The 133,654-nt window shown below is 38.0% G+C and overlaps 4 protein-coding genes across 11 annotated transcripts; 2 read left to right on the forward strand and 2 right to left on the reverse strand.

Annotated features, from left to right (window-relative positions):
• Positions 1 to 707: 707 nt before the first annotated feature.
• trak1a (trafficking protein, kinesin binding 1a) lies at positions 708 to 32,403 on the forward strand. Of its 6 annotated transcripts, XM_041988717.1 has the most exons (17): positions 4,932 to 5,108; positions 8,047 to 8,241; positions 18,572 to 18,648; positions 19,645 to 19,761; positions 19,938 to 20,038; positions 20,256 to 20,364; positions 20,545 to 20,623; positions 20,763 to 20,893; positions 20,997 to 21,071; positions 21,330 to 21,467; positions 21,594 to 21,670; positions 21,793 to 22,032; positions 22,254 to 22,582; positions 24,673 to 25,164; positions 26,295 to 26,397; positions 26,683 to 26,776; positions 28,559 to 28,691. In XM_041988717.1, exons 1-16 carry the CDS (start codon positions 5,105 to 5,107, stop codon positions 26,750 to 26,752), a joined length of 2,337 nt encoding a protein of 778 aa, XP_041844651.1. In that variant the 5' UTR covers positions 4,932 to 5,104; the 3' UTR covers positions 26,753 to 26,776; positions 28,559 to 28,691. The 6 variants fall into 6 exon arrangements, with proteins under 6 accessions (XP_041844649.1, XP_041844651.1, XP_041844645.1 ...); XM_041988715.1 differs by lacking the exons at positions 4,932 to 5,108; positions 26,683 to 26,776 and adding an exon at positions 708 to 917 and having other exon boundaries at positions 28,559 to 32,403; XM_041988711.1 differs by lacking the exon at positions 26,683 to 26,776 and having other exon boundaries at positions 4,935 to 5,108; positions 28,559 to 32,403.
• Positions 32,404 to 48,342: 15,939 nt separating this feature from the next.
• On the forward strand, positions 48,343 to 71,918 carry ccka (cholecystokinin a). Its single transcript, XM_041987819.1, has 5 exons — positions 48,343 to 48,361; positions 67,976 to 68,042; positions 70,120 to 70,199; positions 70,420 to 70,603; positions 71,141 to 71,918. Exons 3-5 carry the CDS (start codon positions 70,122 to 70,124, stop codon positions 71,272 to 71,274), a joined length of 396 nt encoding a protein of 131 aa, XP_041843753.1. The 5' UTR covers positions 48,343 to 48,361; positions 67,976 to 68,042; positions 70,120 to 70,121; the 3' UTR covers positions 71,275 to 71,918.
• Positions 71,919 to 73,107: 1,189 nt separating this feature from the next.
• On the reverse strand, positions 73,108 to 96,702 carry mroh1 (maestro heat-like repeat family member 1). 2 transcript variants are annotated; one of them, XM_041987816.1, is made up of 45 exons: positions 96,606 to 96,702; positions 95,684 to 95,794; positions 95,432 to 95,577; positions 93,996 to 94,127; positions 93,689 to 93,851; positions 92,050 to 92,148; positions 91,809 to 91,960; positions 90,974 to 91,114; positions 90,637 to 90,729; positions 90,173 to 90,251; positions 89,709 to 89,822; positions 89,499 to 89,572; positions 89,276 to 89,398; positions 88,833 to 88,940; positions 88,597 to 88,741; positions 88,407 to 88,447; positions 87,822 to 87,963; positions 87,650 to 87,702; positions 87,374 to 87,481; positions 86,636 to 86,755; positions 86,427 to 86,549; positions 86,201 to 86,347; positions 85,159 to 85,185; positions 83,770 to 83,892; positions 83,615 to 83,694; positions 83,230 to 83,371; positions 82,932 to 83,027; positions 82,457 to 82,561; positions 81,679 to 81,814; positions 81,331 to 81,443; positions 81,009 to 81,161; positions 80,852 to 80,908; positions 80,575 to 80,672; positions 80,303 to 80,468; positions 79,930 to 80,099; positions 79,669 to 79,806; positions 79,150 to 79,264; positions 78,831 to 78,977; positions 77,773 to 77,839; positions 77,489 to 77,610; positions 77,137 to 77,286; positions 76,887 to 77,021; positions 76,546 to 76,648; positions 76,223 to 76,288; positions 73,108 to 76,142 (listed from the first exon to the last, which is right to left on the reverse strand). In XM_041987816.1, exons 2-45 carry the CDS (start codon positions 95,703 to 95,705, stop codon positions 76,018 to 76,020), a joined length of 4,959 nt encoding a protein of 1,652 aa, XP_041843750.1. In that variant the 5' UTR covers positions 95,706 to 95,794; positions 96,606 to 96,702; the 3' UTR covers positions 73,108 to 76,017. The 2 variants fall into 2 exon arrangements, with proteins under 2 accessions (XP_041843750.1, XP_041843751.1); XM_041987817.1 differs by lacking the exon at positions 85,159 to 85,185.
• A 5,752-nt stretch (positions 96,703 to 102,454) lies between these two features.
• On the reverse strand, positions 102,455 to 107,650 carry ncam3 (neural cell adhesion molecule 3). 2 transcript variants are annotated; one of them, XM_041989212.1, is made up of 17 exons: positions 107,404 to 107,650; positions 106,882 to 106,953; positions 106,558 to 106,755; positions 106,267 to 106,404; positions 105,848 to 105,991; positions 105,627 to 105,744; positions 105,343 to 105,497; positions 105,117 to 105,250; positions 104,795 to 104,930; positions 104,478 to 104,645; positions 104,268 to 104,387; positions 104,066 to 104,068; positions 103,818 to 103,945; positions 103,563 to 103,731; positions 103,184 to 103,379; positions 102,946 to 103,074; positions 102,455 to 102,800 (listed from the first exon to the last, which is right to left on the reverse strand). In XM_041989212.1, the coding sequence occupies exons 1-17, from the start codon at positions 107,468 to 107,470 to the stop codon at positions 102,770 to 102,772; spliced, it is 2,106 nt and encodes a 701-aa protein (XP_041845146.1). In that variant the 5' UTR covers positions 107,471 to 107,650; the 3' UTR covers positions 102,455 to 102,769. The 2 variants fall into 2 exon arrangements, with proteins under 2 accessions (XP_041845146.1, XP_041845148.1); XM_041989214.1 differs by lacking the exon at positions 104,066 to 104,068.
• Positions 107,651 to 133,654: the final 26,004 nt, after the last annotated feature.

The following is a 133,654-nucleotide window of genomic DNA, read 5'->3' on the forward strand; positions in this document are numbered from 1 at the left end:
CCAATGAGATCAGTGGAAAGGTGTTGTGCAAAGACGACATGAACTTCCTTATAATTTATTGTAATAACATGCATTATTCTCCCGAAATGACCAGAAGAGCCAGGTGCTGTCTGGCAAAGTCTCAAATACAATCATAATCCTTAACCCAAAGGAGATCATTTAGTTTGATCTAATTTAACAGCTATGTCTTAAACTGGTATATCTAATCTGCTCAAAACATAGTAGTTATTTCTATAATTAACCGCCGTATGCTTGGGCATGTGTTCTGTTTATGAGCCAGTCTCCCATCATGTAGATGAGACTGTGTCTATAAATAATGCTACTCGTCCAAGTAAGAGTGAGAAAAAGATGTTGAGGATCATGATTGCTGCATGGATGTACTATAAACTTACAGAAGCAGGCTGATTCTCTCTTCTCACGAAGTCTGATCATTTACATGAATTTGTCTTTATACATGTTGGAAGTTTTTAAAAATGTGCATTTCTCTTTCAGGTCTGCAGGGAACAACTGTTTCTGGTTTGGCTGCTTCTCCATCTGCCCTGTGCTGGTGAGACAGTCTGATGACTTGTACTCTATCCACTCCACTCATACGCCCAAGATGAATCTAGATTGACTTTGTCCTATTTTTTTCCCATTTTGGTGGATCCAAGTTTTGTCCATGGCTAGTCCTCTTTTAAATCGGTAACCCCTCAGCGCCAAGCTGGACCCGAGCACTCAGACTCCCCACACCTGTTCCTGCTCCTCTGCCCCACACCCTGAACAGTCCTCTGAAAACATCCACGCTTCCAAGCTTCATAACCTACGGCTCCAATCAGTCAGCGAGGAGGAAGAAGAGGAGGAGTATGTCAGTGAGGCGAGTCTGCCGGCTGCACTTGAGACATTCACGGCCACCTGCAAAGATGCTGAGACCATTACTGGTAATGTTGCATGCATCTGTTATAACAAGGAGCAGACAAATAACTTACCTGAGTCCATTTGTCTTTACTGAAGCAGCATGATGTGCATAGTTATACATAATTAATCTTTTTTTTTAAAAAAGCTCTCCTCTAAAAGTCCATTTGGCAAGGTTACCATGTTACAGAAGTTATACATGAGAATGGATCCCAAGTAAAAGGTTACAGTAATACTGGCCCACAATGTAATACAGTTCTGGATTAAAGCTGAATGGACAATGCAGGCTGAGGAACATGGTGTGTTTGAGAGTAAGGCCTATAGACTTGTGAGAATCTGTCCCTTTCTTTGACCCTCTTCCAATGTCACATCCTGTCAGCAAGCAGCTCCAGGGGGGCCTCAACTATGTGTGCAGGCCAGCATGTGAAAGGGAGAACTCCCAGTAGAGGGTCTGCCTCATTTCTTTAACTCGTCTTTTTTCCATCCTTTATTCCCACTGAGCATAGGGATGTACATCTTGTTTTTAGTGGCCAGATTTTAGTCAGACAGTGGCATTTCTCCTTTCTGCTTACAGTACATTGTTTGCTGTTCATCATAATTCCATTGCACTTTGAGTAAATATGTCCCGTTTACCATCTATTCTCTTATCTTCTGTGATGACACCAAATGGCTCTGATGGACATCACAGCTAAGCTACTGTTTAAATGCAGCTTAAGATCCTGAGGAAAACAGTAGGGGGGCAGGAATCCAACTCAGAGCTGCTACATCACAATCATCAGGGCTGTGGTGCAGAGACCAAAGCAGTTGGCGACTGATATCAAGCCTCTTTCTTGTACGTACAAAGAGGAAAAGACCCTCCCTTCACTCCCTGTATAGGAGTTCAGTTCCTGGTATTATCTGAATGGCAATGTGTTTGTTTTTTGTTTTGTTTTTTTTAACACAATAACTGCAACAAGGAATGGCATTAGGGATACCGACGGACTTTATTAATGTTCCTCAGCTTTCCATCCATCTTTTGGCTTTATAAACATGGGTATTATTTCTGTGTCCTACAGAGCTGGAGAATTATACCTGGCAAAAAGCAGTTTGGATGGTGTCATTTCTGTACTTTCTGGTGTAAAAATGCTGCATGTGGCCTAAATGAATTTGTGTGGTTATGGATGGATTGAGTTTGCAGCCCTGCAAGCTTTGGGGGAAAAAAAAAACTAAACAAACATAGTCATGCCTATTTTCACCAGCTATAGTAGCCCTGCAAAGCTCATCTGAAGAGAATTTTTACATGAATACGCTTTACTTCTCTCCTTTTCATGAGCTGAATGATGTCTTAATCACAGATCCCACTTGTCATTCTGGTTCTTACCATTTTTATTAGTCTTTAATCTGTGTTTGATATCTCAAATGACAATAGTATTTGTAAAATCAGATGCTAAAACAGGCTGTGGAAACTCCAAATGTAGTCATTCTTCTTAACCATGAAATCATCCAAAACCAGAGCTGACAAAGCCTTTACACCAGTGCTGCCATCTGCTGGTGTGAAGGAATAAACAAATGAAGTTCATGAATTTATAAACACATAAGCTATTGATTATTTTTACTTGTTTCACTTTATTTCCTCCAGTTAAACTGTAATGGTGAGTCCCTTTTAAAGTATTCTTACAGTAGCCGTCGCTGAGTCTAGACCATGAATGAGCTCAGTGAGTTGAATAAGGCAGCCTGTTGCCATGGAGCACTTCCTGGGTATGAGGTAATTTCTCTGTGGTTACCAGCCAACGATGAGCTGAGCAGCAGTGAAATTATGGGTGGGGGACCCAGCACAAAGAGAAAGGGACAGAACTTAGTGAGAGGCTGGTAAAGTTATGTAAGTGGACAAATTCTGTTAGATCCAAAGAGAAGAGTAAGATCCTTCCTCTGATCCAATGCAGCGTGCAAAAACATCCATTGTGCTCTGTTTGGGGGAAAACTTGGCATGTTTGTTAACACACATGAAGAAGAGACAAAATACCACAAACCTCAACCTTTTATAATGTGCTCAGGACTATAATACCAAGAGATCATCCTCTCTGAGCTCCTACAGCCAGCCTGACTGTGTAATCAACCTAATTTGATAGCATGTAGTGTGGGAGTTTGATTAAGGTGTGTTAACTGAACACTGATCAATACGGTACTGTTTCCATCAACAAGCTTGTGTTGAGGTTGAAATTGTGTTTCACATCTGAATAATTTTTTTTCCCTCAAATGTAATCATGCTTCTGGCTTATATTTCAGGAGATGAGATGTTTTGAGGTTGAAGGATCTGATAAGGACACATGTCTGGTCAAGTCCATTCCTTGTTTCACTAACAGAATCTGTGTTGTCTTCATGACAAGCGTATTAGGCCACCATGTTTTTCTTTTTTTGGGGGGGGTTTGCACAGCTTTGATCCAAGAACCAAGAAAAAAAAAGACCCAGTCACTTCCAACATAATCTGGCAAACTCATTTGAGCTGGTTAGGGGATAGATTTAGGATATACATGGTTTAAATGAATGATTAAATTCTGTGCATATAGAAGTTATTCAACAGGCCTGCAACATTGGTTCCCAGTGGTGGACCAAGTCAGAATCTAGCTCAGCTTAAAGGGATACCGTGTATTTTTAAGTATTTTGAGCAGCTTTTAAACCTACAGTATAGATCAGATGGTGAGCTCTTACAGCAGAAATCCTGACATAAGCAAGTAAACACTCAACTCCAGACCACACAAGATGCATATTCACCAAATGAAATGACTAAAACTGTAAAAATTTCCACAATGCTCCAAAAGCACTGCATAACTTTTTCAAAGGTCGTTTACTTTTTCCTAACTGTAGAATTTCCTTGATGCTTCTTAACATCATTGCATGCACAGAGGCTGCGCAGCGTATCCTTCCGCTGATCGGATGAGGCCGTCAGGAGTTGTCAAGACTTGTGGAGTAGTTGTTCAATAATACTTTTGAGCTTTGCTTTAGTAATTTTTTAAAAATTGTATCTCTTTCAGCTTTGCTGAGATTTTCATTCATTTCTACTCTTTGGACTTTTGAGCCCCTGGCAGGATGTGTTCAACAGCTGTTGTTCGTGTGATGGTAGAGAAAGTAAGGAAGTTTTAAAATCATATATCAGAGAAGCTGCAAAATGCTTTTTAGTTTCATATAGTGAGAATTCGGTCCTCTGTGGACCCATTGGGAGCTACAGCTGTTAGCTACCCTGTAATAATTCCTCTGATTTTCCAAATTGACACTGCAGGTGACGAACTGATTGTTCATTTCTTCACACGACCCCCAAAAATAATTTTAAAAAAAAGTTTAAATCAGCAAATCAAAACCTATTAAAATATTTCTAAAATAAACTTTGGAGCCATTTTGAGCCTAAATTGCTTTTGAAACATCCTAACTACTAAAATTAACAAGAAATTAAGCAACTACACCTTCTAAACTGATCACTAGAGCTAATGCTGGGTCTCTGAGAAGATTCTCCAGAAGCTTAAAGTGTATTTACACATATCCAGTGTCAGTCAGTGCCAAGAGTTGGGATTTGTAGGATTTCATGACAAATCTAAAATTCTGCCAGATCTCCTAATGCAACGTTGCCATGATTACTGCTGTAACTAGAAATCTTTTCCACTGACCTCTTGCTAAGGTTGTTTTTGTCACACGGATAAAAAATAAGGAAATTTTAAATGCTTTTGATAACTTTTTTGATCAGTTTATTACAGTAGCTGCCGCTTAACAGTCAAAACAACAAAGTTGTATGAGCAGGGTCAAGCCTCTGTCACAGTGTTTAAACACAATCAGAATAATCTGTGTGTGTGGGGGTATGTGTGTGTTTGTTTTGGTGGGCCTATAGGACGTGTCCTGCTGAGTTAGTTAGCTGTCAGAGAATGAGAAAGCAAGAGGGCAAGCGTGGGGCGGTCCATGTGGTTGCCGTCATTGGCATGTCAGGCATGACGGACCAGTTTGGCTCGGGTCTTTCTCCTCTTCACTCCTCCCTCCCTTTTTTCCTCTCATTCTCTTTTTGTCTCGTACACCCAGTGCCGTCCACTAAAAACTTTTAGCACCCTCTCTCTTCCTGTTTCCCACCCTCCCAGCTCCTTCTCTCTCCCTGTCCTCTCTGTTTTACTTTATGCGACCTTGCCCTTTCCTGGATCAGTGGAAAATGTGATTGGAGGGCAGGAGAGTTGCTGGTTGTCGGGCTTCAGGCACCATGAGTAAGTACACTGTATGCAAAATGCTTTTTTGGGAGTTTCAGCTGAGTTCAAGTTTCTAATCAGTCTGAGTAGTTTCTCTCACTGCATATACTCCTTATGTTTGTTGTTCTCTTTCTGCCTGCCATTGACTTGTTTTCTTGCCTTTCAGGCTTGTGTAGTCAGTTTAATTTCATTTATTTACAATGAAAAGATCTGTTTTACAAGCGTATGTCTTTTTAATATTAAAAATGTCTCAAAAGCATATATACACCCAACTTTACAGAGCAAAAAGTTCTATTTTCAAGATTTAAATGTTAAAATGTTGTAATGTTTGCAGAGTGGGGATTTGCTTTAAGCAGCATGACTACTGTGCTGTGGTTAGCTGGAGGCGGCCATGTTGATCTTGAATAGTGTTGCTCTCAGATTCAGAGCGTTCTCCTCTGTGTTCAGTAGTGTTATTGAGATGGTTCAGCAATCTGACACCAATACCATGTGGCTGACTGGAGACAAGCTCACATGCTTGTACTGTATACTTTTCTCCCCTCAATTACCTAATTTAGGGTTACACATGACCGAATGTGCAGCATTGGAGCTTCTGTAGTTTAGCCAATCGAAGGATAACAAGACACACTCATATATTTGTATGTATGTATGTATGTATGTGGCTGGTAGCTGCTTCTAATGTCAGCACGTCCTGAGAGCTGGTGCTCTTTCTACCTCCTGTCTATTAAACTTAAAATGATCTTTGATTTAAATCATCATCATTTGTTGATCTGACCATTTTTAAATCCCTGTTGCTTCTAATAAGCCTCTTTTAATGCTTTGATGGGGTAAATTACTCCTCATTGGATGTTTTTGCTTTGGAAGAATTAGGCGATCAAATGCAATGTCTCCACGAGAATCACAGACTCTGAATTATTACAGACTGCTTACTTTAAAAAGACCCGGTGAACTTTTGTTTGGCTATTTATAACTCAAATGATAACAGTGGCCTCTTTTCAGAACTGCAAAAGCAGCATTCACATATGCACACATATATGAATACAATGTGATCTTACATACAGAAAGCATTTTGTCAACTAAAGCAACAAGGGGGTGGGTTTTAATAATTTCTAGGAGCTGTAGACCAGCAGCTATATTGCAAGAAAAGGAAATATTGGGACATTGAATAGCTTTCTGCAAAGAATTTCTTTTGTTTAAATGTTATTTGCGCTCCAAAATTCAGCTTTCATTACATATTTTTAAAAACCAAAGAAGCATGACATATTAAGAATCAGATGGTCTGCTGCTGTACTGCATGTTTTACTCAAGCCAAATAATTAGCCAATAACAACAAGAATCTACAAGTCAAATCCAGTTTATGGTAAAATGTTCTTGTAGCGTTGGGTGGGAACCCCGTACTTACTTCTGTGTTGAAACTCCACTGACCGCGCTTGCGAAATGATTCACCAGCTGCTGTGCCTGCACGAGTGTGCATGTGTGTGTTTGTGTTTGCCATTTTCAGCACAGTCAGTCATTCAGTCTGGGTTAGCAAACTGTAAGAGACAGCATTGTCAGGGAGTCATACACAGACAGTGCAGCAACAGAGCAGCGAAACAAAGGATGTTATTTTTACCATGTGTTCATTCTCATTCTAGGTTGGTGTTAATTCTGTCAATGCAAGAGCTTCTGCATTCCTTATTTCTACACCCAAACCTAAATTGTATGAGTGAACTGAGTCTTTGCTCTAATGGGGTTAGATATGAATTAGTCAACTAAACTAAAGTGTGAAAACTGAGTGGCACACAGCACCGTACAACAACAGGGCTTTCTGTTTCTACCAGTGTTTTTTAAAGCTGAAGGCTGCTGTTAGTGAAGACATGCAGAATATTTTTAAACTGCTTTGGCTCCTGTGTGTGTTCTTGTATAAAACATTGCAGGTGTTTTTATTAATAGGAAACACAGGACAATATATATGATAGAAATAAGTCTCTGCTGGGACTTGAAGATTGAGGTTTCTATTCTAGTTTTACTTACCAGTCTGGTCTGGTGGTTGGTGAGAAAGCACTGTTGATGGTCTGACTACAGTAATTATACCAATATTAGAGCAATCTAAATTGCCATGTATAGAGAGAAGATATCAATATGTGTTGCTGGATTTGAAATTCTTTGGTATTGATATCTTTCAAATAACTATTTAGTTACAGGCATGAGATGAAGTTGTGGCTCAAACATTAAAATTCTCTCCCACAAATAGAGGAGTTACATTAAATGGAAATACTGGAATTGATTTGTGTTACAAATTATTTAAAATCTTACAAGCACGTGGTTTCAGATTTTTGAAAATACAACTGGAAGAGCCTTGCTATTTCCTTGGTGGGCCACTAGAGGGCCTCATACACTTTCAGTTCCTTCAGAATCCATGACAGTGGTGTTTGGCCTGTTTTCTACCCTCATCTAAAGGATAATAAATGCTCATTCCAGAACAGACATGTACACATCCAGGACAAAGAACTAATTTTATTAGACACTGACAAAATGTGATGCATAAAACAGTTGTTGTGTAGAACAGTCTGTGAAGTTCATTGTTTAAACTAGAAAAAGACATAATCTTCACTCAGATCAGTGTAGTGTTACGGACAGAACAAGTTGCTGTAGATGACGCTCATCACCTCTCGACTTTAGTTAAAGCTTTGTGAGATGGAGTCTCTTATATTTATGATCTACTATAACAAACAAGAATTTAACCACCTCCCAAAGTAAATAATTATTTCAATGGTGGAGAATCTATATATATCTTGTCATGACTTTCAAGAAGTCTTTTGTTACAGATTTGGCTACACAGTGCAAGAACTGACATTTTCTTTTCTGTTTTCCAGTCTATAAGGAGTCTAGACTGTAAGACTAAAAGACTGTAAAGAGAATATTGCTGCAGAAATAAAACGATGACAGCCCAGCATCTTTCTTTCTCCTTGTGCAGATGTGTGTAACAGTACTGACTTACCGGAGCTCGAGATTATCAGCTTATTGGAGGAACAACTACCAGTCTACAAGCTGAGGGCTGACACCATCTTTGGATATGATCAAGATGACTGGCTGCACACGCCTCTCGTGGAGCCCGACTCTGCCCTTGACCTGACTACTGAACAGATTGAGGAGACCCTCAAATATTTCTGTAAGTTGATCCTATACTGTTTTCAAAAGTAATAGGGCATGTTAACACTCTGTACACAAGGCTGCTGTCAAACACTTCAGAGTGGATGGGAAATTTAATTTGAACTTTTAGGAAGCTGAGGAGGGAGTGGGAAAGGTTTATGCTGACCTTTAATCCCCTGACAGGCTGAGATGGCCATCTGTCCGTTAATGTGTGAGCATGACTGCTGGACATGGTTACCAAAACATACTTACTGCGTCCTTGTCTCACACTGGTGAATGATTTATTTCAGCTGTAAAGACACACCGGCCCTCTTGTATGTAGCTGTGATCTCATAATCATACACAAGCTCACAATAACACGTGTAAACCTTACACATGGCAAACCAAGAGAAATAAGTGGGTTTTTTTTTTCTTTTTTTCTTTACTATAAATTATTCAGTGTAAATTCCTGTCTGCTTGAATAGTGACTCGGGGTAAAAACAATGTTTAAAAATAGATTACACGAGTTATTTAAGACTCATCTGAGAAGTGAAACTTCACCTCTGTACCCCATGCTGATATGGTCACTTTGGCCTAAACCTTCAGACAGCCAGGCTTTAAACCTTACATAAGAAGCTTTTAAACCCAAGAGCAAAGAGTTTTTCTAAATGTTGCTATTTATCTTTGCTTCTAACTGTGTGTTAAATATAATGTCCTTGCTATCTTCAACCTGACTAGAGGCATGTTGCTTTTCGTTATTAAGACAGATGGCCTGGATATCAACACCCTATGGGGCCAAGATATATGAGTAGTGCCTGGTCACACACGTGTCTTTTAGTCATAAAGCCTAAGCAGTCTTGAGTATGGCACTAGCTATGAATTAATAGTTAATCTACATTTGATGTAAAGCAGGAGCACTCATTCATGCAACTGTTTCCAGTGCTATGAATTAGCAGGATGTCTCAAACACACTGTTGCATCACACCAAGCTGTCGCTGAAATGACCTGCAGCACGAGCAGGACATCTCTGAGGAGATGATGACACAGAGGGAGCCAGCCAATTGAAAGCAGCTCCATGCTGTTATGACGTAACATCTTCATGTGTCACAAAACAGATTATTTTTGGGATTGAATAAATTTTTTTGTCTGAATGGAAGATTTTTTTCTCCCATTGGAATTTAGGTGATCAGCATTTTCAGTGGGATGTGTGACTATAGCTGATGCACACTGATGTTTGTTCATTTTTATTAGGAATATTTAATATTTTCCATTAGTGATGTAAAAAGAACAAATAAAAAATGTGGGTTTTTAATCTCAATTTCTTCTAAATTGAATTGATGTGCTAACTTAGTTTGATCAAATTGAATGATTTCTGGTTAGTACATTTCATAATAATTCAGTCAGGATGATAGTATGTATAAAGGAAATCCAGGGTAATCTGTAATAGGCTTACGCAATCTCTCTGCATTACACAAGTAGAATCTGCAGCAGAAATATTCTCTCTGACTCATTAGCAGTAAACAGTGTGCAGGTCACTTCATTAGCAGTGGTTCCCTTTTCTGGTTGCACCTGGATCACATACACACATTTCCTTTCTGTATCAGTTTGCAGTTTATCTTGAATTGTGATAACTACATTATGCAAGCATTAAAATGTCCTGGGCTACAGCTGATCTTTAATAAGCAGTGTGACTTTATGTTGGCTTTTTCAAGGTGGTTTGACTTTGAACATTATTTTAAACATAATTTTTCTTATGAATGGACCATATGTTTGGTTTTTGCCGAGGCCCTTACTAGCTTTCTGTCTCCTGTGTTTTTGCTTTATCACTCCCAACATAACGAGTAACCCTTGATCACCCATTGTGTTCATTTATATTTAGCTAGCCACGTCACCTCTGCCAACACCACACTGCCTTCCTACTAACTGACTCTACATGCTGAAAGGCCTTGGAGTCTGAGCCTGTTCCTATAGCAACCCCACAGAAGGACAAAGTAGAGGAGGGGGAATGCATGCAGTTGTGGGCGGGAGCATGGAGATTCCTCTCCTTCTGATTGGACAAAGACTCCCTTTAAGTCCACCCAGCACATGATGTCGTCATTAGCATCATTTCTGCTGCAAAACCCGTGACTGCTGCTGCTGCATGCTCTCAGTGTCTCCGTATTATTCTAGTCATTGTTAGAGATGTGCTGCTCCATCGGTGGAATTTGGAAATAAACAAGGAATGTTGTTACAGGGAAGAAAAGGGTCATAATTTGACCTTAAGAAGACAACATCATCCTGAGGAGACAGAGAAGGAGCAGAAGAGAAAGTGTCATGAAGCTATAAAAGGCAAAATCTGACTAGTTTGATTTGAAGCTTTGGAATGACTGAAGAGAAATGATGGACAGAGAACAAGAGAAGACAGTGACAGATTCACAGAAGATGGCATTTTTGCTGTTCTGGTAGAGACCGGACAGAAAGGACATATGATGAAACTCCTACCAGCTGCACGTGCCTACTGATAACTACCAAGCATGCTGGGAAAGCGGAACTTGCTTCGTTACAACTGACCATCTGATTCTTTCTGTAACTAATTAGACCCCAGTCACCTTTCTCTGACCATGCTGGGACACTGGATGTGCCAGAGATGCTAGAGCTAAATATGCCGAGACATTGGTACATCTGTTTAACAGATTAGTGAGGATGAAGAGACGAGGCCAGACCAGAAACCAGAGGTTTGTCAAGGCTGACTACTATGAACTGGACTGGTACTATGAAGAGTGTACCGATGGTAAGAGTCGTGTACAGTAAATTGTGATGCTATAATGTGGAGTTGTTGCAGAGTCAAACCACAAACTAGAACATTCATGTAAATATGGAGGCAGTAAGCAGTTGATTTTTGTTTGTAACATAGCAGATGACTTCAAATAAAGTACAACCTTGGCAGCTATTGTGTAATGTTACTGAGATATAATGTAAAACACACAGGCTGGATGACTGTATGAATGGTAGCGAGACAAAGTTTCCCAAAGGCTTTCACTGACAAGCAGTGTTATATTCTACACAGTGCATACAACCAGATATACACTTTTTTGTCATGGATTTGACCTGAATGCATTCTACAATACGCTGCTTCATGTTCCAGTAAGGCTGAAGATAACAACACTGAAACTTTAACAGTGGATGCTGAATGAAGTAGGTATTGTTACAAGAGTGTGAAAGCTGGGTCACTGTGGCTTCTGAAACAGAGTTGAAGAGCAGTTGTGAGGATTAATTGTGGTTCTTTATCTTGTTTATGTAGCAGGACTAGCAGGCTTTTATGTGTTACCCAATCAGCACAGCTGCTACAAAACAGAAGATGCCAGCCGAGTGGCTAAATTAATGACAGCTGACATCATAAGAGCCAAGAAGATGGTGGCAACATAATTCAATTAATGATAAGTCTTAAAAGAGAAACAGGAGTCAGAGATCAGACAAACTAAATAAGCAAAAACAAACACTGGTTGATATTAAATGAGTAAAAAATAAGTAATTTCCCCTTCTATAATAGATTGTGGAGCATTGAGTGGTATTTATATAAGGTAACAAGGTCTGTTACAGCACCATGTATTACTGTCTTATAGTGGCTTTGGTGTGTATCCTGATATAACGATTCAGCAGATTGATCCACATGCACATATCCCGGTGACCTTTAGAGGGCTCATGAGGTGATGATACCTGGTCATGTGACAGGTGTGACTAACAGCAGGTTAAAACAGCGACTGTGTCACAGTCTGTGTCATGTCTGCTTCTCTTCATTCTGGTCTTATCTAGTTTTCCTCTTAAATGTCGCAGCCTGTGTTCCATAATGTGATTTGCTGTGTAACTGGCAACAAATGCTTTTTTATTTGGCTACATGCATGCATGCTTATATAAATCTGGAGGGTTTGAAATATGTATTTAATGTAACAGTCTGATGGATGTCGGAAGAGTGTGAGATAGACGATATTTCAGTGTACTATATTACGTATGTCTAAAAATTCTTACATAACAGTTTGAGACAGCTCAGCATCTTCCTAGTGAGAGCTGTACGGCTTAAAAATCTGCAGTATTATCCAGCTGTAGCAGTCAGCCAGGATTACATTTCTTGTCTTTTATAAATCTACTTTTTCTGCATAAATACTATCTGATAGCATACATTATTTGATAAATCTCTTCATGAAGCAGAAATGGCAAGCAGCTGGTTTTATTCTGAGACTTGCAGGGGAGGGATGAGGAAGTAGGTTGGCTTATATTTAGCCCAATGATTTGCATGGCGCTCCAGTCACTTTTGTTGATGGCAACCTCCAACACATTCTTTAGCTCTTTCAGAGGCCTTCAAAACAAATGGGGCAAATGGATGGAGCCACAATTAGGACAGAGGTCTGAGAAGAATGTGAGAGCCATTTGTATGAAAGGGATGCATGAGCTTCCCAGCCTGCATAGATAATAGTTTTCAAATAGCATTTGATTTGCTTATTGGTGCATATTGACTTCTCAAAGGAAGAATTAGTCTTAGAAGTTTGAATTTTTCCTCACCTTCTGTAAGATTTAATGAAAACAAAGCAACTAGTCCTCCCTGTCATGATGCCCTCTCTCGGTTATAAATCCACAGCTGATATCTCAAGGGAAATAAACAATGGCTGAACTATTTGTTTCAGATAGGGGTTTATTCAGATATCTGTGTTGTAAAACATTTAATGGTACAGTGCTAAATATGTCAACAGAAACTTGCCAGTCATGGGAAATGGTGCATGAGAGCTAGAATGGAAAAACAAGTAGTGTGAAGGGGAAATGTGACCAGAAATGTAATGGGAAGGAAAAGAAAACACTGGCCAGGAGCACTGAGTGGCGTTTGTCCAGATCTCTTTTGTTGTCTACAGCATTGCAAACATTGATCCATTGAGTGGAGTTACTCAAGCATGCACAGCTGCATTGAACTCAAATAAGTTTCTAGACCAATTACAGGAATTGTAACACAGCAGTGACTAATGAGCAGAGCGTTGGGGTTCATAATCTTTCATGAAGGACTGGGCCTCAAAGGTCTCAGTAGTTCAGCACAGATGGACATTGAACATTATTGGACAGTACATGCAGCTTTTCCCTAACTCTCTAAATGCAAGAAAAATAAGTCAGAAAGCTTTAAAATATTTAAAATAAAATTGTATAAATGCATCATCTAGTTTGCCACATGGTACTTTTTTCAAGAAATCCTAAGAAGGACAAAGAAAGTTAAATCATGTTTGTTTTTATGAGAAACTCTGTATGGATGAGCACACCGGATGGTTGATTTATTGAATTATCGGAGTCATTACACCGAGTACACCGCTTGTTTACGCTTAACCACTCAGCTACAAGTGGACCATTGCATGAGAGGATAAAGGTTATAGGCTTGAGTCAGCAAGCTATAAGGAATATCTTAGATTAGAAGATGAACTTATATGGTGCAATAAAATACAGCACCACTTTTTAAAGTCACACTCTTCAAGAAAAAAGGAGGAAGAAAGGCTTTTAGAAAGTGACCTCAAAGTAAGGTTGCAATGTACAGTGTCCCAGAGTAAAAATCCCAACAACATATTGAGCTGGTTCTAGAGGATACTAGAGACCTCTCTTTTTAAAACTGGAAGAACTGGATGGCAGGTGAGTGGCCATTGTCTGCCTCATCTGGTTGGGATGTGAATGTATGTGATAACCTTTTAAAAGGACAGAAAATAAAAGAAAAAAGCTTCAGCTGCCTGATCAGAAATGCCACTTAGCCACAGGTAAGCTTGCATATCTCAGGAATCTCACTTGATAATACTGTCTAGAGGTTAAATGAATGTAAAAACATTCACCTGGGTTTCTGTGTTTGGCCCCTCCCTGGAAACAGGTGGTTGTGTGTCACTGTTTGCCCTGCCCTGCTGTCACCATAGAAGCTGAGCAGGACTGTACCAAGCTGAGAGGGATTATAATAAAATATATTGTTTACTTTGCATTGCCATATAACAAACATCTTTTGTCTCTGCTTTCCTTTTTACTGCTACAGTTTCCTTTCTGAACCATCAGCTGTGTTTAAGAGTTGAGGATTATAAGGTTAAAGATAAAATGATAGTTTAAATCCCTTCACCTGCTGTGCTAAATCTGTTTTAACCCAGTTTTATTACCTTAAAAAGCAGATCATCAGTAGCATGCAACAGTCTGTGTCCCAGTCTACCCTGTGTCTGTGGTGAAGTAGAGCAGGCCATTCACTGACCAGTCAGAGAAGAGAAGAGGAGGAGTCAAGCTATCTGCTTGTCTTCACTGACCTGCCACACAGGACAAATGATACTCACGCACACACTCAAATTCATACAGCTGATGCTACTTGACAAACAGGACTTGACAGTCTTTTACAATGGAGTGGTTTGAGAGGCCTACACTTCTCTGCTCCTCTCTGGGACTTTGACATTGCTGCATGTGCACTTTCACATTTAGCCTTTTCTAGATTAAAACGCACCTGTAGAAGTCCTCGTTGTGCACATGACAGACATGCCTTTCCTCATGTGGGATCTGTGGTTTACTGGTTAGCTGTTGTGCCGGGGGGTGGGAGGAAGGATGGCACGCTTTGTGTCTGGCACTGAGGATGAGCTGGAATTCTCTAATCAGCCCGAAGAGGAATATACTTCTTCGCCCATTCATGAAAGCTTAGAAAATGAGGAGGAAGAAGAAGAAGAAGAGGAGGAGGAGGGGAAAGTTTTCTTTTTCCCCAGCAATGGAAGGTGCAGACAGCAGGAAACAGAAGAGATGGATGAAGAGCAACAAGTTCTGTGTGAAGGTAGTCATCATCTGTTGAATCCAGAGCGATACCTTTGTTGTGCTATTCTTCCTGGCTTCATCTGCATTTGTTTTCTTAAATAAAATAACAATATAAAAATAGTTTATTGATATTTGTTTAGAAGTGGTGATTCTGATTCTGAGGGGGATTAATGAAACCTGTGTGACAAATTCGGAGGACACAACCCACATGCTAGCAGTTGTGTTTGTGTGTTTGGTTCATCTGCATGCTGGCCTCACATGTTCAAATATGGGTTTGGCTTCTTTGTGCTTCGGATATGTGTATAAAATTGAGGGATGATACTATTGTAAAGGATTGTTTTATGAAATTTTTACTCTTTGCATGCAGGGACAGATGATGGCCGTTGGATTTGTAATTTATAGAGAAGCCTAGTTATGTGTAAGTTTTTCCACATAACTCGCTTGTTACTGTGATGTTTTACAGCAGCAGTTAGTGACATTATAACCTCTAATAAGGAAAAGGTGGTCACTGATACCAGCTTGTTACATTTTAAGTCTTGCAGCAGTCTGTATGATTGATTAAAATATCAAGACTTTTCCCTTTCTCTGCGTTGCTGTGGTGTTTTTTTTCCTTTGTGCTTACTCATTGATTTATTTGTTGCTGTACTGGTGTCTTTAACTCCAGACAGCCACAGTTTGCCTCCTCTGAAGCTTATGCAGGTTTAATTAAATGCTAGGATTCATTATTACAACTGAGTCAATACTTGTGACGTCTTTTGTGAGCAACATGGGTGTTGAAGGAGACCAAATGTCTCATTGCTGGCTGCTTTGTTATTCTCCTGGCACCTAAAAAGAGAAGAAGTGAGTGAGTGCACCTGTCTTAGGTTACCCAGTCTTTGCATAACATACCAAGAAAACATCCTGATCACTTTCCAACACCAGGGAACTCCCTCCTCTCCTGGTTACAATTGGCCTCTCTAACCTGCTTTGTCTTCAGAACTCGACTTTCATCAAAGCTGAAAGTTAATCTGTAAAAGGACTAATATTTCCTGTTGGCATAGAAGCTTTTGTGAATTCAACCATCTTCACCTTTCACCCTAAGTATTTGTCCTGGGTGGAGCATTTCCATGGAAACTAACCAGCATCTTGCACTTTGTCCTATCGAGTTGCAAATTTCATAAGTAGCCAGATAGCAAATTAATTAAAATGCTGTGCCTTTGTTTGGATGTACATGTGCATGTAGTACAGTACACGCCTTTACTAGTCACCTCATGGTTTGTTTCCACAATATCAGTCTGGCTCAACAGACAGGATCAAATGTTCTGTGTGGATTTATTTTTGAGTTTGTGTGTCTTGATCTCACTTGTGTGATATTTTTAGTTCGGTTTAATTATTGATGTCCTGGGTCTTTTTAACTCAAACTTAGTCATTCAACATGAGAGCTGCATTTGTTTTCTTAAATAAAGGAATAAAAGGAATAAAATTACAGTGCACAGGATTGGAAGTGAAGCACAGATAATTAAAAAAGCACACAAACAAGACAAACAATATATTAAAAGTAGAAAAGGTAGAGGATAATAATAAAGATATAAAAATACACACAGACTGCACTGTTAAGCGATATATGATCACAATGATATGATCAAACTTTATGGGTTGTGACTGTTTTTAGAATTTGATTTAAGTGGTCAGCTCTGCAGCTTTTTGATGGTCTGATTTTTATCTGTAAATGTCTTGCAGAAACTATTTAAATCACTATATATATATATATATATATATATATATATATATATATATATGTGTGTGTGTGTGTGTGTGTGTATATAACTCAAATTCCTAAAAATATTTAAATTAATATCAAACTGTAATCAATGATTAAATAAACTATGCTGTGAAGGAAACTCTAAAAACAGTGAAAGGGGGTAGCGCTGGTTTGAGGTTGTGTTGCGCATGCACCGTCAACATTCTCTATTATTTCATTTACCTTGTCATACTAGCTTAGGAGAAACATAATTAACAGGAATTAAATGTTCTCTGTTTGTTTTGGATGCAGATTATTAGTTTTAGTAACTATCATATGTATTGGTATTGTTTCAGAAAGTGCCGTCATCATTTCAAAAGTTAATTTACGTTTGGTGTGTTCAGTTAATTTTGGAATTTTAACATGTAAACTGTAATGGCAGAAATAGTAAACATTTGTTTACTATTTACTGTTTGATTTGTGGTCTCCAGTGGTGAGTGTAAATTTAGAAGCTGAAATTAGACTTTAGGGTACAAACAAGCCAAACACACATGATGTGCCCTTATTTAATCAAACAGCATGCTTCGTTTCAGCCTCTCGGTCTCGTGCATGTGCATTTTGACTTCTCTTGCTAGAAAAGGTTATTTAGTAATGGATAATAATGAAAAATATGCTTAGCTAGCACATAACCAGATGAATCCTTGTCTTTGTTTCCAGCAGTCATATGCTGCTTGTATGTGTGAGGATATGAAAATATGTGCTTTGCATTGGCCAGTTCTCTTTGCATTCTGTGAGGCCTCAGGACTGTTTTCTATGTTCCCTGCATGATATTTTTTCTTTTGAACTAAAGATAAATCTTCAAGGGATCTGTAATAACCAAATTGCTCTGTTTTCCACAGCACGCATCATAGGACACTCCAAACTGTGGGATTATTCCATGCTTATTTGTCTCTCCAGGGAATAGTGAGAAAGTTTAAAAATAGACTAAATCTGATACGTCCCCATAGGCGTTTTATCCACGTGTGAGTGTGAGTTCTAAAAAAAAGAAACAGAAAAAATGTGGCAACATGAGGGAGCTACATCTGTAAAATAGTTTTTCAGTATCTGGTTACATATTGACAGTAGAATAAAATCTTGAAAATCAACTCTCAGTTTAGTTGTATTAGATGACTTAATCTGTCTTTGTTTATAATTTTCTAATAAACAAACAGAGCAGAGTTGTAGCTGTTAACTCTGACCAACATGTCTGTAACCACTAAGTTATCTTTCCTATATCACTAGGAGGGTCTAGGAGCTGGGGGCTGTGTGTGGGCCATTTTTAGAGTGTGTGGAGAAGTGTAGAAAGGGCATTTATAACTCTTAAGTAACATGATTCATGAACTTAGGGAGAATGAAATGGAAAGGATATAGCAGAGTGAACAACGAAGGATTGTTTGTCATTCATATAGGTTAACAGTTTGAAATCCAATGCATGTATGTTGTGTGTGTTATACAGGATTACATAAATATGTAAATACATAGATGACTAATCCACTCCTCCCAGTCCTATCTGTGAGGGTAGATACTGGGAACACCTTTCTTAGTCACACTAAACAAGTCAACAGGTCAATAAAAATGGATCAACATTTCTAAATGCATCTGACTTCCTATAAAAAGATCAAATTAGTTAAATTTTATGGAATAAACCAACAAGTGGAAATGGGCTAGGAAGGTTAATAGTAAATACTTCTTATTTGTGTGTTCCTTTATATTATATAATCTTTAAAGGTTTATATGGCTGTGGATTTTATTTTAAAACATGCTAGACGTCAGTTTGTTATTGACTGCAGTTGATTTATTTGGGGAGTTTTGCAATGACTTTTTTCTTGTCTCCTCGTAGTGTTGTGTGCTGACAGAGTGGGCCAGATGACGAAGACCTACAGCGACATTGACGCTGTCACTCGGCTGCTGGAAGAGGTGAGAGCACGTAGATTTCACACAGAGGACAGCAGTCCGTTTTCCAACACATCTGAATCACATGGATGAGGGAATTCAGCCTGTTCACAAGACATTCATTTGATTCAGGTGTGTTGGAGAAAAGATGCTTCTAAAAGCTGCAGGATTGCAGCTCTCCAGGACTGGACTCAGGAACACCTGGTTTAGACAAACTTAAAAACACTTTGGTTAGATGTTATTATGCCACCACATTAAACACAGGTTGCTATGTTCAAGGCCTGAAGGAGGTTCGATGGAACTTTGTTTCCGGCAGCTGATAGTCAAATCGAATTAATTTGCTTCGGCTGCTCAGCGACAGAATAAAAAGCAGGACATCACCCGGCAGAACTGAATGGTGTCTTTGTGAAATGAACCATGATACTCGGCACCATGAAGTTCGTGCTGCTATTTGGTAAACATGGCATTCAGGGATGACTGTCATAACTGAGAACACTGTACTAAAAAGTCAATCAAGAAGTCACGACCAAACCAGTTGTTTTATACTCCCCAGTAATATTTTATATGTCGCATGTATTATTTATTCATCATCTTCTTTGCTTTTTATTTTTGCCATATACAGACTTGTATAGTTGACCCAGCTCCTTTTCATTTTAATTTTGGTTCATGTTGACTAATAGGAGTTTTCTATTAACATACCTATTCCCTCATGGACAACAAGAGCTTGTGATTATATTGTAATGTGCTTTGTTTTTTCTTCCTCCATCTTTTACTTTCATCTAACATGCCTGCTCGTTATTGAGGCAGTTGAATCCTGTCAAACCTTTTTGTTGCAGCACTATAATCAGTCTCTCATCTGTTTATCAAATATGTAGCCCAAAGTCTTTTTAAAAAAGTGGGGAAAGGGGAATTTCTTAGCAAATCACCATATATTTGAGTTCAACTTTTATATCAGATGCTTTTTCATGTTTTTAAAGTGGAGTAATTATACTAATATAAAGAAAACCCTTGGTTCTGCAGAAAGAGCGCGACTTGGAGTTAGCAGCTCGCATCGGACAGTCACTGCTAAAGAAAAACAAAGCTCTCAGCAACAGAAATGAGCTGCTGGAGGAGCAAGTGGAGCACGTACGAGAGGAGGTAGGCAGCATTTGTGTGTTTGAAAATTTCTGCTATTTGTTGTGCTCAGGCGATCCTGCCTAAAAAAAATCTGTAAAATGTAATCTCTGACATGTTTATTGTACCTCACAGACTTGCATTCAAAGTTCTCTCCTTTACTTTCACTATTCAGATTTCTGATGTTTGCACATGTACAGGTTTCTCAGCTTCGTCACGATCTGTCCATGAAAGATGAGTTGTTGCAGTTCTACACCAACGCCGCTGAGGAAAGTGAGGGGGAGTCAATCACCTCTTCACCGTAAGCTGCCTTTCACCCCCCTCCCCCCCCCCCATCTTGATCACACTGTACAGTTGTGCAGAATTAAAATCAAATAAAAAAAAAACACTTCACAACAAGCTGTGATGACTGAAACATGGGCTTCTAATTTTACTAAACCTACAAAAAATTGGACATATTTGAATACAGCCAGATTTTTAGTGAGATTACAACTAGGTTCTCACGTGTGTGTTTACAGCGTGCGACCAAGTGAACCTAATGTGTCAGCTCCAGCTTTTTTCCCCCTGGACTCCTTACAGAAGAAACTCAAAGACTTGGAAGAAGAAAACAAGTCACTCCGATCTGCGGTACAGACACAACACTCACCACCTGTAAATTTCATCCTTAGAAAAGTGGTTTACAGAATAATGACTGGGATTTTTATAGTCATTTATAATGATATTGATATTATAGTATGATGTTAGCATGTTTTATATATATATATATATATTTTTTTTATTTTTTTTATTTATTTTTTTTTAATCCAGGCAACTCATTTGGAAACGGAAACCATCAACTATGAGGAAAAAGAGCAGCAGCTTGTCAACGACTGTGTCAAAGAAATCCGTGAGTGTTTACCTGACTGTGCTCTCACTTCTACTGTTTTAATATTAGCTATTCACCCTCTGGTTAAAAGCAGTGTAGCTGTAAGCAGGCTGTGTTTTGGCAGCATTCAACTTTGCATCATCCCCGCTTTCGTTTCCAGGTGATGCCAACCTGCAGATTTCCTCTTTGGCTGAAGAGCTGGCCAAGAAGACAGAGGACGCCTCCAGACAGCAGGAGGAAATCACACACCTTCTCTCACAGATTGTAGACCTCCAAAAAAAGGCCAAGCTTGTATGAAGCCCAAATATTTCTCACTAAGCATTCTAAATGTGGAAAAGCTTTAGATGCAGCATTTTTCATGGCTGCTGACCTGTGTTGTCCTTGATGTTTATAGTATGCTGTGGAGAATGAAGAGCTGACACAGCATTTGGGTGCAGCCAAAGATGCCCAGCGACAACTCACTGCTGAGGTAAGACAATCCATGACCTGCTAACTATGATCAAATGTCTATATTTCCTCCAGTGATATTTCCCTTCAAACATTCTAATAACACAGTATGTGGTAAAGTCTAAATACACCCTGAAACATTTAACAACAGATACAGTAATTATGTTGCTCCTGTTATACTCAAACCCTGCCAGAGGAGAAACTATAACCAAATCCAGTCTTTCAATGTCCATGTTAAACACTAAATTTCTTCCTTGATCTTTCTTCTACCTTTGTTAAGTTGCGCGAGTTGCAGGACAAGTACGCAGAGTGTATGGAGATGCTTCACGAAGCTCAGGAGGAGCTAAAAAACCTGAGGAATAAAACTCTGCCCCTCAGCACCCCCAGACGTTTCCATTCCCTGGGCCTCTTTCCAATGGTCAGTGGAAAAAGTTGTACAGTGATTCAGCTCTGTGCGCCCTCACTGTACGCTGAATACTTTGTTACATCACAGACTCTGTCAGCACGATAACAACAGAATCAGCTGTATTGTTTTTCATCTCAGGACTCTCTGGCGGCAGAAATAGAGGGCACGATGAGGAAGGAGCTTCAGATGGATGACCCAGATGTGGAAGAGCAGAGGTGCTTTTAGTTTTAAAATTTCATTGTTTCCATTCAATTATAGATAATATTAGTGGCTTTATTTTTATATACATTATAATGTTATTTCCATATTTATGGGGTCATAACTCATATTTCTTCAGACTCCACCCAAAGCGAGTGTTCCAGACGGTGAAAAACCTCAACCTGATGCGTCAGCAGCGCTCTTCTGCAGCCCCCTCCCCTCTCAACATCCCAGGCTCCAATCAGACCTCATGCTTCACCTCAGGACGCTCCAGCAGGGTGGGCACGCCTCGCTCCAACTCCATTTACGGCAGCGAGATGGGAAGTGGGATCATCCTAGACAACAGGACAAGCAGCATCATGGAGAGTCCTGACGATGGGTATACAGCTATAACTATAGACTCATCTGATGTTTGTTGTCACTGTAATTGATTTAAAACTGCAGCAAATCATCAATCGACTGAGGACAAATCAAGAAGTATTTTAATAATGGATTAAATAAAGGATCAAAGGAATTCTTTAATCTGATTTTACTTTGTTTTCTTATTTGCCATTTATTTCCTTTTTGTTTGTTTTTTCCCCCTTACGTCTCCATTTTTAGGTCAGAGGACTCTAACAAGCGCCCCCCAGGAACTCCCGGGACTCCAGGCAGCAGGGACCTGGAGGCAGCCTTGCGCCGCCTGTCCCTCCGCCGTGACAACTACCTCTCAGAAAAACGCTTCTTCGAAGAGGAGAGGGAGAGGAAGCTGGCTTACCTTGCCAAAGAGGAGGAAAAAGGAGGTGGGGAGGACAGCGGAGGCCCAGGGACCCCAACAGAGAGCCTTTTGTCACTGTGCTCACATCCCTCCATCGGAAGTGTCTGGTCAGGATACTCATTCACTTCGAGGTCCTACCTGCCGGAGAAGCTGCAGATTGTAAAGCCACTAGAAGGTGATTATTCTTTTCAGAGCCACAAGTCCACTGATGCCCCCCATGATGAAAAACTGAATGAAAATCTCACTTTTCAAAAGGTCATGAAAAGTGAAAATGAGATTTTAAATAACAAACAACAAATTCAGATCCTGGGAGAGAAATCTAACAAGAGTCTTCCTCCGGAGAGGTACACCCAAATTTGGCAGACCCAGATCCAAACCCCCCAGCACCAAAATCAGTATCTACTTCTCCAAAACCACAACCAGCCCAGAATCTTTCTGACTCCCTCGCTGGATCTTGACAAGCTGCGGAGGCGCTCCGGTTTGTCGGAGCTTCGCAGCCTGTCCAGTTCACAGAATTCCCTCAGAGCTCCGCTAGCTTTAGCTGCAGGCCTGCTGCAGGTGTTGGAACAACAGGAAGGCAGTTTGAACCTTCAACACTCCTTTTATTTTAAGCACACACAACCGCGCTGCTGGTTTGAAATATAAACACTCGACAGACATGCGTAATTGTGTTTTAATGTTTTGAGGTCTATGGCCCATCAAAAAGGAATTAATTAACCATAACATATGTGTTTAGCTTTACAGCTTAAAATGCTTAAAGATTTATTTGTTAGATTTAAATGTCTCCAGTTTGTCTTATTAGGTTATAATTTTTTTGTTTTGTTTTGTAAAAATAGGAGCATTATTTTATGCACTTACCCCATGGAGTCTGGAGTTTAGAGATGGATTAATAGACAATAAATGTTATTTATCTTCACAACCAAAAATAACTCAAAACAAGTTTGTCTTCATGTTGTTTAACAGCCTTAGATGGGATGTTGTAACCTTAACTTGTTCTAAAATATAACTTTTTAAAGACTATCATTCATGCAAACAGGAATGACTCCAAAATCCATATTTTCTGTTTTGTGGCGCCATCTAGTGTTAGAAGTTAGACTTGCAGCTTTTTGAATACATATCTAAATGCAAACATAAGCCTTTGTAAAGTTAAATAAATTGATTAAACAAAAAAAAAAAAAAAATGAAACAAAAGCCATAATATATCATTTTAAATAAATAATATTTAGCTTTTTTCAACTAAAATAAAAAGGTGGGTAGAGTTGTTTAGTCTCAAGTCTAATGGTTGGATTGTTGGTTTACCTATGAGGAATAATTTTTAGTTCTCTTTATGTTGTGATAAGCTTACATAATTTGTATGACATGACTTTCATGCACCCCTTAAAAGGCAACAGTTCAGGCTGCTGTTGACTATTCTTTCCCTCATTTGTGCCATAATACTGTCTGTACTGTCCATCTTCATCACTTCTCTTTTGTTGGCCTTTCTTTTCTTTTCAATTCCCTCTTTGCACTTTATTTAATTTTCTGTTCCACTTGTGCATTTTCTTTGTTGTTGAACTCCTGAATAAAATCTTACTAATTTCCTCACCTTCCCTTTCTCTTATTTTTCTGGTGTTTTTGACTTATTTTACTGACATCTCCCAACATTTATCATGAAGAAACAACCATGAAAACTTTATTTTCTAGAGAAAACACTCCCTGATTTACCCATCTGACACCCATCTGTAATAATACAAGTATACATTTTTGTCTGTCTGTGTGTAACACTGCTAGTGTGTGTGCAGGTGTCTATTATCGGGTCTCCCATGTGTTTGTGTCTATACTCTTATTACATAAATTTTCTTTTTAACACACTGGATCTTAAAAATGACCTTTTACAGATGGAAAAAGACACCTGTATGTCTATATGCAGTGGTGGCGTCTTAAACATAGCACGGCTTTGTAGTAATGTGCTTCTAGAAATTAACAGATGCCGCCCAATAAACCTGATCATCTGCGTATTCTGGGTAGTGGATGGAGCATTTACTTACTCTCTACCCTTTTTCACTAGCTTGCTCAAGGAATTCACATGCAATAAAACCACCATAAACTGGAGATAGCTGTATATTAGTTGATTTCACAAGCATTAAATATTATAAACATTTTTACATATTTTCATCTAAAGTGTGGGAATCTTGATCTATGTGTCTATTCTGGAGACAGTGAGCAAAAAAATGGAAGCAGATTAATATGAATTTGTGTAACATGAGGTTGTTATGTTGTCCTCAGGTTCCGCCACACTCCATGCATGGCAGCAGTTGGCTCAACCCCACATGGGTGCTCTGCTGGATCAACGGCCTGGTGTGGTCACAAAGGGCTTCCGCAGTCTAGCGCACGAGCACGAGCAGGAGCAGGAGCAGGAACAGGAAGACAGCTGGCAACTGGACCAACCAGAGGAGGATGAAGTGTCATGTGACTCATTTACAGGCTTTCCAGGAGAGAATTCTGCCCCAATGGGTCCGCCTCAATCTACCTCTACCCCGTCTGTCTGCCGCAACAGAGCTGCAGACACCGACAACTACGGCCAGTCAGAAGGGCTGAATGAAGCGATTTGCAGCGCTAAAGAGGCAGCACAAGGAAAAGATGGACATGTAGCAAGCATGCCTCACCTCTCCTGCCCTTCCCCTTCTTCTCCTCTACCCTCTTCCTCTGAGATCAACGGGCATGTGGACCTCATAGAGCTCCAAGCCCTGCAACCCGCCACTGTGGACCGCATGTCTGGTGAGGGAGCCTCTTAGCTGGAGTCACAGCTCTGCATCAAACGTCAAAATCCTAGTTTATAACTGGAGTATGGGGAGAAATGGAGTGGTGTGAAGAGGAGGAATAGTGGGGAGGGTGAGGGATTGGAAAAGGCATTCACTGGACATCTTACAATCATAATGTGACACCCCTTCACCCACATTCATGTGCACATCCAGCAGACTCACCCATCCCAGGAGCAGTCCATGTGTACACAGCAGTCAAGCTTCATCAAAACAGAGTACTTTTTTTTATTATTATTATTCTTTAATTTAATCCATCTTCATTCTCAATTTCTACTTTTTATTCACTGCCGCACTTTGCTTTTCTTTCAGCCCACTGCATTTTTTCCTCAATCATCAGCAATGATTCCCCTCTTAATCAAAATCATCTAAAAGAATCACTTTCAGCAAGAATCACATTTCACAAAAATACTCTGAACATCAAATCTTTCAACTTAATGAATTTTTTTGTTATTAAGTGATAATGAAAAGTGAAGTTAACAGAAACAGCACTGCAGCAGAGAATACTGAGTTGTAGAAATGCAGCTGTACCCAGTTCCTGCAAACACACATGCATGCATCTATATCAGGTGTTATTAGCGCAGCTGTTCAAGTCACATGAAGCCATGACGTGCATGGCTGGTTAATATTGGCGGTGACCTAGTAGCTGTAGTGTAAGGTCACCTTTAAACACACAGTGCCATGACTAAGTGCAGACATTACTGTACTGCGTTCCTCTAAACCAGTGTGTTCTCATGTGTCTGTTAAAGTACATAGCAAGCATTTAAATGGAGTCAAAATTATTTGGATCACTCATTTATAATGAAATTGTATTTGATTTTTATTGAAATTACTTTCAGTCTTGATTCATTGTAACAGAATCAGTAGATTTTATTTTTTAAAATCGAAGAAACCTCATGAAAAAGTCTGAAAACTTGATTAGCCTAAAGTAATTTTGGAGCTAATGTCGGGTGCTTTTAGCTTTGGGTGTAAGCTATGACTGCTGCTTATTTTTCCCCACTTTATCGTGTGCTGTGCTTGCAGCGTAGTGTTGGGTATATTTTAACAGCCTTTTCTTTCTGTTCTACTCCCACTGCTTCTCTTTTCTAGTTCATTTCCCAGGGAAGTGTATGTCCCATACTAGCTCCACATACACCTTCACCACCTGCAGGATTCTCCACCCCTCAGATCAGCTGACCTCCGTATCCCCCAGGTAACACCACATCTTAAATACACTCAAATCAGTTACTGTTGATTGATTTTAAACTGTTGGTTTGTATAGTGGATGGAATCCAGTCAGATTTCAACAAATGAGGAGCCAGCGTTTCCTATTTTAATGTTTCCAAATTTAACAGCAATGACCTACAGCAGCAACTGGTATTAACTTGGCTTCAAAGAAATGGGAGCAAAGTTTGCTCTCATTTCCATGTAAAACCGATTTCAGCATCACTGAACTAAGCCCAGACTCTCTCTGTCCCTGCTCTGATTGGCTTGACAGGTCATGTGATGAGGAAGAAGAACTGGAATATCATATGGTTGTTGTGGCTGAAGTAGAGCAGACCCATTGAGTGCACCTACTGGTGTGCACATGGGTGAGAAAGTGCATGCTGGTGCATCTTTACAGATTTTGGTGTGTGAATGAGAATAACATCAGGACTTTGTTCTAACTCTTTCCTCTGGTCGAGCTTAACAGGCTGGTAAATGTTGACAGTGCTCAACCAACATGCAATTGTATATAATAATATTTTATTCCTGCTTTTTTAAAGCAGTTGGTTGTTGTTGGTCACATTTCTGAATGTTTAATTTCCCTGAAACATTTCCTTTCAGCCTGACTTTCATAGCCCAGTGTCTCAAACCTGTCACTACAGATGCAGATGTCAGTATGTGGCCTAATGAGCTCCTTCAGATTGGTAATAAATACTAATGTACAGTGGTCTGCTACTGTAATTAAAACACTTAACATATTGTTAACATTGTAGTGAAAGCTACATCCACCATGCGTCAAACACTCAGGACTGCAGACTGAGCAAATATCTGAAAAAGATGTCGTCTTTCAGATCATCAGACTATAAAAGGTCTCTCACCTCGGTATGTGACCACTTTGCCATTTGAGCCAAGAAGCTGATAAGTCTTGTGATGGTGCCAAATAACTAAAAACATGAGTAGATTTTTCTGAATAAGTCCTAAAACGTAATTGATAAACCTTAATACACAAAAGAAACCAACAGATTAACATTGCTTGTTAATTTATTTATTCATTTTGCACTTAGACTTCTCATTTCTGGTCCCTCTACTATATTTCTGTTGGCTATTTCAGAACATTAAGAATTAAGTTTTGTTGGTTTAATTCAGAATTAATCGTTCCATCAGTGGTGACAACCTATCCTGGTCCAGACGTAGCAAAACAGGCCAAAACCATAACACTACCACCTCCATGTTTTAAAGATGTCAATTTCTTATGGCGAGTAATGTTTTACCCTTTTCCAAATATATTGCTTTTTATTTAAACCAAAATGTTCCACACATTTTTCTGAAAAGAGCCAAACATCCCATCACTGTATACAGTAACAGACACACACACAGACCCACGAGTTAAAACTTTTTCAGTTTAAACCTTAGCATTAATAAATAGGGCATTGATAGAAAATGTGCCTCACCTGTCCCATCAGCTTTTATGTCTGCTGAAAGTTTACTTTGCTTTATGAATAACTCCACAAGTGATTCATGTCGGCTCTTTTCCTCTTTCTCCCCACTGGCTAAAGTCCTTGTGCTCTTTCAGGTGGTGCTTTTTCCAAATGTTTGATTAAATTAGTGGTGCTGTGATGGAGATTCCACTTCTCAGAACAACGGCTTTGCAAACATTGCATGTTGCTGTCTTGCTTTAGGGGTTTTCCACTGAAAAAAATTTCCACACTGCGGACACGTTGAGTGGAAAAGTTTGCTAACCTGAGTGCTGCTCAATGCTAACCTGCTGCAAACTGCAGAGCGGATTTCCCGAATGGAGGCGTGTCTCATTGGGACCCATACACAACGCCTTGCCAACGTTGTAGACATAATTAATGGATCGGAAATTTCAGATCCATTAATTAAGTTGGTATCAGAACCTCATACCGATACTGGATCGGATCGGCCCCAACCCTACCTTGAGACTTCTGACTGCAGCTGAGTTGTGAGGTTGAATTCATGCATGTGATAGACTGATATTGTCTGCAGTAGTTCTAACGATTGTTTACGTACAGCTTTAACATAGTAACTAATGTCAACTCATCTGTTTCTGCACCCATCCTGCTTTTCATTCTCCTCTTGCACCTAATCCCTCTTCCTCTCTTCTTTCCTGTTTTTCCTCTTTTTTTTTCTTTTGTTTACATCTTCAGCCCAGTGACAGCTGCCTCTCAGAGCAGCACCAGGATCGGCACACCTACCCACGCTCCCTCCCCTATACCTTTCTCAGCTCCGCCTACACCTACTTACACCCCCTGCTGCACCCCACGCCGCCTGTCTGTGTCCCTCTCCCTTGCTGAGTCCTCCACCAACCTGAGGGACTCCACTAAGACCACCAGCACCTCTTTGGGCTTGGTGCGCCTCCTGCTGGAGCGGGGCATTTCTGCCTCGGTGTACAACCCATGCAGCTGGGACCGAGGGTTGGGCATCTGTGGAGCTTCATCAGCCGTGGAAGGAGTGCAGGCACAAAGCTGCGCAGCCAGAGCAGGGGAGCAAGAAGCCAGACAGTCACTGAAGCGGCCAGACACTCTCTTCCTCCAGCCCTCCACTCCACCCAGCTCACCTTGCTCCAAATCTGCCTCCTCCGCCACGACATGTCCCGTATTTCAGTTCAGCCCTCCAAATGATGACCCGCCATATTATGATGCCTTTCTCGCCTCCAAACCAGCTCGCACCATTCTGAGGGAAGTGCTGGGGGATTTGGAGAGAGAGCGAGGCGGCCAGACGGACGACGATGACGACGGCCAAACGGAGAAGCCAAACCTCGGCCTTGTGGACAAACTCAAACGTTTCCGCACACTTTCCCCTCTCTCTGCCTCAGTTTCTTCTGGGAGTACTCTGTTAGCCCCCTTTGGCTCAACTGGACTTGGGAACAGCTCACTGGGTGTGGGGCTTCCAGGTTTGAATACAGGACTGAGGAGGAACCGAAGCTACCCAGTAATGGTGGGGGCCAGTATGGCTATGAAAGATCCAGGTGGTCCAACCTGTACACTCCTACCGCATCCAGTCCAAACCTCACATGCACAACACACAGCACATGCACAAGAAATGAAAAACAGGCAAACAAATCACAAACTGGTTACAAAGGCCATCCACATCCCACAGACTCTACATGCACTGGAAACAGTCACACCACAGACAATAGTCCAGAGACACACACACATGTCAGACAGCGAATCTCAAGATTCAACGAGACACGACCAACACAATGATGATGGAAGAGAAACATAATAGAAAAGACTCGAATTACAACATGCAGGTTCATGCATATGACTTATAACAAACACACTTATTATTCAAAAACCAAATACAGTATTTAACTGCACAGCTATCATCCCTTAACTATACAGACTAACTAAAACAGTGACTCCTCTTCCTGAAACCATAGGTCTGAGTAATGAGAACAGCATTGAAAGGTGGAGCAATGAATCAAACCCGTTGTGGCTGAAACTGTTTCACTGTGTCATGCTTGTACACTGTCAGGGCAGAATAACAAAGATGGAGTATGTTGCCTTCCTCTGTGTCCGTTTTTAACCATATATTGTACTGTATATGCAGAATAATGTGGCATATAGTATAATGTTAAAGGCCCAATCTGGTTTTTGTAATGAAGAGCTTTGTTTTCCCAACAGTTGGATAACTTGGAAAGAAATTAGGGCCCAGGACTGCATAATTACACATATCCATGTAATTTGTTGTTGTGGCTATTTTCTATCAAGAAAAACAAAATTTAAAAGCATTTTCCAGTAATGACCTTTTGAAATGACTCCTGTCAAACTGCCTAGAGTATTTCAAATGGTTTTCTTTTTTGGCTTTGCTGTATGAATAAGATGTTTTTATAAACTTTGGCAAAGCACTCAGAGACTTCTGCTGCTACTGTGTGTACGAAATGATCATTTTATGTCATTCCAGTGTTCACTCTGAATGTGCTGGCCTTAAATGACTGAAGTCAACCAAAGCTTAGCCAAGATGGTTTACCACAGTGAAAAATCATCCTTTGATAAGATAAATTTTTACTTTTAACTTCTGTTTTGATATGTATTGTAATTGAAGTACATGACAAATATAAGGCCCCATAATATCCCAGCTATATTCTACCAGCAGTAATTCTCCTCATAGTTCTTCAGGTCTTTCATAGACATCACCCAGATTGGGGCTTTAATATATCCTTTCGCTGTGACTGAATGTTCTTACGTGCCTAAAAACACTGTTTCTCAGTGGAGGATGGGTTTGCATTTGATTATTTTAATTTGCCTTATGTTGTGTGCAATAGAGATGGTGTAAATGAAATTGTGCAAATTCATTAGTTTGCATCTGAATGTGCACACATGTTTTCATTGGAGATGTCTGTTTGCCTTTATGTTTCTGCCCTAATGGGTTTTTATCACCGCAGGGAGCATGTAGCGGATGAAGTTAGAAAGACGTCTGTTACAACACTGTGACTACAGACCTGCAGACAAACAAAAATAGCAACTTTGTTTTTTTCTGCTTTTGATGCTGTTTTTAAAAGAGAGGTTTAAGGACAGCAATTGAATGTAAGGGAGCAGTTTGATTTTGACAGAAACATAATATGGATACAGACAGGAAGATAAAAATTTATATATATATATAAATGCCAGTGTGTTTTTGTATATATGAAAACAGCTGAGCTGCAGCGACACATCTGTCCAGTCACTGTTGAAACCTGAACTCTCACTAAATGCCAAAGCTGAAGCCAGTTTGCAGCAGATCATTTTTTCCAAGTATTTGTCAGTGTTTCCTTATTTTTCCAAAAATCAGCTTAAAAGTAGAATCCCATTCAAACATACTGATGGCATATAATTTACTTTATCCTGGTTGAACGCATACAGGTGTGAAAATGTAAAGCAATATGGAACAGTGAGACTGTTGTAGAATGTAAATGTTAAATGAGTGACTTGAAATACCCAGTTGATGGTTTTAATGTAAGAACGTGAGCTTTCGTCTGCTGGAGGGAAGTTCGGTGCGGCTGACCCAGATCCAGTAGCGGCAACCATGGACTAAGACTTGGTGTGTGTTCCTGATTAGCTGAAGATGGTACAAAGCTGCCCCACTCTGAGGAAGGAAATGCACTCTGGTACTTGCACATGTTTTTTTTAAAAGTCCTTTTTTGAGTGAATAATTTTGAAATGTTATTAACCTTGGAAAACAAATACGAGCCAGTGGAGAAGACCTGTGATCAGACATCCAGGATTTATATCTGTTGGAGGCCTTTATGCTGTTTGTACAGGTTACATACATTAAAGTCTGGTGGTTCAGCTTGGACATTGAATCTGGGCGATGGATGGATGGATGGATGGATGAAGTGTTTTCGATCTGGTGATCAGTCAATCTTGGATGATTGGAGGCAAACATAATTGCACATATTTAAGTAAAAGATGTTCTGAGGTTTTGTGTATTTTGATTTTACGCTGACATTTTGAATAATTCTTATTTCAGACTCATGTTATTAAATGCTGAACATGTCAGGCTTCCTATAAAATGATTTCCATTGAAAACAGTGGGTACAGTTGACAGTCTACAAGCCTTCAGTGTGTTCATGTTGCCTGTTGCCTCCTGGCAGCAGCTCACTCTGGAAGCAATAGAAAAATACATCTTTCAGTATTTTAAAACAAGCAGCAAGGCTGAAGCAAGAAGGATTTGGTGTGTGTGTGTCAGTGTGTATTGTTTTTGTTTTTTTGTTTTGTTAGTTTCCTGCCATTTCATTTGAACGTAAGTTATTAAAATTATCCTGCTGTGAGGTCATATATTTGTGTACAGTATGTTGATTTATCTTCAGTTTGTGTAAACCTCATAAAGTGAACTATTACTGCATTGTAAATGTATGCAACATAGATAAACATGCTAACTTTTTAAGAAATAAATACAGGAAAATAGATGAAAAAGAGTTTATTTAGTGTTATGTAATAAAAGATTGTTCCGGTCAGGGACTGATGTGTTCTATTTTAAAGAACTGTCAATAAAATGGTAAATACTTGAATCCTGACGTCTTTGACTTATTCAGAAAAAAAATCTGTTTTACTGTGTTTAGATTTAAAAGTTGCATTGATTTCTTTTTTATAATTAATTTCTTTTTCAATTAGAAGAGTTTCAGACCATAATTGCATTAAAATTTCACTGAAAGGCAATAAAAGTACAGAACACTCAGCTAGTCGTACCTGATGATCAACCTTTTCTCATCTCATTTTCTCCCACCATAAATTGTTGTACCCTCAAGTCATAATTTTGAAACCTGAGATTTTCACATAAAACATACTCATTTCATGCCTTTTTAACATTTAAAGTTATATATATATTAAAAAAATCTCATAATTACAGTTAGCTTAAAATTGCATGAAATGACTGTTGGTAGTTTTCTTTTAGTGTCACATGATGGATTTGTTCTAACTGGACTATAATCAGGCAATTAATTAGATTTAATCAGACAATTGTTAAAAGTGACTTGAAATTCTATTCTACAGTCATTTAGCAGATGCTTTTCTCCAAAGCAACTTACATCTGAGAAATGACTGTTGTAAACTGGTACTTTACAAATAAAGCTAGAATAACTGAAATGTGTTTTGTGGGGAAATTAAAATAATTATATAAGGCATTACAAATGACAGAAAATGTCAAATAATTTAGCTAACTTATTGTAACCAGCCCAAATTTTAGAGAAATTAGAAAATTTTATTAAATAATGTATTATGAGATTGGAGAATTAAAAATGCTGAAGGAGAGCAGTGTGTGATATAACTCTGGACTCTGGAGGCACTGGAGAAAGAGCTTATATAGTAATTTATACGCTTTTCTGTATTGCCTGTTAGTTGCTTTGTGTGTTTGTCTTTTACTCCTTATATGGACCAAATTGTGAGTTTGAAATAATGAATGAATTTTATTTATTAATTATTTTACAGTTTTAAACTTGATCTTAAAATTTTCTTTGGCTAAAAATAACGTAATTTACTGTTTTTTCCACTTTATTTCAACATAACATTTAAACTTACTGCTCATTTTGTGATTTATTTAATGTGCACTAACATCAATAAACATATTTAAACAAGAAATTCTCTTTAAAATGAAACTTTTTCCTTTTAAATTTTTCCCTTAAAATACAAATGTTCACTTTTAAGGTCGTGATCAAATTGAAATTATGTGTTACTTTTCTCTCACACTAAATGTTGTTGCCTTCACTTTACTGATGCTGACGCCTGTGAGCAGCAAGGTCACCTACATTTACAGCTGTAAGCCACACGGGGGCGCTGTGTCCAAGAGGAACAGAGAAAATAAAGCCAGCCAACTGCAAGCCTGTAAAACTAAACAAACTTAAACTGAAATATTAACAATTGTTCTTGTCTGTCTGGTGTAACTCGCCATTTTGGACAAATCTGATCTGACAGTAAACTTTAAAAACAAACAAAACAATAGCAGCTATTCCTTCAGGGCTAGACAGTAGAGAAACAGAGAAATGATGCGGATGTAGGACTTTTTGTTTATCTATCCAGCATGCAGTAATAGTTTATCTATCTATCTAGACAGGTAGGCAGCGTGAATACATGTGACATTACTGTTGATGCTCAAAGCAAGAATGGCAGGTGTGTGTGCTGCTACCGAGGAAATGAGAACATTCTGCAGAGCTGAGTCAGCCAGGACAGAGAAGGAGACTTGCTCCTGGTATGTCTTGTTTGTGATGTATAAAACCTCTGCAGTTTGAAAATCATCCTGATAAACATAAAAAATAAAAAGTCTGAAGTCTGAATATCTGTGTTTCTTCTTTCAATTGCTGTGAATGCTAAGGAGCCGGAAGACTTTTGGGCACAGAGTGATTAACAGCAGCTTGGAAAGAAGGTCACTTCAGAGATGGGATGTGTAATCATACCCTCCTCAGGCAAAGCATGGTGGGCTGTTTCCCTCTGCAGTGATCCTTCACTCAGTGATCGACTACATTTAGACGTGAATTTCACAAATGTCGATCTTTTACAATAAAAGATTTATTAGAACTGTTAAATGTCTTCTAAAGTACTTTCAGTAATTGCTTGCAATGGTTTCCAAATGGTATGTTTATAAAAATGTTAACTGGACAACCAGATGTAACAGCGTTAGCATGAATGAGTCAAATGCACTGTTTGTTCAGCCATTCAGAGCAAATGAATAGTTTCTGCATAGAGGTGACTGTATAACTAAATCCCAAAACAGAACATATACCTACAGCTGTCAGTTTGTCTTCTGACTCATGACAAATATAGCACAGGTTCACATGTAATGAGACATTTAACCGCCAGCTGATTCATTTCGACATTTAAAGAAGGTGAGAGTGCATAGTACAAACCTCTGAAAGTGATAACATAACATCACATATGCTGAAGAAGACAGAGCGACATGATCATCTGTGCATGGTGACACCTGTCAGACATACAAGGTTTACACTTCATCTAAATCTATTCAGAGATGGTGGTACTACTGCACATTAGTTCATGTTCCAAATGCTTTTGCTACACTCTAGTTTTCTTTCACTATTTCACTGCACAGCCATGTGTTTACAAATTCAGAGCTAATAGTGAGACATTAAGCCTTCGCCAGACATGCTCCATCATGCATATTCATCTTGGGACATTGAGGACATGAATATTTAACCTCTTATTTCTGTACATATGATTCACAGCTTGATAAAATTCATTGCTATGATGAAATTTTCTCCATGTGAAAGCTTATGTTTTGTTACAGATGTAGAAAGCTTGTGCCACTATTTGCATCAGGACAATTTGATCAACAAAAGCAAAACGAGTGGCATTTACACTTTGGCCGTTTAAGGGATTATAAGCAAAACTCTCTCTTCTAAATAAATCTTTGACATGATCAGTTGGACAAGAACTGATGGCAGTCATCTATTCTGTTTAAACCTGAGTTGCTTGTATATATTAAAGTGGTTGAAATCTCGTGGTGTTTCTTTCTTTCTTTCTTATAGACAAATTCATGAAGGATATTTCCTCTTTTTAAGTTATGAACATAGGCTAATGGGCCCCTTTAGCAACTTTTATAGCTGATTTTTTTTTTTTTTTTTTTTTTTTTTTGCTGTAGCTTGTTGATCAGATCAGTAGAGAAGCAACAGGCACCTGACACTTCTGCTGCTTCATGTTTAATCTCTTTTGGATGCAGGCAGGAGCTAACTGGCATCGTCATTTATTAAATTATCACTGAATGTGTTTTTAATCATGTTGTTGCAGATTAATTTAAGTTATTTGTTTATTTGGTTTACCATATATATATTGACACTGTTGATCATGCTATTTTAATCGATCGTCTTAAAACCTGGGTTGGCATTACAGACACTGCACTTGATTGGTTTTACTCTTATCTTTTAGATAGAACCTTTGCGGTCACCATAGATAATTTTACTTCCTCCTCTGCCCACATTGCCTGTGGTATACCGCAGGGCTCTATTTTAGGTCCCATTCTGTTTTCACTTTATATGCTCCCTCTAGGACACGTTATAGCCCGACATAACGTGTCCTTCCACTGTTATGCGGATGACACACAGATTTACCTGCCTCTGAGACCAGGGGACACTGGAGGCCTAGCTGCTGTGTTAAGAGTGTTTCAACGATGTGAACAGTTGGATGGCACAAAACTTTCTTCAGCTCTACAGTTCTAAATCTGAAATTATCTTAATCAACCCTCTTCACTTCACCGCCCATATTGTAGACAGTCTCAGTCCTCTTTCCACTAACATCACACCATCTGCCAGAAATCTAGGTGTAATATTTTAATCCAATTTTAATTTTCACCTTCACATTAATAAAGTCATCCAGTCCTGTTTCCTTCACCTGTGCACAATCAGTAAAATCAAACCTGTCCTCTCCCGACCTGATCTAGAAAAAGTCATCAATGCATTCATCTTCTCCAGACTTGATTACTGCAACTCCCTCCTCTACGGTCTCGAAAATAAATCCCTCTCTCGCCTCCAACTTGTTCAAAACGCATCAGCTAGGCTTCTCATTGGTGGCAATAAAAGACAACAAATTACCCCTGTTTTAGCCTCACTGCACTGGCTCCCTGTACATTTTAGAGTTGATTTTAGGGTTTTACTGATTACTTTTAAAGCTCGTTTAGGTTTGGCACCCAGCTACATTACAGACTTACTAACACCCTACGAGCCTCCACACAGCCTTAGATCCTCAGGCAGGTCTCTTTTGGCTGTTCCGGGGTCGAAACTCAAGACCAAAGGTGACCGAACTTTTTCTGTCCGGGCCCCTCGACTCTGGAATGGCCTGCCTGAGGAGATAAGGCTGGCACCATCAGCATCATCTTTTAAATCACTTCTTAAAACGCACATCGATTGGCCTTTTTATAATATTACAATATTTTATCTATTTAATTTTCATGCTGTACTCTTGTATGTGTCTTGTCATTGTTTTCTTTGCTGTGTGCTGTTCAGCACTTTGTAAACTCTGTTTTTAAAAGTGCTATACAAATAAAGATTTATTATATATATATATATATATATATATATATATATATATATATGGTATGGTAATCTACATCTGTAGCCACCGAAACATTCATACACATTCATGCACCACCACTTCGAACACTGGAGGCAAGGTGGGTTTAAGTGTCTTGCCCAAGGACACAACTGATAACTGTGGGGAATGGGATTCAAACCGATTCCGGTCATTGGACGACCTGCTCAGCCACCTGAACACGTGGCTCAGCAGAAATCGCTTCCTGTATTTTTCAGCGCTATCTCTTTATATCTTATTGCTTTATCTATTTTTGTTTACTATTACATATGTATTTAATTTAATATTATTGTATTAATATTTCATTTTTTTATTCCAGTCTTTTTATTTTGTATTTTTTCTTTACTTTTTGTATTTTATTTATTTAATTTTTATATGTCTATGAATAAATTTAGGCATTAAGGTTAAATTATGAAACTGTGTATGTATTGTTGACATTTGAAGAGGACAGATGTTTAATAACGACCCCCTGAATGGATTAATGCACAAAATCACAGTTTCATATTTGTAATAAAACTTGAACTGAAAAGCAGCCAATGGGAAAACCTCAGGATGAGGGTCAGTTCTGCATCCAATGTAACAACAGCATGAGGAAAAAAATAATAAATTATTGCAATAAAACAAAAAATGTCATTCTTAGTTTGTCTTCCGTAGTCTACCGGTCAAGATAAATGTGGAAATCTTTGATTAATCAGAACACTCCCTATCTATATTCTTTTATTTTATTTTATTTTATTTATATAAATACATGATTTTAAATCTCACTATTATTGATTTTGTTTAGAGATAATAAAGGTAAACAAAAATACATGGCTGGATAAATTGATATAAAATGCACAAGGTTGACAGTTTTTGGATAATTTTGGGACTTTTTGCTGGAAATTCTACAAAACTGTAAATGTTTTAAATTTTAAATAGAATAAATGTATTGAGTTGATAATAAACTTCATTTGTCTAAAATATTTTCTATAGTCAGAGGTCATCTGAAATGACAGAATATATTTTGCAAAAATGACTAGAAAATGAAAATTTCCCATGTAACTTTGTTTTTAAAATATTTAAAATGACATGTCCTGTAATTTGAGACATCATTTCTACAGTGATTTATTCTTGGTACTGATTTATTTTGTGTTGTATGGTGGCAAGGATTTGACCTTTACCATTACCATAAAATTTACCAAAGTTCAAGATTTACCAAAATACTCATGTATGAAGCTTTTATTTTTTCTACACTATTATCTATAATATTATCTATAATACCCCTATTTGAATACACAGTGTGATCTCATAACAGACCACAGCAGCAACATTTTTCATGCGATTATCAACCATCATCCGGAGGGGACAACAAATTAAAAGTTAATGTCTTTTATTGTGGTGTGTGTGAGGCAGGTCCTCTTCCTCCCCAGCATTATTCATTACTGCGTCATTGTGACATTTTTTGCCAGACAGCTAATTGAATCAAGTCAAATGAAGTGGAATTGCATTTTTCTCAGTCAGCTTGGATACCATTAGCTGACATTTCCTCGTGAGACCCTCTGACATCTTGGATAACAAAAAGGTTTGACTGTCAAAGACACAAATACCAGCAGCTAAAACACCTAAAGACACATTTGAATTCTATTATATGTGCTTCTTTCAAAGTGAGCGGGTGAATAACAATATAGATTTTACAGGACTTAATGAGGTACAATCACAAAAAATGTCAGTGGTTACATCTTGGTATGTACACAAAGCAATAACAAAGCCAGAGATAATTTATTTCCAATGGAGACACATACAGTTTTACAAGCTACTTGGCTGATGCTTATAAACACCCGATGTATCACCAAGTGACCTCAGACTGACTCCATGATGTTGCGATCAGGGCTCTGTAGGGGCCACATCATATGTATGGCTGGAGACCCTGCTGGTGCTACTTGCTGGAAAATAATTTGCCTCTACTTCTCAGCACGAAGAGGCCACGCTGGCAATTGTGATTAATTGAATTTGAATGAGCACCAGCCTCAAACCAGAATGTGTATTAGCTTCACTGGTCCATAGCACATTACATAGTTTAGTTGTTCCACTATAAAATTGAAATAGTAAATTCACTGCACTCGAGATGAGAAAATGTTGTATAATTTTTTTCTTTTCAAATTGTACCATGTCTACATTTTGGATTCTTTGAAACTGTTTTGCATAACCAAAAATTGGACAGTGATTACTTCTGCAGAGCTCTAAAACCATTAAATAACAATGTTTTATATCACAAGTTAAAAATGGTTACAACAACAGTTATGGCTGAGGGGGTGAATTATAGTCGTGTGAGTGAAGTGAGCTTGAGCCTCATCCAACCAAATATTGTCCAAGAACTTCTCAGTTTTTAGCTTTGCTGTCAGAAACAGTTGGTCAGGGTTTAATATTAATAGATTAATATAAATATGATGAGGGCTTGAGATTAAAACAAAACAAAACGTGGTTTTGTTTAAATATATATGAATTCAATACACTACAGTACTATTAAATCATGTGCTCTTTAATCTGGAAATCAGTCTGATGCTTTGTTTACTCATCATCAGTTATAACACTTTATTACATTTTTTATTAATAAAGATGATTATTAAGAGATCATGTTTATATGCTCTGCAACCAATAGCTGGCAGATGATGGATAGATGGATGGATGGGTGGATGGGTAGATAGATGGATGGATGGATGGATGGATGGATGGATGGATGGATGGATGGATGGATGGATAAGCAGCAAAAGCATAAAAAAATACAGATAATTTCAAATTAATTTTATTTGCATTAAAAATGCATTGAGAGGTTTGAAGAAAAGTATCTTTTTTCAAATGTCCTACAAGTAAAGATACTAAATTTCATTGTAAAACAATTTCTCAAGTTCTTAAGTGCAAAAATGAACATATGATCTGTGTTCAGCAACTTTAACGCTTTAAAGTCTGGCCCCCCAAAAATTGGGGCGAAAAGTCCTCCTTTTAAATATGAAGTCTTTATATGGCCCTTTAACAAAAAAAATATACATATAAAAATAACAAAAAATTTTTATTTTTTTTATTTTTGTATTTTTACCGTTTACTACTGAGTGATGTCAAAATTATTGTACTGCATTATTATGTTATTACTGTATCCACCAGAGGGAAAAAGACAAGTATCAGATTGTGTACAATGGGGTTTTGAGCCAAGTTTTTACCATAAAATGATGCAAAAGGTCAAATATGATACATACGGCATTATAGGGTTAAAGTGATGTGACCCGACCCTGCTGCAGTCAGATGTTTTATTATTTGTTATGCGTTAAACTACGAGCTGAGGTATTATATTGTCACTGGACCAGTTTTCACACAATGAAATATGATCCATCTTTCTACAGGAGAACACATTACCATTAAAATAATCGGCAGATAGATTATCAATTAAAGCATTTGTTAATATTTACTAAATAATTAAATGATTAGATGTTCATTTTGTACAGGGAAAATTCATGTTCTGAAATCTTCATTAAACGTCTCGCTGATGCAGTGAAACAAGAATTTAACTACATTCATATAATTTATTTGAATAGTTTTGATAACACAGATGTGACACTGAACCACTAAACAACAGAGGTACAAAAGGTCATTACAGTAGGTGTTAAATGAAAATTTGTCATAATGTAAAGCTTTCTATAAAGTGTTAAAAATGGTCACTAAAGAGAGGCTATGGAGGCAGACAGTAAGACTAATGGAGGTGTTACAGTGTTCCCACAGTAAAGGTGTAAGTTAGTGTTGAATGCAAAAGTTGACTTTGGAGCTGTGGGACAGAACCAACTCAGGTTTGAACACACGGTGAGGATTTTATGCGGGAATGTGACAGTGATGACATTTCCAGTGCAAAGCTATATTTAGCAGTGTCTGATTGTATCATCTGCGTCATCAGAGGGATGTAGAACAAGATGACATGACATGAAAATGACATGAAGATGTCGCTTTTATTTATTTGTGTCTTTGTGAATGAGATAAATAATATTAGTCAGAATGAAATATTGAGCCTTATTTTTTAATAAAGAGTACCATTTAAAATGTATGAGAAGAAAAAGATTGAATTTAAAATGAATATTTTGGTCCATTAATTTAAGGAGTTTTAGTTAATTCTTCATATGTTTGCTGCACTTAGCATAGAAGAAACAACCAAAACAAGGGTACACTTGCGTTTTCAGTAAATATTTAAAGTCCTCATAAATCCTGTGAAATTATTTAAAGCAAATGAATGAATCTGATAGAAAATCTATCAGCAACTCATTACTTGAGTTGGTTTACCAGTATTATTTAAAATATATCTGAAGACTGAAGCATGCAGTAATATGAATTCCTACGTGAATATTGTGAAGTAGTATGAATATTTTACCATGACAGGATTCTTAATAGTTGCTGTGTGTATGTGTGTGTTTTACTCATCCATTTGGTAATAAACAAAGCTTAACATCAAGAAACATTAGCATATAACAAAGACCATTAATTTATTTGATCAAATAAAAAGGCCAGCTGCCTCGCGTGCAAACACCCCGTTATAAGCTATCAAATGCTCACACACGCACTTGTGTTGATATGATGGCAGGGCTGCCAGGTCTCATTGATGGCCCTTGACAGCAAGTACATAAGTCTGATATGACAACAAGAGAATAAACACTACATTCAACAGTAGAGGCTGCGCATGGGTGAGTAGGACTGAAGATGATATGACTCAATGTAAAATAAGTCCTCTTTATTTTTTTCTGGTCACTGGATCACTTGAATATTGAAGGAGGAAGGATAACAAATGATGCAAAGATAAATAAAAAATCTGAATATTTTTCAAATCTAGACCTATGCTTAAACCTTTGGGGTCTCGATCATTATTATGGGCAAAAATCTTGGAAAGTGGGACAGTATGGATGCAGTTTTTCTTACCTTATGGAGAAGCTGAGCAATCGTCCCAGCCTTTCTTTGACTGTTTGTGTTCCCTCATATTAGTTTGTGGATTACAGGATGACACTGTTTTTCAAAACTGCAGTTTTATTAGTTGTTATCTTTCTCTCTTTGACTACATCCATGTCTCATCTTCTGTTTGATTGAACTTCTTCCTTGTGATCTCCCAAGTAAACAAATATGGCCGAGCATCAAACTGAACAACTTTTCATTTCCAGAAAGAGTGCCTCAGTCAGTAGAGAAATGTGTGTGTGTGTATAGATAACTATGATTAATGTATTTTGTGATATTAGTCACCAAGTTGTCCAAAATAGAGATACAGGCAGTAAAAATGGCTTTGCACTGCCTTAGTTGTATAACTATCTGAGCTTGTCAGAAGTTTGTGCTTTCCCCTTTTTACCATTTGAGACAATTCTGCACTTTTTTGTCCCATCAATAGATTTTCTTCAATTACAGAGCGGTAGATTAATGGAAAAGAGTAAGGACTGAGTAATAAGGACTGAAAAGAGGTGATTGGACTTCTTTAACAGCTTGACTTTAAACCATAATTAAGAGATTTTTCAGGAACTAAACATCTTTAAATTGGTGTGTTTTAAGCCCATCACAAAGCTAAAGGTAATTTTACGTGCTTAAAAAGAAACTGAGGTGGCTTCTCTTTAACAACTAATAACAACTATTCTTTAAAACTTTGATTTATTCAATTTATTGGAGGGAGTCTTCTACTGGAAACCAGTATCTGAGCTGCTTCCCCTGGAAAGAAGCTGACTGTTAAAGGCTCCTTACATTTCCCTGGGAAAACGTGCACAGACATTTATTCCGACTGTTATTGGTAAAAGAAGGTGATCTAAGTGATTTGATTTGAATGGACATCACCTTTTCTAAATAATTTCCTCTCAGTATTATATATAAAAAACCCTTCAGAGTTGCTGTTTGGATGGATTTATATTTAAAGTAGAGTTTGAGTTAAACAATAACTTAAATTTTGACTGAACATACAAGGAAATAAATAAATAGAAGTCATCTTGGCTTTTATCACCTCAAGTGATCTACAATGATTAATTCATTACCACAACAGAAGTTTCTTTAGATTGCCAGAGTAGCACAGAATTACAGCCAATGATCAATTACTAATGACAATGTGAGTTTTATTGTGCTTTAACACTAGTAACACACTCACATTCATATCTTTGATAAATATTTCATGTTTTAACTTAACCTTTTTGTTTTTCTTATCTGCTCTCCCCACTAGCTGTTTGTAGATCAGAGAGGCCATGTGGGTTTGTGTACTCTACATTCATTAGGTCCACATGTCTCTCCTTTATGTGTGTGCTTTATGGCGCCTACCTGCTTTAAATACATCCTGATATTTTTATGGATACTTATAATGATCAACACAAAAAGAAAAGATAGAAAAACTGTTTGAAGGAAGTACAAAAAAAGACCTAAATACAACTCAAACTAACAATCAGTGCCATTGCTAATCTATTGTGTGTAGTTACACATTTTAGACCCGTCTAGCAGTGTTAATGCAGCACACCTATGCTTTGTTGGTGTGAGACCATCCCCCTCTGATAAATAACTCTGTGCTGACAGGACACACTTATCCTGCACATGCAATGCTGAGAGCTGCCAGACATCCTTACAGATTTAACAGCTTGGGTTCAAATTGAACTTGTTACATCCTTCAAGTATTTAGATATTATCCTCGATCAGGATTTGTCAGGGCTGCATGATGGTGTGGTGGTTAGCATCACGACCTCACAGCAAGAAGTTAATTGGGTGGAGCCTCAGGGAGAGGTTCGAACCTTTCTGTTCACACTTTCTGTGTGGAGTTTGCATGTTCTCCCGTGTATGCCTGGGTTACTCCAGCTTCCTCCCACCATCCAGACATGTATGTTAAGCTGGTCACTTTGAATTGACTGGTTGTGTCTCTCTATGTTGACTGGCGACTTGTCCAGGGTGTATCCTGCCTCTCGCTTGCTAATTGCTGGGATAGGAACCAGATTCCCCACAACCCTGAACTGGAATAAGCTGTATAGAAAAAAAAAAGATGGTGAAAGGATTTGTCATTTAAAACACCACTAAAAGTAAAACAAATACGATTTCTGCCTCAAAACAAGAATGTTTTTGATGTACTGGCTCATTGTGATCTGCTGTTTGTAAATGCCCATGATGAGTATCTTAAACACTAGATAGTGTTTAACATTATTCTTTATGATTCATTACTGGCTGTGGAAATTACACATCACTGTATTTTGTATTCTAATTCTAAATGTCCATCCCTCTCTGTATGCAGGTTTAAACACTGGCTGATTTTATATATAAAAACTTTCTTGACCTAGCTCTGCTATATCTTCCTACCTATGTCTAAAAACCCAAACCGATTTGACCTTTTTCATTCTGCTCTACAGATGGTGAACCTGAGACTGAGAACAAAGCTTGGAAAAAAACAAAGCTTTTAAATATTCTGCTCCCTTCACTTGGATTATTTTACAGACTGATTAGAAATGACCAGAACTCATCTCTCTGGGAGAGTTTAAGGGCTCAAGAAGGAAACCAATGTGACGGCTTCAAAACGTCTTTGCATAATTCATCCCATGATGCGCTCCATGTTGGCTGCGTTATCTGTTTACTTCTTGTGTTTGACAGCTTATATCTGTTTGTTTCTTCTGCGGTAGTTTATAAACATGCTGCCTCTTTGGCCAGGTAAACCTTGGAAACATTTTTAATTTTAGTGATGGCTGGTTAAAACCTATATGTATGTATGTATATATATATATATATATATACATATATATATATATATATATATATATATATGTATATAAAATGATGATTTAATCAGTGCAATACCACTACATCTTCTATACTTTATAACTTTACAACATCCCTGTGTGACCAGGGCAAAACCATCAACTTTTAGTTCCTTAACTACAAACTAGTTATTAAAAACAAGTGTAATTATCTTTTTCTATTTTTAACATTTCAAAAGTTTGCTTCACTTTTGTTTACATTCATATGGAAACACAGCTATTTTTTATTGAGTCCAAAGTTGGATGATATGAAAATATAGACGTGACATGGAAAATTCAAAATATAACCTTTTAATCTTTGTTTCCATGTTGGTGAGTAAGTTTAGCACTGTCACACTGTATCCTTTTTGATATATTAAAAAAAAATCTACACGTACAAATTCTGTATTAGTTGTTGTTCGCCGTCTCACTGTGTGTGTGTGTGTGTCCCAGACAATAGCTCCAAGGCCTGAAACAATGATTCTGAGCTGGAGTCATTATTGGACTATTTGTCTGATGACTTTCGGCATCATGATTTCCCTTTTTAGGATGCTTGATTCCAACCTAAAGTGACATTCTAATAAAAAAATCTCAGAGTAACCAGGGGGCTCCAGCCAATATCCGAATATCAATAACTAGAAACACCACCATCTCAGCGAGGTTGTAAACCCCCGTGTGGCTTGATTAGAAATTAGTTAGCTGTTAATGTGATTGTTGCTTAATATTTTGTTAAACAAATCAGCTCCTGCTCCCATTAAAGCAGAACGCCTTTGATGCATTCACATGACATCATCTGTTACGCACAAATGTTTAATTTTATTCCATCATTAGAAAAATAAAAAAAAGTGAGTCACCATTAACTCAAGGACATTGGCTGATTTTATTGTTCATTATGGCCTCTTGACTTTGGGGTCATGCCAGTTGTTAGTATGCACAAGCGCTGCTTTCCCCTTCAGGACTGCTGACACCATGAGTGCACTCCTCCACTCTCCATCTGTCATTGCAGACCAGGATGGGTCAAAACCACTGCCTACATCAGTGTCTCTCATTATGTTCCTGCTACGCTCCCCATGGTTTTGGTTTGTTTGAGTCCTCGAGTCTGTTTGCTCTTCATTACATTAAAAGCTGAAAAATTCAAGCACATGGCACAGGCTGCCTCCTGAGCTCTGTTGTGTGTGTTTTTGTCTGTGTACAAGTGAACTGAAATTCTCAAAAAGTTGCCATGTGTGATGAAACATGATAATTTTCACTGAAAACCATTACTCTGAATGAGTCACCAGAGGAGGGTTTGAGGGAGCTGCACCTTTATTAAATCAGAAGTGGCCTCCACTTTTACATTCATATAGATAAAGAATGTCTCAATAGTTGACAGACTCAGGATGTCATGGTCGATGGGTTTTGGTTTAGAGTTCTTTGGTTCAAGGTCAGTTGGTTCTAGTCTTTAATGAGCTTGTGTCTTGTTTTATTTCATAGATGTTTTATGTTTATGTATTCAGTTAAGTTTACTTCCTGTTTGTGACACACCTGGTGTTCAGTTACTGATTGCCACAGCTGCTCCTTATTTGTCCCCCTGTACAAGTACTCCTTGGTTTCTATAATTCATCACTAGATCCTTGTCTATCCTTCCTTGCTTTGTCTATATCTCTTCCCAGCTTTAGTCTGTCAGTCTTTCAGTCCATTGAGAGTTTTGTAATTTAAGTTAGCCTCAAGTACCTTGTTTTCCTGCCTCCTCATCATCTCTTACCAATGCCTCATGATGCATCAAGTTCTTTAGAAACGATCACAACTGTGCCTGCTAATAAGTATAGAAACCTGACATGCTAAGAATATTTAGTCAAACAATTAGTTCCAAACACAAATATTTGTATACATTTAAGTGTCAAAATGGTGAATTAGCTACTTTTTTGTAATAATATTGCATTAAAAACTTTCTATAGAATAGAGATATGGTGCTTTAAAGATGGATTATGTAATTTTCCAACCTTTAAGAATTTCATTGTTCAGAGAAAACTTGTTTCCTTACTGGGCAAATGACAATAAACACTGAATCACTTTGAATCTTGAAACTTGAAGTTCTTGACTTGTTTGATGGCACATTATCATCTATTATGTGCATTCCTGGAACCGCCAATGCCCAGCAGCTAAGAAACCACACTATACAACTTTGTCATCCGGAACACCGCGTGATGTTACAGCCAAGTTTCACTTCATGCTAACAAGTGGTTGTAAATACAATGGCCATTTGAATGTGCAACGTGGTTAATTCAGCAAAGAAATGCAAGAGGACATTATCAGAGGAAAAGAAAGGGACAGAACAAGACATAAGACAATAGTTAAAGGTGTCATCGTCTGGTCTTTTCATGCATCCACTGTTCTCTAAGTGTCTTGAAATATTTAAAAAAAAAAAAAAAAAAAAAAAAAAATCAAACATAGAGCTTGTTCTGACCCTTTGCCCATACAGCAACTTTATCTCGTGAGAGTTAATGCATGATTTTGACTAATGTTAATGAGGTGTGAGCTGATTGGCCAAAGGAGAGTGACGATACCAAGATGGTGGAAGAAGCACATTTACAACAAAATGTTTACAAAAATTTACATGGCAGAGCACTTCAACCCACTTATAAAAAAGAAAACACGGGGCTCATTTGTAGATTGCAGGGGGTTAAACTTTTAGGCTCGCCCCTTAATGTTAGCATTAGCGTTAGCATTAGTGTTAGCATTAGCATTAGCATTAGTGTTAGCATTAGCGTTAGCTGAGTCAGCAGTAAAGCCTGACATTATATCATTATATCATTCCACGCCTAAAGTTATGCTTTAGGCGTGGAAGAGGTGCTGGCTTATTCAAATAGCCTCCTGTGATGATGAAAGTAGCAAATTAAAATAAGGCGTTTGCAAGAGTTTACCCTTATTGACGATTCTGCAGTTAACAAAGGGCCCAGACGGAAAAACTCGACCCTCTTCAAAAGAAAGACTTTCAGGGAAGTTAACACTTCGGTCCAATACCAATACACGTGTTTTAACTTGAAAAAGTGCAATTTCCAGTTGATGACTCCTTTAATAAAACTGCCTTTACTTGCTAGAGGGAGCTCACAGTACAGCTAGGATGCAAGATGGATGCCAAGTTAACCATTGATGGGGCACATCACTGAGAAAATCTGCAAAAGTTTGGTAGTGCATCTTTAAAGTCTAAAAGACTTAACAATTTCAATTTCTGAGCTGATTAATACATTTGTAGTAAAATCAAAGTGTGCTTGCTCAGTCACTTTGTATTATCAGCCACATACATGTAACATGTAAACAGCACTCAAAATCAGCAGCTGTGTTTTCATTTGTTCATATGAACATGACTGATTTCTTTTATTTAAGAGTCCTTGGTCTTAAAAGTTGGTCGTAAAATTTCTCCCTATTGTTAATATGAAATGTTGTAGCTGAACCTAATATTTTTATTGATAGGATGCTTATGATTGAATCTGCATTACAGGTTTTTCTCATTATTTCTCATTATTTGAAAAACAAAACAAACAAATAAAAACAAAGAAACAAAGAAACAAAAACTAATAAGTGTAGAAATAAAACTTATTAGCAGATCAGAGTGGAGTTAGAGGAGTTTACTAAAAGTTCACCCTTGCTTTGCAGACTCCTTGCTTTGCAGAAACCTTGAAAGGGTAAAAATTCTGAATCCAACCTGCAGACCCATAAGGTAATACTTCAATCCACAAGCTCACAGAAGGACACGCATGCTTTGTAACATCTTTTTCATTCAATTCAGCTTTCTTTGTATAGCGCCAATTCACAACGACATTCTCAGGGCACTTAACAGATAAATCAGTTCAAGCTAATTCATTGTCATCAAATTAGTAGTCATACAAGCCAAGCCAATAAATAACAGTCTAGCCAAGGAAAACCAACAGATTGCATGGAATCTTGAATTTTTTACTTTGTGCTTTGGAGCAAGTGACCATAAAGAAAAATTTTGTAGTAACCTAATATCAGCTAGGGGAAAAATGTAGATTGATAATATAACAAAATCTGCCAATTTTTCAGATTAAGTGATGAAATATTAAGTTATCCCATTGGTCCACCTCTGGAAAGGCATTCATTCATTCATTCTCTTTATTGCTTAGTCCGTTAAGGGTCACGGGTAAGCTGGAGCCTATCCCAGCATTAACAGGTGAGAGGCAGGTTGCACCCTCGACAGTTCACCAGTCCATCGCAGGGCCAACACAACCAACCAACAAAAGGGGACAAACAACCATTCACACTCACACACAGAATTTAGAGTAATCAATTAACCTTACATGCATGAGAGAGAACCCATGCATACAGACAGGCAAGAACATGCAAACTCCACACAGAAAGGCCACCGCCCTCAAAGTTCAAACCTCCCCACAGCCGAGATTCAAACCAGCGACCTTCTTGCTGTGAGGCTGCAGTGCTAACCACCACACCACCGTGCAGCCCGTGCAGCTCTGGAAAGTGTCCCTTTCTTTAAAGATATGTTTAGTAAATAATAAATATTAATAAATATTGACTGTGTATGAATGTGTGGTCTGAATGATGCAGACAGATGAAGGCTCCTGGTTCACTTACCAACACAGACGATGTTTAATGTTTCATAATTTACAGTCGAGACCATTGCTAAAAATCATTAAGAGTTCCTCAACATTTTAATTTAAGCAAACCCTAGAACAGTTAGACTGAGTAGCACCAGTCCAGGATATGGTATTATACATATGTGGGAGACTTTATTTATTTTATTTAATTATTTCATTAATATCTCTGAGTTAATCTTCATTTCATCCCTGTTTTTTGAGACATTAAGTGGATAGGATGAATGTTTCTCTAGTTTCCACAGCAGATAGTTTTTCAATGGAACATTTCAGTTGCCTGGTGGTTTCAGATATTAAATTTACAGCCTCCTGATTTAATAAACACAAAAGGTTCATTCTGAGAGAGCAAACAGAGAACCTAATCCAGCGATGCTGCTACACCTGCCTGCAGAGACCTGCGGCTGATGCACAAATTGGTTTGTAGATTCAGAACAAAAAGTACTTTTTTCATCTCATTCAGAGAAAAGTATGTTAAAAAAATTGTATCAAGTTCCATATTCATGGCTGACCTTGTGAAATTGTAGGAACACAAAAAAAGCAAATGATCTCCACTCCCATCTTTTGCCATATTTTTATACAGACGCTCCCTGAATTAATAATGTCCTTATGAAAGCACTGAATGCACAAAAAGTTCTTAATAAGACACAGCAATGAGGACAACATCAAATGGATTTCATCAGATGTAAATCTAATACAATTTGAGTGGAGATTTTATCTTTTTAGAGGTCTCAGTTTGAGAGAAAAAAAGAAGAAAAAAGTAGAATAGTCAAAAGAAACAGAAGTTTTTAGGCCTTCTGCCAGGATCTTTAACAGTGAGAGACTCTTATGTAAGACCATTAGTCAAGGATGCAGCTATTTGTAGCACCCACCAATGACAAAGAAAAGAAGAAACGCGACAAGGTGAAAACAGAAGACATGGCTCGACAATGTTCAGTCATTGTGCAAATGTGTCTATATTGTGTTACAGGGATAGTCAGTATCTGTTAGTTGAAATCCTGGACAATCAGTTACTACAAATATGCTAGCTTGTAATCTTAATCTTTTATTACACATAAATTCAGAGATGATCCAGAAATATAGCGTGACATCAAAACTTGCATTTACAGTCACAGCATTTACTCCACACTTTTTATCCACTCAGCCTCTTAGTAAAATTTCAGGAAGATCCAGAGTGTGCTGGTAAGAGTAATAATTTTCTTTTCTGCTGAGCTGTATGTTGCTTTCCACAGTCTTCTTCCTGTTATATGTACAGACACATGCAGTACTCATATCAACACAAGATGCCTCATCTGCTATTGTGCTGCTAATGTTGTAAAAAAAAAAAACAAAAAAAACAGCAATTTTTACTGTGCACTTTTTCCATCATGTCTCATCTGTAGAAAGAACATCACCAGCAGAAAATCTCAGTGAAGGGAGGAAAGTAAGGGCTGACCAACAATTTGTGTCATTGGGGGATTTAAGGTAATTTAAGTTAAGTCATTGTGTTGAATTTGACAGTACTTTCTGTCCACTGGCCATTAGGCAGCATCAAAAAAGCAAGCAAGAAGCAGGGCTTCAGGTGGGTTGATGCAATAACTGAGAGGGAAAAAAAAACATAAAAAACAGACAGACATTATTAACGGGCACAATATACTGATAACTGAACCTTGAAGTATGTTTTTGCTTTATGTACTTTTTGTGTAGCATTATAAAGCCTTTGTCAGCAGGGCTGGAACATACAGTAGACAGCTTTGTGTGGGCAGTATTAATTTGATTTCTCTTTATAGGGGTTTTATGTGTTGATGGTGAAACTCTGAGTTCTTAGATGTGGCTGTTCTGTAGGTTGGTCCATCAGTCAACATCAGTAAAGTAACCCATTAAAGTACTTCTGCATCTCTAAAATGAACTTGCTTTTGCAAATTTGATCATTACTTTGTTTCATAAGAAAAAAGAAAAAAAAATCTTCAACAAGTCTTTTTCACAAGTCTTTTGACTGACTTAAAAAAAAAAAAAAATCTTTTTCTATTTTTAAAGCTTTCAGATTTTCTTAGTTTTCTCTGTCTAACTTTTTACCATTTACTGTATTACTCCCTCCAGCCTTCTGTATTTGTCTCCAGAAAACCACTTACCTGTTAACTGGACATATAGTATACAAACAAAACAAGAATCTCATCTAAAATACGGTTAAAAACCAAAAGACCTTTAGCTTTTTCTCCCACAAGAGTAACAGCTTAAGCACTCAGGAAGGTTGTTACTGAAACTACAAGACAGAGGAGGTCAGCACACAACACTCCAACTTATCGTTGCTACACTGATTATACCACAGTGTGTTTGTCTTCTAAATGAGTATCACTGTGTGTGTGTGTTTAGGATCAATGTTTCTTTGTTCTTACTGAAACACAAAAGACTCAACAGAGTGACTCAGATCCAATTAAAGACACTGCCCTGACACTACGCATTTGTTCCTCATGTCCTGCCAATCATCTTTGTTACCAATCACAACCCAAATATGTGTCCTTCAGCTCCAACTCCAATCCTGCTTCCCCTTGTTTTTCTTCTTCACTAATGTGTAAGAAAACAAAACACTATTTAAGTTCATCAAAATTAGTGTAAGCGATGTAATTAGCAGAAGGTTTATTGTAAATAATAACCTATGTGTGATAAAATATATGATGTTACTTAAACTTTGTTAAAAAAAAAAAAAACACAACTCCAAGTATTTTCTTTTTTTTAAATTTTATATACTTGGTGCACAAGCCACAATTTTTTTTTTTTTTTTTTTTTTTTTTTTTTTTGTCTTTTTCTTTTAAGTATTACAATAGACTGGGCTGGGTTAAGATTTCCTCTAAATATGTTTCTAAATATATTTATTCCCCAAAAAAGTTGTGAAGTTTTACAAAATGTAACACAAACTTAAACCAGTGACTTGAGAATTCTTACCCCTGGAAACTGTGTTATTAACATAATGTGGGATGAGCAGCAGAGTTGAGTATGTGGGATGCACCCATGAAAAAGTTGTTAAATCTTCTTTGCTAATGCAAAATGTATTACCTAGAAGTACCAATACAACAAAGAAATTTTTCACCAAACAGAAATTTCCTCATTTTAAATCAAGAGTCAAGACTTTTCCTGTTCAAGAGTGATGGGCACATCAGGGTAAGAAGAGTGGTGGATGAATTGTTGCACGCATCATACCTGCTGCCTACAGTACAAGCCAATGGTCAAGCCCTCACTTGGTCAGATCAGCAACATTTTAAATCCTAAGAACGGGGTCAGCTGACAATGTAAATATTCAAAATTATTAGATTATTTTGTACAAATAGAAACATTTTTCTGCCTTAACGGCACAGGCATATTCCAAGATGACACTGTCAGAATTCATCAGGCTCAAACTGTCAAAGAGATGTTCAAGAAGCATGACACATCATGTTCACACATGGCTTGGCGACCACAGAGTACGGACCTTTGGTAACCTTTGGGATAGGCTGGGAAAGACTTCACATAGATGTCATCACAATGTATGTTTTTAAAAGATGCCACAGCAAATGTCTGCCACAACCAAAGCAAGAGCTGAAGGTGTTTTTGTTTTGCATAATGCATAATTACAAAGAACTTTGATCTTTGGGTGTATACAGTGCATAACTGTGCATTGTTAAAAGAATCAGGAGTGCATAAACACTGAAGCTAATACAATAAAAGAAATGAAGAAAACTATATCCACCTGACTCTATTAACCTAAAAGTTACTGCAACCATCCAGGGAAAATTATAAGCACCAAAGTGCCTTTAAAACAACTTGGAGGCTGATTCCCATCTTTGTCCCAAGCTAAGCTAAGTGTTTCCCAGTAACAACATCACATTTAAGGTACAGACAGGTGTGGTATCAGTCTGTTCATCTAACCTTCAGCAAGATTCAAGCTCCAAGATTCAAGCTCTTTATTGTCATTATGCAAGCTTTTTGAGGAGTCTTTCGGCTTAGCTCACATAAATAAGAAAATAGAAATATAACAAGCACACATAAATAAGCAAACAATAAGTTAGGGTTTAAGTGTTGAACTACGGGGGGCTATTGCTTTCACAACTCTGAGGAAGACGCTGTCTCTGAGGCTTTTTGTGGTGCTTTTAATGTTGCTGTACCACTTTCCTAAGTGAAGTGGTACAATCAGTGCATTGTCTGTGAGGGTGGGGTCGGCTACAATGCGTCTGGCCTTCTTGTGGACTTAGGCGGTGTAGATAGAGTCCAGATCTGGTAGACGACAGCCCACAATCCCTTGAGCTGTCCTCACCACCTGGGTTACGTTCCACTTGTCCCGTGCTGTGCAGCTGCCATACCACACCCTCACACTGAGACACAGCTGACACAGACAGAGATCCTTAATTGGTTGAGGATAAGTGGTCAAGATGTTGACTTCCCTATCCTCACCACCTGGGCCTGTTGGTGAGGAGGTCACTGATTCAGGTGAAGAATGAATAGAATAGAATAGAATGCCTTTTATTGTCATTATACAAATATACAATGAGATTAAGCCAACCCCAATGTCAGTGCAAAGAGAGCAGTATAGAAGATAAATAAATAAATAAAAGATCTAAGGTATAAAATATTTACAGAAATAAACAGATGTGCACACTCGAGTTATTTGCAGATATAAGTATGAATTGTATATACCTGTATACTATACATGTGTATAGTGTTCGAGCTGAAAATATATAAATTACAATGAAAACATATTCAAATCAAAAAATATATTGCACATTCAGAGTATTGTTGCACGTATCATGATATGTTGTATATGTCACATGACAGAATGTATTGCACATGTCGTTAGTGTCCAGAGTATTTCAGATTTAAAGTCCTACAAGAGTTTAGGGCAGTTATTGCTTTTGGAAAGAAACTGTTTTTGAGTCTGTTTGTTTTAGTCCTGATGCACCTGTAGCGCCTCCCAGAGGGCAGCAGGGCAAACAGATCAGAGCCAGGGTGGGAGCTGTCATTTATGATGTTTCTGGCTCTGCTGAGGCAGCTGGAGCTGTAAATGTCCATCAGGGAGGGGAGAGGACAGCCAATGATCTTCTGTGCTGTCTTTACAACTCTCTGTAGCCTCTCCCTGTCTGCTACAGTGCAGCTGCCGTACCATACTGTGATGCAGTATGTGAGCAGGCTCTCGATGGATGAGCGGTAGAAGGTCAGCAGCAGGTTGGAGTTTAGTTTGTGCTTCCTGAGGACTCTCAGGAAGTGTAGCCGCTGCTGAGCCTTCTTAGTGATTGACGTGATATTCTCTGACCAGGAGATGTCGGCCGAGATGATGACGCCAAGAAACCTGATGGTGTGGACCCTCTCCACACACTCGCCGTTTATGTAGAGGGGGGCTGGGTCTGTGCTGAACCTCCTGAAGTCGATGATAATCTCCCTGGTTTTCTTGGTGTTGAGAGCGAGGTTGTTCTCAGAACACCAAGCAGCCAGCTTCAGGATCTCCTCCCTGTAGGCAGCCTCATCACCCCCGGAGATGAGTCCGACCACTGTAGTGTCGTCAGCGAACTTGACGATGAGGTTGTTATTGTGGGCCGGCCTGCAGTCGTGGGTGTAGAGGCAGTACAGGAGGGGGCTCAGCACACAGCCCTGTGGGGAGCCGATGCTCAGCGTGCGGGTGGAGGAGAGGTGGGGACCTAGTCTCAGTCTGGGGTCGATCTGTTAGAAAGTCCTTTATCCAGGCACATGTGAGAGGGGAGAGGCCAACAGTGTCCAGTTTTGTGCATAGTCTGTCCGGGATTATTGTGTGTGTGTACGCAGAACTGTAATCCACAAAGAGCATCCGGACGTAGCTCTGCTGCTGCTCCAGGTGGTTCAGCGCAGAGTGTAGAGCTACAGCCATGGCGTCCTCAGTGGATCTGTTTGCGCGGTATGCAAACTGGTGGGAGTCGAAGTCTGGGGGGAGATGGTCCTTGATGTGCTGAAGAACAAGTCTCTCAAAGCACTTCATGATTACCGGAGTGAGGGCCACCGGTCGGTAATCGTTCAGGCTGGTGATGGGAGACTTCTTCGGCACCGGGACCATTATGGAAGATTTGAGGCAGTGTGGGATGACTGTATGATCCAGGGAGAGGTTGAAGATCCTGGTAAAGGTGGGGGCGAGCTGGTGGGCGCACGCTCTGAGCACTTTGCCCGGTGCAGAGTAATGCTAGCAGACCCAGGTTGTGAAGCTTCAGGGCCAGCATGTCCGGGAGAACGGTGTTAAAGGCTGAGCTGGAGTCTACAAATATAGATTTTGGGATGCTGCAGATGAGTCAGGGCTGTGTGAAGTGCTATCGAGACAGCATCCTCTGTAAAACGGTTCACCCTGTAGGCAAATTGCACGCTGTCCAGGCTGGCAGAAATGTGCTTTAGGAAGATCAGCTAGAAACACTTCATGATGACTGGAGTGAGAAGATGGGGCAGTAATCACGGAGGAAGGTAATGGTTGTTTTTTTGGGCACGGCAGACTTCAGGCAGACAGGAACCAAAGCTGCAGGGACAGGTTGAAAATGTCAAGAAAAACTTTTGCCAGTTGGTCTGCACACGAATTTAGTGTCTGACCTGACGCCTTATCTGGACCTGCAACCTTTCTGTTTATCCTCCTCAGGGTGGAGGTAACTTGGTGCAGCTGCATGGTAAGAGGCTGACGCTGTGCCTCTGGTTGTGGGGGGTGAACAGTACTTCTGCTGCTTGGAGTGCTGAAACGTGCAAAGAAACCGTTCAAGGTGTCAGGCAGAGTGGGGTTGTCCTGCTTGTCTCTGCACTTGTACTCTGTGATGGTCTTGATGTCATTGAAGTGCTCCTCAATACGCCGCTTGTACCTCCGTATTCACATCCAGCTGGCAAAACTCAGGTTTTGCCAGCTAGATGCCAGTTCTTAGCGGGACCTGCTATGAGCCAATAAGCCAGCAGGAATAATGGGACTATTTCTCAAATTCCCAACAAGTATTCCCAAATATTTGTTGCTAATATTTTGAAATTTTCAAAAATTTATATAAGAAAACTTCTGCTGGACAATGTTGTGAGCTACAATAATGACATGTAAGCTAATTTACCACCCACTTCTGTCTAAACAGTGCACAAATACGACAATGCTGGGATAAATAACACTTACCTTGAGAGAAAAGCTAGGAGGCAAATGTTGAAAGGACAGCCATGAACCCACAAAGAAAACAGATTCATCATCAGAGAGTGTTGCACTGAGGAATATTTTTGCCTCTCATCCAGCTGCTCTATATCAAATTACATCCAGAACTGAGCAACAATAGACTGTTGATTCAGTGATTCACACGCAATGGTCTTCTTCTTTTATGATGAATGATCACTAAACCCACACTGGTGACAGCACTGTTTGATTTGTGTACGTGTGTCTGTATGCATAACGAAGGTATGACTAAGTGCACCAGGTCTACGGCACTCACATGCAAATATATCATCCTTGTGGTGGTACAAAAGGTCCTCAGAAGGGAGTGAGCATGTGTGTATGTGTGCACAATTGTAAAAGTAAAACTAAAGTCAGGAAAGAACAGCTAAGTTCAAAGTTATACAACCCCAATTCCAAAAAAGTGGAACGCTGCGTGAAGTTTCTCTAAAGGTGAAAATGATCTCCCTAACCCCCCCCACACCACTACAATGAACTATACTGAAGTCATTACAACATTCCATAAAAGAAAAAGGTGAGTGAGAACCATGTCTCCCATGTTAGGAGTGACGGGCAGAATGGCCTGTTGAATTATAACAGTAATGTTTGTTTTATTAATTATAGTTGTTATATGTTAAATGTTTAAGGTGTTGCATTCTTACTCTTATTGTGAAAGTCGTTGTAATGTTGGGTTGTATCTGTCACCTATTGATGATGTCACTATGTTGCGCTCTGCTCTGCTGACGTACATGTTCTGTATCTCAATTAAAAACTATTTCATAAATATGCCTACGGACAGCTAAAGTGAAACCCATCTCAATGCTTTGCTTATCATCCATCATGCAAGAGAAGGAAGAGAACTGCTCAATAGAAATTCATCTGAACAATACTGTTCATTAAGCTCAGGTAGTGTTCAACTAGGTGGTGAGAATTCTAGGTTATGTTGAACAGCTTCACAGCTAGAGGTGCATGACTATCACCAATAGTCATGCAAAAAAAAAACAATATTAAAAGAAGTACCATCATTAGTTATTAATTATTTCTAATCCGAAATAAAAAAAAAATATATATATTAAACTAATTCCATCTAGGGATACATACAGTATTTCCCAGTTAAATTAAATTAAATTAAATTAAATTAAATTAAATTAAATTAAATTAAATTAAATTAAATTAAATTAAATTAAATTAAATTAAATTAAATTAATTTAATTTAATTTAATTCAAAGCCGTGAAAATCTTAAATTTCCTAATACCTTCTGGACATTTGCCCACCTGTGGCTATAAAATGTGGATGTGACCAGTAGTCATGAGGAGAAGTCAAGCCAATCAGTTGTCTTTACATTACCACTGGTGGTTGATACTATATTTACTGGCTCTGAAACATCTTTGGCTCTATTAAACTTTAAATCAGAGTGTTGACTAATGAAATCACTTTTTACCCCAGAAGTTATCACAGTTTCTTTAATTCGATTCACTGATTTTGGTGATTTTGAAAACAGTTAACCAGACATTACAAACATGACTATCTAAATAAACAATACATATTTTTTCTAAACATATATCAAGTATCACTCCAGGTTCGCGATGGCTTTAAAACCTGTATACCTTTCCTAGTAATGGCTTTTGTGAAATGATGGCAGCAACATTACCATGCATAGTTAATCTGCAAGGATCAGCACTTCAAGTCACACCCAAAAGTTCATGACCCTTGAAAAAGTACTGCACCTCAGTAGGAACTTTCTGAAGGAAAAAAAAAATCTTTCACAGCCAGAGCTTACATCACTTAATGAGAAAGAATTGTTTTTTGTCTCGGCTCTTGACCCACATGGAATGCACCAACAAAACGAAGACATCACCCCACCTTTCTGACAAAGTGCAGCAATAACATTGCCATACCTGTCTCACAAAGCCCTCTCATATTACATGCTCTCTCTTCTCAACTACTCTCTAACAGTGTCATGCTCTCACATTCCCTTTTCAGTTTATGTCTTTTGAGTAGCTTGTCTCTGTCATCCTTTTTATTGGTACCACGCAGCCTGCAGGAACACACAGACAGACACAGATCATGCTGCAAAACACAGAAGCACCCACACGCAGTGACACATCACACATCCTGTGGGAGGTGAACAAGATAGCAAGCCCCTGCAGGTTAATCTCAGGAACTGTGATCTCTATGGGATTGTTCCCTCTTACACTTTTTGCTTGCTGTTGGGGCTGGTATTGATTTTGCAAACACAGGAGGGAAAACAGAAGTAACTGAGAGTGTATGTGCAATTCTGGTGATCTGTGGTGTTATTTCATTAACAGCATGGTGACAGATCACACACTGAAACAGCCTCCAAACACCAATGGCTGTTATTGAGCCTCCACAGCAGTGGAGCAATGGTTGTGTTGAATCAGGCAACAATTGTGCCATTTGCTGACAACATTTAGGAACAATAGACACAATGCTTTATTTGACGAATTAGCCCTTTATTTGGAAAATGTGCATTATAACTAAAGCCAAGTTAAGAATGATCTATGTAGCTGCACAGAGTAACGGGTTAGTGTAACTTTATTTGATAAAACATGTAGTTTATCTTACCTCTTATCTACCTGTTTCCTTTAATACAACTGTCTAAGTACTTGCAGTACTTATACACTGCAAGTACTTAGACAGTTGTTTGTGTGTGTGCAGCATATCATGTTATTTCCAACACAATTTCTTTATTCAGCCAGAAAAACTCCTCTATTTCCTGTAAGAGACAGATTGCCTCAGGCTGGTAATATAGCTGTCTAGAGGAAAAGAGAGGATTTTTTAAGACACAGGAGCAAGGTTTTCTACCCAAGAAAGAATCAGATAAAACTCAGTATATAGGATGGGATTTGTGAGTGATTTGAAAACTAAAGCGGGAATCCAAAAAAGAGGAGACGATGTTAACACAAAGTCCATTTTGTCTCGGTTACTTCCTCCCTTGCAGGCTCAGAGCTGCATCAGCCATGGATCAACTTCAACCTCTGTACTTTCACACATGCCACCAGTGTATAACTAAGGTGCATCAGTTCCGGCTTAAAAGGCTTATTGAAAAGGGATATTGATTTCTACTCAGCAAATCCTTGCCATTACATTTAGACCAACTTTAGACAGACCTCCCAGAGGAGTCTCCATAGAAGAAGCTGGCTAGAACTGACTGTACTCAGTTGGGGGAAAACCTTCACTTCTATTGTCCTTTAATGGATTGAAGAGCTGAACTGTGTGATGGATTGAAGATGTACACAATAAAGCTGATCACAGTCTGTTTGGACATTTAACCAATCAAACTCTGACACTAAATTATGTATACTGTTAACCTTGCAACTGAGCAAGGACAAGACAGATGCAGTTTGGTCAAGTTAACGCTCTGCACTTTGACTTAAAGTTCCAAATGTTCAGCAGATATTGCATATGTAATAAAAAATTATGTCAATGCATTAGATGGCACTGACATCTAACCTAAAATAAAGCATGTTTACACACACTTTAATGTTTTGTAGAGAAAGATTAAACTTTTTTTAAACAGTTTTTAGCACAGCCATCTAATTTTTCATGGTGTCAAATGTTTTTTTTTTTAGTGTTGGTTATACAAGACAAAAATTAGTCCACCCCAGAAATTTTTGACTTGATATTTCCCACATCCAAGACCATAAAATAGCATTACAGAATGAATATATCTCCCAATAACACAGTTTTCCCCAGTTTATCGCGCTGCAGCTAAACTTTCTGTTATTACTCTCACACATACAAAAACACAGACACACATAAAGCAACACATGCAGCACACAGTGTTTTTTATGGCCCAGAGAGAAGCATTAGTATTGATGAAAGGATCTATTAGAAAAAGCAGCAGAATGTAGTCTTGTGTTATTTCCCCTGAGAAACTCATCTCAGAGATGCTTTAATAAGACAGTTTAGTTCAGTAAACCAAGCCTGAACTCAGATTGTGTATTCGAATTTAATAGGTCTACACTACTATTTTCAATGTGGGAAAATATGATGGTCATATTCTGAGACCTTATCCAGATGTTTATGATCCTGTGTATTACAAGTTAGATTTACTGGTTACTCAGGAAGTTTAGAAAGTCAGACAGAGCAGCAAAGTTCTGTAAAATCAGTTCCTCTGAGTTCAACCAACAACATCACAAATCAACAATGTTGTACAATAACCTATAATAACTCTCCATTTGGTTCACAGCAGGAAACATGATATTGTTGAACAGACCCGGTGTGGGAAAATGTGGACTATTTCCTTTGCAACCTCTACATGACATGACATTTACGTTTAGACCAAAATGCACTGCAACTTTTATGGTTTTCCTCTAGTTTTCCTTCAGGCCAGTGAACTGCTTGAGAAAAAAACAAAAAACAATAACAATTTGATTTATTGCAAAGATCAAAGGATTGACACACCGACACACTGATCTATATATAGTTTACTTTATAATGCTTCCTAATGTTGAATAAGAATTAGGAAACATGATAACATTACAGCTTTATAATTTTATTCATTGTTTTTTTTTCAGATTCAGATTTTTCAGGGTACGTTAAATATAATAAGAAACACATTATTCTGATACCATACAAGACTTTTCCTCAGAGCAAAATATTTTCTACAACTATTAACAGGTACAGCATGAAATTTATAACACATTTTTATGTGCTCTTTAAAACCAAAAGCAAAATCCTGCCATCTGGCACCAATAAAACACTGCCTTTGTTCGCATTAAACCTGCAAATAAGTAACTTCTGTCTCCTCCTGTGTAATTACTTAGTGGAACTGATGACCTATGCCTGTGATGGCTCCTATACACAAACTACAAAGCATATTTTATAAATACCAACCAAGACCAGTAGGGAAACATCTGTGCCCATCCTTAAGTCAAGTCTATTTTTTGCATTTAGTTTAAATATTTTTTTTAGTTGTTGCTGAAAAGTGATAGAAATTGTTAGCATACTGACAAATGGAGACCAGAATACCTATTATGTCTCAAACATGTGTTTTATAGTCATTGTGAGCTTGCTAGCATGCTAACTTTAGCATTTAGCTTAGCCATTTGTGGTTCAGAAAGAAGCTAGCTAAAGCGGTGTCACTATTTCCCCATAACTGACCAAGTAAAAATGTATTTCATATATTTTTTTTTTCCAAAAGATGCATTTTTCCCCCATTTTTAATAGGATACGAGGAATGAAAACTTAGTTCTTTCATCTTTGACATCAAGCCAACCTGACAACTGTTTTAAAGGTCCCATATTATGCAAAATTCACTTTTTAATGGTTTTGGAACAGTCATACTGGTCCCCCCGCATGTGTAGGAGACCCGTAAGTGTGAAACTCTTTCAGGCGCTCTCTCTCCCCCCTGCTCCACCTCTAGGGAAGTAAGCGCTGAAATGAGCTTGTTTGAAAGCGTGTACGTTATGACGTCATAAGGGACAATAACCACTCCCCACAGAGCGATGGACCCGCCTACCGGCTCTCAAAGCCCGCCCTCTAAAAATCACCTAGCGCCCAGTGTTTTTCCCTCTTCGGCAACCCTCGTTAGCGGACATGGCTAAGCGACAGAAGCACTGTTCTGTTTGTGGCTGCATAAATGAACACGAAAACGTTTTTTTACTTCCATCCACTGAACCCACGAGGACTGAGTGGATTAATTTTATTTTTGGAGGAAATGTACCCGGAAAACTTCCAAAGGTTTTGCATGTCTGTGGCCAGCATTTCAAAGAGGACTGTTTCCACAACATGGGTGCATGGAAAGCAGGCTTCGCCAACCGTTTGAAGCTGAAGCCAGGTTCAATACCAACTGTCCGTGACACAGCTGGAGAGGTAAGAGCAGTACTGTTAGTCTTCTTGCTCGAACTTCTTCAGGAATGGGTTCCGGTGTTCCGGCGTTTGTTTATCCTTCACTACGCTGTAATCAGCGTCTAGTAACCGCTAAGGCCTAACCTGTCAATCACCTCATGACGGGCGATGCGATGGGCGGAGCCAACAGCTGAGCTGCTCCACCAGGGTTCCGCCCACCATAAACGGCACATTTCTGAAGCTGCTAAAAAGAGGGAGGTGAAGAGAAGCCGCTGCACTCAAACTGAGGGTCGATTTGTCCATACCATGGCGGAAATATTTCATTTAGATATTAATGAATGGTCTCAGATTGGGAATAAAGTGTATAATATGGGACCTTTAAGCAAAGAGGTTCTTCAGTCTGAAAATATATTCTCTATTCTATTCTACAGTCATTTAGCAGATGCTTTTATCCAAAGCGACTTACATTTGAGATTAGGAACAACACAAGCAAGAATTCAAACAAGATGGGACATCATAATTAAGCGGTAGTCAGACTGCTGTGAGTCCAGTTGGACCCAGGTGCTGTCATGTAGTGCTAGAGGCAGTGCATATAAATTTTTTTTTTCTTTTTTTAGTTTTTTATAGTTTTTTGTAAGTTAAACAATATCATCTTGGGCATAAGTGTGCACAGATTATTCAGTACTTGGTTGAGCCATGGACAAATCTTTTTAACCCATTCTGTTGAGTAGAAGAATTAAGCTAAGTGCAGAAATGCTCCTTAAACAACTGAGTCTTTAGGTTGCTTTTAAATATATCTAAAACAACAGATATATCTAAGACAACAGGACAGGCACCAAATCAGCTTCAATGTAGTGTAGATACGTGCATTGTGTTTATGTTTTGCTCTTTGGCCAAGCTGATTATAGAGATTTTGAACTTTTCTTTGCTGTGACATAACATTTTGTACAGTCATTACCACGAACCATTTTGATTTTCAAGGGTGATGAAAATGTTTTTTAATCATCTTATTAATAATCTATCACCCCCCCCCCCCCCCCTTCACACACTTTGCGTTGAGTCTGCCACCAGCCCTCTTTAAATTTGTCTGACAATAGAGAACGGAGTTGATTGGAGCAGAAAAGAGGATCCATCTACTAAAGAGGTTTCAGACCCACACAACACTGCAATTAATTCAAGTACCATGACTCACCACTGGGAGGATACACATGAATGTGCGCCTTGTCAAGCTGCAGCAGTTGTCAGATGTTGTCTGACAACTCCTCCATAGTGACAAGCTGCAGGCCTGTAAAAGCCTCCTTGTTTGGGTATTCAGACAGACAGAGAATGATTTATTTTTAATCCCAGCTGAATTTGTCCTCGTGTTGTGCATTAATATAAGGTGTACTTAACACCTTGGACCACTTTAGAAGTTTCTAAAACATCCTCTAAAGTTGAGCTACAGATGATGCTTTCACAAAGTTCAAATCTCATCCTTCACAAGCTTTTAACCCCCTGACTTTAGCTAGAGATCTGGCTTGAATCTCATTCATTAAGAACTTTTTCTCAGTCTGTTAATTTGTCTACCATTTTTATTCCAATTCTTACCATTTTATAAGTTACTCTCACTTGCTAATATGATTAAGAGTTCAAAATATTTGGAAAAGAACACCCAGCATTGCAATTTTATCATGGATTACGTCCTTCAATGATCAATCTGACATATACGATAAAATCTAAACTCTAAAATCTTCATGATCTGTATTTACATGAGTAAATCTGTTTCATGCTGTTTAATGTGAAAATGTGAATATGGTTATGCAAATATCTTGAAATGCTTATGTGAATAATATGAGGAAAATTAAATCATGGTCATATAACTAATACCAACATACACTCTCTCCTCAGCCCTCAGTTTTGCATCAAGCCATCAAAAACCCTCTTGCAAAATCAGATCACACAACAACCTCAGGGGAACCATTTGAGCCTGAAATTCAAAAACTGTTCACATTTCACCACTGCATAAATCAGCATTATAAAAAACTCAAACAAGCACCATAAGAAAATGCTAAATTTGCATTGATGTAACACAGGCAGGCTGTTAGCAGAGAGGCAAACAAGTACACAGTAGCATATAAACATCTGTGAAGAGCAACGAAATCAACAAATAGGAGGCAAATAAAGCAGCCAGTCTGTCAGGTTTGCTTCAAGAAACTTAAACTGAGACTGAATACACAGCAGGTTATCTAAGCATCCTCTCTGCTCCTGCAGCAGCAATGTGAAATATGGTAAAATCCAGTTATGTGCCTTACAAAGCATTCCTAAACAGTACCAAAGATAAGCAAAGATTTCACGTGCAGCAAAGACCAGAGATGAAAGGTTTTAGATTTAAAAAGGTGCTTTTGATATTTTAACCCTTAACTGGTAAGAGAACAGAATTTGATCATTTCAAAGAACATACAAGATACCTCCTCATGCTACTACATGAAATCATAAAACCAGAGCTATGCCCACAATCACCAAAGGTCAGGCTGCGACCCAGATACTTTATTGAGATTGGCTTTCATCATAAAAAGAGAAGAAACTTTGATTACTGACCACTCACTACTGAAGGACTGTTATTATTTTAGAAAAAATTAACCAAGTCTTGTAATATCCCCCATAATCACAATGACACTCTTCCTCTATGGGTGAAATAAGAATTAAGAATTTCTATGTATTTCAGTGAGTGCACGATAAAGGGTTAATCCCTGCCCTAAATGTGCAAAAGACAGTCAGTCAGTGAAGTGGGCAGCCAAACAACTCATTAAGTGAAAGGTCGGTGGGTTTAGTTTCTTACCTCATTTACACCCTGTAGTCTGATCTACCTGATTTTGTAACGGCCTCTTTGGTCATGCATTTTACACTTCATGTCACATTCACCCCCGAACTTACACACTCATATATACTAAGTGTTTTTTCCTAGCATTCATACATACATCTGACTGACAGACACATCGGAAGGCAACGTGGGGTTTAGTGTCTTGCTCAAGGCATGTAGCGAGGGGAAGCCTTGAATCAATCCACCAACTTGCCGGCTGGCAGACGACTGCTTTTTCTCCTGAGCTAGAGCCTCTGATATGTCCATGGGGACGAGTGTAAGTTCTTGTGGACATATGCCAAATAGATATGATGAAATATGAGCTAAATAAACATGTAATATAAAGAGGAAGTGACAGTTGTTGACAGGACCCTGTCACTCTCATGAGGTCGCAGGTAACAGCTATTTAGATTGAGCTGCATCCCACAAAAAACATGATTATCAGCAGGAGACTTTTTTATGTTTATTCAAATTTATATACCCTGCTGTGTTTTCTACTTTACATTCATCTTCTCATCCCTAAATCAAAGACAGAACCCATCTAATGAGGCTCACAGCTTTACTTCTCTAATGAAATCCTGCGGGAGTAGGGTGGATTAGATGGCTTCACGTCAGTTGTCTGTTTGACCAAATGCAGACTTGAGATCTCAAGCACAACGGATTAAATTTAAAAAAAATGAAGCCTGCAGGAATAGCTGGTGGAAAAGATAAAAACAAAATGGGAAGCTGTCTTGAAACATTGAATAAGTCACATTTCACTAAATTTACCAAACTGTTTGCAGCAGGAAAAGGAATCATTCAGTCAATGTTTCTAAAGCAAAAATAGTTCCTCTTGAACTTCGGTGAAGCTGTGCTGTTCTTGTTGGACTTTAGAGAAGTGTGAGTAGTCGTGTTTGGGTGTACGTCCCATTGAAAGTTTAACAGCTGATGAAGAAACACTAAAATTCTGCTTCACTACATACTGGGTTCATTCATAACAGGTAGAAGCTTTTTTCCCCTTGTATTTTTTGTTCTTTTCAGTTGAAATTTAAAGTTGTTTTAGGCGTAATAAAAGTGCTTTTAAATAACTTCTTAGAGTCCAGTAATCAGGTATAACTTCACTGATTTCTTTACAACTAGAACAATATGAAAAAACTGCATACAGTACTTATATGTTAAGCACATGTGCAGGACTGCACATAATATGATCATTGTGCAATTAGCCATAAGGAGATCGAGGGATGCAGCTCCAAATATGTGACATTTGATGACATTTTATTAAGAATTAATCCCAAATAATAATTTTTTTTATACCTTTTATAGATTGTGGATCTGTATTTCTAACCCAGTCTCACCCCAAAATGTGGAATAGTTACAATGTCACCATTTTTGCTGTTTTTCATTCTACTGGACAGAAAAAGAAATCTACAAGGGGACTAAAATACTTTTTAAAATAGTCATGAATCTGATATATAATACCTCAGCATTACTACTTTATCTTTTACAAGCTAAATAATTAATGGTTAGGGATACATAATAATAATCTATAAAATAACATAATGAAAAAATGATCATTGCTTACAACATATGCTGTAAAAATTGCATTGCATCAAAATATCCTTATCCCTTCAACTCAATACACTAAAATGTGCTGTGCACATCAACAAATATTCTTCTGAAATACATATAAAAGTTGTCCTGGGAACCCAAAAGAAGAGAAAGAAAATAATCTGTGTTCATCAATAAGTTACAGATTGACTCCATTTGCAAAAATATTAATTAGTAATTAATAACCAAAACAACCATATAGCCTCAAAAATGGCCTCTAAACTACCACATATGCAATAACATATATAATACACTTGCAATTTCTTTAAAGAAGCCACAAAGTCCTCTTGAAGAGGAAGGAAAGGACATGGACGGCACATGTAGGCCACAGCCAGTGCTTTGATATCAATTCAACAACTGTTTTCATTTCTGGGCTTTACACAGTCATTGTAGTTTTTTCTTTCTCATCACTACCATCACGCTGTTAGCATCACTTGTTCAACACTTCACATGCAGTTTATCTGGTAACAACTAGAGGCTGCATGCTCTTCTAATGCAATTATGACTCATTATTACCACAGGAATAAATCATATATACACACCAGTCCAGACAGTGATAGAAGATATTAACATTAACAGTTAAACAGACAGGACCATGTTGGACACTCACCATCCCTGAAGTCTGTGCTAGAATGTTCTAGTGATAAAATGGCAAATCCTTTCACAGGCCTTTTTTTTATTTGGATATGTAGCTGCACATGACTCACACACACACACACACACACACACACACACACACACACACACACACACACACACACACACACACACACACACACACACACACACACACACACATACTAAGCTGTTTTAAATGTCTCAGATATATATTCTGGTTCACTTCACACTGATTGTGTAAGAACTCTATTTGGGATCATTGGTAGCAGGACGAGAACAAAGATCCAGAATAAAATATTTCTTCATCAAGTTACAGAGTATGTCCTACATGGAAACATGGCCCTCACCTCTGTTCAACACCTATCATTTCAAGGGTGTTTTGCACGTCTACTTAAAGACTCTTTGAGCAACTCGATAACACTCATTCAGTCCATCAGATTCCCTCTGTGTGTGTGTGTGTGTGTGCATTTTCTTTTTCACCCAGGTGTGTGAGGTGGTGCCATGACAGTTAAAGAGATTTTTTTTCTTGTTGGTTGTTTATGTATGTGTGTGTGTGTGTGATTTTCAGCATGTGTGCACATTTGCGTCTTCAATGGCGTCAGTGCTTGTAGTTTCTGCGCCAACAACAAGCTCCTCCCACCAACATAGGCCTCTCCCACTTCCTCTCTATGAGTGTTAAATATGGCTTCACCCCCCCTCTGTCTCTCACTCTATTACAGCCTCAACGTTGGAGCAAAGCTCAGCATCTTCAGATCATCCTCTCCTGGTGTGTGCCAGAAACTGCAGGTAAGAACAGAAACATTGCTCTGCAGCTTTTTATCCTTTCTTACTGCATTTGTTATTATTGTTGATGTTTTGTTGCATTTGATCAGTTACACACAGGTCACAAAGTCTGACAGCAAAATTATATTTGAGAAGGGACTGAGAATTTCCCCTTTTTCATTTTCAGTTGTTTGTCAGGCTTTATTACCCCCATTTTTATTATTCTTTTTTTTATTTCAGTTACATACTTTTGTTATATATTTTTGTTATATATTTTTTTTGTTATTTATGTTAATTATAATATGCCAAGTTGTAAAAAAAAAAAAAAAAACAAAACAAAAAAACAAAAAAAAACAACAACAAAAAAACAACAAAATTAACTGCTGTAACATTAAAACAACTGGGTTCATTAATGACAGAATACTTAAAATTTCTAATAGTCATGACAGAAAATAATAAATAGTCAAATCAACAAAAAAAATAAAATTTTCAAGTTTACTTATGGCAAAAATATCCTACTTTGTGTGTTTAAATGAAGATGTTGTGTCCGTGGAATTTTTTTCTCTCTCTTTCTGTAGCGCAAACTCTGCTTGTTTATTGCATTTTACATTAAGTGTTGCTGATATGCATATCATGAGGTCATTATGAGGATAAATAGAAGGGCTTTACAGATAAAAGAGACAAACATTCCTAATGAGTGTTGGACAGTTGAGGAGAGGCTTTCACACACAGTCCACATCATTACCAGCCCACTGAATAATGAATGAGAGACAATGACCAGCTGCTTTCAGGAAATATATTAGCATTAAAATAATGACTATTTACATCAACACTGTGCTCGTTTAAACAAAAGTATTCAAATAGACTGTTGTATGAAGTTACAGTGATAATATTAGACAGATATCAATTTGGAGATGTATGATTTGATTTGAGGTTTCATCTCAATATTGTCCTGGGTCCTTCTGTGTTTGAAGGGCTTTATAATACCTATATAATTATGCCCAACAAAAAACAATAAAAACTTTAAAACAACAACAGCACTCCAACGGGGCAAGCCTCTGACTTGAAATTTATTTTTCCAAACTATATAACAAGTATAAGTCTGTCAAAATTGCATGTTACACTGCAGTATGTTTTCTCAATTTGTGTGAGTTTCCTGTTTGTTCCAGTTCAGATTTAACAAAAAACAACAAATAAAAAGTAAATACAGTGAGAGCAATTGAAAAAAAGACCCTTTTGTTAATAAATGTGCTCGTTAGATAGCTCTGCAGAGGGCAATGCTGTAATATAACCACTGAAACCAACTGAGACACTGAGCTTTTTCAATTACTGGAGATTAAAAGCCTCCCAGCAACTGGTGTTGGCTTTAATTGGACCTCTTTCCTCTGTAAGGATGCTCTGTTACAAGAGCACCATTCATCAAAACTAATGAAAAATAAAGACAGTGTTGAAAATTGAGAAAATTGCACCGATGTAATGTTATCCTTTAGGATCACCTGCAGTTCATGGAGAAAATGTACTTTTATGTCAATACACATGATATTCTAATTATAACATGAATGGTTGGAGAAAATTTCAGCTTACCTTAATTTGATTGTTTAATGTAATTTTTGCTTAGAGCCCTGAAAGAGGGAGCTAATTGGAAAAGAGGGAAAACTAATGTAATTTATTTACTCAGTGTGATCATCTTAATATAATCTAAAATCTAAAAAACATAACAGAACAAAATTAAGATTTAGAAGTAATGGGTGTGTCTCCTTTGGGATTGTGCTGATGATATGTCCTCATCCCGTCCCTGCAACACCAAGCGAGCACACACCTGTGTGTGATCTTTAAACTCTAAATTGTTCCATCAGTGTGTGGCAAAGCGAATTAGTGTGTGAAAAAGACCAAATGGTGTTTGTTATAGTTTCCAGTAGAGCTGTCACAGGTTAACGTCTCTTCCTACTGCTGCTCCTCTGTGACTCTAAAAGGATTTATTGCAGCCTTTTTTTTTCTTTTTTTTTTCGCTATTACTCTTTTGCTCATCAAGCTGTAGGCACGGGGCAACTTTGTTGTGTGTTTGTGTGTTTTTAACACTTTTCTTTCTGTCTCTTTTCAGTCATGAATGTAGGTATCTATGTGTGTGTTATCCTGGCTGCTTTGTCCAGTGGCTCGCTAAGTCTGCCTTCACACTCCATGGTAAGAAACAAAAACACACACTCTGAGTGAGAGATACTTTAATTTGTCAGATTTGAGGCTTACAGAGGGAATGGGAAATGTGAAATTTGTATAACTAATAATTTAACATTTATTTATAGAGATTACATAGATTTGTTAATTTTTTTTTCTTTTTAGCATGTTTTAAGTTGGTTAAAAGCTTAATAGGATTTGATAAATTACCTTTTATTTTCTACTTCAGAGAGCTGAGAGTACAGCTCTTGTTACAGACAGTCTACCTGCCCCCTCACCTAACCACACACGCCAGGCCCGCTCAGCTCCAGCGCCCCCCTCAGGGCAGTTTGCTCATTACATCCATCCTCAGGAGGACTCAGATGCTCCAAACAGTCTGAACCAACTACTGGCCAGACTTGTCTCCAGGAAAGGTGAGTGGTTGGAAGCATGACTGCAGACTGAAGAGACAGACAGAGAGAGCGACTGGGATGAACGTCTTTATCTTAAGTCGCCTTGTGTCATTACACACACATTTCTCTTTCCCTGACATCCATTTGCTTGTAGTCTGGTGTCATTCATGCTGTGCTCGTTTCCCACCATCTGGCATTTCCCACCTCCCTCTTGCTTCCGCTCTCCATCGTCCCATGCCTCCTCCCTGTCTCTTCCACTTCTGTTTCCTCCGATTCCGTCCACCTACGCCATTTCCTCACTTGTCTCCCTACCTGGCTTCTCTTTGCTCCCTCTGTCACCGTGCATCTCTGCTTCTCTTTCAAGTCAACACTGTGTGTCACTGGATAAAACTGCTGAGCTCACTGGTCCTACAGAACACACAAAGACTGAAATAGAAACACAAGTCAGCAGGAATCATTACTCATTGGGAGTTATGTACCATTATTTACAGAGTATAGCCAGGTAGTAAATATTGTTCTGTCAAGTTAAACTTATCGGATGATCGATGTCTATTCCAGGGTCTCCCTTTCAGAGCAGATCCTCCCTCAGCAGCAGAGCCGTGGCCCCCAGCCACAGGATAAAGGACAGAGATTACCTCGGCTGGATGGACTTTGGACGACGTAGTGCAGAAGAGTATGAATACTCCCCATAGAGGCACAGCTTCTTGTTTTTTTTTTTTTTTAATCCCTGAGTTGCAACTTTTATCACATCTATTCAAGGCCAGCAAAAACACTTTTCACACTGCATTTACTGTAACCCAGGGCTGGCTTACCACCACCCCACAATGAGTTCAGCATCATATCATAAAGCAAAGACCTGCAATCTGTGAACCCTAACATCCACACCAAACCCAGGAACACTTTCCCAACTGTTTCTCACAATATACCATCAACATCACAAGATAAAGCAAATATAAGTCACAGCACTTCGTTACTTCCCCTCAAAAAATTACAAATAGAATTAAGTCCCTGTATTAAACCACCTGGGTTCTGTAGTGTTTTTAAAACATTACTCAAACAAGAGGCCTTGTGCATCTATCTGGGAATATTGTTAAACAAATGCAGATCAGTGCTCTTGTAAATATGTAAATATGCAGAATAATGTGTGCAAGTTCAACACAGACAAAAATGAAACTGCAATGTAGAGGCATGGCAGAGATGCTCTATGGCCATCCGGCTTTGACTGCACAAATACTCGCAGCAAAGACGGGGGTCAGTTATGTTTTTCTCAAGCGGTATGTGATGATGAGAGTGACGAGCTTTAAAAGGTGTTAACAGATCAGCAGGTCTGAAATAACTGAGGAAGTTCAAATAGTGGACGATGAAAGAAAACAAAATGTGTGGGAAAACAAAGTGACAAAGGATTCAAATGTATGTTTTTACTCTCAGTTTTTGGGGTTATTTTATTGGAGTTTAAAGGTCCACCAAGGTTTCTTTGTAAATTGGACCAAATTATTAAGAATCTTAACACACACAGCAAACTACAGCCCAGAGCTCGTCCTCACTTCATCTTCAGATAAGTGTACAACAGGTTTTTCTTCATATTGCTTCATCTGCAAGTAAAGATGTGATGTGATATGAAACATGTTTTTATTTTGCTGTCAAGAGTAAGCAAACACATCCCTGAGCAGCAGCTTTTCAGCTTCCATTCTGCCAAATCCTGGGAGAAAAATGTGCAGTGTGAAAAGCCCAAATCGTTTTGGAAAGCACAATGAGATTTGTGTTGGCGTCTCCTCATCAATGCAATACTGAACTTTAGTCAGAGACGCGATTAAATTAGGTTAGCAACTTCTGTAGATATTAGACTTGCAGATTAGACAAAAAGTATTGTTTCTTTATATGTTCACACATATTACATCTCTGTAATAAATACAAATGTATTTATGCCAACTTTCAGATTCTCTAAGTAATAAAGCAAATTTTTTCTGTCATCAGCAAGAAATGAATTTACTGGGGATAATTGTGAATCAGAGACACAGATGATGTAGTGGTCTGGAGCACTTCATGGAGGAATGGTTATGAGACAAGTGTAATTCGGAAGGGGAGCAGAGAAAAAACATGGCATTGGTCCTTTCTGGAGAATTAGGTGTAATTCACCAAGGCTTTCTTTATAGCCTTGAAAGCATTAATATTTTTATTTTGTCCAGTATGAACAAAGAAAGAATGTTAAACGTGTTGATTTTTCTGTGTAATACAACTTATTTCATGACTTTGACTCAATAAATAGAACTGGAGTCGACTTTAGTCCCAACTTATTAAGCCAGAACCATAACTGTATAGTAGACTTTGGATAGTGGGTTTTATTTGATTTTAAAATGGTCTCCTGGTTTAAAGAGCAACCAAAGATTTTTCCCACCATGACACTTAACCTGAACTTGACTAGATCCACTGTATATAAGATCAAGCCTTCATGTTGGACATTGAAATCGTCTCTACACTGATAATTGGATAAACCTGTTGGTCAAACAAATATAAAGCAGTAAAAATGTACTTGTATTTGATTATTTATTAACACACATACATTGCTTATAATATTAATAGTGCAGAACCTGCAGCAGATTCTGATTCATCCATCTATCAAAAAAAAAAAAAAAAAACAAAAAACAGAAAAAGACAGAATTTGGTACTAAACACATTTATACTGGAAAGGGAACCTGATTAACTAGCAACCACCAGCCTGGCAGGGTACACCCTAGTGACAGTTTTCCATTAGCATAACTGTGAATGTAAAAATCCAAGGCACTCTTAAAAAAATATTAATAAAAATAATAACACCCATCATTCCATAGCAGTGTTCCTGCTGACTACTCAGCCTAATGAAGTCCGAGACCCTTTATCAGTGGATTTTCTTTCATATCGTTGGCTCTTTACTGCACCCATGTGGACACAGAAAAAAGGTACATTTCTTTTTGAAAACTTTTTTAAAATATCTAAAACATTACACACATATGGACACCAAAGAATTCTACAAATGTTAGCGATGTAGAGAGTTGTAGAAGATGTTGATAACACTAAGAAAAAGAAAAGATTCTTCTTTAATGGATCTGTTTATTTGTTCATTTTAAACACATTGCCATCATCCGTACAGTTGTGGTCCAGCAGCAAATGAAAAGTGACATGCAAACATTCACACTTCACATTTATCCATCACGCTAGATAAATAGACATATTACACCATTCACCATGTTAAAATAATGAAAAATTATTTCTGTGGTATGTTCATAACAATTTAAAAACAAACAATGAATAAGTATTTGTTGTATTATTAAACCAGGTGATAGTGTTAAAAGTACTAGAAGACATGACTCCCTGTTTGAAAAGCATTAAGATATCTGATAATTAAAACTTCTTGTTTTAATGCAAAAAAACAAAAAACAAAAACAACAAAAAAAAAAACAAACATTTGCCTTAGTGTATGTTTAAAAACTGTAAGAACAATTACGCCTCCAACCACCACTCAAGTTGCAGACTGCAGGTATCATTTTTGATAATTTGGATACAAAATAATATCTCATCCTTTTCGATAATTAGATATGTGAGAGCTATTATAATTAAATATCCAACGGCCAAAAAAAAAATCTTGAGTAATGGGCATAAATCTTGTGAAGCCACAGTGATGTGGGCGACTACCGCGATCTTATTAGTGCAATGTTAAAAATTCCCCCCAAATACAGGGAGGAATGACCTGAAAACAGAACGCCTCCAGCTGTAAATGTGCCATTCAAACATAAAACTTGTGACTCACATTTATTTAAAGGAAGCCGTCTGTGGTTTGTCTGGCAGCTTTTAGATCAGGGGCTGCATGTCAGAGCTTCAAAGTGCAAACACAAAATTTGGACGTATACGTCTAAAGAAACGCACTTCTGTTGCCGGCATTATAACTGGACATTTTTACCAGATAAATCTGAACGTGCAACCGATTACTTTTCATCCCTCCTTGATGGCTTTAAAGTGATCAATTTGGAGGCATTAATATTCAAGTTAAATGTAAATACATTCTTAAACAATACAAGACAGACACTGATATTTACACAAAGCTATGTGGCCCCAAAACAGTCGCCTAAAACCACATAAACTCCCAAGACATTTGAATATGGTCATTCAAGATGTGTGAAATTTATTAAAAGCATTATGCTGTTATAATGCGTGCTGATATTTGGCACTGGTTTGAGCTTAGCAACGCTGTTTTATCTCACAGCCCTGGTAAGTGATCGTTTAAATCTGTGGAACCGAGTTGGTCTCATTTCCAGCCTGAGTAAAATAATTAACACAACACAATATCGAACTAAAAATAATGAGCTGGTGTGTTTATGAAAGCTAACAGCAGGTTCCTGTGTCATGTAGGATGCATGTGCATACACGGTATGGCTGATGGTTCTTGTGGTATGCTGAATGGAGCTTAGGGGTCACACCATGAGGCATCCATGTGATGATTTGGCAGTGATTTAAAACAGCTTAACTATGGTTTAATAAGAAAACTCTTCTGAACAAGCCAGTTCACGCTAGCTGCTGTAGAACCATTAATCCTGCTGACAGGTTGATTATCAACATGAAAGTATTTACTAACAAGTTATTGTCTAATATTGCTGGCTGATGAGTTGGCTTAGCGGACACAGCTACTGCATGAGACAGCTACAAACCTGCAACCTTATTTACTCTTAAGTCTGGCATTTTCTACAGAATTTATTGCATGTACACATTTCATTGGAGGTATAAACTCAAAGCAGATCAAATGGAGGATCTTCAGTTTACTGAAAACAAGCCTACGACTACTGGAACTGGCTCTCACAGAGACGGTCTGAATCTAAACCTGACAATATCATGAAATGTTGGTCCAGTCACACACAGACACACCACCAGCCTACTCGGTTCATATACAACAATTGATTGCACATATATTATTTAAAGAAACTACATTTATATATATAAAAAAAAAAAAAAAGAACTCTTACTTAAATTCAAATGTGCTTAAAGCTTTGGAATAATAATAATAAACTTCTAAACAAAGGCTATATTTCACTGATAAAACAGTAAATCTCTGGCATCATCACATTAAACAAAAATATATGCTACAACACAGTCCTTGGTCACTAAAATAACTAAGAACGAACACTTTCTTCAAGTACCATGGTTAAGTGTCCAAAATGGCTGCTAACTGCTAATTGTATGTGCATGGTTTTTTTTTGTTTTTCATTGGTATGATGGAGTAAGTTGGATACATATGACTGACTGGCTCCTGACTTCGCACTGTTCCCCAGTCCTGGTCCGTTTTGATTTAATGAACATAAGAGCTATATTTTTTAGTTTTTCATTAAGACTGCACATGCTAATATGATGTGCAGATTTGTTTTGGTTTTTTTCCCCATAAAGTGAAGTGTAACCATGGTAACCAACCATTACTGATCAAAGGAAACACGTCTGCCGTCTGCGTGTGTGTTCATGTGACAGTGGAAATGTCCCATGGCCTCAGCAGCCTTCACCCTCACCACAGGATCTGGATCTTGGAGCAGCAAGACTAAACCTGTCAATGGACGCAAATCGTTAAACCCAACAAGAACAGAAAGCGAGATCTGACTGAATGAAGGTTGTGCTTGATGTTACCTTTGGTGATAGTGCTCATGTTGAGGTGGGAGAGGTGCTCCTGTTGAAGATTACTCAGTAGGAACCCTGATGACACACACCATAATTACACTGAGACCACAGCAGATTTCTGAACTATTTAAATACGTATATTATGTGAGATTGACTGGCATGTTGCTGAGATGCATGGATGCAACCAAACTCAAACAGTAGCTGAATTTAGTTTGTTAAGATTGTGAACACAAGGATTAATCAAAGCCATTACCTTTGCTGACTCTGGGCAAACATGTCTACTCAGGAATTAAAGACTATTGTGTAAGTGAGGTTTCAGAGTGCTCTGGTACCTATAAACATGGCAGCTGCTGCTCTGACCTCAGGCCAGCTGCTCTTGAAGAACTGGATGACGGAGATGTGGTAGAAGTTCAGCATCCCAGGAAAGTCCTGAATCTACAACCAAGCAACATTCACGGAGCATAAAACAATGCAATTTATTGTAATGCTGCAAAGAATTTCTGTGAAGGATCTTAAAAATCAGTCCATGTTAAAGCCAAGGCTTCACATCTAGCGTTGATTTCTTCCACGCACTGACGCATAAAACTGGATCTGAAGTCCAATCAAGCAGACTTCAGAAAGAATAACATGAATCTAAACAGTGTTCATGAAGCATAACTTGTCTGCATCTCACCAGGTACTTTGTGAGGTCATTGATGAACTCGCCATAGTGCAAGCTTTTGTCATCATGCAGGTGGTTCTGAAACATGGTTGTGATCTGTTCCGACCCCACCACAGGAGCACACACTCGCATTGCATACTTGCATGCCTGTAAAAATCCATATTTGTATTAAACAGTATGCTGATTCGTCTTGTATTAGATTCGTCTGTGAGAATCATCTGAAGGGAAAATGGTCTTGAAAGCTTGTGGGTTTATACTGTACCTTAACCACCTGTGGATTTGGATCAACCAGATGTAGCAACAGACTGACCAGAACATTGTGGATCTGGTCTTTGAATACAGGCTCCCCTGAGCCAAACTTTGACAGGTTTCCCATCAGAAGGATGGAAACACAGCGGATATCATCATTCTCCTGGATGAGAACAGAGTCAGAAGGTACCCTTAACATCATACGTGCCTGAACTTAGAAATAAACTTCTTATAAGGCTCATCACATCCGGATTGTAAGGCAAACTAAAAGGGCTACTACAGTATGCTGTACTAAGGCTAAACTCGCTCAGTCTTAGAATTAAAAACACAAACAAATGTCGAATATTTTCTAACAGGAAACTTACACTTTCCAAGAATGGTTTAATCTTCATGAAGATGTAGACCACAAGTGAATGAACATTTTTCTTGTCCAAGTGGAGAAGAACTTTAGACAGTCCAGACATGGCCTCGTGGATAATCAGCTTACCTGAACAAGAAACCAGAATCTTTAAAAGAAGGCAAGTCCAGGATGACCATAATAATCCAGACCACACAAAATAAAAAAAAAAAAAAAGAATAAAAACAGACTTTAAAGAATTTCTGTAATAAACTGAGAGACCGACCAAATATTACTGTATTGTCACCTTACCTGGATCATCTTTCTCCTCCATTCCTGAACTCATGGCTGCCAGCAGCTCCTTTGCATATTTATTCACCTTGGAGAGGGAAGCAAGTCATGGAAAGCTTTAACGGGCAATAAGTGGCCATTCATCATTTCTAGATTAAAGAAATTAAAAAACTGCTATGTGAAGAACAAGAGGTGTAATTTCATCTCGAGTATAACATGACATCGTACACCGTCTCTCAGTGTTGATCTCCAGCCCTGTGTTTAACAGCTGGTACAGCTGCGTGTTCATGTACATGGCCACCTCCTCCTGAAGCCCTCAGCCTTCCCACCCTATTAAAGGCCACAGCTAGCTAGCAATGGCAGCGTGTATTTTCATAGCAAAATGGCGTAGAGCAGAACGAAACATTCACCTGAAGACGTCCAGGATCCAACATTACCTCAAAAAGGAACAACGGTCGTTGGCGAAGAAGTTGTCAGATAAAGAAAGGGACATTACCCGGAATAAAAATTGGCCTTGTATTCCCAAAGTGGAGAGTACTGCGAGAGCTAAAAGACTAGCTCCACTTCTCCTGGACAGGTAAGTAACAACAAAGTGACTTCAACATGTTGCTCGGTGTGTTTGCACTTTGACTGTTTGCAGACAAAGCGAGTGGGGAGTGTGGGGAAGAGGTAGAGGGACGTGTGGCTCACGACCAGATGCAATGGCGTTACTTTTTTCAGTAACAGGTAATGTAACCAATTACTTTTTCCATCGTTACAACATTAGTGACGATAAAACATTGCAGACAGAGCGTTTCTATTGTAAGAGGAGATTTATTTAAGTTTCACATCTGTTGGGACTATATTGTGCTACACTAAGTAGTTTTCCGAGTATTTAATTACTCTTACAATGCTCTAATCCCGTTACTAGTTACTTCTTGCAAAAAGTAACTACAATTATTTACTTTTTTTTTAAACGTGGTCAACACTGCTCACAACACTTTGTTTTGGTCTACAAGCAATGAACAAGTTTGTGGCGAAGCCATTTAGCTTCAACAGCTCCACCGCATACAGTAGCTCATGTGCTTGTGTGTCTATACCTTCTCAGGTGATCCAACAGCTATGTTGCCCAGTCCTCGCACAGCTAGCATGCGAACAGTGCAGGATGGATCCGAAACCCTCTCCATCATGTTGTTCATTAAGACATCTATCAGCATCAGCTCCGTCACCACATGGTGGTTCAACAGCTGGACTCAGAAAGTGACAGATAAACTGGTTAGTGTAAAATAAAGCTGCTGGTATCTATTTCAGTTATATACATTTTACAACTCTAGATAACCAAACTGACACTAATTCATAAATGTCAGCTTGGAGATGCAGTAATTAGTTTTTTTCTAAGTAAAACACTGCGTTTATCACCTCAGAGAAGAAAGCCGTGACAGTAATTCTCTGACATTCGTAGATGTTGTTCAGGGAAGGACACAGACACTCCACGATTGCAGGCAACTTGGGACCAGCATGCTTAGCCATCACCCTTTAGACACAACAAATATCCATTTTTTATAAAACAATTCATTTCTCTGTAGAATTTTGGGATACATTTAGAGAATAGTGGTGTCCCAATTCAGGGTCTGCAGACTTCGGAGTGCGCAGACTACGTTGGCTACAGAGTGTCCTCCATAGTCTGCACACTTCGAATTTTGCTTAAAGTTTGTGAAATGGGCACACTTCGAAGTGTGCAGACCCTGAATTGGGAGACACCAATTGTATACCAAAATTAAGCTGTAGCTCCCAGTTAAATGGACTGCAGGGTATTTAGTCATGTTGAGTACAATTCCTGACACCACAGAATGAGGCAAAGTTACATTTTTACATCATGGTTGGGACAAAAGTCAAAATATAGCCTGTGTTTGGAAAGTTTGATGTGTCTGTTTTTACCTTGCTAACATTGTAACTCCCATTATGTGTGTACTCTGTTCCTTCATTGCATCCCAAGCATTTTCTTCTTCAAGCCTTTTGGTCACTTCATCTAACTGAGCTCGTGCTAATAAAATTCTCAGAGCATCAACTGCTACCCTAAAAGAAAGAACAATAAACATAGTTTAACCATTAGCTCACACACAAAACCAGTACTTTACTGGTACTGTTTTACCAGTACTTTCATGTGTTACTTGACTTAAAAGAAAAAAAGATGTCTACCCTGCTACATGGATGGAGCTAGCATGTTTAGTGTTGTTGTCTTTTGGTGCTACGACTCCAACACTTGCTCCCAGTCTGACAGTGAAACAGGAGAAGAGCTGAGGAAACAAACTGACTGCCGGCTCCTGACTCTGGCCATTTAATAAGAGCTCTTTGAGACCGCATGTCATCTAAAATCAAAGCACACAGAAACACAAACACATGTGGATACAAGAAAATAATTCTCCATCCACTGAGAAAACATTTTTTTCCCCACAGTCATATAACAAATATCCCAACAGTAAACCTGGATACTTTGTGGATTTCTTTTTTAATGACATTCCCATGTGTATCTGCCTACGACTGCAGTCGGTGATGTGTCTTTTTGACTTACAGCCAGCGGCTGACTGGTGGCCACCTTTGTTGCCCCTCCCCTCATCATGAACTCCTTCTTGTCTACGTAGGGCGCCGTGATGAGCAGCTTCTCCATCACCATTTCTATGATCTGACTGGCTACAACAGGGTCTGCTCCCAAAGCCATCCACATTTCACTGGTCCAGCTGGACAAAGAAACACACTCAAAGTTTACACATCACCCAACATAAAGCTATAAAACTACTAACTGTGAGACAAGAGAATAAGGTGACAGTAGTTTTGTATATGTACCTATCATAAGGAAGTGGTTGGTTAACAAGTGTATTGATAACAGTCTGCAGATGCTGAGAAGCCAGGATTAGTACCGTCTGTCCCACGGCCACTCTCACCTGAACACAAATGCAAACGCCTCTTTAACAGCAACTTTCAGTATTTTACAGAAAACACATAAGACATACATTTTTTTTATTATTAGACATAAGCCTCTAAAGGCAAACAAAAACATTAAAAACAGCAATAAAATAAATGTTGATAAAATGATACGAATGACAAAATTACAGAATTTTACCTGCTCATCTGTGATGCTCTGCAGACGTACGTGTAGAACCTCCAGCATTTCAGGGACCTGCAACACAATGTTCAAATAATTTAGTTCAGCATCAGTACCTGCAACTAAATTAATTTGCAAGTGTGTGTGTAAAAGTGTGAAAATGTGTGCGTGTTACCAGGTCTTGCAGTCCACCTCCTCTGTTCTTCAACAGAGTATTTAAGATAACTGAGGAAGCCCTGCAACAGTTTGTTTGACTGTCAACCAGCCCTTCAAACAACATGAACACCAACGTTGTCAGCTGAGGCTGAGGCAGGCGTTTAGTCATCACCTGAAACGTGCAGAGGACAGATGCAGTTACACACCACTGGACTAACAGTCTGCATCACACCTATTGGTAATTATGAGGAAATATAAAGGCAAGTCAATAACTGTGGAGGTTTTGTTGAATCAAAGATGTGGAAAAAACATATAGGACAATTCTTACAACCCATGTTTACCTTGGTGAGATCTGAGCAGGTCTTGTAAAGAACCGAGTGGTCAGGGTTTTCTAGTCGCTCTTTCAGAGGCAGAAGATTTTCAACAGATTCATCCTTATAATCCAAGGAGAAGCCTTGAAAACAGGGAGGATTTTGAACATAAAATTTACATCAACTAAGTATAGAGAACATCTGAACTATATGGACAATGTAGGTTTTGACAGATATGAGCTGTTAAAGTTCAGTATAACAATAAAGACAATGTCTCATAACAGTCACAACTTTACACTGAGCCTAACATTTATAAAATAAAACATCTCTTTAGAAGAGAGAAAAATGGTAAAAGATCGAGGCTCTATTTTTGTATACCTTCGTATCGCAGCTGTATACAAAGCAGTGTATAGATACAGTCGACAGCAGCAGTGCGTACAGCTGGGTGAGGGTCAGAACAGCGAGGAGACAGCCGACCAAGAAGAGCTCCAAGATTGTGAAAAGACACCATGTTCTGGACAAAGATGCAGAAAACAGAATGGCAGTCACTACTAATAATAGGTTAAACTAGAGGTCATTAACATTGTCGTGGATAGTAGTTCTAACTTTGCTCCGTGATTCACAAGGAGGATTGCTTGGACGATTACCAAATATGCTCCAAATCTTGGGAGCAGGTGATGAGATTCCAATGTGGTGATAAGTCATCTCATGTATCTCAAATTCAAGATAAACTGGGAATAGAGCTGTCTAATTTATGCAAAATGTACAGAGTATTCAGAGCTGCAGATAACGTATCCTGTCAGAGGGAAGGATCGTGTCCTTCACCCAGTGCATTGCGTGTTTTCAAGTGGAGAAAGTTGTGTTGTTCAGGCTTTGTCTGCACCGGCTTCAGTCACTTTCTATGACAAGACATTTCCTGCACTGGGTTGCATCTTTGGAACTGTGATGCGATGTCATCGTTGCAATGACTATAATGGTTTGTCACAGACAGATGGGAAGTCACTGGACCACAGCTGGTCATGCTCAAGCAATTTCCATTGTAAAACACCTCACTCTGTTTTTAAAGAACCAGCGATGACTTTCAATAAGCATTTTCATATGACTGTACATCCATCATGTTTGATTATATCCACAACTTATGTATTAGTCTTTGCACCTTGACATTCAGATTATCCAGATAATGAGCCAGGATGTGAGCAGTCGCTGTGACAGCCCTCTCCCTCTCGTGGTCCAGTCCAGAGCTTAGCCATGATTCAATGTGCTGCAAGACAGTAAAACTCATATCAGGCCACTAAGCTCACAAAACCTCAGTTAAATCTGAAACATGAATAACAACTCGAAACTCTAAAGGGGGGATTAACAGGACGAATGTCACTTTTTTGTGCAAAATTACAAGGAAAAAATAATAATAAAAACTGCCACTGAAGAAGATGGAAACTTATTTCCTTGGCTGAGGGACTGAACTTAAAATGATGGATGATTTATTTTGTGGTACAGTCATGTAACCTTCACAGGCCAACAATAACAGGCCCCATTATAACAAGAAGCATTTAAAACAGACAAGTTGAAAACAAATGTATAATTATATAAAATAGTAATGACTTGGATCAAGCTGAAGCATCAGGTCTCACCTTAAAGACACTCTGTAAGCCATCAGGGGAGGTGTCTCTGTCCAGGATGCTCTTCAGCAGCTCCTGCAGAGCAGCCAACGTGTCCTTGTACAAAGTCTGTGCAGTTTAGACCCAAACATGTAAGTTCACTACGTTTCCACATTTAAAGTATCCAACACAAATTAATATGGATTATCAAAAGTTTGGCATCTTGTGAAAAATGATTAAAGATAAAGACACTCATATACTATTCACAACAGATCAGTGAAGCAGCACGTATGCTGCATGTGTGTTCACAGCTCTGCCTGCTTTACATCACCTTTCTCTGCTTGGGGTCAAGTATCTCATCTTCTTTAGTTTTTTCTGGAGTGTGTGTCTCAGGAGGCAGAGAAAACACGCCGTTCACACACACCTTTAGCAGGTCAAAACTCTCATTCTCACCCAGTGCAGGGTCCAGGGGCCTGAAGCACTTTCAGTCAAAGGTAAAACACAAGAAACTGACACGACCAATTTAGCACCACAACTAGTGTGTTTAACAAACAACCAGTGATCCGAGTGTTATTTTTGTCCATTTCTGTCAATCATTGTGAATTAAACTTAAGGCTCCAGAAAGTTCCACAGTGAGCTATTTGTACATAATCTGGGTCATTTCTAAGATTCCTTCCTGTAACACTGTACAAAAAAAGCTGTTATTATAAGGATACATCAGGTTGGCACAGGTAGTCATCACCAGATGTCGTACTGGAGTCCTCAGTGAGTCAGCTGGCTCTGCCTTGATAAAATCCTGGTGGAGAGATCAGCGATTAAATACAGTTATAACTGTTAGACAAACTGCTGTGAAATTAATTTCACTACTAACCAGCATAACAGCAATGAGCTCCTGCTTGCGAGAGAAGATGTAGCCTTGTTTCTTCACACACTCACTGACGGCTTTAGCTATGAACCCGACACTCTGGATCAGACTGAGCTTCATAGTGAGGTCCTGGATCAGGAAGACACACACAGAAGAGGAGGTGCACAAAAAACAGAAAGAAGAAATACAAAGATGGAAATGAGAAGTTCGACAGAGAAAACAATTCAGGTAAGATGCCAATATCAAAAAAAGTCATCAATGTGCAGAACAAGGCACGCTGCAGCCTCTTTACAAGATGCAACTCTGCAGATAGCAATGCCAAAAGCAAAAAACAAACAAGAAAAAACAGAAAAAGAAAAAACCCAAATCGCCCAGTTAATTAAAATCAATCTAAAATGACATTGTAGATTGATCCTCCATGCCTATGGATGGAAAGAAGTTTGAAATCAGAGTTGTGAGCAGATTGGTACAACAGCAAACCATCTGCAGGCTTTGGTCTAAACACATCAGAAGAGCTGAAATGCTAGAAACCAGAAAAAGTGTTAGAAATTAGCCAAGAGAAATTACAAAAACCCTTTCACACCACAGGTAAATCATTAAGGCAATAAAAACACAGAAAGGGAGAGCAGAATTAGTTGAGAAGAAAATATAAAGACTGATCTGAAAGTGGAATTTCTTGGATTACAAGCATTTAACTCGTGTTAATATAAAATATAAATGACCTAATAATGCAAACAAATTTAATACGGAATCAAACAAGGAGTTTCCCTTTCAGTCCTTCAAGTATGTCAGCAATAGAGAATTTGCTTGCTTCTTATCACTTACTGGCATCAGCCAGTAATGTTGCCAGTAATGTAGGTCATGTAAAGACAATATTCGTAAATTCTTTTCCTCATACTGGGTTGGGTCACAGCCAGAGGAAATAACTTAAAGCTTTTGAGAGACTACAGCTGCTTTGGAGTCTGGATAACTACACCATCTAGTGACAATGAACAATGTGTTACTGTTGGTTTGGAGAATAAATAAATTAAATACTCAGTAATTAAGTGGCTGTAAAACTCTTTCAGCTTTCATACTGATAGAAATGAGACCTTCAGAATTACTCCTGAGTAGAAAACTTGTCATAAGCAGAGTACACTGACTTCATCTAAGCTGATCTGAACTTCACAGATAGGTGATCTTAACATCAGCTGAATTGATACGTTTGTGCTGAAGCTGTGTTGTATTGATTTATTTATTGCCTAAAGACTTTCAGGTAAGTCTTTATTTACACCAGAACAAGTTTGTGGGACAGCGGTAAAATTAGGACAGAAGAGTAAAATTAAACTAAAACCAGAAAGAGAAACTGTTTAAGAAAAAGAAAAGCTCAGAGCTCCTTTGATCCTGTAACGATACCTTTGTCTCTACTTTAATCCCCAGAACCTGTATGAAAAGGAGGTGACAAAGTAATGAGCACAGACACAGATACTGCATAATCCTGACTCCTGTGAGACTAAAATAGTTCATAAAAACAAAAATGTCTCGTGTGTTCTTACAATCATCACTTCCTTTAAGTATATTTTCAGGATGTGATCTATGCTATTAAGAAATTACATAAAATAAAGAAAACATAATACATAAATAAGGCTTATTTAAGCCACGTGGAAAAATTGCTGATTGCCAATGTGTTCAATAGTCGATAAAAATGAGGTAAGATACCTGCGTGTTATTAATTCAGTGAGAAAAGTTGGCCTGACAGGTTGAATTTAGCTCATTTTAAACAAATATGTAAAAAAGAAAAGTTCAAAGAGAAAGAAACAGTTTCAGTCTGTCGTTGGGAAACAAACTGTAACCATGTTAGCCAAAAATGTTACATAGTTCACGAGTTTCTATTAAACAGAACAAGCTGACTTCTAAGAAGCTAGAAGCCAGAGTCTGTGGCAGGTTGTCCAGGTCTGGTCTTTGAGGACCACTGCCCTGGAGGTTTTAAACATCTCCCCACACACACACGATTAAAATTAAATACTTGTTGTCAAGTTCTTCACAAGCCTGTTAATGACTCAATACCTTGAAACAGGTGAGTGTAAGCAGGGAAACCTCTAAAACAAGTGAGGCAGTGGTCCTCAAGGACCAAATCTGGACAACCCTGGACTGTAGAAGCCATACTATGACCCTGACCAGATGCAGTGTATCTGCTATAGTAGTAGTATAGTAGTGGATTCAGTTGGATTTAAACAGAATAAGTGATTCTTAAGTCAGATATAACACCAACTGTATCCATTTATCAGCATGTGTTTTGAGAAGTGTTTGATCACTTCAAGGACGCAGTAGTGACAGTCAGTGATTCTTTCAGCTCTATTCCCATGTTAGTATCAGGCAATGTGGAAATTCCCCACCTAATCTGCTCATCCAAATAAACAGCCCCTCGTGTAATTGCCATCTTCCCCTTTGAGCTCACCTTGGTATTGAAGTGTTTACTGATGGAGCGCAGGATGTCCTGATCAATGCGGCTCAGTATTTTTTCTGGAGGTGCGTTCAGAGCCACCTGCCCATAGCACAGGATCAAAGTGCTTTTCACCTTCTCCACCTCAACATCATTACGCTCCTATTGTGAAACAAGAGAAAATGCTCTTTGGATGTAAACAAACAAAAACAGAAGTTTTTACTGATATAGCTTTACATACTTTGAGTAGGTTGAATATGCTTGGTGATTTCTTGAAGGCATCCGATTTACCAAACTCATCCAGCTTGGCAAGAGTCCCTTCTAAGTGGCTGTTAGCACACAGACCAATGCCCATAGCAACTCCCTGATACACACAAATCAAAAAGTTAAACCTGTCTGTTTACAATATGAAAGGTGGTTTTTCTTTAGCATGTTCTGTATTTCAGGTACCTCTCTTTCGACTGCATCATGGTGTTGTGCTGCACGAAGAATTTCCTGCAGCTGCTTTTTTACAACCTCCTTATTGAAGCACTGCTGGAGAGTCACTCCTATACATCTGTACAGAAAGCTCTTAACATGGAGAAAAATGCATCTTATGTTACTGTCATGAGTATGTTTTACTCCAAAAATCAGACCCTTTACTGTTGCTAAAAATGTAAAATAAAATTCAATGTTTATCTGACATGGAAATAATATAATTAGTCTTATTAAATTAACTGGAATAATATAATTGTGTGGAGAGATAACGCCATAAAGTAACTTTTACTTTTTGTGGGCAATTATTAAGCAAATCACATTACTCTGGTATAATTTTATTATTGAACAAATACAATATTTGGTGATTTAAGTGTGACTGATGTTTAAATTGAACCATTTTACAAAAGAAAATAGAGGTAATCTGTTTTCTGAGGTAATCAGGGGTAAATGAGAATTAATTATGAACACCTAATAAGTGTTGATCAATTTTGACCAAGACTTCCATCATTAAACTAATTTGTCATTTGAAAAATATTAAACCTCATAAGTATTCAAGTTATATATGGAGTATGGAAATCATTTACTATCCCAATAATACTGGAAGAACTTAAAAAACAAAAAGGAAAAAAAAGACCAGGAGAGCCCAAATTACTTGAAATCCGGATTACAGCAGGACTTCTAACAGTGTAGACTCTACAATACAGTGCTTACCTTTTCCTCTAATGCGTTGTTATATGTAGAAAGATATGTTGTTGCTTCGGTTGCCAACTGACACACCCACTTGTCATCATCTATTGTTGTCAGGGTTTTAGACAAGAGCTGGGGACAATTTCAATCACAATTCACTACATCTACTCAGATTTAAACATTTAAAAATAGAAATGGTCAAACAAACCAGCCAACATAGTCTACGTATAAAAGATGTCTCTGACTATATAAATATCCCAATAACTTTAAATAGATTATTATTAACAATAGAAAGTTCACCTTCAGTAGGTTCTCATCCCACTGCCTTTTATTCAGACTCTCATCCGTCGACTCTGATAGCAGCAACAATACAAAGTCAGGAAACTCTATAAATACCATTTCAGTTTATAGTCAGACTTTCTCTAAAGTCATCACCACGCTGTAATTATTACATGAAAGCTTATTTGCATACCCTCCAGAACTGACAGCAGAGGAGGGATCTCTTTGTCCCACAATGACTCCGTATTGGGGTGAATGTTGACGCTGAGGATTTGAAGGAGTGAGAGGGATGGAGCGCCATGACCTCTGTTGCTGAATGGGAATGCTGCATTAACCTACAGCACATCAAACCAACACACAAAAATATCAAACATGAATGACATACATTACAAATCCTGACATAAAACAGCAGTAAATATGTATGACTTGAGCTGTAATATGCGTCAATGCTTCCTTTACTCTGCTGAACAATAAAAATAAATAAAATTTTAACTAAATCAGAGGAACATTAGACTTGACAGTTGACTATTAACCAAATAAATATACTCAACAACTTTGGAAGATGATTTGGAAGCATGAAAAATGGACACTGACAATCTTTTTAACATTTAATACAATCTGTTCCACCAGGCAGTGAATAGAAAATAGTTTGAATGAGTCATTACTGGACTCTACAGTTGCTACAGATGTACAAGGAAAAGCAGCTGCAGCTCAGGTTTGTGTGTTTACATGAAGTCAAAGTTTAAAATTACTTGTGCAACGTAAAAAATCTGCTTACCAGCAGCCTGATCATCAGTGTTTGAGGGGATGGCAGATTCACTAGTGGAGAAAGACATGACAGAATATTTAGTAATGCTATCTTTGCTAGATTTTTACAATCTTGCCAACATGGACAAGCAGAGCGGATTACCTTCTCACCTTGAATTAAAAAACAAAAAACAATGGATTAGTCATCTTATCTAACTAACCTTCCTGTGTGAAGTCTATGCGGAAGCTGGGGTCCTGGTTGTGTTTCTTCTTGTTACCCAGCACTATCAGACTCTTACAAAGAGGAGTGGTGGCGTTGCTGTACTGTGAAGGGGTTAGATAGTACAGCAGCTTTGGCCATAGTACCTTCAAACAGGGTAAAAAAAAATGTTAGCGTCTTAGCAATGATCCACCAACAGATCAGATTGAGACGGGCAGTAGATGAGCAGACATTTACATCAGCTAGCCGTCCGACAGTGGTGGTTAGCAGATGAAGGGTGTTGTCACACATTGTCCTTAATGCCTCATTAGTCACCTCCTCTGGATCAGTGGGCCTCTGGCCTCTCTGTAGACATACAGGAATACAAATGTCTTTTTTCAGAGCATCAGTACTGTAACGACCTGTAATCTCAGCATCTGCAGTGATGTATGAATTGATTCAGTAAATTCTTGATTTATAAAAGAAGGTTATATCACTGTATGAAACCATGAGGTGGCATGTGTCTGCTTGTATAATTTGTCTTCAAATTTTGTGCCCTCTTATTTTTGCATGAGCAGAAAAAGACATTTTATTGTTACCTTCCTGTGCATTACATGCACATATATTAACACAACTATATCTATTAACAACTAATGAACAAATCTGAAAAAAAATTTAAATAAATAAAGTAGATGTTTTACCTGGTATGTGTCATGCAAAGCACAGTTTTGAACTATGAATCTAACCAGTAATTCCCCTCCCTCTAACTCCAGGTAGCCATGATGAGCCATGGCACTGATCACTTGGATCACACGCTTCTTCACCTAGAGAAACATAGTCGTGCTGATCATAACAATGACGGAAGTATCATTAAAGAAAGAGAAAAACAGCAGACACAAAGAATTAATTAAAAGTGTGTGTTACCTTGTTACTGTGGTCAGCCATCGGCTGTCTGATGCTAGCCAGAATAAGCAGCTTTTTGGCCTCCATTGTGGAAGCTGTAACACACACACATATATATTTAAAAAACAAGGGCAAAGATTTTAATAACCAGACAGTAAATTAAAAACCGATGTGAGCATAGTAACATGAATGAATTAGAATTAATGTATGTTGTGTCAGTTATTTCCTCACTGGAGGAGTTGATGAGGTGACGAAGCACAGCCAAGGAACCCATCCTGCTCCTTTCATTACTGTTCTCCAACTTCTGAAGAACATACATAACCAATCGGTCTGGAAACAAGTTAGCTGGAGGAAAAGCAGAGCAATAAAAAATAAATAAATAAAAAGATTGAATATCTGACTGCATAAGCTCTTAGAAAATAACAATGAACAAAAACCACTACGACAAAATGGGAAAAACAAGTATGACAAGAGAGACGGAAGCGATGCCGAGTGTCTGTCAGGGTTAACATGATTACCCTGTGGATGCGAATGAGTCCAACACACAAATGCAAGATCTCATTACTGCACTTGTGACTGCGTAGAACTGCAACAGATAGCAGTCTGCTGCTTCTAGACAAAGTTTAGCTGTTTCTGACACTAAATGCAGACAGCTTGGCTTTCACATTACTGTGGACAGATAAAAAGATCAATACCAAGTGAACTGAAGCAGCGCAGGACCTCGTTGTGGTTCTTGACAGTTGGGGGGTCACTGTAATCAACAGGGGCCGAAACCTGAGAAGACAAAGGAGCAGCAAGCAGCTCTGTGATGTATATGGATCACATGCACACCTATGCCGATGTGGTAAAATGCTGCAACAAGCAGGCATTGTGCAAATTGTTGATGAAGTCACAAGTTTGTGAGAGGATGACAAAAGTAACTGTCATTTGACACAACTAAAGGAAAACAATTACTTAAAAAGAACAACCCAGTCTACTGTGTCAGCCTCAGATCTGTGGTTTCAAAATAATAAAAAAAATTCACAATAAAACAGAGACATGTTTTTTTTTCTTAGCAAGCAACCCCTGATTTATACCTTTTTTTATGACTTTCTGTGTCATGCATTCATCCTCTGGTTCACATGAAGTACATTTGCAGCAACATGTAATTTAAATGTACCTGCTGATGTAGAACAAACAGTAGACCTTCCATTTGTGTCTCCAAGACCCTGCTGCCCATGTTGACTGAAGCGTCGAGGACTTGGCACAGGCTCTGACCACAACAAAGACATGAACTGTTGAACCTCACACTGAGTTTAAAGAGTGTGATATTGCAATTATTAGCTACATGCGCAGGCTTCTTGGTTAACAGAAAAAGATCATTTAGTCCCATTAAAACCATGATACACTGAAGATCAGAGATGGAAGGAGGAGAATGATGGTCTTCTTTAAACAAGTTATTCCTTGTAATAAATCACCCAACCCCTCCCCATCCAAAAAAGGAAAACCATACCAACCTTGCTAATTACATAGTGCTCATTGTTTTTCTTGTACATTGACAAGATTGCTGGGATTATTCTGGGGATCTGCTCCTCCAGTTTATCCCTCGCCATCAGATGACACATAGAGCCCACTGCCTCCGCCACCGTCATCCTCAGCTGGAAGAGACACAAAGACAGATAAGATACAGGGTGACAGGTGTGACAGAGGTTAGGTGACGTACTGCAGATTCACTGGATGTAACATCAACTAAGTGAGACAGGGAGGAAGTCAAAAGGAGAGTGCCTACTTATGCTCATTTTTTTAAATGAAGTGTCAATGGGCTAGTTCACAGTTAACCACTTTACTGACATGACATTAAAACGAAGTAGAGAACAATAAAAATAGGAGCCAGCTGCCTGCAGGTATCCGTCTGCATCGCTTAGACCCTGCAAAGAGCCATTTTTCCAAAACAGATGTCCAATCCAACAAAAAACTATCAACCAATATGCTCTGTGATGACACTGCACATTGATCAAATGTTGATTCGTTGATCGCAAGCTTGAGCTTGCTAGGGTCAAAAGGGGACAGCAACAACTGATTTCATAGTAAAGAGGATGAAATTTAACTGTAATGACTGCCACAGTGCCTTCTATTATGCAGCCTTAAGACACAGAGGTGGAATTGTTAAGACTCAGCAGGCACAGTTTAATATAGGTTCAATACAAAAACTAGCTACCAGATACTAGCGTTCACTGGGCATTATAATTCACTAGAGGACGAGTATATATATATATATATATATATATATATATATATATATATATATATATATATATATATACACACACTTATATGACTTAGAGACTTTACTTTGGGCTCTCTGCTTTGTAACCAGGAATTGAAGAGGACGTCAAAAGCAGGGTAGATTTCACTGGCAAATGTGTCTTTTCTGACTGTGGGATCCGGGGCCTTGTCCAGGTTGGCCAAATACTCCAAGATGCTGTCACTGAAATGGCACAGAGCTGGAAAGACGAAAGAGAAAAACATGCCGTTAACCATAGAAGGGGGGTGTACTACTTTGATGTTGCATAAGAGCATGTGAAGTTCTTACCGGAAGAAAAGACCCATTTCATGTTGTCCTGTTTGGCCATGCCCAACATGGGCAGCATGGTTCCCAGAATAGCATTCAGGAATGGCACCATCCCATAAACTGGAAAACAGCAAAAGCCCCAGATGTATTGCACTTTACCTCCCAACTGTTTCCTTTTTAAGAGCAGAAAGACTTAAACTGTACTGGTTTTAGGAAAAATGCATGCATATGAGCTACGCTGTCAACTAATACACCCTGAGGAGACAAGACTACACAAACCAACATTTTTGACTATATGACCATTACTAATCAATTTGAAATGCACTAATCAGCTTAGATGGCCTGAAAGTTTTTGCCCTCGCAAATCATGAGAGCTTCAAAATTAGCCAAAAAACACAAGAGTATTCCTACGTAAATAAAATCCTTGGCAAGAAGATGCAGTTTCTAAACAGGTCTAACAGGTTTATGCTTTCCTGCGACGATCACTCAGTACTTACCTTGTGACCCACAGCTTTAACAGATAAGCCTGTCAAGCACACCTGCTCTTTGCTTCGGAAGCCACCCTGTTGTAATTTGTGCAGGATGACTTGTACATTGCCAAACAAAAGTAACCACAAGGATCACCGTGAAGGTTCAAATATCTCCAAAATTTCAATATACACCTCTGCATCACTGGTACTCACACATGCCAGCAATTCATGGTAGAGAAGAAGATTCACATGCCCACATACCACCACAAACATTCTCAGGGATTTACTCTAGAACCTGACATCCGTTCTACCTCAAATTAGTTGAATTGAGGACCCATTTAACTACAGAACAAGTTTCTAATATCTCTGTGTCTCAATGTGCATCTGAGACGAGCTTGTGCCCAGAGAACTCAGTGGTGTTTTTGCAGTTAGTTCATGTCTCCTTCCTTGAGCAATATAGTTTCAGGTTACATTTCTGGACGCAGCAGAAAACCATGTTAAGTGAATGCGGTTTTAAAGCTACTCCCAAGTCCATGTAGCTATATTGATCACAGTGGCATAGCAGTTTCTCATGCAGTGCTGTGTTAAGGTTTTTTTATTTATCCTTTATTTTACCAAGGAAAATGTTTGAGAACCCTTTTTCATTTGCAAACATGTGGAAAACAACAGTGGTTTCTGGCCTTAAACTGGATTTGTACTTGGCTGCGTCTGCGTACGGTACCGTAACCAGCTTTCCGCAGACGCCGTGCAAGTACAAATCCAGCTTTAGCCTTTATGCACCGAGATGTCCCCAGATGTGTTACACTCAGATGCCAGAAGACCAGACAGTTTTGAATTTTTTTTTTATTTTAATTTATATGATGACTCTGAAGGAGTTTATTGCTTGGAAAGATTTGGATTTGATGAATACTCATTTTACACCAAATACTGACACCCTCACCACTCACGACTTATCTGCTGAATGATTCTTTTTTAATGCTTTAATCTTTATATTCATGTATTTTGCTTTGCCTCACTCTTAGCTTATTAAATTTTAACATGTTTCATACAATAAAGTTTGGCAGTGAAGATAATGAAAATAACTTATGTCTTTTAAGATTTTGTACATGTTTTGTACAAATTGTACAAGTGTTTTGGATTTTTGAAAAAACTGCACAACCTTCCTGGAAAGGCAGTTTGGAATTTCTTACCATTTGAGTCAGAGAGGCTGGCTAAAGTTTGGACCACAAAGAAGTGAGGTAGGATTCCTGGCTGAAACTTGCTCAATATCTCCTCCATGATGTCATTGATGTGTTTGTTTCCCACAGCAACCAATATATTACTGGCTGCCTGCTGCCAGTCAGGAACAACCTCCTGAATCAATCAGGAAGGAGGAAAAAAAACAACACATTAGGCTGTAAAAACATAATGAACCATTTCATCTTATCCAAAACTGAATACTATAATGTGTGTTTTCTTAAAGAAGACAAACGGAAAAGCAAAGTGATATAATTTTACCTTTGATCGGGTCATTTCATCTGAAGCCAGGGAAATAATACTTTTTATTCTGGGAGCACTGATCTCTGCTATAATGGAGCTGACAATCAGCTCGATAGTCTGAAGTATCACCACTCTGTGGCTCACAACCAACTGTAGGAAGAAGAGAAGAGGAGGACAATTTGAAGAAAATACCAGAAGAATGACTAAAGTAAAAGACAAAAACAAGATGGTTATTAAAAAAATTAAGCAAAAACAAAATACTTCCTAAAATAGTACAGCATTTATTCATCTAAACTATAAACTTGTGTTTCTCAATTCCATTTTAAAATGTTAAGAGCTGCTTTTTACAGAACCGAAGACAAGAGGATCATAAATTTTCAGCTGCATCTCAGTTTGAAAGGGCTTATCTGGTATTTGAGAGATATTTCCTGAGGCATTTCCTCAGTGCAATGATGAAATCAAATTGCGAAAGAGATCAGTGAATGTGACAGTACGATAACATGCTGCAGCATTATGCAGCCACAAGCTGTTAACCACGTCTACGGAGAAAATTCACAGTAAAAAACAGACTTCAAAAGATATCTTGCTTTTGATTTTTATAATAAATAAATAAATTAACATGCAAAACTGCAACTAACAGGGGAAAAATAAACTTCAAGGGACACTGCCAGTATAAATGACTTGTTTCTGCATCTATATAAATAACAGTTAACATCAAAACACACATCAGGCCCATTTACCAACAAAAGTTTACATCTAAATCCTGGTTAGAAATTAGTTCCCAGGGAAGTTACAAGAGGACTTCAACATTACCACCTTTATGACTGATTAATCATAAATGAAGACAGAGACAGCAGACATGTCTCTAAACATTCAATCTCAACTTTGAATAGGATCTCAACATTTCCCAGCACAACACTGTGACTCATGGGCATTAAAGTACCTTTTAAGATGTGAACCAGCTCACTGGAATTAAAACATCTACCATACACAACTGGATCATTGCTGTTCAAATTTTAAATACGTTTTAGATGTATGTGATAACCATATGCTATCACTGGTCATTATGACATTTATTACACTGATAAATGATTTTCTGCCATCATTCATATTCCTGTTTTATGTAATTATTTAATAAGACAGTTCTTTTATAAGGACAATTGATAAATGATAACTGGGGAACTTCACTGGGTAATTACAGTTCCCATTTGAGCACCCTGTGTAACAGAATTGTTTTAGTAGTTTTTCTGACACATGATCCAATGATAATGCCCTGGGTAGATAGAGTTAAAAGAGCAGTACTAGTATTTGCATTGCTTATCAACCAAAAGAGCCACTGTATATACTCTGTTTGGTACCGTGCAGCAGGAATGCTGATAACAGCAACAGGCCATCATTATGATTTATTAAGCAGTCTTGAGTCGTTTAATATTTAAATGCTTGTGGAGTTTTACCTTTGGGTGTTTCAAGAGGTAATCCTGACACATAGCTAACACCCTATCTGGCTGCTGTTTTCCCAGAGTCAACATGGACTTTCTGACTTGTTCCTGGACTTCTGAGTCTTTATCATTGGCTGCATCCAGCAGGGCCAGGGTCAGCTCTAGAAGGAAACACAAGAAGAGCAAATTATGTAAAAACAATTGTTTGCAGCAGACTTATCTAACATGCATTGTTATGCCTTCAGAAGGGGAAAGGAAAAGACTCACGTTCTACATCTGTGTCATCCATGTTGGACAGCAAGAGAAGTGGCTTCCAGAGGCCGGACAGCAAGGATGGAGCTTTTCTCCTGGGCACAGATGGAGACCGGCTCTGTGGACCTGAGGATTACAACATAAAATGTGAATGGGAAGTTAATATTAATGTAACAGACATTGACTGAAAGACAAAGAGCTCCTTCAGGCTGTCATTTTAAAATTTAAATTAAACCAATCCGTGTTAAAATTTCTACATCATTTCCAGCTTTTTACAAATGTGTAAGCATTTGCCCTCGTGAAAAGTGAATATGACAAAACCATAAGCATCGATGTTTGTTGGGTGTGTTTTAAATGTCTTATTTGGCTGAAGAACACAAACAGCCTGAAAGCAAACAAACATGATGCACATTCTGACACCAAAGACACGCAAAGACGGTATTAACCTGCCTGTCAGCTTTACTATAAAAAGCATTAAAACACCACTCAGAATATTAATGCGTATTGGGTGAAAGCTATAACAGTCATTTTAATTCACTGAACCGACTGTCACAGCTGTCAAACCAGTTTTCTACTAACAAGTTTACGCGATCAATTAAGAAGAATACAAGAAGCTAACTCGTTCAATTGTGGTTGCTGAAATTGACAAATTGTCACTAAAAACAAATACACTCAGTGATGACAGTTAACTTAGAAAAGCTGAAATAACGCCACCTGAGACCGAGGTAAAAATTTCCTAATTAGTTTTTAATTGGTGGTGACGCTGCTGCAAATCAGCTAATCTGCGGACACACGTTAGCATGCTAACCTAGCAGCCGCTGCTACGGAAGAACCGCTAGTCTCCTCAAGGAAGGAAACCCACCATGCTAATAAGGCTAAATAAAACTTACTAACACAGCTGTTTCTAGAGGGGGTCCACTAAGCAATAACGTCTTACCACAAAGTAACTTCTTGACCTGGTCTGAGGAACAGGTAAAAGCCCAGTTACAGCTTCCGTTGTGAGTCTGTGGCTGCAGGTGTAAACACGCCTGATCATGTGCTTCTTGTCAGCAGGAACGTATCAGGCTAACGGGGGCGTTCCCGCCGTATAGCACTGAGACACATAGAGCGGCTACGATCGCTGTTGTCTAGAGATGGGATTTACGGCTTTTTGATAGGAAAGCCAGATCATGATAAGACGCTCCTTTCAAAGAAACATTCAAAAGCCTAGCTCGTTTAATTTTATTATTATTATTATTATTATTATTATTATTATTTTATTTATTTATTTTTTTTTTTAATTTCAATTAAGTCAGAGGTAACTCATTTTTACCAAGAAAATAATCACTGGGAACAATTATAAGGTAAGATTTTGATCAAAACATCCCATCAATGTTCATGTACACTTTGTTGGTGTGAATTATTCTCAAATATTGGTCATAACAGGGCACTGTGCTCTCCCCTGTCCTGTTCACAATCTACACATCAGACTTCCAGTATGAGTCTGAGCTCTGCCACATGCAGAAGTACTCAGACGACACTGCCATAGTTGGATGTATTAAGGATGGACAGGAGGAGGAGTACAGGAGTTTGGTGGAAGACTTTGTTGGCTGGTGCAGGGCGAACCACCTGAAGCTGAACACTTCCAAAACCAAGGAGCTGGTGGTGGACTTCAGGAGGAACAGATCAGACCTGAGGCCCGTCTCCATAGAGGGTGTGGAGGTGGAGTCGGTCAGTTCATATAAGTACCTGGGACTGCAGCTTGATGACAGACTGGACTGGTCAGAGACCATCAACGCCATCCACAAGAAAGGACAGAGCCGTCTGTACTTTCTAAGGAGGCTGAGGTCCTTCAACATCTGCAAGAAACTGCTGCTGATGTTCTACCAGACTGTGGTGGCCAGTGTCCTTTTCTATGCTGTGGTGTGTTGGGGAGGCAGCATAAAGAAAAGGGACGCAGCACGGCTGGATAGAGTGATCCGAAGGGCAGGATCTGTGGTGGGCACAGAGCTGGACTCTTTGGTCTCAGTGGCAGAAAAAAGGACCTTGGACAAGATCCTGACCATCCTGGACTCCTCCTCTCACCCTCTGCATAGAACTCTGAGCAGGCAGAGGAGTGTGTTCAGCCCCAGACTACTGTCCCTGACCTGCTCCACCAACAGACTCAAAAACTCTTTCGTACCCCGGGCCATCCGGCTGTACAACATCTCGCTGAGGGCGCAGGGGTCACAACCACAACCATAGTCTGAATAGTTTTTATGGACATGTGCCTTTTTCTCATTTGGAAGCACATTTGCTCTTATCCCATTCTGTTAACACTGTCTCAGCAGTTTTTGCACATCCTGCACTTTTTCACTCATGCACCTTGTTTGGCTACCACCGTCAACATATGTACATACTTGATCACCTGTACAGTATATATGTACATAGACCATAATAATGGTCTTCTTTATCTACCGTTGCCTCTATTTAATTTTAAATTAGTCTAGTTATGCTTAAGTACTAACCCCTAATGTCAAGTACTAACCTTTAATGTATGTATATGCTACTGGATGCTTGAATTTCCCTCGGGATCAATAAAGTATCTATCTATCTATCTATCTATCTATCTATAATTTCATTTGGCATCTGTTTTAATTGCAATCCAAAGGGTGGCTCTATATCCCCATGCTGTGACAGTAAGATCACTACTTTGGATTTTCCCTCACCAAAAAAAACTTTGTGGCAAAACTAAAATTTAGCAGGATACAATTAACTTCCATGAAAAACTAATTTAATCCACACAAGGACATTTTAGCAAGACAAAGAACTCACAATATATAAGAATAACAAATAATAAAAATATGGAACTATATAAAATCTACTATACAAGATTTAAAAATATATAGGAAAAAAAACAGCCTAGCAACATAAGTGCAAAATTTAGAAAATGTTAGAACTCACAGTATTTGTTTCCGAACAATACTTTCTGCCCGTCACACCACTGGAGTGTTGGACATCAGACTTCTATGAGATGAAGGCCATATGGAAATTTGTATATAAAAAGATGCTCACAAATGAACAGCTCACAACTTTGACTCGTTTCTCATTGTTCATTTAAAAGAGTCGTTCAAAAGAATTGATTCTTTCATGAACGTCACATCTCCACTGCTACTCTGCTGCAGTTTATGCATCCAGATTGTAATCAGATTTTTAGTAATCTCTGGGTAGAACTCAGCATTTTTTATGGAAAAAGCACATTTTATGATAATGTTTACATAAATATATTTCACTGAGAAATTTTAAGAGTGAGACACCTGGAATATTTCTAAATGAGTAGACAAAATCCTTGAGATATGATTAGAAAATATATTAATATATTTTTCAAATATAGAGCCCCTTCTTTTGGATTCCTTACTTAAAATAACATTTCAATAAACAATGTCATTTATCAAAAATTACAACATACTCTGTGAAAAAACAACTGAGTTTGACCAAAAATTTATTTTGTAAGATAGCATGTGTGAAGGGAAATGGCTGAAAATCATACACTACCGTTCAAAAGTTTGGGGTCACTTCCCTATTGAATACCATGGCAAAGTGACCCCAAACTTTTGAAAGGTAGTGTAGGTATATGGTCGGGTTTTGTTTAAAAAAGCTTTTATTATTGACATTGTTTTCCAAATGAAGCTAGAGGATTAAATAATAAAGAAAGAATAAGAAAATTATGTGTCATACATCCATCAAGTGTCTTGATTGCCACATCTTTTGTCAGTGAGTCTGTCACAAGATTTTGACTCAGCTGTGACTCAGCAACTATTCCCTCAAAACCAAACCCTCAACTTCCACCTGGTAGTGATGTCAAAGCAAACATTGGTGAAAGAGCTTTAACACTGTTACCATTCTTTTCATGTATGACATAATGTTGCATTGTGACAGCATCGACAATAGAGGCACACTGTGTGACCTCAGGTATAATCACCCCTATTTTATCAAAATGTTGCATGGTCAGGCCCTTAGAATACTGTTGACCATTCGGTCTTTAAGCCAGAGCCTCCTGAAGGTCCCAAAGACCAATTTTAAAACCTGAGGAGACCTGGCTTTACTGGCTGTAGCCCCCAGACTCTGGAATGATCCCTACCTGTCTGTATGGTCGACTCCATGGACGTTTTTTTTAAAGCAGTTAAAGAATATTTTATTCAGGCTTTTTGGTTGATGGTTTTTCTTTGTTATTTATTTTTATAAAATTATTATGTTGTTTTATTGGACCCATTTTATGTACAGCACCTTGTGATTTTTATCTGTGAAAAGCGCTTCATAAGTAAACTTTACTAACTACTTACTGACTACAAGGGCAGCATGCAGAATATTTAAAAATAAGTATATATTCTTTCTACAAATTTATTGTAAATTACTCTTTAAATTTACGTTCTTGTTATATTTAAATTTCTATTCTGTAAAGCACTCTGCAGTTTAATAATTCCATTATTTAAAAAAAAAAAACAAAATAAAAAGAGAATAGATAAAAAGTTTTTTTTTTACATTTTTCATTTATTCTGGTACTGCAGAGGCAGATCGTGTTCTAGTAAACAGAAAAAACACTAAAAAGCAAAACATGACAAGAACAAAAAGGCATTGAAAAAGATGAGTAGGTCAAGAGCAATTAAACCAAACCTAATTTAACTAGAACATATCAACATAACATGGTATGAATTCAAAGGATGAGCAACAAAACATATAGACCATGACACAAAAGAATAAATAATAAGTCAAGTTCTGTTTGACTGAGTCACTATGGTGGAACCTCAGCTTCCACCAGTTCCTGTTTTACTGTCCATCACTTTGGCTCTAAAAATCAGAAGTAAACAGGCCGTTTTTGTTATCAGCATGTGATAAAAGTTATGCTTTTTCTAACAGCAGTCTCCAAAGCACAAGCTGAATACGCCACCCTATTAAGCAAAAAAAAAAAAAAAAATAAGCAACTTAAGGCAACATTGGGATCTAATAGAACTTCTGTAAAGTTGGCACTTACAATCCAAACTGGTTGAATTTTAACATTTTTGTTAAGAAACACGAGAATAACCTCCACAGGAAAGATTTTGCCAAGCCTGCAGCTGTTTTAACCAAGTGGTACATCAAGTATGGGATGGAAAAGGGTTATCTCTAAACTTAAAAAAATTAACAAAAAAAAAAAAAAGCATGTTGTTGCTTTGTCATTGTGGAGTCCTATGCAAACGTTATTGATTAAAATCTTTAAAAGACAAGCCTGAAATACAAAAAAGGTTTAGAAAAACCTGAAATGGTCTGAAATTTTTCTCAGTAGTCTGTATGCAGTTTGGGAGACTGCTTCACCCAAAAGATAATGAACAAAAACTTGAATCTCTATAATCTCTATGTCACTTGTCATCATTATTACTGTGCCTCCACACCCAGTTAGATCCACTATGAATTCCTGCTTTGCTTTTTTTCGTTTTATTGTCTTGATGTTACCAAATATACTACACAGGTCAAGCACAGTCTGTTCTGCTTGGCAGCAACTGTTTATAGGACTCATCTTATCTATTTTAAATTGTTTGAACATGAAAGAATCAACTAAAACTAGTTTTTACCCCTTTTGTAAACAGATAAAATAGTAAAAAAAAAATAGTTAAACATCAATTATTTCCTGAGGGAATTCAGCACTCATGATTTGAAAAGGCCAAAGAAAGCTAAATGTGTTGGGAATGAGGAGAGAGCTTATTGCTATCTGCTTTAGACATACTACATCCTGGACAGGTTGCCAGTCCATCACAGGGCTAACACAGAGAGACAGATAACCACACACACACTCACACTCATTTTAGAATGGCAAATTAACCTAACATGTTTTTTGGACTAAGGGAGAAAGCTGGAGATGTGGCGATACATACACATTCACTTGAAGAGCATGTAAACTCAACCTGGACCCTCTTGGTTTGACACAATAATGCTGGCATCACACCACCATTATATGATTCAGTTGCCAGTCATCAAAGTCTATTAACAGACGTTTAAATATGAACATAGGCTAATCTAATCTTTCTCATCTTTTCCAAGTGAAATCAATCACTCCTGTAATTCTTTATCTATGTTTAACCATTAAAGAAAAGAAAAAAGTCGTCTGTTTTCACAATTTTACTGTTTGTCAAAAAGATACCACTACCAACATTCATGTGGTGAGCAGGAAAATACATACAGTCGTTCTACAGGTTTATCAAAATGATCAAAAACAAATATGAAAGAGGGAAAATACACAATTATGAACAGTATTAAATACAGTATTACAACAAGGTTAAAAGACTTCACTGATAAAACCAATACATCTGTGAATCTGCCTTTTGTTAACAAAAAAACTGCAAGAAAATCAAACATTGTCCAGTGATTATACTAATTTACTGCAAATAATATCATGGGTATAATACAAAATAACTTAGAATCATTTGGCGTGAACATTTTCACATGATGACAAGTTTACCAGGTAGCTTCTTTAATTAATGTCCCTAAAGTGGCCAATGCTGACCATACAAAATGTTTTCATTAAAAAAAAAGAAAAAAGCCCAACAGCAGAACTGGCAACCAAGTCACATATGCCATATTTTATTTAAAAAAAAATCACTCTCATAATGAAAAACTCTCATTTGATGATTGCATGGTTAACAGTAAAAGCAATAAATATATGCACACATTCCTTTACATTAAGATTCAATGTTATACAATAAAAATTCAGTCACTAACATAACTGTAAGCTGCCACAAAACAATGTTAGTAACAACACTGAAAAGCAAGTAAACATTTGTTGTGCCTTTCAGATTATTAGACAAAAAGTTTTTAAAGATTGTATAGCAACAGTTTTACCCTGTAATGTACACATCAACAATACCCTACGAAACAAAAGAAAAAGAAATAAAGAAGCTGCATGCGGGATCACATCATCCCCAGTTCAACCATACAGGGGGCTGGATCTGCTCAGTATGAACACACTTTTGGATAAATCAGCTCATTCCCTACAGTGTGTCAGTTTGCGTGACATTTCCTGTATCAGCGGGGATTGTTGGTCTTCTTCTCTTGTTCACTGTAAAGTTTATTGTCAGTAATTTTTACTCTTTCTTCCTTCTGATTTTGGCCTCATGCATCAGGAGCGGGACCTTGTGTTTTCCTGTCAGACAAAAAAACAAATTTAAATAAATAAAATAAAAAATAATAATGATACGCTGAACTTTAAACAAAACAATTAAATAGAAAAGTAAAGAAAATAGTGCTTGATTAGTCTTACACTGAATCATATGAGAGAATGAACCTACTCGTGTTTGGTAAGCGGGGCTTTGTCGCAGGTGACCTCTGTGAGCTGACTGGCCTCCTTGCACGGTGTCTGACCTATCGTCTGCTGGATACTGCCTCTTGAAGTGGATATACCCTTTAGTTTTACCTCTCTGCAGCCAGAATACACATATTTGATTAAAATGAATGTTTGACTGACAGCAACTCATGATGTAAATATATCCCAGGTTCTCTTGCAGACTTTGTTAAACACTTGCTCACCCTTTAGTAGTTTCCTCTCCATCCTCGAGCATTTTGAGACCTGGAACTTTCTTTCCAAACACTTTCACTGCAATAGACATGAGCAGGCCACAGTGATTTCTATAGCAGCAGGTGGCGTCTACAGCCAGGAATACCAGCAGGAAGATCACCATGACGATGCCAACCACAGTGCCTTTGGTCAAACGGGGGCTGCTCACTTAAAAGAGAACGAAAAACAGAAAGATTTCAGACACCCTCATTCAAAAGAGTAAAAGTTATGTGCCAATAGATTTGCTGTTCAGCAGAGTTTATCAGCGCTTATGTTGGTGGTCACCCGGGTAATAGGTCAGATTTCCTGGTTAACGATAGTGGACAATGTGTCAGGTGGATGACAACGTACCAGGCTTTTCTGCAACGGTGAAGTTAAATGTGGCATAAGAGGAAGAACCATTTGCATTGATTGCTGCAATTTCCATTTGATAATCTGAGCCAAAAGCGAGGTCCTTTAGGATGATAGAATCAGTGTCGGGTTGCAGCTGCATTTTTTTCCACTCAGTCTCTTCTGCATCCTGTTAAAAGAAAGAGCAAGAAACTTTAGAATCAGTGGGGAAAAATGTATTTGGGGCATACATGGAAACAAAAAGCCATTTTTCACCTGTTTGTATCGAACGCTGTAGTGCAACAGAGGAGATCCACCATTATCACTCTGTTTAAGAGGAATGGAGAAGGTGTTGCCCTCCACTTTCATGTCACTTGTGGACAAAATTGGGCTGTCTGGTTCTCCTACATGCGGGAGTCAGGGAAGGAATGGAGAGATTATAACCAAATTTAAAGGAAATAAAGAAGAACAAACTTTTTTTTTGCATCTGGCTTTGTATATCAAAGTAATTCTGAGCACTTTACCTTCTAATAATGGATGACAGTGGATTACATGGTGTCATCGACAGCATTAGTGAACAGCAGGCAGCAAAAAATGATGGCATGAAGATGTTATAATTATAATCGGAAAAAGACTAAACAATGATGACAGATGAAAATGAAAAGCCCTGCTTGCATGAATTATGAAAATTGTACATTATTAATTTATCTACATTCTAAAACTTACGTATTCCTTGAGTGCGAACGGTCTCTGCATCTGAAAACTGTCCCCGTCCCACAGTGTTCAAGGCTGCCAAGCGTACTGTGTATGTCGTATAAGGCTTGAGGTTGGTGAGAGCCAAGGTATCTACAAAAATATGAGCAAAAAGATACAACATCATCAACTATTCAGTCTGATTTACAACAGCAAAGCCGCTAAAAGGAGAAGATGTTTTACCTGAAGATGAGATGGTGGTCTTCATCCACTGATCTGCTGGATCTTCTTTCCACTGCAGTACAAAACTTGTGATTGGTGTCCCCCCGCTGACAGGGAGAGTTTTGAGTGAGAAGAAGATGGAAGTTGAACCAGCAGACACTGACAAGTAGTGAGGCGGGCCAGGCTCAGCTGTGGGTCAGGCAGCAAGATGGAAACAGTTTAAATTGTACTATAAAGGCTTGTATATTGGAATAGAATAACTAATTTTTCTTCATTTAAAAGACACTAACACAAAAACTGTATGTTGTTTATTGAGTTGTATAAAGGTGTATACTCACTATATATTGCAACATCTCTCGATGCATTTCCAGAAGTGCCGACAGCCATGCAGGAGTACAATCCACCATCAGAGGGCACTACCTCATCAATCTCCAAAATGCCATCCAACACACGGACACGACCAGAAGTTGAATCCTGAGTTTGAAGAAAAGAAACACAAACAAAACACAATTAAATAAAACTAAAGATTTCACCATGGACATCATGCACAAAGCAGATTCATAGAAGACAAGTCATGTGATCTATGAATGGAAAAAGCTGTAAAGTTTTATAAAATATTAAATTAAACCTAGTTTGCATTGCATGCACATATGTTCTTACCACTATTTGTCCATTTTGCTTGTTGACCCAGTAAAGCTCAGGCTGAGGGTGGCCAGACACATTGCAGGACACATTTACACGTTCGCCCACCGACAAAAACAGCTTATCAACTGACAACAACACCTCTGGAGCCTCTGAAATGAAACACAACCATCATCAAGACATGCTGTCGCTACAATAATGCAACAGGATGAAGAAACAAAACTTCAAATAGAATCAAACTAACCAAACACATGAAGGGTGAGGGTAGCAGTGTTCTCAGATATCTTGTTGGTGGCAGTGCAGATGTACTCCCCAAAGTCGGCCCGAACCACAGATTGTATGGTCAGTTGGCTACGGTCTGAGTTGAAGTGGTGACGGGAGGGGTCAAGTGCTACCGGCCTGGGAGTAAAAAGATATAGTGGGAAGCAGAGTAGAGAAAGTTAGAGGCAAAAAATGAGGCCACAGGACATCACATATTGTTTTTATATTTGTTCACTTATCAGTCTGATTCATACAATCGTGGCTTACATGGTCCAGGTGATGTTGGGTTTTGGCAGACCATCTACCAAACACAACAAAGAGACATTGGTTTCAGGCCCGGCAATCACTTTTTTTTCCATCTCTCTCAGGCGCACAGTGGGACGAACTGCAGGATGAGACCATATTTTAGGAAATGCAGTGATTTTATTATGTCAGATAATATTAATATTAACCCACAGAGCCACACAACTCTTGGAGGTGATACTTGCCATTGACAACAACAGAAACAGCGAGATCCTTAGTGATAGTTCTTCCCGTGATCTTAGCATGGCAGATGTACGTCCCAGCATCCTCTCTCCTCACTTTCTCAATAAAGAGTCCGTTATCAGACATCTTATGGACACGCCTTCCCTCTGAAGTGACATGGCAGCACACACATCAATGCAATGACAGACACCCAAAAACACGAAGTTGTGTTTTTGGGTGTCTGTCATTTACTTTGCTAACACATGCAAGAATCATATTATACATAAGAATATAAAACTTAAACAGGTTTTTCATTGATCTGTTTGAAAGTTCTCCTTGCATAATTCTTGCATATATCATCAATTTAAAGGCAGGCAAGTTCAGAAAAGGTTTAAATAAAAGATAAAATAAGCCATCATGGGACCTGAAGAGCTGATCTTACCATCAGAAGGAATTTCTTGTCTGTCTCTTAACCACTGAACATCCACCTTTGGCTTCCCAGTTGCCAGGCATGGCACTATCCCATTCACGCCTTCCAGAAACTCATGGTAGGTGTGGGTGTCACCAAATGATGGTCCCTCTACAACGAAAAAAAAAAAAAAAAAAAAGAAAAAAAGAGGAAGAAAGAAAGAGGACAATGCAAAGATGCTTACTTTCAATGTAATAAAGTAACAAAGCCCAGTTTGCCCTAAACATGTTCACAGGATTTACCATTTAGCCAGTTATTACTTACCATAAACATACAAAGTTGTCTGAGTCTCATCTTCGTGTCCGGAGTCAAAGTTACACAAACAGATGTACTTGCCCGCATCTGACAATGTTGCCTTCTTGATAAGCAATTTAGAGGAAGTCTCATCCACCTTTGACACCAGATCTTCATTATCAATTTCCTCACCATCCTTCTGCCAGGTAATGTCTCCCTCTCCTCCAGCTGCAAGAGACAAGAAGAAAAGAAAGGGTGTGGGAGTGAAAATGAATGTGCAAGTTTAATTTAAGATGAGGAAATGAAAAACAAGATGAACCATATAATTTATTAAGTGAAATATAGATGTCTCACCTTTACATAACAATAACACCTCCTCTCCAACTTGAACGTCTTGCTTGCTTGTGATGATGTCCATTTTTGCATCTTGGTGGGAACACCAGAGGAAAAAAGTGTAAATTCAACAAAAAACAAACAGGCCAGTTTCAGGTCTGTATCAATGCCAAAGCAACATTCCTGATTCAGACTTTTAGGTTTTAGTCTCTACTAATGCAACACAATCCCCCTACAGAATATCCTACCAAAACAGTCCTTTGTGTTGCAGGTTAAAGGTTAAAATTCTGAGAAGTTTAACACTTAAACATATTTTTTTGGCTTATTATTTCCAGCCTCCTAACTCAGATCAGTCAATAAAAGCAAAAATCATCACATTTTTAAATGATTTTTTCTGTAAAATGAATGGAAAAATATTTATTTAGCTTTTTCCTACATCTTAATACTAAGACAGATACTTCAACTTTTAGTTTTTGCTGACACCAGCATATCAGTCTTTAACAAAGTCTTGCTAAATTTGTAGGTAATGTTAAAAAGTCTTACCTGTGCTGTACACCAGCAGCAGGAGCAGCGAGACCATTTTCAGGATGAATGATGACCAGTTTGACATATTCACCAGGTGACAGGTAACTGATCCTTCAGCACTTCTAATCAGAGCTCTGATGCAAGTACAATACTAAAATACACAGTTTTAAACCCAAAATTAAGATATTTGCTACATAAAATGTAAACCTCAAATCTCTGTTACTGAGTGGGTCACAGATGTGCAGACACCTGTTGTCTTCTGTCCTCTTGACACAACTATAAACCTGAGAAGTGGCCAATGTCAGAGGTTATATAGGGGCACAAGAGCAGATGAAACGAGAGGAAATGTGAAGGGGTGGGGGGATAGAGAGCAAGCTGTTGTCTCTCATCATTCCTTACACCACAACAGAGCTCATTCAAGGAGAAAATGGGAAGTGATAATTAAATTACATCAATCTCCTCATTTCTGTCCTAAATCTATTGTTTTTTTATTTTCATGCTGCTGTTCAACTCATCGTTACTTATAATTTTTTTTTTTTTGGGGGGGGGGGTTCTACTTTTCTTCCTTTCTCTCTCTCTCCACCCTCTTCCCATGTCTCCCTCAAGGCTACCGGATAAAAGCAGGGGAGGGAGGCAGTCCTCCAGGGAAAGAAGATGTGGGGCAAGATATTTTTATCACTCCATCGTTTTTTCCTCTCACGTTGAAAAGGATCACGTTCTTCACAGGGACACGCACCAAACTGCACCACCACGGTGCCACCATTCACATTTGTTGACAGTGTACATCCTGTAGGATGCTGAATTCAACAAACCTCAGTGATGCCCACTTTACTACAGAGGAAACATTTTCTTTACTTCTCAAAACATTTCAAACTGTGATTATAAAAGAAGAAAACGCAATTGTGTTGCTTACTGGCAAAGTACATTTAATCCTCTAATTTAGACTCAAGCATTTTGCCAGTAAATTCTTTGATTAAAGACTTTGAAGTGAAGTAAACAAAAAGCTGAAATTTGGTATTTCAAGTTGCCGAAAACCACAGATGTTATTTTTTACACAAAAAATTATGTTTTACTGCAAGAAAAGTATAGAAGTGACATTTAAAATTATGAGTCAATGTCAGGTGCTCTGTTTTTGATGTAATAAAGTATGCTAATAGCCAGACCCTTGCATACTGTTAAGGTCACATTTGACCCGTTTTGACATTTGACAGCATTAAAATTACCCTAAGTTTCCTTCTTTAAGCCTGACATTTGATAACATTTCCTCAAGTGACCTAAAAAACATTGAAATAATAATAAAAAAATTATAATTGTTTTATTTTTGGACATTGAGACTGTATGGGGTCATATTTGACCCCAATCTATCTATTTAGATGGATTTTGGATGTGCCAGTGTGGGTCACGTCAAGGAAAATGATGGTTTTAGGAAATCTTTAACCTGGGAAATACTACAGGTCATGTTTTTGTGTATTTTTCTTGGTGCAATAATGACGTAGTTCATTGGGGACCTGAACGCTCACACATGAACTGTCACTGTGCACAGAGAGACAGTAAAACAGTCAAATAGTTAACAACAATTTTGAATGAGTTTGCACTGGGAGGATGATGGTGGGGGGGTTCATGACATTATAATGGTAAATTAGTTTTCTTTCAGTAAGTGATATCATGGCAACAAATGAAATGAAACCAAACTTTATTTATAAAGCGCTTTTCATGCTGAATTCAACACAAAGTGCTTTACATGAAAAAAAAAAAAAAAGACATGACATAATGTGCAACTAACCGTTGGTCTGATCTTCCAAGATGAGGAGGTTGATAGTAATTTGGATGAGAAATTGTCACAGTAGGAAGACAACATGGAAGAAAACTCTGATTACAGGCCCTCTGATGAAGATGACTGATGGTGGGGAGCAGGCAGATGTTCATGTAAAAAAAAAGAAGAAGAAAAACCAGTGCTCTCTGTTGGTCTTCGCACAAGAAATGAACACAAGCCGGCTGAAAAGAAGATGTGACTTCTGTTATCCAAAACCTGCAAAACTGCAGAGATTAGTTCATAATAAGCATTTTTATTGTCTATTTTATGTTTTAAATGATAAATGCTGAATAATTATTGATAACTGAGGGGTGGTGTTTGGCTAAACTGGTTAACAGCCAGTTCATGTAACAGAGGCTACAGCTCTTCCACAAGGTGGCCTTCTGCTGCATATCTAAGCCTCTCTGTCTGTCCCCCTTTTCTGCCCACTGAAGGTCACTAGAGCCAAGAAAATCTGAAAAAAACAACAAAAAAATATGATTTCTTGTGATATAGCTATTAAAATAGCATTTGATGGTGGTACTGTGTAGTGATAGATGTTTCTTTCCAAAAACAAGTGTTATGAAACCTAAAAAAAATAAACCCTCCCTGCTCTTTAAACATTTAAGGATAAACTATGCATTTATTAATGTGAGAAAAGCTATTTAGACTTTATAAATAGAAATGGAGTTGAAAGCTTGATTTTGACGTCTACTATGAGGGAATTCTTGGTCTGAGTAAAAATGGACCCAATCCAAGATGCAATAATATAATGAGAGAGCAGAATGTTGCAGTGGTGATACACCAGTAGGTCAGATGTAGGACATTCACCCAGGAAACCAGGGTTTTTGTCTAATGTGGGGGTGTTAGTTGTAGTTCAGGAGAGGTTGGGGTATATATTGGTAATATTGGTGTTTTCAGGCTGTAATTTATTTTGCATACAGTTATTTTGTTAGGCTATAAAACCACATTTGATAAAAGAAAGCATTATAATTAAGCCCCTGACATTTGGGCAAACTTTTCCACAGTCTGTTTTGTTTTTATGCTTCCATCATTACTTACTTTTCTTCTTTTGCTCCTACCCAGTGTCACATCCATGAAAAATTTAATGGGGGGGGTGACTTACATAAGACAGAAGTTAGTGTTAGTGAAGGGTGGTCAATCAATAGATTTCTCTAAGTAACAATTTACTTTGGTTAGAAAATTTAAAAGATGACTTTTAAAAAGACCTAATTACTATTCAAAGCACGAAATGTCCTTGATAAGCCAGAGCAAAGAACTTTAAACTTTAAACATTATTCACATTGCAGAGTAAAGAAACAGAACTACCAATGATTAACACAAATGCAGCTGTTCCTGCAGCTGGAATATCCTGGCTGAAGTGTAGCTCTGGTTTTAAGGGTAATCATTCATTTAGAAAATACAGTTATATTTTATGTATTTCTTATACTTAATTTGTATACCACTCTATCAAAACGAGCAACTGAAAGTACTTTACAGAGCAAAAAAAGAACAGTTAAAACAATTTTAATTAAACCAATTTAAAAACAAAGATAAAATAATTTATGTTAATAACTTGACAGAATTAGGGTGGCCAATGAAATTTTAGGGATGACCCTGAAAATTTCAGTTGTACTCAATTTGTGCTACCTTATATTTAAAATCTGTGAGTGTCGACACTCTTCCCATCACCTTAGTAACCAAGACAATGGAGGAGAAGCTTGGCTCATGGTGCTGGCTCATTTTAAAGCATTACCTGCCTCAACAGCTTAACACCAGGTTACAAGACTGGGGTCATTTCATGAACTTCCATAAGGACAAACTGGTAGTGCATATGATATCCAGACTTGAACAAATCCAACAGGTTTTTGCTGATGTTAATAATGCCAGTTTTTTGGTAACATAAAAATACTTCCAACCTTCCTAACTGCCTTTGAGTGAGAGGCAACCTATACAGTAGAAAGGTCAATTATCCATCTCAGTGCAATTGAAGCCGTATAATGGAAAGAATGTTAAATCCACACAGAAAGGCCCCAGAAAAGATTCAAACCAGAAACTTTTCTTGTTAAGAGGCAGCAGTGCTAACCACATTACTGAACATTTTAATAAAATGTGAAATTAGTTTGATAAATATGATAAGATCTGATGGGAGCCAATAAATCCCATTGCTCTCATGGAATTCTTACTCACACATAAAATATACAGGCATACATGCTGAATAGCACACTAGAAAATCAGTCATCTCCCAACAAACCAATGATCTGAGGGGACTGCTTTGACGAAGAACATCTCAGACTTACTGCAGTGTTAACTGTGCAGATCAAAGTTAACAGAAAGACTTTGATGGTATATCATCAGACAGCACAACTGATCAAAGCGAAAAGGGAATCTTGAAGAAAGTTAACGCTGTAAATGTTTCAGCAGATTTCTGGAGTGGAAAAAAAACAAACAACAAAACAACAAAAAGCAAGAGACTTTTACTCAACAAGCATCTATAAATACAGTATAACACACTCAACATGATATTCTTCATATCAGTTTTGATCATGACCCAGAGTAATGATGATTGATGTTTCATATTTCCCAGTCATTAAAGGGTCAACCAAATGACCTTCCTTTACTAAAACACCCAAACACACATGCATTCACACAGTTTACGTCAAAACCCCTTTGATCTATATGGCTTAAATGCCCACTGCTAGTCAAGTTTCGCTCCTCTGGGTCCTATCACTTCCACTGGCCAACAGCCAGCCTGCCCTACCCACCTTCCCTTTGATAACCTATCAGTGTCCCCACACCAACGTCCAGCTAGCCTGTCAAAGGTTGGCGAGTCCAAAGGGGCCTTCCTATCAGGTTGTTCATCAGGAGGTGTTATTATGGCTCATTAGATTGGAGTGTGCTCATAATGAGGACGATTAACGAGGGTGGGCACACACTGACAGCAGCTTTGCATCGTGTTTGTTTGAGCTTCATTCTTCTTATAATAAGCCTTTTGAGAATGGATAATATTATTGTTTTAGTTGATGCTACTGTAAATAGTGGATTAGTGCAGGACAAAAATGCACAAATAAATTGGAAATAATTAAATATATTTAAATAATCACCTAGTTCATGAAGTTTATGCTTTAGCTTTGCTAGCCACCTAATAAAAAGAATGCAATTATTATTATTACAAAGTTAGGTTCTTTTAAAACCCCGATAAATACTAATAATATTTTCTAAACACCTAATTCACATTTGCCAATTGGACTTGTATTATTTACTTTGCACACAACAGGTGCAAAGTAAAATAGAGGAAAATATAAGTATATATCCGTTGATTGCATTGAGTAAAACCCAGCAAATCATTGTGTTTGAGTCACGGGCTTCATGAATGAGTATAACTTTTTATTATCAGAGATAAAACATGCAATCAAGTCTATATATCAAAAGGAACAGATATAAAGAAAATAAAACAGACCCCAAAAAATAACCCCTGATTTCATGTTCATAAAGCAAAAGTATAATGTAGCTTTAAATTTTACATTTTTAACATGAATGACTTTTTGGTATTAGACACTTGACAATAAACCTTAAAGCTAACAGTTTTAGGAAACTATTCCTTTTCAAATCACATTAACTACGAACCAACCCCAGTTACTTTAAGCAGATTTTAATATCATGCAATACTTATAATTATAATATTATAATAATTTATTCATCATTACTTGGAAAAGACATTTTGTGGCCTGTGTCACATTTTTTGTCAACCAGGAGAGTGTCCTTACATGAACACCCATCTAACATAAACAAACAAAATTTTAACAGTGCCCACCTCTTAGCACAGTCTGCTATGATTTTATGTGTTTATTGATGTAATGAGGTTCCACATGACATGCATGTCACGTTGTAAAGAAAAACACTTGGATCTAGCTACTGAGACAATAAATGTGCAGTAAAAAATAGAGGGATATTTTATTTTATTTATTATTTTGGTGTAGTTTGACAAAGACATTGGATGCATCTGCTGTGTCCCATCAATATATTTGAAGAGGGTTTGAATTCATTCAACCCCATAATATAATGTCACTGGGAGCAGCCTGGTGTGTGGATTCTGGTACATGATTAAATGTTTTTCTATATTTTAGACACAGTGGTCCATATCTGCAAAAAAGAGCAACAGCAATAGGACATCAAAATATTTAATAAAACTATAAAGACTATTGTTCATGTAAGAACTTGTTCCCATGCTTCCAAAAACAAGATAAATAATTTTTGTCATTTTAGCCTAGTCAAGACCATCATGATTTAATTTTTCTAATCAATTAATTTGCACATGAATTAAAATGTGATATTCCTCAATAAAGCATGAAAAGTAGGGACATTATTTAATACAAACATGTGGCTTGAACTCACAAAATTTATGCTGCATCACTTTGTAACAAACATTAATGTAACTGCTAAATGTATTCAGCTTAATATCAGAACTTATGTTTATGTATGTCCTCTGGTTCCATTTATTGAATAAAGTTAGATTTAATCATTTCACAACTCTTTCAAAGACTTTGAACTAAAAAAAGTGTAGCTGACCAGAGTTATTGAGTTTCTTTCTTTAATAATGTACAGTCTTGAACTAATGATGTAATATAATTAGTTGGGATAACCCAAATAAAAATTAATTGACAAATCCAGATCATTGATATTTTAAGGTAGCAGAACAATACTCGTGTCTAGACCTAAGAGAGTAAAGATATGCAAAATTAAAATATCTTAATACAAGTGCAAAAACACATTTTCCCCTCCCTGATATAAGAGTTCTAGCAGCGCTGCATCCTCAGAGCCACCTCCATCATTATGGACCCCCTTCACCTCTCCCACCACATCTTTTCCTTGCTACCATCTGAGAGAAGATACAGAAGCATCAGTTGCAGGATGAGCAGGAATCTGAAAGCTTCTTCTCAACGGCTGTCAGACTGATCAACAACGTGTGTCCCCTCCCTAAATATACCCCCAGACCCTCACAGATCCCCCCACCCTGCTGCCCACTGGACTAAATGTGGGAGAAAGAAGTGACACCAGAACCAACCACTTATTTTTATTCCGTCCAAAGTGTATGTGCGTATAGATATTAATATTTTTAACTTTCCTTTTTATTTTTATCTTAACACAAATGTATTTATTCTTTGCACAACTGGTTGAGAATAGCATCTCTTTCTCTTGTGTGCATATTTCATGCACATGGAAATGACAATAAAGGAATTTTATTTCTTATGTCAAAGTACTTTGTTTACTAAGTTATTGTATACATAATCACATAACTGACAGAAACAATACGTCATCTAAAGACAAGAGGACGAGACAGGCAGGAAGAACCGAGAGACAGAGAGAGATTCTCGTGACTGGAGAAGCCACACCCTCATGCTCTTCTTGAAGTGAACAAATCAGACCTGTGTGTGGCTGTGTGTGTGTGTGTGTGTGTGTGTGTGTGTGTGTGTGAGTGAGTGTGTGTGATTGTGCTTGGTAAACTTTTACACAATCTTTTACATCATATTGTTCTATAACTGTTCTCCTGTTTTATTTTCGGTCTGACAAAAGCTGAATGTAGGACTGTTGAGACAGCTGGCTGAAAACAAAAAGGGAGCAAATGTTTATCACTGTTTGCAAACTTCATCAGTCATCAAATCTCATCTGCAAATTCCAGAGATGTGCCTGATACATAAAGGTAAAATGTAAACACTTTGAGAAAATATTGCCTCCATTTAGAATATTTGACATAAAATTTACAAATTCAGTAACATAAATTTAAATGTTCTTACTTTAAATAGACCCACTTTATATATTTATTTAGTCAGTTTGACTCCTCTCTTCAGATCTCTTAAATAATGAACTTGATCTCCAGTTTTCAGCTTCACTTAATTTTATCATTGAGAAAGGATACAAAATATTTCTGAAATATTACTAAAAAGTAACTAAATGTTTTTCAATACGTGTCAGTATGCAGTCAGAGTGCAGTTTATCTGTAACATCAAAATGCAAGAGCTCAAATACAGATAAGTTGCTGACGATTTGGGAGTGAATGCACATGAACTGTGTGTGCGAAATGATTGCAAAGCCAACACAATGGCTACACGTATGTTAGTTAATCTGTGCTTGAATGCTATTTTTCCATGTGCCACCTACAGAAACCAGTGTAGTTTCAAAGAAAAGACTTCCATTTTAAATATTGCCTTTGACGTCAAATGTTTGATTTAAATGATAACTTCAAATGATAACTGCTCATGGCTGGTTGTACAAGATAAAAAATAAGAACCAGAGTTTATGTAAAAGATTTATAATTACATCATTATCAAAAGAACAAAGTAAGAACAGTCAGGCTCTTCAAACAGACACAAACTATTTCTAAAGGTGGAATTTTGCAGATATCTGTCTGTATACTGTAATTACTAAATAGTTATTTTACATCATATATTTTTTTTATATCTACTATTTTAGGATTCCTGCCTCTTTCACTAAAACTCTTACCATCTGTATTTTTTGACAATGTGTGCAATTAAAGAGAATGATAAAGTTTCTCCAGCAGACTTTAAAGGTGCAGTGTGTAACAAATTAAGAGATCAATGACAGAAAATATTTATACTTTGAAACTGCAGTACCAGCTTTGTTTTATTGGTGCTAGACAGTACATATGTACACAATACTGAAGTAGTTACCTGTAATACGGTCATTGCTGCCACGGGATCCACTCGCAGATGAAAACATGTTTGTCTGTAATAATTTTGGCCACTGATGGCCACCGTTCATCCACAACTGTTGCAATTTACTGCAATATTCATATTTGGTATTTGAAGTCTGTTTTTACCTCTAGATGTTAGTAATTCCTACATACTGTACCTTTAAACTTTTTATATGTTTATATGTTTATCACCATGTCAGGAAATGAGTCACAATATAGTTTTCTCTGTCTCCCTTATAAAGTTATTTTTAAACTTTTAACAAAGTGAGAAGAGTTTTTTATTATTATTTATTTTTCAATTCATTTTCTTCTTCTTTTTTCTTCTTTTTTGTTTTCACTCAATAATTTCAGAAGAAATAGGTTATAATACAGAATATAAACTATCGCTACGTATAACAGATTGGTACACACAGTCATCTAACACAATGTTACATGTCCTTCAAAATGCTTCAGTGTCAGCAGATTATAGCGTAAATGAGAACACACTAAAAGAATAAAGTATTAAGTATTGTAAATTAAATGACACGGTAATGAAGCAGTAATGATGAACAGCATTATAAGCAAGGTTGTGCTTGTCCCTCATGAGCAGCTTTTTGTGCTTATGTCTGTAAGATAATCAATGATACAAAAATAAGAACTGACTTTGCTCTAACTAAAGAAGCATTTCCCTTCTTCTGTGTTCTCCTATTATGAAAGTAACAGCAATGCAGTCTTTTGCTATATTTATCCTGATATTTATTTAGAGAGATGACGGCAAGAGAAATGCCCTGAGGTCGTCAAAATCTGTTTACGCCAACCATTGTTGTCACAAAATAACCAATAAACAAAACCTGCAGTGTGTTGTCTCTAAGTGCACCAAATAGGGTGTATTGTGTTTGGCTATTGTGATCGGTATTTTGTCTGACCCTTGCGTATCCACATATCTTCAGTAAATATAATGAGAGTCAGCCAGGCTACTTCCTGCTCAGTGCTCGTCTCTTCCTGACTTTTTTTTGGGCCATACAGGAAGCTCAGGTGATAAATTTGGCCTCTATATCTGTGTTGTATTGGTTTTCTTGCGAAACATCTGGAATTCAAACCCAATAGAACAATGCAGTGATTCAGATAAAATGTCAGGGCCACTTGGACCTAATGATATTCCCATTGTTGTGGGGATATCAGTTGAAACTCACGAACTCACTCACGAACACACATAAGGTGGAGTAAAAGAGAAAACTCCTTAGAGCAGCATCTTCTTGCCCAGCTGAGCAAAAGTGTAGATACTACCTAAGGCAGGATGTTTCCTAATGCATTGTTCATTCTGGGAGCAAATTGTGACTTTAATACTGCGCCATAAGTGTTCATATCACCAGCTGAGACAGGCTCCACACACTGTGATCTTCATAAAATAACACAATTCATACACAAACATAACTGAACATTTTCAACTGATGAGCTGATGTTTCAGCTTATGTTGGTTGTAACCTGCCATTCACGGTTATTATAATTTCAGTTTAGGCCACATCAGCATTTGACAGGAAATTGTAAGCTATCCCTCAAGTATTGTACATTGGAGGATTGTTTGTGCATGTTCCCTAAAATTAATGCTATGAGTACCTAAGATAGAATTTGGAGGTGATAGGTAGAGGCAGTGCAGGGGCATATTATCCTATTATCCTAATTGCCCCCCCACCAATCGTTTGATTCTCTCAAAGGTGTGCAGCTGTGAATTTTAGCCAAACATCAATATATTTTGTTCTTCTCTGCTTAAAGAACCTGTGGCTGTTGTGTGGACCCTGACCTGCCCTGATCTGGGTGGCTCCTGTGGTGGCACTTCTGTGGTCATGGGCTGACTTCCAGTGTGACTGGATCTCCAAGATACCGTTTCCTCACAGCAGCATCAAGCCAGATGTTTTCTTTCTATTGATATTTTTATACCCACATTCAGTTAAGAGACAGTAACTAGAGATGTGAGTCCATGTTTGTACAGAATGGGGTATGGGAGGATAGAATGAGTGTACATGCACTTTGTATGTGTGTGAGTGTGTGTGTGTGTGTGTGTGTGTGTGTGTGTGTGTGTGTGTGTGTGTGTGTGTGTGTGTGTGAAAGGGACTACTATGAGGTGTGTTTTAATTTCCTGTTATATACTCTGGTGTGTGAAGGCTTTGAAATTTTGTTTTTAACATGTATAATTTGTTTTTATTATGTAAAGCACTTTGTGTTGCTGTGTGCATGAAAAGTTCTCTATAAATAAAATTTGATTTTATTAGATTTAATTTGATTTACTTTCTCATTTGCTGCCATGGCCACTCAGTTATTAGTGCAGACTTATCATTGGTTGGATCAATAGTTGGCTTTGGGAAAACTATAGACTCCTGACATAAGATAGTCGGTGCTGGGTAGTCAGTAGACCTAATTTTGGCTCTTTTATTGTGCCAAAATGTCACCTTTTGTAAACATGGTCAGACTTGTTGATGAACAATTTGTCAAGTACATTTGACCAGCAGCACCTGGCTGTTACTTATCTTCTTAATCCATATAGAAGCTATAAGAATGTATTTAGTTTTTACACACAACTTCTGTCCTTTGGCTTAGTTTTTGCAAAATAATTAATGTCATTCAATGTTTTACGCTGGGGTTGATGCTTCGTTTTTCTGTGAATGCATCTATGAAAAGTCTTTATGTCATCCATGGGTTCCAGAGTGGTGAGACGGAGGAAATATAATGGGATGCCTTAAAAAGTTAAGGACTGCACTCAGTGTGGCGTGACCAGAGATTTTTTTTAGTCAAAGCCATGTCCTTCTTCAAACAGTTCTTCAGTCTAAACAATCCAAAGTCGCCATCAAGTCTTTCACCACATCTTTCATCTGAACAGCCAGACCCACTCTGGAAGATTCAGCTGCAGATGAGAAAAAAGCACTTTAAAGTAGTGGGAAGAACATCATATGACAATAAGAAAAATGTCTCTAAGTTGATAATTATGACTGTTGATGATTTTACCAAATGCAAACAGCAGTAAAATAAGGGTGTTTTTGTTATGTTTTTCTTTCCATTTAATTATCTAGTAAGTCTTAAACAAAAAAAAAGCTAAAGTGAAAAGTCATAATATGTTAAATTTGAAGACTGTGTTTCTTCTGGTCTTTTTAGTTTTATTTTTCTCACTGTTTGCAGATGCCAGTGTGTCTGGCCTCCTTTCTGGTAGAAATGTTGGTACTAGCATTAGTAAGGGCAGAATTCTTGCTCACTTATTCAATTCATTATCAGTCTTTCATCTGAAGCTACTTTGTGTGATGCAGTGCGATTATAGCTGGAACTGTCACTGTTACTGTATGCCACTAAAACTCAAAATACAATCAGCAGCAACAATAGCAGGAAGACAGATGGCGGGCTGTGTGCAGTTAGCTCATCTAAAATTAACCTTACATACAACAATGCGTAGTAGTCTGTGTGAATCTAATAAACAATTTTTGTAGCTAAGGAGGGAAACATACAGCTTCTTCTGTCTCACTTTGCCTAAACTCAGACTGTTAACATCTCTCTCTTGATATTAACTCAGTCTGGGCCTAACAGAGCAAACTTCCTTCCTTCTTTGCATGTAGTGTAAATCATCTTAGAGTAATATTTTCCTTCTCAGACATGAATTTAAATTTGGAATCAGATATATTTACTGATCAACTGCATAAGTTGTTTATTTCTGTTACAATGGGTTACTATAGTAACAGTCGCTGCTGGCAGTCTGGATTGAAGGGAAAGTCATTGACTCCAACCCAGCTAAAAAAATACAAATATGATAGTTACCAGAATGTAGTCTCTTTCTATAGAAGAAGTTATAAATAATAAGGACATGTAGTGCCATGGTTCGATGACACAGTGAAAGCAAACTTGCACGTAACCATGCAGCATTACTGTAAGCTGTTAGTGTGGCTTATCTCAGCCTCTGCTGATGACAGAGGCCTTTTCTTTTGTTGAGCTGCTGCCTTGGGGAGATGATGAAGGGAAAAGAGATGATTTCACACATAAACACATACAGTAACCCACTTTCTTTATCACACTCATACACACATAAACACAATAAACTTATCGGGTCCCCTCAGATAACATAGGCCACTTCACACAACAGATTTGCCGCTGTAGCAACGTACTGGTGTCCATAAAAATGGACAAACTACTACTTACTGACACAAAGACACAAAACATGAGCTGACATATAAGACACGTGTTTAATGTCTTATAGAAGTAAAAACTATAGGATGTGCTTAGTTTTTTTTTTTAAACAATATCTGCTTGCCCATGGGTCAGTAACTGAAGGCAATACTTAAACATACGCTTATGATGTATCTTGCTGTACTAAATTCATTTGAACCTAAAACTATATACTTACAGCTGTATGACCTGCTTAAGAGAATTATTCAGACATAATCAGAATAATTATCTTTTTTTCATTCAAGAAATATATATTGTCACCATGATATCAGCTGCTGGTTCATGGTTTTGAAGCCTCAAGGCTGATATTTTGCCACTTGCTGTGTGGTTTATGCAGAAGGTTGAGATGAAGAGTGGTACTTGAAACTTCTAAAAAAAAAAGATAGCTCTCCTTCAGGACTAATTTTCAAGAAAACCAATATTTACAACATAGCTCATTGACTTAGCACTTTACAGCTTCTCCACATGGGCTTGACCGGCTGTTTCTTAACCCTAGAACAATAAAATCAGGTGAGGAGCCATTCTAACCCAATGTAGCGAGGCTGAAAATCACCTGACCTTAGTGCTCTAGGGTTAAACAGTAAATGCAATCAAGACATAGCTGGACTAACCACACCATACATTGACATCAACAAGGAAATTTTAGGTGTGAAGCTAAGTGGTTATAATAGATTTTGTCATTACTATATGTTAGTTAGTGCCTGATGTATGCTGCATATGCACTATGGCTGACTAGTCAAAATTTTGCTGAGTAAGAGTTAGTGGATGAGTACAGTCACTGAGCTGCAGTGACTGTGCATGTAGCACAAGAACATCTGTAATCCAGTTCTTCATCTAAAGTGTAAAATCACATGGAGACATAAAGAATGAGAATAACAAAGACCACTACCAACAAAGTGCAGACATGCACTTTGAAGAATCCACCAGCTGAATGAGGTCAGCAACAATAAAAATTAAGAAGCAGAAGATGAATAATCGAGTGTTATAAGACAGGCCCTGGTTCAGCCACCTCCTAGTGAACATCAAGGGTATAAGCCTTACCTTCTTCACATGACATTGGAAGCAAAGGTCTCCTCTTGATGGGGTTGATGGGTCAAAGACTCAGTCAGTAGAGATTATAGAACTTTGATATGAATGGTCTCATCACTGCTTTGGAACAAATGCTCTCCCTGGACCTAATGCACTGCTGATTTTAAGACAGGAGAAATGAACATATGGTGGATGAAGCAACAACAACCTCAATCTTTATTGGCACCAGAAAATGCCCTGAACTGTTTTTTTTAGCTCATGAAGTAAAACACATAAAATCAGTTGGATTTAATGTTGCAGTAACCCAGTGTTTCAGCCTAATAATCTGCTTGAACTCATTGTGAGTTTGCACCATTTGAACGCTAATACCAGGTACTGACTACAACAAGTGGAGACAGATGATACTAAAGCAGCAATTACATAAAAACTGGAGAATATTTCCGCATTGTGCAAAGATCTGGAACAAAGCCTTTTCTAAAACTGAAACGTGTTTGTGTCTTCTTACTGGCAGCAGCAAAAGTGTGCACCAACAAGCTGAGATGGGCTTCTTTGATCTGATTGGTTACTTTGAAATCGATGGCAGTGTCTTATCTAATTACATGCTAAGTATTGTTTTACTTGGTTTGTGCCAGTGTTTTTTCCAAACTTCCAGATTCTTTGGTGAAACAGACCACTGAAGCATTTTAGTTCTTATAACGTTTTACATTTTTTTTTATTTAACCTTTATTTAACAGGGAAAGTTAATTAACTATTTCTTAATATATAACGATGACCTGGGACGACAACAAATATTTGATTACTATAAATAAATATCTCTTTGTTGATGCGTCAGTTTTGCCTTCTTACACAGTGAAACCTGACATTAAATACACTAATTACACATTTGAATCAGTGATGCATCATTAATTACACTATACATAAACAAAAAAAGCTCTTAGGTTGAGTTTTAAATATTTCTATTAAGAGTAATCATGACTTCCAGTACATCCCCACTGTGTCACTTGTATTTTGATTCAGTCTTTGAAGAGAAGTTGACAAGAGAATGTACACTAGCATTACAGAAATACAGTCACCCTAAACCCTGCCAACTCTGTGCGTCTGCCAGTCTGATGATGTGACCTGGAGCTGGTTAAAACCTACGTGACTGTTGTTGAGTCTGAGCCCCATTCAGGGATTTCTCTTGTTTATTGTGTTTAGTCTTTTTTTGGGCCTCCCTGACCACATCCTCTTACGCTTTTCAGAGCTACTCCTACCGTAATGCCTGAAGACACACCCAGCCACTCCTAGGTATGTGCATATTGTCATGCATACAGGAAGAGAAACTTGCCCTGAAACAATGAAGAGGCATCTCAAGCGCAGCAAGGAGCGGCTCTCACACAAGAAGCAGTTTGAGGCACAGATGAGACCTTCAGGACATCTGCAAAATCTTAATTACATGAAAAAAGGAATTTAGGGAATGGTTTGTTCTAATTTAATTAGTTGCTTTTGTTCTATTTCAAACACTTCCTAGTTTCCTCAAGTCTAAATTGTCTTATAAGACAGAGCCCTGCAGATGTATAACATAGATGTCCTCTAAGGCCATTTGCCAGAGGGCTTTCTTACCAACCCACCTCCTCCTCCTCCTCCTCCCCTTCAGGCTCCGTGTCTGTGTCTCTACGTGACCGGTCCAGGGTCTGTCAGTGCCTGTGGAGGCCGCCGTGGCAGCAGATAACACTAACTAGCTTCCTGCTATTACTGCTAATTGCCCCACGGCCCGGAACTGTGCAGACACCCTGGGCGGGGCGTGACTGAAGGGTATCTGTTCTGTGTGCCTTTGAGAAATCTTGATTCAAATATCAACAAAAGCTACCTACTTTTTTCATGTGTCTAAAAACACAGGATATATTTCTCCTGAGATTATGACAGCCATTTAGTGAGAAACATAAGAAAAGGATAAGGGAAATGTAAAAAAAAAAAAAATAATAAAAAAAAAAAAAAAAGTGCATAGGAAGGGTCATTTAAAGCCAAACAGAACACATATCTCCGTTGTGCTATAGACAAAACAGGAGGGCAAGACTATAGTAAACACAGGCCTCATATAAATAGATACAGATATAAAAAAAAATCTGACATAATCCAATCACTAAGGATCAATAAAATCTGCAGTATGTTAGCTCATAATCTAAAAAAAGAGAAAAGGATCATGACAAAAACTATTAAAGGAACACAGATCTATTGTGATTCCTGATGACGCCAGAAGAAGAAGCCATGCAGCAGGGACGATGCATGGGTTTGCCTGTGTCATACAGACAGGGTGAGAGCATGTTTAGATGTTGCACTATACATTATCAGTGGTCCATGTGCAGATGTCGACAGCAGGCTATATGACCCTGGGGAAGTCATGGCAGGCTCAGTGTCTAACAAGGACACCAAAGGGAAGAATTTAGCTATGCAAATTCATTCAAAAGCACAACAGGGATTAAATATGCTTTAGGGACTGCAGCTTTAATGAAAACAGCTCGAGGTAGTTTATATTTAAAAGGTTTGCAGCTCAATTTTCAGGTCTACAGAAAGGTTAGGTTGCATTGTGCAGAGAAAAGCTCAGATTCTTCCATAACTAAAAGAAAAAACAAAACAATGATGAGCATTTTAGAAAATACACCAGAAGGGCTGCATAGGGCTGAGTAAAATTTGATTTCCTTGTGTATGTACAGTAAATGTGAACTTACCTAAACCAAAAGAAAGTAAGAGTTAGTGCAGTAAAATCTTAGAATATTTATGACAGGATATTATGTAACTGCCCATCATAAAGCAAACATTGTTACTACTACAGTTTTAATTAATTTAAGATCATCCAATTTCCCATGAAAGTATGTAGGTATTTCATCACGTTTAAATGCATGTAAGTTGTGCATTTTTATGCACAGACAACTTTGGGTTAATGTATTAATGTCAGCTTTTTTCAACCATTCAATGGGGGCTTACTGAGAGATAGGCTTGGGTGGGTCATAACTAATGCATGCTTTCAGCTGATCGAAAACTGTTCTTCTCCTCTTGTTTTACCTTCAATATCACCATTCCTACTTGTGATAAGTCCTATTACTGATATTTTTTGTCTTTTTTTCTATATATACTTTCACGTACAAGCTTAGGCTAACAGTTTATGTATGGAAAATTGAATATCTGGTTAAAGTTAGGAAATAAAATACCCCTTTCTGGCCCTGCATTAAATACCAGCAACATTGCAAGGAAATAAGGCATGTGGACACTGTGCATGTGCATTTATTAGAACAGTAAAATATCTTTGTGCTGAAGGTGCACAAAAACATAAAATAAGGCATTTTTCAGGAGGTGGGTGGTTACAAACACATAACTTTTTGAACTTGTTATTCATTTGTCACCTTTCTGTGTATATTTTAAAGCGACTTTCTCCTTGGATTGGGAAACTGAGCAACATAAATGAAGACATCATGGGAATACAAATGTAACAGATGTTCTCTAAAAAAAAATGGCAAAGCTTTGATAATTCTTGCCCCTATTACACACACCTCATCTGATCAAAAACATGTTCGGACCACCTGAAGTTATATCATGTAACAGTCAGCGCTACTTTGGGCAGTGGAAGTCAACACACACAGAAGACTTGACTGACTGATTCGTTGAAACTTTAAAAAGATTACAAGACCTTCTAAGGGGTTTGCTGGCTATCTTGTGTACTGCTTGTGTGTGTGTGTGTGTGTCTCTGTGTTGATGAAGGCATCAAAGCGGCCAACATCCTGTGGGCAGCCCAGGGCAGGACCAGAGGGCACAAGGCGGCAGCGAAGTGGGTGTCCTGGAGCACATCGTCTGGCTACACAGATACACACACACATAAACTCTTCCCCAGGCACAAAAGGCCACCGTGTAATTGAAGTGGTGTCAGAACTCGGGGGATATACACATACATACAGACTCACAGGACTTGCTGACCACTTTAGCTTAAAAAACAAAATTTTCTTGAACAATAATTTGAACAATTTCAAATGAAAATTAAAGTCTTCCTAAGGTAGATAGATTTACTACCTGAATCTTTTTCTATTACCGTTTGTTTGCTTATGCCTGCACAGTGACCAACACCAATAAATATCATAGCATGATATGATATAGCATTTGGTATCATCATACATTTTTCTAGATGTTTGTGACAATACAAACTCATGATGTACAATTCCACAAAAACTGGAGTAAACTGAAATAAAATGAAATGAAATAAAAGTGTCATTCCATGTGTTATATATATATTCTACTGTCAAAACGTTTAGACACACTTTTCTATTGGATTTAATGGAAAAGTGTGTCCAAACCGATGCTGTGTCCAAACACAGTATCAGAAAGACTGCTTTAATCATTTAGACAAACAAAAAAAAGAGAAGAAGAAAACATATGAAAAAATACAAAGGGCAGGGCTGCACGGTGGTGTGGTGGTTAGCACTGTTATTTCACACAAAGAAGGTTTGCGGTTCAAACTTCGGCTCGGGTCTTTCTGTGTGGAGTTTTCATGTTCTCCACGTACATGCAGGGGTTCTTTCTGGGTACTCCTCTTTCTTTCTCGGCTTCCTCCCGCAGTCCAAAAATATGCATGTTAGGTTAATTTTTGTATCTAAATTCTAGGAATGAGTGTGGGTGGTTGTTTGTGTCTGTGTTGGCTTTGTGATGGACCTTTGACCTGTCCAGGGTGCTGCCCCTTGCCTATAGCAGCTGAGACAGGCTTCAGCCCTGCAGAACCCTGAATTGAAATAAGTGGGTATAGAAAATGGAACAATTAATGCATCAAATAAATTCTTTATGTCTTTTCTCATTGCTTTTTATGTTTAATTATTTAGGAAAAGAGAGACTGTTGTGAGATGGAAATGTGTGTGTATCTGCACATAAAAAGTGAGCAGCCTAGGTCCTAAATATTGTAAAAAAAAAATAAATAAAGTGATCCCAGAAGATGATTCCCATTTTTGATTTTCATTTTCAGAAAGAATTCAGAAATAAAGGTCCTGACTCAAAAGATGCACTTATGAAATAACATTGTAAATTGCATAAGGTACAAACCTTCATATGTAGAGGCTTCAGCGACTCAACACATCTGGCCAGAGGCCTTTCGCTGCATGTCATTCCTGTCTTTCTGATCTCTCTCTCTCTTTTTTTTTTTTATCAAATAATGGCCACTAAAGCCCAAAAAGTCATTAAAAATTTCTTATACAAAAATATTTACAAAAGAAAGAGCCTTTAAAACCAATAAATTTTTTCTGCATATGCTTGTCCAGGATTAGGACTAAAACTATAGCAGCATTAAAAGTACAGAAATGACCTTTTCTTCTTTTAGTCTTTTTTTTCTTTTCTTTAAGCGATTAAATACATTGTTTAAGCTGAGTTTTTCTTCTGTATTTTACATACTGACAGGCTTTACTTCACATGTAGACAGAACTTGAGTAATAAAACTAAACTGAATAAAATATTTACTTACTTTTGTATTGCTAACCAGTTCGACTTTTTTCTGATATCACCCTTAGGCCTATTAGCAAGAACAACATCATTATTGGGAAATGTAATTACTAATATGTAATTACTAATCACTTAAAATGCAAAACCTTTATTTGTTTTTCTTTTTCCTTTAAACTATCAGTACTTTAGAAGTACCACTCACCAGATGGCGTTTTCTCTGGTGAAAAGTCTGTTGTTTGAGTGAATCATTCAGTCAGACTCCCTGCTTATAGTTTACTAATCATTCTTTGTCCCTTTGTCCTCATCTGCCTCTGAATAACTGGCTAGTGTTTATATGAAGCTGGTTTCTTAGAATATAGCGGAGGTGTCTTCCTGCCACCTGCTGGTTAAATGGAAGAAGAACCAGTAATTGTTCTGCAGCAACATTTGTTGAAGTCTGTTTGCTTCCAGTAATCACTCCCACTGACCCTGACAGCCACCATAATCCTGCATGTCTCTGAATGTGTTGTGTGCATATTTGTATCCTGCTCTGCAAGATGCTGTAAAGACGATAAGTTTCCACTCTGACCTCTGATGTTGTCTGCAAGTTGCATGCAGAGGCATGTTTGAATGTGTTTGCCTTTTGCCTCAAGGCAGTGGGTGTTTTCCCATTGTCCCATAGCTCCCTGTAACCTGCACAGGGTTCTCAGCCAAGTTAAGACTCTGGGAGGAAAATTCTCAGTTTAAAGGGAGATGTGAACTGTATAAAACAGAATTATCTAAATGTTCTCCATTTCACTTATCAGCCATTGTGGGTTTCTTCAATTTGAAACTTGGACACAAGATAATTTTCTATAAAGGTTTAGTAGAGAGTATAATAGAATAGAATAGAAATACTTTATTAATCCCTTCAGAGAGATTAAGGGGAGGGAACTGTCTTTTTGTACGGAATCCCCTCCCATTACCTCTGCTCATGGCCACTTTTGCCTGGTTAGTTTTTATCTTGTTTGGTTTAAATGGAAAAGTCTAAAGCTAAAATGACCTTATTAGCAAGTTAAGCTAATTTTAACTTGGTCAGCTAGGCTGTTAAAATAGTTTTTGGAACTGGAATTACGACATGGGCAATTTTAGTTGAAGATATCTAAGGTGACTGGGTGACCAGTGTTGGTTTGCAAAGTGTTTCCAGTGGAGGAATTTTGTAGGAGGTTTGGAATTTTGTTCGTTTTTGAAGCATGCCATTATGAAAGATTACTGTGTAGGATACATGTGTACTTGTCTGAGCTTGTCTGCTGAATAGTGGTGGATGAATCGATCCAAGTATCAGTAATAATGATAATAACGTTATCGATATTGAGCAATACCAGTGTGATAACATCGATATTTCAATGTAAGGCTTAAAACTGTCGCAACCTTAATAAATAAGGAGGATATGTGGTTTTTGGTGGATTGTGTTTACCTTGGTAAAAACCTAAATGCCCAAATCAGCTTCTCTCACTGAGATAAAGCACCTAATTCAGATTATTATGGTGTGAGTAATAACTTTGTTTATGCACTAATGTATTAAAAGTTAATGTATTAGTACCACAGATTAATCTGTTTGCATTAACTTGTTAATTTTGACAGCCCAATTAAAAAGGTATTAGTATTAAAACCATATTGATGATACTAGCTATTTATCTACTTGGTATTGGATCGATACCAAATCGTGCAGTATTGCACACCCCTACTGATGAATAACAGCTACCATACCTATGTTTGTATGTAAGTAGTGATAAAAGCATCATGACTCAAATACACAACCTAAACAGCCTTGAAGATTTCGTATTAGCTGCAGCGTGTTTGGTTAACCAGGTTAGCTTGATTCTTGGGTTACTCATGTCACTCAGCTGATAGCAAAATCTTAATAATATAAGCCATGAAGATATTTCAGGATTCTTTGGCTTATATTTTAAGATTAACATCTTTAAGATTTCTGATGTTTTCTTTTTCATTTTTAAAAACCTTTGATAATCCACAGATCACTCACTCACTTGCCGTCCACTCTCCTTACACAACCTCTGAGATGATGGCAGTAAAAGTCACCTCTCTACACTTCTCTGTTCACTTTCATAATGCAGGAACAGTTGTTGCGCTAAATGTGTTGTGAAACAAAAATAAAGAGAACAGAAACGTAAGCATGAGATAATACAAACTGAGATCAATCCAGCAATCAAACAAAAAAATGTAGACATTTTTGTTAAATTATTGATAATGAAAAAAAGACTATCCTAAATGTAATATGAGAAGTAAGACTTATTTTTAACTGAATAGTTTGCAACATTGTAATGTCAGGATGCCTTTGATATAGTCTGCTATTACAGTTTAAGTGATCTCTTATCATTGTAATAAGATGTAAGAGGGCATTAGTTGTGCTTTCATTTAATCCAGATTAAAATGCTGAGGTGTTGCTTCAAATAAAATGGCTATCGAACTTCTTTCTTTTGTTTTAAATAAAATATGCTGCACAGTGCTGTCAGCATGGTAGTGGTAGATACTCTCACTATGCAAAGTTTTTTTTTCTTTATTTTAATTTTGCAGTTTCCATCAGGTGTTTTATAATGTACAGTATCAAAATGTGCAGGTGGGTAATTAGCTCCTTTTACTTATTTACATAAGGTCAGTACTGCTTTGTGGCAGATAAAAGCACTCAACCTCCAGCTGATTTGAAATGTTTCCTTCATATCTGTAAAAGATTTTAAATTTAACTTTATGAGAACTTCAACAGGCTCTACAGCTGGTCAGTCCAGGCTCCAGGCAGAGAGCAGTTCTCACCCTCCAGCTCTTTGAGAATGACGATGTGAATCTCTGGCAATACCTGATACAAAACCAAACATCATGAAAAAGTTCTGCAAACAAAATAAACCTTGAATTAAAAGGAAATGTGGTGTATGTAGTATCTAAAAATACAATTAGATGTTTTCAAAAATGTGTCACTGGAGCAATTTGCAGCTGAGTGTGAAGCAACTAGGATGAAGATCAGTACCACAAAATCTGAGACCATCACGTGTTTCTCTGTTTAAGCTGTTATCTGAATTTGGATAAGCAGCAGAATATAGAGATGGATGGATGGATGGATGGATGGATGGATCAGTGTAGTGAGGTAGCGTAGCGATGAACACAACCTTAGGAACCTTAGGAATCAGGCTGAAGTTGGACATTTTGTTGGTCTTCATAGCCTTGAAAGAACAATTCTCTGCTATCTTCTGAATGACTTCTTCACTCAGATTACGACACAGAAAGTCTGACATTCGCCTTAAAGCTGCAGACAGGTCCTGAAACACTAAGGTTCAGCAGGTGTTTGTTCTCATGTAGAAATTCTGAGATTCAGCTCTTGATGTAATTTAAACTTGCCGGAAGCCCTTATATTTGTTTATTTTGAGGTCAGTAGTTTGGTAAAGTATCCAGGAATACTTACATATTTGGGGGATTTTTGGACATTTTAGACAACACTAACATAGAATTATGTATAGCACAGTATGTACAGGGAACTAATGTTAACTGAAATACTCAGAGCATAGATTATGTTAATGGCCTTTAAGTGTGTTCAGTGAAAAATAACCTTTATATAAACTCTTAGAGGTAAGTTACCTCAACCTTTAAACTCTTAACGTGGTCTGTCCATTTTCCAAAAAGCACTGCAGACAACAGGGGTATTAGATTATGGCATATTTGTAAATAAACCACTGCTCTATTTCGGTTGACAAATTGTGTTTGTGATTCGTCCGCATTGCTTCCTTATGGGAGTAAGTTTTATGCTTTAATTCTAATGTCATTCGTTCCCTTTTCTATGTAAAAGCTTTGAGTAGGATGTGACCTCTGCCTTAAAGAAATGTGTTCATGAACTCATCAAAGAGCCTGGACCTTCAAGAAAGGTCGCCATCTGATAAAAGTAGAATGAAGACACAAAGATGTCCTTTGGGTTTCTCATCACATAGATTAAAATGTGGAAATATGTTATATTTGTATACAATACAATTCATAAAGACCTTTCTAGATGTACCACAGTGCTCTTCTTCACAGTGTTTATAGTATTAATGATGCACGTATACAGGGTTCACTTATTTACCTTGGCTTTGGAGGAGTAGAATGAAGGGGGTATGAGGCTGTAGGGTAAATGTGTGGTTAGAGCACGTGGAGATTTCAGCTTATCTACAGTCTTTGCAAATCTTTCCACTTCTAGCCACGGGACCCGGTCCCAGTTTACAGTGGTGTGTATAGGGGTCATATCTCCTCCATTCAGTAACAGAGGGAGTATTTCCTGCATCCAGATAGTACCTGCAAAAATGAGGATGTGAGCAAGTAAAACTACAAGGACTTTAATCAGGAATTCATCAGTTAAATGTTATTATAGTTGTAGTTGTGCTTTTTCAAGATTTTTTTTCCTGCAGTTCCATGAAATGCACAAACACTTGTCCACTTGAAAACAATGCAGTGTTTGTACGTGTGTCATGATCCTTCCAGGTAAAGACAAAGCAAGGCAAGCTTATTTGTATAGCACATTTTATGTAAAAGACAATTTAAAGTGCTTTATATAAAACATTAAAAGCATTACAGCGGCATGCAGAAGAATCATTAAAAAGAAGAGGAGTCTTAGCAAAATGACTTGAACTCATTCATGTTGATTTTCACTCACAGTAATGCTGATGGGAAGGAAATAAACTGAAATGCAAGTGGAATGCATGTATGAGCCTAATATTGTGTCTATTTTAAACCCTTAATAATCGTTTGTTAATAATTATTTATACACTACTAGCCAAACGTTTAGACACACTTTCTTATTGGATTTAATGGGACAATGTGTCCAAACTTTTGACTGGTACTGTACATGCATTTTTGTTCATATATACATCCTGAATTGTTCTATATACACAACTTACCTCAAATAAATTCACAGGTTTGTTAACTGTAAGATGAGAGCACTTCTGATTTAGCTATGCACTGAGATGTGTTATTAGTGCAATCAGGGTAATCATCATTTGGTTTTCCTTATCGGTCCTCTATGAGGGAAAAATGGAGAATCTTTAATAAAGAAACTGACCTGACTTTGAGTATGTGACAGACATGATGTAATCATCTTCAAACTTAAATTCATGCGCAAACTTCATACTCTCAAATGAGTGACTATGTCTGGAAAGCAGAATCCCATGGTAGTGCAAATACTTCCCTTCAGAAGACAACACTAAATACAAAGCTCCACTAAAACAAAAGAAGTGGTTTCAGTGCTGCAGAGATACTGAGCCCTGATGTCAGTCTTGACCTTCCACAGTTATCTCACACACAACTATGACAATATTATATCTGAATTAAACCACATAACTGCAGATCAACTATTTCTTTGATCAAACAATAACTTTGTAAGGAAGGATTGTGCAGGTAGAACATTACGTCCTGATCTGTGATGTATCATCACTAAAAGTCTATTGGTAAACAATGACTACAGTTTCTTTTTATGAGGATCACACATAAGTTATACTTTTTCAGAGCAGTATAGATCAATGTACATACAGAAAATTCTGGTGTCAAAGCTAAAGGTGTTTTTATGCACAAAACTTTTAAACTTACTTAATTTACAGAAATGATAAGATATCACTGTAAATGTCACACCAGTCAGATTATTCCCACATTAAATATTAAGAGAAAAAGTACACCAATGGGTTTCCCATAACAATTCATGGACATCCAGTACCTGTTCTGCATTAAACTTCTCAAACTAAGTACTTATCTCTTAGTTTTAACAGTCTTTTCAGTTAGTGTCCACACACAGTGACATGTTCTCATTAAAGTTAATTGTTTACTCATGTTATGCTACCATAAGGCTGTAACCAAGGGTGTCTGCTTTGTGCAGTAACAGCACAAAGGTTTGACCTTTTTTTCTTTAATTTTGTTTCTTCTTAGACTGGGAATGTAAAACATTCATAGTTGGACTGTTTTACATTTTTTCAAGAAACTGCAGCTGTTAGACAACAGCCACTCTGTCTGAAACAGCTATGTCTGTTTTGTTCATACTTATGAGTTAGTTTAGTTTGACTGTGCTCCAAGTCGCGTCTCAGTTTATTTAGTAACACAAAACTTTGTCTCCACCATCATCTCTCTTCTCAGTCCTCTTTACATCAGTTCTTATAAGTTCTTTTTAGCAATCCAATCACATCAATTACATCATGACACTTATTTCCAGTCTAATCATGAAAATAACATATTTCCCATATTTACTTATAATCCACAGGAACGGTTCTTACCATTATGGTCAGATCAATATAACAGTACATTACATTACTGGTCTTTAAACATTTCAATAAAATGTATTAGTCTCATAAAATATATGATTTTCTCTTTGCTTTAACCAAATGATAATTATTAGCTTCTGTCCAATTAACAGGTATCTGAGATGAGTAACATGAGACATGTTTTATAGACTAGAAAACATTTTCAAAAGAGTAGAAAGTTCAGAACACAATTACAATTTACCATATACAAAATCTTAACAAGGTGCTTATTCTATGTAAGTGCATTTAAATCCTAACAACTAAGTCACAGCTTGTACACGGGAGTCTTAACCAAATAATTGACACTCATCTCCTCCAGGCCGTGCAACGCGCGTAAAACGGCATGCAAGATGGCGGCTGCTCTGATAAACTCACTTCCTAAAAGTTGTCTAAAGTAACAGAAACTACAAAAAAACAATATCTAGATCATAAATAAACAGCGATATACATATTGGCTTTAAACCTCCACAGTTATCTATATATATATATATACTTTACTGACCTGTTAAAGCAGGTGAAAGACGGGAGACAATGAAAAAGATGTAGTTTGCTTCTGTGCTCCAAGTCGCGTCTGAGGAGCGGCGGAAGCGTCCGTCCCCTTTTACCGCTCTCGGAGCAACAACAGAGCAAACAATAGTTCCGCCCCCCTACTTTCACAGAAAATCGCTGGGATGAAAATAAATAATCAAGTAATCACAAATAAAATATCAAATTAATGTGGTAACCTTATTTTAGGTGTGCCACACACTCCCAGACAACAAAAGTGACTCCCGGCACTTAAACATAAATTTCCAGAAACAATTTCAGCACCTTATGTAAACA

Source organism: Melanotaenia boesemani, chromosome 6 (assembly GCF_017639745.1).
Source record: "Melanotaenia boesemani isolate fMelBoe1 chromosome 6, fMelBoe1.pri, whole genome shotgun sequence".
Taxonomy (NCBI): domain Eukaryota; kingdom Metazoa; phylum Chordata; class Actinopteri; order Atheriniformes; family Melanotaeniidae; genus Melanotaenia; species Melanotaenia boesemani.

Coding starts and splice junctions, on each gene's coding strand:
- trak1a (XM_041988711.1), top strand. Junction 19,762..19,937: donor TGGAGCACGTACGAGAGGAG/GTAGGCAGCATT, acceptor GCACATGTACAG/GTTTCTCAGCTTCGTCACGA. Junction 26,398..28,558: donor CTGACCTCCGTATCCCCCAG/GTAACACCACAT, acceptor TTACATCTTCAG/CCCAGTGACAGCTGCCTCTC.
- mroh1 (XM_041987816.1), bottom strand. CDS start 95,705: ATGGATGACACAGATGTAGAAC. Junction 92,149..93,688: donor CAGCCTCTCTGACTCAAATG/GTAAGAAATTCC, acceptor GCTGTTTTCCAG/TTTATGGGATGGTGCCATTC. Junction 83,028..83,229: donor TTGACCCCAAGCAGAGAAAG/GTGATGTAAAGC, acceptor TAAACTGCACAG/ACTTTGTACAAGGACACGTT.
- ccka (XM_041987819.1), top strand. CDS start 70,122: ATGAATGTAGGTATCTATGTGTGTGTTATCCTGGCTGCTTTGTCCAGT. Junction 70,200..70,419: donor GTCTGCCTTCACACTCCATG/GTAAGAAACAAA, acceptor TTTCTACTTCAG/AGAGCTGAGAGTACAGCTCT. Junction 70,604..71,140: donor CAGACTTGTCTCCAGGAAAG/GTGAGTGGTTGG, acceptor TGTCTATTCCAG/GGTCTCCCTTTCAGAGCAGA.
- ncam3 (XM_041989212.1), bottom strand. CDS start 107,470: ATGTCAAACTGGTCATCATTCATCCTGAAAATGGTCTCGCTGCTCCTG. Junction 105,498..105,626: donor CCCAACATCACCTGGACCAT/GTAAGCCACGAT, acceptor TTTTACTCCCAG/GCCGGTAGCACTTGACCCCT. Junction 104,646..104,794: donor GAGAGATGTTGCAATATATA/GTGAGTATACAC, acceptor CCTGACCCACAG/CTGAGCCTGGCCCGCCTCAC.